We start from the raw sequence: 144,179 nt of genomic DNA, 5'->3' as shown, positions 1-144,179 counted from the left end.
CAGAAATCCACCTGCTTCTGCCTCCCAAGTGCTGGGATTAAAGGCGTGTGCCACCATTACCCAGCAAGGTTTATCATTGCCTTATGGAGACTTAATTGTCTTATGTTGGAAAGACATACTTCAAAAATGGAATTAAAACTTAGCAACAAAATAGCTTGTACAATTAGCCACAGAGTAAACACATCATTGAGAATCAAAAATGATGTAAAATCAAATAAAAAATCATATCACACACAAGCTACAAAAATGAAAATAATTTGCAAAAGATAATGGCCTGTCAATGACAGAAAGTACAAGGAATCCAGGCAAATAATGTCCCAAATGCTTGGTTATTGCAACATCTCCAATGCTGCTTCTGAGATGCTGTGTATTTCATGAACATTTCATGTTTCACTGAATGTTGGTTCTAAACATTATCTGTTATTATATATACTTTTCCATCACACACACACACACACACACACTATGAAAGTGCCATGTATCATGATGTATTTTTGGAGGTTAGAGGACAATTTACAGGAGGCAGATTTGGCAGATTTGTTTTCTTCTTCCACTATGTTGGTACTGGACATCAAAACCATATCACTAGGTAGCCAGTCCATTTCCCACCTCACTGGCCTCCATTTCTTTAATAGTCTTGGGATGGACACCAAATATTAACAAAGTAAGTAGCCTTCCAGTACATATTTGTAGGAATGAAAAACTCTAGAGAAGCTGAGACAAATTACTATGTAACCTAGTAAACTTTATCATACATAAAAACTGCAGGAATTGAAAATTTCCCCAATTGTCCAGCAATCATATTTACATTAAAACAGTGCTACATTTCACTTCATGTAGAAATTTCCTAGACTCTTGTTTTTATTTTTCATTTAGGAAGGACAAGAAGAGCAAGAATATTAAAATTTTTATCTTAACTCATGAACCTTAGTTCACCAAAACCTTGTTTATGGTGATTCTTTGAAGTTTGCTTTCTCTCTTCCACTTCTAGGATTCTGCGAGAACAAAGGTGACTGAATGAGAGGCTAGAAAGATGGGTCAGTGAGTGAAGCAGTTGATATACAAGTATAAGAGCCTGAGTTTAAATTCTGACAATCCACATAAAACTGAAAATGGAGTTGTAGAAAGCTTTCACATTCCCACATCTTCTATATAACTGGGAAAGACAAAGATAGGAGAGTCTCTGAAAGCTTGTGGGTCAACTAACATGACATACACAGTTACAAAGAGAAAGAGAACCTTTCTCACCCAAGGCTGTCCTCTGACAGCCACAAGCAGGCTGTGGCAAACCACATCTGCACTCACCCATGTAAGCAAGCACACACACACACACACACACATACACACACATACACACACATACACAACACATACACACACATACACAACACATACAAACACAAATACACACATACATACACACACACATAAACATACACATAGATACACATACAAATACAAATACAGTTTTTTGGTTTTTTATTTTTTTAAGTTGGTAAACATCCATTTTTTTCTTCATTGAGATAAAATATCCTAAACATTTTTGGTAAAACTGATCCCAGACAGAAGTGAGTGAGTCAATGGTGAGAGCTAGATGAACAGTATGTTGATACCTGCAGGTTATAATACTTTAACAGTTTTTACTGTCAATAGGCAACTGTGTCTAAAGGATTAGACCATTTCTATGTTGATCCTAATGGACCATGAGGTTGGCTCAAACCACTGATAGGTGTGTCCTAAACTAGACGTATTTTGGACATTCTGCAATTGCCTCAGGTGAAAAGGGCTGGGTTGTGCATAATTTATGAACTGATTTCCATACACTCCAGATCCACTTCTGCAGCCTCCAGGCTATCTGGGTGTTCCCTTATTTAAATGCACCAACTTTTCCTTCCCTGGTGCTTGGTTTCACCATTCTGCATAAAATATTCTCTATGAACTAAATGAAGACAAAAAGGCCATCATAAGGGAATAAATAGTAATAATACAATGTTTAAATAATATAATATTAAAACTGCAGAGTAAATACGTGTATTTAATTTTCTTCATGGTCAAGAAAGTGTTTTCTCTGAATGAGAAATATTTTGTCATGCCTTGTTGGATACTTAATAAGAGTCAGTCAATTAACTAACTTATTTTAACAAATATTTTCCAAACAGAGTAATCAATTACTAGGATTAAAAGAGTACATTGATTCATAAGAGTATATTGAGAATTAAGCCTAAGTGAATTGATAAAATTGGCAAAAATTTTCCTTTGTTGAAGAATTGATATTCAACTTGAACTCAATATTTATTGAAGAACAAAAACAGATTTTTATTTTCCCTCCTCCTTTTGTCAAAGCTCATGTAAATATAACTTTGGACTGCACTGATGTCCTAAATACAGCTGTGTTAGAAATGTGGTACATGCCAATTTTTATGCTTCTGTGTACCTTGCAGTGTGCCTAAGACAGGCAAGAGCCTGGTGAAGCCTGGGAGAGTAGTAGCCTTTCTCCAAAGTCTACCCTTGTTGGTGTTAAGCACCTTTCTCTTCATGCTCCAAACTGCTGAAAATTCTATGCATAAAAAGAAGGCTGTCTAAAATCAATTTTGTGTTTGTGTTGACATACTAATTTATAAGTACTACCACGAGAAGCTTTGAGGGTTTTTATGTTTCTAAATTTTGTTACTACTTTAAGACTCTTCACTTTATTTGAAATATTGATATAGCCTACTGTCTAGAGTATGTGCCTTAATAAAAATTAATAAACATACTGTTTTACTATGAGCTAAGAGGATAATTGTTTTAAAGAAAAGCTGTACATATTTATACAAGAGTTTCTACTTTATTTGAGATCAAAGAACTTTTCTTATTAATTATTTTTGTTTAAATATAAAGAAATGAGTTTCACTGAGACACTTTGTTCATATGAATTTATACCTTGTTTTATTTGTTTGTTTTCATGCTTTGGTTTGAGATAGGTTCTCATTAAGTGTAACAAGCTGTCCTTGAATTTCATAGTTATACCTGCCTCTACCTTCAGAGTGCTGGGATTGTTCAGTACCACACCAGAACATCGTAATACTACAGAAATACTTCATTCTTTTTTGTTTTTCATTTTTTATTGGTTATTTTATTTGTTTACATTTTAAATGTTATCCCTTGTGAGATTCCAGTTGACCTCGCCCTAAGATGGAGCTGGCTGCCTGAACGCCAAGTTGTAAACAGGCCCTAATTTGGCATGAGGTTGTTGCGTGATATGGGCTGATCTGACGTAGATCACTTTAGAGACCCACGTGGCCGGAGTGCATTGGCTGGCTACAGGGATTTAAGGCGGACACTGGGAAGGCTCAGGACCACTTGTCAGAATCTTGCTGAGAACCTGAGTAAACTGCTTTGGGAAGGACTCCTTTGTGTCGTGTCTTTCTGCTGGTCAGATAGTGGCGTGCGACAATCCCTCTTTCCAGTTCCCCCTCCAGAAGACCCCTATCACCTCCTACCTACCCCTGCTTCTATAAAGGTGATCCCACACCCAGCCACCCACTCCTGCCTCAGTGCCCTAGCATTCCCTCCCTTCTTATCTGCCCCAACTTTTTTCTTCTCTTGCTGGTCATCTTCCTCCTTATAGTAATTCTTCATTTCCCCTCTCCCTCTCTATCTCCCTCTCTCTTTTCCTCTCCCTCCCACCTTCTCTCTCTTTTTCTGGCTCTCCATTTATATGTTATGTCCTTTTTTTTTTATTGGATATTTTCTTTATTTACATTTGAATGCTTGAGAAGCACCTAAAGATATGTTCAACATCCTTAGTCATCAGGGAAATGCAAATCAAAACAACCCTGAAATTCCACCTCACACCAGTCAGAATGTCTAAGATCAAAAATTGGGGTGAGAGCAGATGCTGGCAAGGAGGTGAGAAAGAGGAACTCTTCTCCATTGTTGGTGGGATTGCAAGTGGGTACAACCACTCTGGAAATCAGTCTGGCCATTCCTCAGAAAATTGGACATAGTATTACCTGAGGACCCAGCTTTACCACTCCTGGGCATATACCTAAAGATGCTCAAATATATAACAAGGACACATGTTCCAGTATGTTCATAGAAGCCTTATTTATAATAGCCAAAAGGTGGAAAAAACCCAGGTGTCTTATTAAATATATTAAGAAAGCATTTGTGAGAAACATCTATAGTCGAGTTTCCCACATTGTGTAGGTCTCTTGGTTTCCTTTCAAGAATTCCTCAGTTTATTTAACAATAGCTATGTGTCCAGGCAACATGATGCATATCCTCCTAGACTTGCTAAAGGCTACTGTTATTTGCATGATGCAGTTTTGTTGAATGGAATATGATAATGGACCACTTAAGAAAAGAGGTATTCATTTGAATGGAATTGAACCTTCGCAACCTTCTGGGATACCTCCTATTCATGCAAGTACTAAGTTTTAAGCAATTAAATTGAAATGGACATATTGGTTTGTTTAAGGCAGAGAAATTTCTGTGGTACACATTCAACCATAATATGATCCTGAAAATCTGTAAGGTATATAAAATAGAAAATAAAATGCCCTCTGAGTAGGTTGCTATATAAAACTCCATTGACTGCCTGGTTCTAACTACAGAAATTTATTCTCTCAAAATTCCAATGGCTAGAAGTCAAAAATTAAAGTTAGGGTTTTTTTATCTATCTTTCATTTGACTACATTTGTTTGGCTTGCAGGCTTCTGTCTGTCATCTTGCTATATGGTAATTGGCTTTCTAGCTCACCTGGACAAAGAACAACCTATATGATGGCTCTTTTGGAAAAGGCGTAATTCCAGAAGGATGTCTAACTTTCAAGAACTTGCTTAACTAATTGCCTCCCATGGCCCCACTCCAAGTTATATCACATCAGAGCTGTGGCTTTAGCATATGACTTTTCTTAAGTGCCAGGGAAAAATATTCAGATAAAAATATTACTAAATGATGATAGAGCTCACACTCAAGTTCCTCAAGACATATTGATGAGCAAAATCCCTCTGACACTTTTTCGTGTTCTACTAATTTATTCCTTTTAGTCACAATTAAGCACATGATTTACTAGCTCAAGTTCATTGAACATCCAATTGATATCACAAACTCTCATTCAGTCTGACAAATAGTATCTAATTCTGACTCATTTATATTATGTTTACAAGACTCTCAGCTAAATCAGCATCTCAGCATTGTTTTTTTTATTTGATTTTTCTAAGAAAGAACAAACACATAAGTAGAATTAGACACAAAGCATGGTACAGTTCTACAAAAGTATGCTACACCAAACAAATTTTGAACTCTTTTATCTAGTTGTGTGAAGAATTTATTAAGAATACATTCCATAGTTAAGTTCCCATGAGTAACCATATCAAGGATTCCTAGAAATAGAGTTGGCACCAATGGCTGGTCAAATTTGAGGACCAGGCTATAAAAGGGAGCCCATGTCCAACAATGCCTGGATGACCAGGAAACAGAGGTTGAATAGCCTAGAAATATAGAAATATAGAAATATAGGATAGAAAAAAGATCCATAAAATAAGTCCTAATAATATTCTGCTATTCTCAAAGATCAGTCCTAGCCCAATGGTTATCAGAGATAGATAATAGGAACAGATGCATAAACTGACAGCAAAATATTAGCTGGAATCTGTGCTAGGTCCTTTGCATGTAAGTTATGGTTGTTATCTTGATGGTTTTTGTAGGACTCCCAACAGTGGGTTATGGGTATCTCTGACACTTTTTTCTGCTCTTGAGATGCTCTTCCTCCTATTGGGTTCTCTTCCACCCTTGATATGAGTGTTTGTATTTAGTCTTATTGTATTTTGTTATGTCATGTTCAGTTGCTATCCCTGAAAGGCCTAGTCTTTTCCAAAGGAAAACAGGAAGTTGACCTAGAAGAAAGGGAAGGTTTGGGAAGGATAGAGGAGTGGAGGGAAGGGAAATTGTATATTAAACTATTATATTCTAGCTAGCTCATATAAAATACACACAATCCTGGTATTTTATTTACAAACTTGTTAGCCTAGACTGGGCCGGTTTTGAGCTATTATAACTTACATCTCAGTCCCTTGTTACTTGCTGTTTCATTCCTGCTCTGATTATCCTCAAGGTCCATTTCTTCTGGCTACATCTCATGATCCACCCGTCCTCATAGAGACCCTTTCCTCTCTCCATTTTCTCTTCTTCATGCTCTTTCTTTCTCTCATTTTTTCTCCTTCTTTCTCTGGGTTCCTACCTGTGAATTCATGTAACTCAAACACCTCCCTGGTAATTGATTGTAGCCATTTTTATTAAACTGATGTTTGTTTAAAAAAAAAAATTAATTTAATTTTTTACTTATTCACCTTACATTTGCTCACTACCTCCTCCCAGACATCCCTTTCCACAGTCCTTCCCCCACTTCCCCTTCTTCTCTAAGTGGGTTCTCTCCCACCTTAGGTATTCCTCCTTTTTTGGCACTTCAAGTCTCTGCAAGGCTAGGCACTTTTCTTTCCCACTGAGGGAAGAGAAGGAAGCCCATCTAGTAGAACATGTCACACAGATAGGCAGCAGCTTTTGAGATAGCTCCCATTCCAGTTTTTCAGGACCCACATAAAGGTCAAGGATATGAGTGGGAAGGCTTAGGCCTGTGTATGTTCTTTCATTGGTGGTTCAGACTCTGAGAACCCCAAGGGTCCAGGTTAGTTGACTGTGTTGGTCTTCGTGTGGAGTTTCTATTCCCTTTGGGACCTCCAATCCTTCCTCTTTCTCTTCTTATCTTATGAAGATAAGAGTTCCCTATCTTCATCCACTGGCTATAGGTTTCAGTATCTGTCCAAGTCAGTTGTTGGATGGAACCTCAAAGAGAACATCATTCTTCTTGCAAGCATAATAGAGAAAAATTAATAGTGTTAGGGATTAGTGCTCACCCACAGAATGCATCTCAAGTTGGGTCAGTTTTTGGTTGGCCATTCCCTCCTCTGGAGTCTCTGCTCTCTCCTTTATGTCTGCATTAATTGTAGACAGGATAAATTTTGGGTTGAAAGCTTTGTGGTTAGGCTGGTGTCTCTATCCCTTCATTGGGGTTTCTGTCTGGCTACAGGAGGTAGCCTCTTCAGGTTCCATATCCCCAATGTAATGAGTCACAGCTAAGGTCACCCCCATTGATTATTGGGTACCTCCTTTATCCCAGGTCTCTTTTTAATCCTGAATATTCCCCTCACCTCCTTATTACAGTTGCAGATTTTCATTCTTTTCTTGGCTACTTAGCCATCTCTTCTGTCCTTTCCCAAATGTGATCCAAATCTCCCTTTCCCCTCCCCGTTCTCCTACATCTACACTATGGAATACTATTTAGCTATTAAAAACCAAGACATCATAAACTTTGCAAGGAAAATTAATGGAACTTGAGAATAACATCCTGAGTGAAGTAACCTAGCTCAGAAAGAACATGCATGGTATATATTCACTTATAAGTGGATATCTGCCATAAAATACAGATACCATGTTCTACTCCAAAGACCCAAAGAAGCTAAACAAGAAGAAAGACACAACCAAAGAAGCTTGAATCTCACTTACAAGAGGAAATAAAATAACAAATAGTTTTAAACTGGTGAATAAGGTTTGCACAACAAAGGCTATTATACGTGAGAATTTGCTCATCTTTGAGCAATTGGATCTTAGAGTACAGAGTATAGAATTTGAATATATAGCAACACCAGATCAACCTCTGAAAGAAAACTGTGGTCAGAATGTATTTTATAAGACAAGAATAAAAAATGTTTGCATGCTATAATTGTCATTTTCATGAACAATTGGAAATTTTATGTTCACTATTGTTTTATGAAAATTTTATTAATATGTTCTTATTTGAGACTGGGATAATGGTTCAGGTGATAAAGTACTTGAACAAAAGGCATGATGACCTGAGTAAATAATTTAAAAAACATGGACATGATAACAAAGGCTTGCAATTCTAGCACTACAAGGCAGAATTAGGCTTATCCTTGGGATTTACTGGCCAGCCTTCCTGGTCTACTTGGCTAGCTACATTCCACTGAAGATCCTGACTCAAAAAATGGTGCACAATACCTAATGAGTGACACTCGAGGTAGCTTCCGGCCTCTATGTGCAAGCACGCATGCTGCATATTTACCCACACATATATAAATTTACATTGTATGAAGATATCTACTCTCTATTGTTTATACACTGTATTAACCTACAATAACATGATGCTTCTAAATAGCATAATGTTACACTAAATATTCTTCTTAATAGTTTGCTTCATTGTCCTAGAATGGATATTTAGACAGTGACAGTATCATAACATGTCCCTAGTATCATGTGTTTTTATTGTCACCCTTCTGACACTAATTATGTAAGCTTTAATAAACATTTAAATACACACATTTAACATTAATAAACATTTAAATACACACATACACACATACATACACACACATATATATGTACATATATATCCATTATTCAATAACCTCAGATATGACTGAGCTGAGGAACCATTTTTGGCTTTGAGGTAGGAACACACTAGTAAGAGGACATATGTGAAGCCATTGCCTGCAGAGGCAACATGGATTCCACAATCAACTACTGACAGTTTGGAGGGAGATTAAATAGACTTTGAAGCTTCTTATTAAAATCATCTTCTCACAAGTCTAAATGTTTTGACAAGTCAGTAAAACAACATACCTCACACAACTCACAATCTTATCTTGAGAGAAATTACTTGGTCTAATATAGGGCCATAGAGCTTTCTGTTCTTTGATATAAAATAGTCTTCCAAAAATGTTAGCCATCTCTTTTTGTCTTAGTTTCTTCTTTCCTATTATTCAGCCAAAGGAGACTACCTTCTAATCTATAACAGTGAATCTGCCACATCTCAGACTCTAACCTACCTCATTATTTCTGAATTCTCAAAACATTTCCTGAAATTATTCCATCTATTACATTGCTGGTTTATCATAGAGGCTGTCAGTACATGTGACTGAATAAGTCCCATAAAATTCATGGTTTTTTTTAAATTTTCTTGAATAATTGTGCAAACTCAAAGAAAAGATTAGTGACATGTAGATAAATAAAAGTATTCTATAGTAAATGAACAAATAGGTGGAATAATGAATGAGAAACCCCAAGCATATAAATTATAACAACAACAAAATGAGAATGGAAAAATTGCTCAACAATTAAGAGTGTGGCTGTTCTTGCTGAAGACCAAATTTCCTTTCTCAAAACCCATGTAAGGTGGCTCACAAGTACCTATAACTCTAGCTCCTAGAGAGCCAATAACCTTTGCCTTTCTGGGATCCCACAAATACACAACATATATTCACACAGACCCACACACATACACACATAAAAACTAAATCTTTTAAAAGATTTATACTTACATAAGCTATATACACTGGGAGGGCAACAGAAAGTAAAATCACTGAAGCAAATATTTATTCTTTATTACATTTTATTAAATGTGCTAGAGCTAAGCAAAACAGAAAGTGGAAATAGTGCCATAGGCAAAATCACACAGTCTATTTGGCCTGAGGGATGTGGCCTGAGAATGCTCTCTCATCTGTTCATTTTAAGACAATATCCCCAGACTTTTCTCTTTCCTCTTGAGACTCTTTAAAAGTTTAGTAATATTTTAAGGTTTTCATTGTGTTTTGAAGGTGGTTTTGAGGTTTCCTTCTTCATTATATTCAACAGATTTTATATCCTATCTGGAACTAGAGCTTAAGTTATTTCAATACCCCTAGGGTTTTAAATGGAAACAAGTTTGGCTAATTTTGACAGTTAGCCATTAAATTGTGCAGACATAAGGAAACTTAGGAACTGTGCTTTTCATTTGAATATCTGTGGCTCATTAAGCCCTCCCCTGGTGTGTTTGTAAGTATACTGTAATATAAAAGCAGCAAATTATATTAAATATATCATTCTCAATAAAGTTTTTTGTCAATTGGTATAAATAATTTTTAATACCGATTTAAGTAATAAAATGTGATCCCTTCTAAGGATCATTAAAATTAAATAAATTTGTGGTAAATTATAGACAATGTGATGCAGTAAAGGATGAATTCACAAGACGTGAAATTCAACAATTATTCTAGAGGAAACTATTTAACCTTATGTGTGCCCAAATTCCTAAAGATTACAATAGCTAATACACACTGAATTGACAGTCTGTAGAAACCAGATATTAGTTTGCTTCTTTTAAGTGAATTTCTCATGGGTATCAATTTGAAAAACTAGTACATAAAGCCAAGAGAGATGGGTAACAAAGAGTATTATTAAGCTATCCTGACACTCTGGTGTATGTCCTTTTATCTGTCTATATCAGAGTTTGCCAATCTTATGACACAGGAAAACAAATAGAGCAACCAAAACCATGTCACTTCAAAACTTGAACATATCAACTTTATCTGAGATAGTATAAAACCATGAGCAACTAAATCTTATCTTCACACATGAATGGGGAAAGAAACTAGGTTACACCATAACAAAGTATTTATAAATACAACTCCAACAACAGCTATGACAATGCCTCCTAAAATACTTAAGATGGATATAAAACTTATGTTAAATAGAATGTATTTAGCAACTTACTGCACTGCATAAAATATAAGAATATAAAGAAAGGATGAGCGAATGAGAACAGAGGTTTAAGATTCTTGTGAGACTATAAAGAACCCCAGGGAAAGATAAGATCTGTGTCATAACTGCAACGTAATAGGAAAATCTGCATTAACAGTGAACAGTAGTTCTTTTTTTTTTTTTATAATTGCTTCATATACTCATTTATTTTTTTCTTCAAGTGGTAACATGTATAACAGAAGTTCTTAGGCACAGGCATCTCTAAAAGTGGCAGAATCTAAATATGTCCAACTTACAGCCCAATATCATATTACCGTTATTGTTTGTAGCTGTGTAGGATATTAGTAACAGCGAGAGAAAAAACTTATGGAAAGGCATACGAGATCGTAATATTTATAGAATTGCAATGTTCTGTGAATCTCTATTAAGTAGTAGTTGTAGGTGAACTCTTAGTTTTCCTCTCAAACTCTAAGTTGACTGTGTCATTTAACTTCTTAGTCATTTATTATTTCTGTTCAATAGAGAAAATAATTTTTATTATAGTACCATTGTTAATTTTTCAAACTATAGAAAATATTCAAAATTTAAAAAAATGATTGAAAGAGATAACTGATAGCAAATAGCATTAGCTTCGGGGATAATACAATGTACTTCTGTTTCACTAATGCAAGTTCTAATCTTGCTGAAACCATAATACAAAACAGTTTTACAAGGCAAAAAAAAACCCAGTGCATTTACATAAATCTAGACTGTAAAATTCACTTTAAAAACTATCTAAAAATATATTTCTATGCCTAAGGACAATAATAATCTATTTAGTTCTAAATATTAATATACAAATAGTGTTTGTTGACAAATGGGTACAATTTTATGAAGAAGAAAGACTCTGCTTCCTTATGACAAATTCCACTTGGTTCAATATGTATCTTATAATTACATAGTGGCCTTTCATATTGCATCTGCTGTTATTAGGTTCTGCCACTTTTAGGTATCTGATGTTAACTTTGCTATATTACCTGTGACATATTTTAAACAAATAAGAGATATATTTTAAGTGATAATTTTCTTCCAGCAGGGATCAAAAGAATCTTTGTAATAATGGGCTTCTATCCATGGTATATATGCTTGTTTTACTCCAGTGGTATTATATTGAACAAAGTAGAAAATTAAAAAGCCAGAGTTTCTCATTTAAAGATCATTTACCAAAAAGTCAAATCTACTAAGAATTTATATTTGTAGTTAAAATACATAATTATAATATATGTTAGGGATAGTTTGATTCTAAATACACAGGAACATTTATCTTGACAGTAAGTTTATTTTTTTTAAATCCCGATTACAGCCTCTTCTTTTTCCTCTCTTCATAGTCCTATGCTTACACAATCTTCCCATATTGTTACCCATGCTCTCCTTATATCAAGTTCAGAAAAACTAAGCACATCCTCTTTCACTGAGAACAGACAGGCAGCACACCCCAGCTAGTGGAAAGGGATCCAAAAGCAGGCAACAGAATCAATGATTGCCCCCTAACCACTGCTTCAATTGTTAGCGAACTCACAAGAACACCAAGCAGCATGTCTGATACAAATGTGTAGGGGACCTAGGTCCACATCATGCATGCTCTTTGGTTGGTGATTTAGTATCTGTGAGTCTCCAAGGGCCCAAGTTAGTTTACTCTGTAGTTATTGCCTTGTGTTTGATCTCTTCAGAAAACTCAATTCCTTCCCTGTACTCTTCCTGAAGGCTCCCTAAGCTACACCTATTGTTTGCATGTGTTTCTTTTAGCTGCTACATGAAGCCTCTCAGAAGATAGTTATGCTAGGTTCCTGTCTGCAAGCAGGAGTTGGTTGGCTTTCTCTCATGGGATGGGTTTCAAGTTAGGCCAGTCATTTTTTATCCATTTCCTCACTCTTTGTTCCATATTTCCCTCTGGACATCTTATAGTCAGGGCAAAGGTTTTATCAAAGATTTTTAATTGGGTTTGTGTCCCTCTCCCTCCACTGGAAGTCCTGTCTGGACAGGAGGTAGCCTCTTCAGGCTCTATATACCCCATTGATAGGAATCTCAGCTAGGGTCATCCTCATAGACTTCCAAGACTCTCCTCTGTCCCAGCTCCCCTACTTGTCTCAGTGGTAACTCTACACTACCATTTTCTGTTCTCTTTCCCAGCCTTCTCTCTCTACCACCATCCCTGCTCTCCTAACACCTCATCCCCACCCTTGTTCCTCTCTGTACTCCCTCTCCCACCCAGTTTCCTCTCTCCACCATCAACAGAATATAATGACAGACTACAAAATGGGAAAAGATCTTCACCAACCCAATATCTGAAAGAGGGCTAATATCTATCTATCTATCTATCTATCTATCTATCTATCTATCTATCTATCTATAAACTCAAGAGATTAAACACCAGCAAACCAAAAACTTAATTTTAAAAAATGGAGTTCAGAGCTAAACAGATAATTCTCAGCAAAGAAATCACTAATGGCCAAGAAGCACTTAAAGAAATGTTCAATGTCCTTAGTCATCAGGAAAGTGCAAATCAACATGACTCTGAGATTCCATCTTATACCTATCAGAGTGTCTGAGATTAAAACATCAAGTGACAGCACATGCTGGTGAGGATGTAGAGTAAGAGTAACATTCTCCTCCATTGCTGGTAAGAGTGCAAACTTGTACAAATATTTTGAAAAATAATCTGACAATTTTTCAGAAAATTGAGAATAGTTCTGCTTCAAGACCCTGCTATATCACTCCTGGGAATATACTAAAAATAAGCTCCACTTTCCCACAAGAACAATTGCTGAACTATGTTCACAGTAGTTTTATTTGCAATATCCAGAAACTGGAAACAACCTATATGTTCCTCAACAGAAGAATGAATAAAGAATAGGTGGTTCATTTACACAATGAAATACTAATCAGCTATTAAAAACAAAGATATTATGACATTTGTGGGCAAGTGAATGGAATGAGTAAATATCACACTGAGTGAGGTATTTCAGACCAAACAAAGTCACACATGATACTTATAAGTGGATATTAGCCATAACATGAAGTTTAGGATAACCATGTCAAAATTCACAGACCCAAAGGTAAGAAACAAAGTCGGCACAAGGAAGGTTGCTTGAATCTCACCCAGAAAGGGCAATAAAATAGACATTGTTTTGTTTCTTATTATCAGTTTGCAATGTCTGCAGAAGCTTTGAAGCAATTTGTCACCTTCCTTGTCAACAGTGCAGCAGAGACATACACAGACTATGTAATACTTCCTCCTATATGAGCCTAAGTCCTGTAAGTATGAATGGTCAGACACTGTTTTTCATAAAAATGGTAATTATTCATGTATAGATTTCTTAATTTTAATATTAAATATCCTATGTAGCATTATTTCTTTTTTTAGAAATGTGATGCTTCTTTTAACACTTTTTAAAGCTTTTTTATTTTTAGTTATATACATATAGGTGTGTCTGTGTGGGGTTTATTTTACATAATTGCAGGAGCCTATAGAGGCCAGAGATATAAAATCACCTTGGAGCTAGAGTTACAGGTTGTTGTGAGCTGCCTTATGTTGATGATAGAAACTTAACTCTGATCTTCTGTATGAAAAGTGAACATTCTTAACCACTGATCCAGCTCCTTAACAACACTTCCTTGTGAGTTGTTTGGTATCCCTTTAAATTTTGTTCCCAAGGAGATTGCACAATCATCTATCTTTTGTGACTTATGACATAAACAGATGGGTAAATTGATTTTGTTATGTAAATATTTTCCAGGAGAGTTATCAGAAATAACATAAAAGCAATGACTTAAAATGTGTGACTATCTTACACCAATTTTAGGATGATGCTTTGGAGATTCTACATTGTAAGGATTTCCTGCATATAAAGTAGTATGGTATCAGCTGAAAATTAGTTGCCATAATGAAAATCTGTAGGAGAATATGAACCCCACAAACTGTTTAAATATCAAAACAAAGAGGTATCGTGCAAAACTAATGAAGTAGATAAAAATTGTCATCAAAAACAATCTTTAGTTCATTTTGACTACAAAGAAAAGGAAAGAAAAGGAAGAAGATAGCTGAACAGAAACCAAAGAGCAAATGATACAATTAGATTTTTAAAAAGGCATAAGACAAGAGAGTGGTCAATTGAACAAAATCTTGACCCACTTCTAGGCTTTACTTTTAATATAATGATAAAAATAGATTTAAAGAAATAGATTTTTAAAAAAAAACAGAGTAAAGGGGGCTGTAATGAAAATAGCAATTTGGTGTCAAAGTTAATATCACAGAAAAACAAAAATTGTCATTGTGGAAAAGGAAGTTACTTCATAATAATAAAGGTCACCATTTATCAACTATATGACCTTCTAAATCTCCTGCATCTAATAAAAGAATTCCATATTTATAAGGGGAAAGGTAGATGATGTGTGTATTATGCATGTCAGGTTTTTCCAATGTCAGACAACAATGTGATATTTACCTCATATTCAGTGACTGCTGATTGTACACAAGTAGTACCAGGTTCACAGAAAATATCTATCCTCATACATCAATTAATTTCACATTTTATTTCTTTGCCTCAAATCTAGTAAAAAGAATTATAGTACTCTACCAACTGCAATATTGGTTTTAAACTTAAACTCTAATAAAATTTGTTTATAAATATAAACATATGCAATAATAGTTCTTTCTAAATGGGTGGAGTATCATGTATTACAGCTTGAAAAATTCTTTCTATACAAGTGGTAAGAATAATGATATTAATAAAGTCCACCCAGGTGTTAATAAAAGTTATAATGAATTGACACTTTGTTAATATTTATAAATATATGTTGTGCCCCATACATACTAAGAAGTTAAATATTCATCTGCATGAATGAATGACAGTGCCACTTTTGGCTTTTTATTGTAATTGGACCCCTAATTCTTGATGCATTTCCAATAAGCAGAATTTGGCAGAATGTGGCTAATCTAAAGATCTTTGATGCTTTTATTGAATGTATGCTCTGAGAATGAAATTCCTGGAAACTGAATTGCCAGCCTCTTAAAGCAATAGCAAGACAGATGGCCAGTGGTTGCATAAGGCTGTAGTTGAATATTTCTCTCAGCAACCCACTCCTAGCTAAGAGTAAGCATCTGGTCAGGATGCGTGATGCATGGAGTGGACGACAAGTATGGGAGGGAGCCACTTGGCTGTGCTGAGCTGTGGAGGTTTTATCAGAAGCTGCTCCATATGCAGCCATCCTGAGATGAGCAGAGCTCACACAGAAACTGAAAAAAGAAGCTGAAGTAAACTAGAAGCAGACATTGAGTAGAGTTTTAAAAAACTAAACCAGAGTTCTACATTTTTTGCTTATTGCATAATGTTTATTTCATAACATCTCCCTCCTGACCCTGTATCACATAAGGACATAGATGGTACTGTTTACATGTTCCTACCCATGAAGTTGTTTTGCATGGGTTTTTTTAAAGAAATTATTTATTGTTTTCCACATACATACAGTTGTAATAGCAAATATTTTATACAATACATCCTAGACAAATCAAGAACATTATAATTTTGTCAAAAATGTTTAACAATTAATGTATAATGTTTCTCTCTGTTAAATAATATATAATTATTTATGTCAATTAAGTTTATCTAAATGCTGGATCAGATTTAATATGAAGAAAAATATCTGCTGTTTTTAAAAAATTCATCTTGCAATCATCTTTCACAGAGTGAGTGCTTAATATGTTTGGAGTCTATAGCTGGAGGTGGCTTTGTGTATGGAACATGAGAGTTACCTTTAGTATCTGAGCATTGCTTGCTGCAGAAATGTGCAGAAGAGTATTATCTGACAGGATAGTCTCTTCTACAATGAGGATATGTATGTCATTCTGAAAGAATGTGATATGCATATCATTTATTCTGGAATAGCTGGCAAGAGAGATGGATTACTGGAAAGGTTGTGGTGCAATTACAACATGCCCCTCAAAATTTAGCTGCTAGAAACTTCTTCTCTATTGTAACACTTTGAAAAATCTGGTGGGTGACGTCTAGATCCTCTGAACTTCATACTTCCTTATTAATGATTAATGATTAATGCTTTTGTAAAAAGTGCTCATAAAAATAACTGTTTACTTTTGCTATTCTTCTATGTGAAGACAGTTTCACCTCTGTAGAGGAAGCAAGATTTAGATAGCACTTCAAAGCCAACAATAGAGATAAGCTGACAAACTGCCATTGCACTGACCTCGTACTAGCTACCTGTAGAGATTTGAGTAATTCATTTCTATTGTTTCTTTTAACTTTTTCATTCTCATCTCTGGAGTTCTGTTAGAGGAACATGAAGTGATGGAGGAAGGTTACAATCTCAGCTGATAGCAAGTAACAAGGTCAAACCTAAAAAAGGAAGAAAAGTAGTCTGGAAGGAAAATGGTATCATCTACACAGGCACAATGCTGGACAGAGGTAAGCCTGAGGGAAATTGGGGTGTCATGACAGCAGTGGGCGTTCAGTTTAATGATGGTGAGATAAACTCATAATAGAAAAATTAATATTGTGTCTAGGAAGATGGTTCAGAAAATAAAAGCCCTTCTTGTTTTTTCAGAAGACTGGGGTTTGGTTCTTAACACCCACTTGGGTGGTTTAAAACCCTTTTCCATCCTTATCCTTATATATGTACATATATGTATATGTACATATAAGGACACAAAGAAACACATATTTCCACAAAAAATGACAAAAATAAATCATATAAATCTTGGAGAAAACATTACTATGAATTTCCCCCTTTGGATCAACTTCTGGGTGATAGCAGCAAATACAATGTCTTCCAGAGAAGTTAGGAAGAAAAAATTAGAAACAGCCTAAGAAACAGGCCAAAATAATAAGGATAAGATTGCCAACCAAATAGCAATATGAACAGAACAAACATAAGGACCAAAGGAAGTGCCTTGGGCTATGGATGGCCATAAGAAAGCTGACTCTTGTTCTTTTGGTTGTAATAGGCAACCTGGATTCTATGAAATAAAGTACCCCCCCCCCCAAAGCCACAGCCATACAAAGACTGTCTTCACTGCAGAGAGCTAGAACATTGCAGATCAAGAGTTATCATCTTGGACTGTCTTTAGTCCCCTAATGTCCACATCTGTATTAGAGATAAGATCTGTTTTAAATATGAAATACAAATCATTTGGTTATATTCTTTACAGAACAAAAACTTCCACCAACCCAAAAGCCTTCAAAGCACCATGCCTCCTTTGTTTATGGTACCTGCCTACTTGATATCCCCACCCATGTATTTGATAAATTTATGAGTATCTCCTGTGTCTATAAATAGTTATGCAACAATTTCCATAGTCTAACCTCAATCAAGATGAGGCAAGCATGTAAGGCAGGGAGTTGGGTCCTGGAGGCTGAAGTATACATACACATTTTGTATCTCTCACTGAGGCCTATTCAGTGGTTGAAAGTGAATTGGCTTTTCTAGCTGGAGGTGAGGTAGGTTGTCCTAAATGCATCACATATGTGACTCTGCATGATTAGTGCTGTTGAGGACAAGGGGGAATACTTTCTATCCCCATAGTGACTTAATGGGAAAGATCCTCCTTAAGATATGTGCTTGCTCTTTCATGATTTGGTATCAACATGTTATCTTTACCTTGGGATATACAAAAGAAATATACAATTATTTTAAAAATGTAATGGATTGTTGGCATCAACATAATCCAAAAATACCTTCATGCTTGCCACTGACATCTCTATCTTGCAAGAAAACAATACATAAGTAAACGTTTAAAGTATATAGAGGAATTTAACCTATAGCTGCACTGCTCTGCCTTCATCCACACCCACATTGACATTCACAGTCTCACCAAACACTGTTTTCATGAGAATAAGCATGAAAGTGGTGTATCAGTAAAATTCACAAAGGCTAATCAAATTTTGTGAAGGAATAATAAATCATCTTCTCTTCATTTTGAGACCTATAAATCACACTGAGAAACTTTGGGAGCCATTTTCCAAAAGGAACAAACATGAACACCATACTGATGATAATTTTCTTGTGCAGACACTCACTAATATTTTCTTCAACAAGCCACTTAAAACAAACTCAGAACATCTTCCCTTTAGAGTAGCCATAATACCTACTTTACTCTAGCGAAGAAAATACCATTTTCCATGATCATATCACTACATTTGATAGTTCACATTGAAAGCATCTATCATTTCACCAGCCATTTAATTCCAGGGCAATTATCTTAATTCTATGGGGAAAATCAGTTTCACAAGTATTACATGACTTGATTTATGCTTTCAGTAGAGGCAGAGTTGAAAGTACATGTATTTATATTTTCTGTATTATATAACATATTTTAGATAAAAAGCATTAATTCAGCTTGCCACCAAAGCTTCTCCTACCCATTTTCCTCTGTGTCTAGCTATGGGTTTAAACACATTCTTTTCTTTTTCTTTAAAAAAAATTAAAAATATTTATTTATTTTATTATGCTTTTGCTTTGCCTTTTTGTATCTTGATGCACCATGTAAACATCTGGTGCCCTTAGAAGCCAGAAGAGGGCGCAGGTTCACCTGGAGCTAAAGTTCCAGGCAGGTATTTTCTTATGGCTCTCAAAAATAACTACGTCTATGTCTAGTTGCTCATACTCCTGCTTAAGCATCAATTAACTTCAACTGCAATTTTCTTACACAATCTTACTCAAATCCTTTACTTGTGCTGATTTCTTATTTCATTTTGTAGATCTTACCTACACATATCCTGGACTTTCCCTACTAAGATAGTTTTGTATTCAGATCATTGTAAAATACTAGAATTCACAGACTGGGCCTATTTGTACAGAGAACTCATTTCATCCTTAATGCAGTTCCTATATATAAGTAACAATCTATAACTGCCAAAAGAACCCAATCAAATTGCCAGGTAAGGAGAAAACAGTTATACTATACTTGAAAAATGATCAAATTGTAGAATCTGCAATTTTGTTGATGGCATAATGCTTAGATTTAGATGGTAGTTTGAGACTGATATCTTTGCACGGCACCAAACATTTTCTGATATATTTACCTACTAGAAAACAATAATAAAAGTGGCAACAAATATGCCACAGAATTCTGCTAACATTCAGATTTGCATTAGAAAATCATTATTTATGTTCTTCATAAGTGCATGTATAATTTATTTCAGTAACCAACTCACAGCTGTATCATGTGAGATGACATTTTGTGATGGCTGCATTATACTGGGTAATAGAAATCACATCTACTGAAGGTAATTTCAAATGGATCAAGCAAGACAAGTATTAAGGTAATGAATGCAGAAGTAGAAGATGCAACAAACCCATAAATAGCTTATACTTCACCTCACACAAAAGAATGTCATAATTTTTATGGCTGTTCACTGTAAAATTTATAAATATTCACATACAATCTGTTTTAAGCAACCAAATTAAAAAAAACAGAATTTTCAAATCAATAAGAAATGGTGACTCAAGAAAAATGCAATGACAGTTTAATGACAAGTGCATTTTAAATTATCATGTTGGTAAAAATAAAAGCATTTTTTGATACTGCATACAGTGGAATATACCCTTGGTCCTTCCTATTCATGAGATTAAGATACTGCATTTATGTTGTATCTTAAGAATAAATATATTAATAAAATAATGTATATTTTTAATTCATGGAAAGTATATGCAAACTGCTTTGGAATTCATCTTTATTATATGGAATAGCTATTTATAAGAAAAAGTAGATGTGGGTAAATCAATATAATAGAAATAATTCTTCCTTGCTGTACAATAACACTAATGTTCTATATTATTCATAAAACACAAAATAGTGTTGATCAAAATAAAAAAGCCCATAACTATTTTTCTTTGGAGATGGCAACTGTTGAAATGATGGTCATTATTCCTAGTTTATTTTATTCTATTTTATTTGAGTTTTGAGATTATAATTATACAATTTTCTCTCTTCCTTTTTCCCCTCCAAATTCTTCTACATATCACTCCTTGCCTTCTTTCAAACTCATGGTCTGTTTATTTTTGTCTCTTAATTCTTGTTTATATACATAAATGTACATACATATATCTTCATAAATACAACTTGTTCAGCCTGTATAATGTTACTTGTATTTATGTTTAAGGCTGACCATTTGATATTGTCTGAATGTGACATATGCAGGAGTTTTATGTAGAAACAAAAATTATATGGTTCAAACTTCATTATTCCTTCCTGCTATATTTTTCCCATTAATTAATTAATTAATTATTTTATTTATTATTCAGTTCATATCTCTATCATAGCCCCTTTCTTTTCTCAGTCCACCCATCCCATGGCCCCTTCCCTTAACAGCTCACATTCACCTCTGAGAAGGGGAGGTTCCTCACCCTGGGTACCAGTCCATTCTGGCACCTAAAGTCACTGCAGGATTAGGCATTCCTCTCCCACTGAAGTCAGCCAAAGCAACTCAGTAAAGGAAACAGGATCAAGAGCCAGGCAACAGAGTAAGGGTAAGGCTCCCAACTCCCAACTTCAGTTGTTGAGGACCCTCATGAAGACCAAGCTGCACATCTTCAACATATGATAGGGTCAGGGCTACGTTTAGCACTTGCATGTTCTTTGGTTGATGGTTCAATCTTTGGGGACCCTGATTGTTCAGCTTCTTCCACAACTGTGTTTATTTGTAACCTGATTTGTTGAAAATCAGTGTGGGGTAGGGGTCAACTGTGATGTTTTCTTAGAAGAGACCTTGAAATACAGACATTTCCTTCTCTTCTTTTGCTTCTAGCTATGGGAGTTTCCTTTGTCTCCCACTTCAGTATGGTATACTGCCCACTACAGACACAGAAGCACTGGTGCCAAATGACTATGAGCTGCAGGCTCCATATATATAAAAGCCAAAATAAACTTTTCCCTGGCTAAATTGATCTTATGGAGTATTTTATCTATTTACATTTCAAATGTTATCCTTCTCAGTTTCCCCTCCACAAACCAGTATCCTCTCTCCCTGCCTCTATGAGAGTCCTCCTCCATTCACCCACCCACTCCTGCCTCAGTGGCATAGCATTCCCCTATGCTGGGTCATCAAGCCTCCACAGGACCAAGGGACTTTCCTCCCACTGATGCCAGATAAAGCAATCCTCTGTTACATATGCAGCTGGAGGTAACATATATTTAAAAACACTAGTTGGTTTAATTTTAGGATTATAACATAATCATATTTAATTTTATATTTTCTAAATAGCAGTCAGTTATCTGAATAACATTTCTGAAAAAATATTTTCGAACTGATTTAAAATATTTTCTGTGCACGGCATATGAGGTACTTGTGGGAGTATGGGAGATACTCTTCTAATCCTTTTTTTTTGTATTTTTGATTTACAACAGTATTAATTACTAATGACTGTATATTAATTCTAAAAGTATACAAATCTAAACTTCTGATGTATTTTCAAGCATTCTTTCTGTAAGCACTTAAAATTTTATTTAAAAAGTAATGTTAAAATTTGAATTGCCAAGTCACAAAATAAATAGACATCCACAGTAACATTTTTTAGTTTTTTGGTTAATAGTAAACTAAGACTCTTTCTTTCTTTTTTCTTTTTTTCTTTTTGTTTTGCTTATATAATACCTTTTCTGTTTTCAGGAATTAATGTCAATATTCAAGATTAATATGACTACATTTCAACTTTGAGTGCTTAGAGATGGTTCATTAAAATTTCTAGGTACTCACTGCACCCACTTGAAAGCTGACAACCATATATAACCCCAGGCCTACAGGACCCAATGATCTCTTTTGACCTTCTCAGAAACTGCATGCTGATGCCTAGATGTATATGAAGGCAACACATGCATATGCCTAAATAGAAATTAAAATAAATAAATTAAATGTTAATGTATTTCAATTGTATTAAATATATTACCTAATTATTCACTGAGTAATAGGACAGAAAATATCTAACTTTCAAATTATAAACTATTCAAGGCTATTCATACAACCTTATGTGTACTACAAAATAGAGCTAATAAGATTTTTTGTTATATTATCAGTAAAGGAAAATTATGTAAAAACTAATGTGACTTCTGAAATAGAACGGGGAAATAAAAGCAACGGTCTTCATACACTTACTTAGAAAACAAGAAAAGTATTTATTCTAATCATGTTAGTCATTTAACCTCTGAAATTTTATATTTTTTCTTGTTTATATTTTAAGGGTTTTAACTAGTGTATTCAAAGTATAGGAATCACCAAAGGAATAGACATATTGTCATGGGTGACAAAGTGAAGTAGCTTAGAATATTCTTTTTGTTAATCTTGGTAGAAACTTGACTGTATATAAAAACAACTAAAACACATGCCAGTGGGCAGTCTGTGTAAGACTTGAGAAACAATTTTGGTCAGGTTATTTGATGTGGGAAGATCCACCATAAATATGGGTGGCAACATTTGGTAACAGCTCAGGTAAAAGAACATAGGGAAGAAGGTTTGCAAACTGACCACTTTCTTTTACTACTGGTGGCAAATTCACCTACCCAGCCACTGTGGGATTCTCTTACCAAGTTTAGAACCAGGTTCTTTAGTCTTTCAGGACAATCTGAAGATCAGCAGCTCTACAGGTATCTTCTCTCAGTGTCATAATGGAATTACTGACACATCAAGCCAAATGGACTGATCGACTACCAGATTCTAGTCTTCTTCAGTGTAAAACTGGTCTCAGACTGCCCAGACCACATTATATGAGCCAATCAACAACAACAACAACAACAAAGGACACACACACAATTCAGTTCTCCTTTAAAGAACCATTACTAATGCAGATATGTAAATGCAAAATACAAGATACATATGGTAAAGACAATAGCATATCTAATAGTTTAATCACATTTTGTTTAAAAGTAAGTCTGACATAAAAGGCAACTAAGTATATGAAAAGCATATTGTTAAGGATTGCATGCAAATAAATTATTTCTAAAACTACCCAAATATAAATGAGTTTAAGCATCATTTCATGCTTACTTTATTACTCATCTGAACACATAAATATTATTCAAATATTTATGGTCAAAATTTTAGTTTTTAAGTATTTTAAGGCGCTGATTATGTTTCTATGCCCAGGTCCTAGTATTAACCAAGATTTTTATCAGGTTGATTAAATTAAATTACAAAGTATACTATTATCTTACTATTGATAAAAAAAACAGGCTTTTTTTAGAACAGCTATTTTGCATTGATTAAAATATAAAGTAAAACTAATCTAAAAACAGTGCAGAAAGTAAAATGTGAAAAATACCTAAAGAAAACACATTCATAGATAAATAATTGGGAATGATGAAAAAAGTTATTTGCTTTAAACCTTTGCTCATACATCAGCGACTTAATGGACAGGATAAATACATAAATACTGAGATTTGGGAAAAAGGAGTGAAATTCTAAATGCATGTCTCCATCTAATTGATAAGCTCATCTGGACATAATAAACCTCTTAGAACAGGGGATGTCACTATTAATTGCTCTTTAATAGGGCCAATAAATCACTGAATTATATTGATTACATTAGAGTCAAGAAAGATTACTAGTACCAAAAGCAACACAGAAACAAGTAGAAATACAGTATAAAATAACTAAGAAATATTATAAAAATAGCCCATGCACTGTGAAAGATAAAGAACAGCTCTGTGGCAATGCCATATAATCTTTCTTAATCATCAAGGATCACTCAGTAAAGACTGGCATCTCAAGTGGGCTTGATGAAACCTAACAAAATTAAAACTCGATGTTTAGAAAGGCTTCTGCCATCATTCTTCAAGCACCAAGAAAGACATCTGTCTCTGCCATTTTGAAGGAAGCAATACAAGGAGGAATAGCACAATATACTTCAAAGGTAATTTGAAAGAGAATTTAGATTCTCAACTGAATTTTACAAAGTAATTTAAAATGACTGAGACCTGAAAGTCAAGATATTTATACTTATCTTCACTAAAATAACACTGTTTAGTGCTGAGAGTTGTAGTTTAAATGTAGAGTATATCTAATAAAAGGATGATTATCAAAAATAACAATAATGATAAATAATAAAACTACAGTTAACCAGAGCCATAAATTTTGCTTTTGTTTGTTTGATATAGCAGGACTAATTTCTTAAGTAAGTAACTGTCTTAAAGTTAGAATTAAAAGTCTACTCTCTGTTGTTAAAAGTAGATGACATCTGTGACCTTTTAGTCTTTCTTGTTCAGACTAAAATAAACACCTGCAGTTATTTTCAAAGCTCAATGAAAATAGATACAGACTCTAGTGTTTCCACAACACCTGTCCATCACAAGAGGGTCATTTTCCTTTCCAAACTACACTTAATTTTATAGAATTGATTATTAACTATCTTTATGTTAGTCATTTTCCTGTCTGACCATCAAAAGAAGAAAATTCTGTGTCTACAATTGAAATCACCAAATAGCTAAGGCCTCTGACCTTGCCAAGCCCTGATGTCTCTGTCTACCATTTGTCATTTGATCTGAGCTTGTCAGCAAACAGATGTCTCTGTTAGCCTCTGGCACTCTCCAAGTCACTGTTGCTATGACATCTGATGAAGGTACAGAATGTGATGATAATGTGATTTGTAAGTCCATCCACATTAAGTGCTTGAGAGTGTAAAACAGAAGTGGTCCATTCCCTACTAATTTGTTAATGCCGATCTTAAACATGCTTTTAGTTAAATGTAATTTCCTGTGCCATATATATATATATATATATATATATATATATATACTTTTCTTTCTTTAATATGGCTCTCAGGATCATTTATAGGGAGTTGATTTGTGCCTGGAAAATGCATCTCTTTGACATCTGAACTTTGAATGTTAATTTCATGGGCCAAGACAGTATATCTTCGAACAGTCTCCCATCTTTAAAGTCCAATGTGTCTAATTATCACCTGTGCCTTTCAAATATGATATATATACAGAAGATAATTTATTAGACTAACATTAGCATAGGGACTCTAATATGCATTAGTGAATTTAGAATAGTCAATAAACCTTTCAGCTTGGCCGTATGAAATAGAGTGCTATACATCAAATTTGACCAGAAGCAAGTGTGACGCGTTATCCAACAGCCATTCAACATTTACTAAGCACCAAGTTTTCCAACATAGGCTCCTGAGAAGTGCATATAAGTGTTCAAAAAAATACTAAGCATCTTAGTCTTTTAATGCTGGGATGATTTTTGTTTTTTCCTTTTCTTTTTGTCATTTCTTTAATTTTTCTAATAGCATTCAAAAATAAAAACTAATTACAAATAAAAAAGATATGTTTAAGGTAAAAATGAAGCTATACTTGCCTCTTGAAAAAACAATTATCTTTATATGGATTTGAAATAAACCTGTTAATACCAGAAAACATGAGCATGAGAAAGCAACAATATAAAATTAATACCACATGTATAGTGAACATATTTCTTTAAAAATCTAAGGTACTGTTTGAAAACACATAGCTATGATATCATTTGTCTTAGTATACTTTATCCCTAAAATCACTTAAGCTTCAATGTTCTGATGCCATCGCTGAACATAATGTTCATGAATTATCCAACCCCATGCCTCCTCTGTAGTAACACAGTACTACAAACAATGTTAATGGAGCCACTAATGTTATTCTGATGATAAATAATTGTTATTTTTAATTAATTACAATGTTAACTAATTTCAAAGAAAAAATATGAAGATATATGTGTATTGAGGTCAAAGAGATTTTTTACAGTAATTTTTATAATTATAAATTTGAATCTTCAGAGATAAAATTTCTATTCTTAAGCTAAAACACACAAACTCAAGGTTCCTTCCTTGTAGTGAATTAGTGTGGTACATCTTGAAATGTGTTGTAAATACTGGCCAAAGTCTTACATCACTTTTGTGACTCAAAAAGTAATAAATATAATGCTGCTATGTTAGAACAACCTGAGCAATGTCCTGCCACATGCTGCATATCTCAGAATGTTTAAGTCAGTCATTATATAACTTATACTCCCTAAACAGCTGTCACTAATAATTCAAGAATGACTTTAACTGACTTTAAACTAAATTTCTAGTAACTCCACTTCTCTCTCTCTCTCTCTCTCTCTCTCTCTCTCTCTCTCTCTCTCTCTGTGTGTGTGTGTGTGTGTGTGTGTGTGTGTGTGTGGCGGGGGTTTAAACATATAAACATGTTTTACTTGTGTGCACTGTATATAAATTAATGTAGTACTCATGTCTATATGCACAAAACATGAGTACTGTATGTCTTCTGCCACTCTTTACCTATTCCCTTGGGATAGATTCTTTAACTAAACTCTAAGTCCACAGTTTTGGCTAGTCTGGTTGGGCAGCAAACTCTAAGAATGTGCCTGGCCTTCACCTCAATGTTGGGGTTGCAGGCATGCAGACCCATTCCTGGGCTATTATGTGCATGTCTGGACTTCATACTCAGGTCATCATGCTATTAAAACAAGGCTTGTACCCTCTAAATCATCTACTCAACCCCTAAGGCACACTTTTTAGAAAGAATAATTGAATAAGTATTTAACTAAAAATCAATAGCATATTTGAACCCAGCTATTTTCTGCGAACCTCCTCTGCTTTCTAGAAAATAAGATTTACTTTAACTTGGAACTGACTCCTTAAATAAATTTATAGTACAATTATGTATATAATATATATAGTAACCCATCTTCTCTTTGTATAGTACAGTTTAAACATCTATACACAAAGTCATTAGTTGGTTTAAAATAATTTCTTTGCAAAATATTCAGTCTCACCTGACTACAAAATTTAATAAAATGCTTCTTTTAAGGTTCACCACAAAAACAAGTAGATTAGTGAATTCCCTGACATTATATAGCTAGAAGAGGATTATCAGCACTATGCTGACAACACAAACTATATAGCAAATGAGGCTGGAGAAAGCATATATGTATTTGTAAATTGACATTGAAAACAGCTGAGAGTAAGTATTGTTAGGTAAACACTATCCTAGTAAAGACAGAAAAGCTTGGGCTGATGATGTAATCCCTGGTAGAACACTGACTTAGCAAATGGGAGGACTGGACTCTACCTCTAGTACTATAAAGTGGAATGCATATTTTTAAATGAAAGGGTTTGGCACTCTTTAAAATCCATTATCTTATATTTAGTGGGATTTTTTGTTATAAAATGGCATGGTACTTTTTATTCTTATAATCAGAAAAATAAGTCCCAAATTCTCAGTTTGGAGGTTATAATCAAACAACAGAAAGAGGGTAAACAAGGTAAGCAAGTACCAGGTAAGACTGAGGGCTCTGGCCCAATCAGCCCAAAAAAAACCCCCAGGTAGCCAGCACAGAAGTTCCAAGTCTAGTAGTGTCCTCTGCTCTGGTCACTTCCCCTTCAGGGGCTCAGCTTAGCCACTTGGACTTGGACTGGGGTGGGGGTAAACAACCCCTGATCACAGGTATTGTGGGCTGTAGGACGGGTGCAGGCCCAAAGATGTCTCTGTAGTAACAGGTTTACTTTAACTTGGAACTCTGACTCCTTAAATAAGGAGTTTAAGTAAAATAAGATTTTACTGTAGTAACAGGTGTCAAAATCAGGGCTGAACACTGTTATAACGGGAATAGAGTCCAAATAGGGGCTTCCAGTTGCCCTACCATGCCTCTGGGGTAGAGGAAGAGCCCTGAGAGGTGGGGAAGCAGCCACTGAGTCACCACCATTCACATCTATCATGTAGCTGGAGAATCTTCAAGTAAACACTAGCATCATCTAGTGGGATATTTTTATACCTTGTATTATATAGGCTAATTTATATGTTCTCTAGGATTATAAAACTTAATATGTGAAATTTAGGATCAAAAAGTTGATATGAATAGTTTAGAAATACAATATAAATTTACATATTAATTTAATTGTATCAGAAAATGATTAATTAGTTGCATAGAGTCTACTGATTCTTCAGCCAATAGCATTAAATGTGCAATTTGTGGTACTTTAGTAGTGCTCAATAAAGATGATGCCTCAAGTATAGTCATGAGGAGAAAAAAAGCAGCCTCATGAAAATGAACACTGCTTAAATTAAATTAATAGTATATTCATTGACTTCACTTGGATACATAATGGAGGAAACTAAAGCAGATCAATACAAAATATGGCCCAAAGTAGTCTTCTTGCTATAGATGTGGTAGTTGAATATGGTATTCGATTTAACTGAAGGCAGCCAAGGGACATGAAGTTTGGTACAAATTTCATGACTGTTATGGCAACACACTCCTGAGTCCTGGCAACATGTACGGTTTTAGTGAAACAGGAATTCTATTACTCTTGAGGTAATAAGAAAAGACAAAGAAATGATGCTCAACACAGTGAGAAATATAATAGATAAACATCAGCTAAATGATTTCTACAAATCAATGTAAAGGACTTTAGGTAAGCTCTTAGTGCTGATAAGGAACAAGAAGCCCACAGAAAATGATACAACAAGAGTCTTAACAGATGGTAAGTCAACGTAATCAAGCAAATTAAGGGATCATATGTTAAAAATAAGAGAGTAGGTTAGTTGACAGGCACTGTAATTACATTGGATATATTTCTTTCAATAAATGTTACAGGACAGATTAATGTTAATCGTTCCAACTACAATTCTAAATCTGCATTTTAGACTTATAATTAAAATCCTAAATTATTACCGCTGGAAATTAACAATTTTAATGCAGTGCAGACATTGTAATCATCAGCATTTAGTTCTTTTCAAATGGTTTGTCTAATGCAAATTTAAACAATACTCACCAAAGTAAGCAGTAAATACAAGTGGTATCAGCTATGCCTGAATGTCTGTGAGAGGCAGACAGCTCCACAGTAAGTGTTTTCACAGACAAAGGATACTCAGCTCAAAAGTGAATGGTGGAGTTTTTAAGGGAGCACCATGTACTCTCATTCAACACAATAAGGCTTTACAGCTTACAGAGTCTTCAAACTTACCAAAAAAAAAACCCACAGTGGGGTATCCAAAATAACCTTTGTAGTGTTCTGAGCTTTCTGTGTACAGTATGCTCTTCTGTGTGCCTCGGAGCACAGAGGCCAGCTCCCAGCCCCCAGCATTCCAGCTAGCTTCTCAAAAAGGAGAGATCATCTGACTTAATTTTCATGGCCTGAGAAATAGCCTTTCTTTACATCATTTATTATAAGAAAATACATTTTAATGCATAGGTGTATAAAATTTGATCAGTTCTACTTGAATCATGTAGGCAGGGCACTGTAGGCTTAGATTTTTCAAAACCTACTTTAATAAGTATTCTTAAACACTTCAACCTCCCCTCTAGCCCACCAAACAAAGTAGTGGAGAGATATGGTTAATAGGATAAGGGAGATGTAGACTTATTCAGTAGCTCTTTGCGGGTGATTCCAAACTTCATTGTCAGGATTTCAGAAGTCCAGCACAAAACATCAAACACAAATCAGTACCAGCAGTTCAGTTCAATAGGCAAGCACCTAACATGAATTATTAGCAAAGGCTAGATCCAGAAGTAACTATGAGGATCCTCTGCTGAATTGGCATGAGTCTGCAGAAGAAGAAAGAAGCAACCAGAATACCACAAGAAGTTTTTTTTGTTTTTTGTTTTTTTGGTTCATTTCTCTCTATGAATTCATGACAAGCAAAGACCTGCAAAATGCTGCAAGGAGAACCAATGCAAGAACAATATCCACTCAGTTGTATTCTACTTATACTCTTTCTAAACACAAGTCTCAAGTGTCTGACTCAGCAAAACATCCTCTCATATGTCTGCTTCAATGAAACATCCTCTCATAAGACAGATTCCAGAAAAACATCACATGACACAACCGAGTCTCCAAAAAAACCAGAAAGTTTTACTTCAGTGTAGTATGGATATGAAAGACTGGTCTGAAATGTTTGTCAAATGGATTGCAACCTACAAGTTGAATCACTGTTCTAGCTGAAACTTTTGGGTTAATAATTGAAGAAATACCACATTTAAAATTAGGTTACAAACAGAAAGAAAGAATAATAAAAAGGAAGATCGATAACAGAAGGTTTTATATAAGCCCTCCCTATTTTTATGTAACAGAGGAAACTCAGTAGTAAAATGAGTAAGTATATATTGCATGTGTATATATTGCAAATATAACCTGTGTATTTGTAAGTCTTAGACTTTAAATGAGGATTAGTGATAGTTTTACAAGTAAAATATTGTTTATGGAAACATATAGATACAATAACAGATATTTTTATTTTGCTTTGATTGTTTTACTCAGCACAACTCCAATAATATTTGAATATCTCTTTGGCGTAGGAATGTACACTTCAGGCTACAATGATAAGCCTGGGCACCATTCATCCACAAAATCCTTGCCCTACAATCTATCAGGCCTGCAAAATGTGCTGGGGCAATGGTGGCATAGAATTTGTAGGAATGGCAAACCAATGTTTGATTTAAGTTGAGGCACTCACCACAAGAGGGAGCCAATGCTCTACACTGCCTGGATGATCATGAACCAGAGATTGAACAGCCTAGAGACCTAAGATCTGTGTCTTGTTCTACTAAGCAGCAAATGGTAGAGGGTGCAGAAGTCCATAATCATAGATTTTATGGGGAGCAAGTCTAACTTGAAGTCTCTACTGGGTCCTTCCCCTCAAAGTTTGGGTGACTTCAAAGAAGAAGTGAAGGAAAGAGTGTAAAAGTCAGAAGGTAGAAGACACCAAGAGATCATGGCCCATTGAATCAACCAAGCAGGGCTTATGTGGACTCACACCGTCTGGTTAAAAATCAGTCTTCATAATGAAGGTTATCATGGCTGCACTTAAATTCATTATAAAGATTTATCTGAAGATGAACAAATAATACGCCTGACACTGCCTGGAGGACCAGGAACCAGAGACTGGATAGCCTAAGAATCTAGGATGCAACCAAATACTATCAGATAAAAAATAATTAAAATGATTTCTAATGATGTTCTCCTATACTCATGGGCAAGAGCTTAGAATAATCATCATAACAGACTTTATCCAGCAACAGATGGAAACAGATTCAGAGATCCACAGTCAAACTAAGGCAGAGCTCGAGTTGTCCTGAGGAACATGTGGAGGAAGTATTATGTGCCAAAGAGGTCTAGCACACCACAAGAAAACCCACAGAATCAACTTACCTGGGTTTACAGGGGCTCACAAAGACTGATCCCTGACAATCAGGGAGTCTGCATGTGTGTGACTTAGGCCCTCTGTATTTATGTTATGGTTGTGTAGCTTGGTCCTCTTATGAGACACCTAACAGTGGGAGTCTAGGCTATCTCTGAACCTTGCCTGCTTTTGAAAACCTTTTTCTATTAGGTTGCCTTGTCTAGCCTTAATATGAGAGGTGATGCCTATTCTTATTGCAACTTAATATGTGATGTGTAGTTGCTGTCTCTGGGAGGCCTGCCCATAACTGAAGGGAAACAAGCAGTAATGCATGGAAGCAGTGGGGATAAGGAAGGTTGGGAGAGGATGAGGGAGGGAAAATTGTGGTCAGGATGTAATATATGAGAGAAAAATGAATTTTCAAAAAGACTGAATGAGAGAGCATAAGGAAGTAGGGAAAGACTGATAGCCATGACTCAAAATAAAGAAGCAAATATGCCACTATAAGAGAAAGGAGAAACCCAAAAGATAAGTTTTTCAATCTTACTTCCATATTGAAATGTGCCAGAAAATTGAAATTGTATGAAAACATATATAAATGTAAGGACTTTCTGGTGATCAACAAATGTTGAAATATGAAACTATTTGAAGTTCAAATTAAGACTTTAAAGCATTAATATTTTTGAGCTCATGAGTATTTCAGATAATTTTATAAGCCCCCTTTCTCATTCCTGTATCATTAAAAATATTTACGTAGACCTAAATATGTAGGAAATATACTTCTTATATATAAGAAATATAATTTTCTATCTCCTATAAATCATGCATTCATTTTTCATTTGCATTAAAATAGTGAAAATTGCACTCTGTTTGAAACTCACTCTAGACTTCAAAGAGAGAATATTCCTAAAACCTAAAGTGACAGAGCATAAAATAATACCATTACGTTTCCTAAAAGCATAAAACCCTTTGCATATATTATTCCTAAATTTAGAGTGGATGCTAACATATTGTTTTTGCAAGCTATGGCTAGTGGTGTTAGAAACTTGATATATTCAAGAGTTACCTGAACCCACCAGTGCTGCTTTCATTAAAATATGACTGCTTATATTTCTACCATAAGCATCTGAGAAAAGCTTTATACTCATTTTTGCCTCTGACCAAATTGTATATCCCTGCTGAAAATAATGATGCATGATTCATGTGTTCTTATGTTGAGTTCTTGCCATTATGGAGCATATGAATCAGTCTTGCCACCTTTTGTTTGACAAGTTTGGCAATCTGATAAAGAAATTCACACTACATAAGCATAAGGAGATTTTCATAGTTTTCTCAGTTGGATTATACCTTAATGTTCTTTGGAAAAAAATGTGGGCCTTAGAGATGGTTCAGCAGTTGAAAGCACTTTCTGCTCATTTAGAGGATCCAAGTATACTCAGCACTCACATGCTGCTCATAAACACTCACTGTCTCCTGTTTTATGGGATCTGGTTTGTTCTTTTGCCCTCCATGGACAGGAGCCATAGAAGTGGAAACATGAAAACCAACATTTACAAACATAAAATTAAAAGTAAGCTTTTAAAACATTCACTATTTTAAGATTTTGTCTGTGAACCATTTGACATTGTGTTGAAAGTATAATAATAAAAAAATCAAGTTAGTATTACAACAGAAAGAAGAAATCAAACACTACATAAGGAATAATACCGTTGTAGTTTATTTTTATAAAAGTAATTGACTCGATCTTTTAGGTTTTATTTATGCTTAAAATCATTATTTATGCCTATTTAGTTTTCTGCAATAATCACAAAGGTGATATATACTTTGTATATTTGAATGTAACCTCTAACTTTCTCTCTGTAATGATTTTTTTTATTTTTGTATGTATGTATGTATGTATGTATGTATGGGAAAACTGAACTGAGTACGTATTATACCTTTTATTAAGTACATTATACACTGAAATTCTAAGATATCTACATTTAATGATACTCCTCAAGATGGAAAATATATAGTACTTATCTTTAAATAAATTTGTTATTTACAAATAAAAGTTATCTATATTTTCACATAGATTATGATGCTCTGAAAAATATAAGTGGTAGAATGGCTAAATTATAATAATTAATAGATTATTACCTTATGTGCTCATAACTTTCTGGTGAAAATACTAGTATCTTACTAAGTTTTGAGACTGGGTATCCATGTGTAGTTTTGCCTGCATTGTAATTCACTCTGCAGATCAGGCTGACTATCTAAAAGATTTGTCTGCTCCTGCCTCCCTGATAAGATTAAAAGGGTGTGTGCTTATATGTATAGCTTCATAATGCACTGTTATTATTTGCTATAGCCACTATGATGTAAAACCATCTATGGAATTCATTGCTTCTGTCCTATATTCTTTGGTTAGAAACTTTCCAACTCCCTTTTCTACTCCATAGTAACTAACATCTGATTCTATTTATCTGTGATCTCACCATCTTCTGGGAGATATACCTAAAAGTGGAGTCAATCATTTTATTTCATCTATACATGGTAATTTTAAAGTTTAACTCAACATCTGCCATATTAATGACAGGTTGTCCTCCTTTTAAAGGCTGAATATACCACCAAGTTTCTGTAGGTCTTTTAAAATCTGTTCACGCATTGATGAAAACTTAAGGTGGTCCCATACATCGAGTATTAGGAATCCTCAAGAGATTGTCAGATAACTGGACTTTCAGTAACAAAGCTCAGCTCTGTGGCTATAATACAGTAGGTTTGTGCTGCAGTGCTTGCATGTCAATTAAAATGTAAGGAATGGGGATGAGTAGAGAAAGGAGACTTAATCTACATCTATTAGAAAGAGGAGTAAATAGAGAGCACAGAAACTCTAAGTCTGTCTTTGAAAGTATTGATACAAGGCTTAAGAAGAGGCAGAATAAGGACAGGAACAACAACTATGAATAATTTAGCAGTCATGATCAGAAAAATGTTTCTAACCATTTCCTTATCTCTGTCCAGAAAGGTAACCTATTAGTGTATTAATTGGATAATCACTCTGTGGATAGACAGTCATCATGAGATCATCTGCTCTGGGATCTAGCTTCTTCAATGAATATATATGCATATACACACATGCAAACACACATTATATAATGTGTGTGTATATATAATGTATGTATATATGTATACACACACACACACACATATATATGTATGTATAACACACACACACACACACACACACACACACACACACACACACACACAATATGTCCTGTCTAGCCTGTACTGTCTAGCCTGTATTCTTTCTGTTTCTGGAATTCAATGTGTGTAAAGATTTAAGACAAGATCATAATTTTGTGACTAAGTCTTAATGCAGAACAGGACAGGAGAAGGCTTAGGGCTTACTGCTTTCTAGATCAACTCTCTTTGAGTGACTAACATGGTATATTTGTTCCTTTTTGATGCTCTGATAATGTCCCATGGCTGGAATCAACTTAAGTAAGAATGCTTATTTTAGCTTATAATTCCACTGGGCTGGAGTCTCTAGTGGCAGAGATGACATAGTAACAGGTAGGAATGGTGTCAAGCTGAGAATTCACTTACCAATCTTACACAGAAGTAGAGAAAGGGAAATGTCAAAGCCCGTATCCAGTGTCATGCTTCTTCCAGCAAGGCTCTACATTATAAAGGGTTCATATGTATATATTATATGTATATGTATATGTATGTATGTATGTATGTATGTTAAAAAATAATTAAAGAAGAGCTTGCGAATTTAAGGTAGAGTAAGGGCAAAGAAAATGTTGAACACAGAAAAACAGGTGTGGGAATGATATAAATAAAGTGATCCTATGTGAACTTCTCAAAATATTTTTAAATACAATGAAAAAGTTACTTATCTATAATAGCTTGTCTTAATTTTCTTAAAATGTACTTGCGTGTTAGATTTTTATTCAAAACATTAACAAACCCTGCACTTGATATTCAGGATTTTTAACTTATATGTGAAGACATTTTCATATCCATTAATATACTGATCTATTTTTAAAAGATTTTTCAAAAGAAAATAATAATACCTAATGTTATAATTTGAATTATCTCAAATGGTTACAAGGTAAAGCATATTTCACTGCTGTTGACATTACTATTTTTCTATCTTTTTCCTCTATCCTTTGTCAAAATACAATTCATTTTACTTTTGCTTTCCCAAGAGTTCTTGTCAAATAATTACTATTGATTATTTTAAGTGTTATGGCTAATTTCTCTTGGTTTGTTTTGTCATTTACTTAGAAATAAGACACACATATTTGTGGCATCTATTGATACTCACTTGATATTTCAATTATTAATTCTACTCCACCTTTTCTATATTCATTTAATTTCTGACTTCCCATTATAATATTCTCCCACCTTTCCAAAATGGTAACCTTACTGAAGATTTCAAATAAAACATACACACTCCATATTGCCAAATTTGTCACTGTCCTTGACTTTACATTCCTCTTAATAATCATAATTATTAATGCGTAAAATTACTGCTTATATATTATATTTTAGTCATTATTTCATTTCAACATCTGGTACCATGTAAAATATATTTCTAATGTCATTAAAGTGTTTGGCTTCATTAAGCCTCATTTGGTTGCTCTGAACAGAGATAAATTCAAACTTGCTCAGACAAATCAAGGTCTAGTCTATAGAATCAGAATTATGCCATTGTACTGAACTAGGTGAGATATGGCAAGCTTCTAATGAAGTAAATTTTGAGATTGCTTCCTCATGGAAGAATATTGCTCACTTCTATAGCTTTCTGCATTCTGATCTCATTTTCTTCAGCCAGCCATGATTTTTCACTTGTGTAACTGCTTTATCTAAAAATAACCACAAAATGGTCCCCACAGATTCTGAGTTCATGTAAAATCACACATTTGCTGGAGCATCTGTGTGGTATAACTCTTCTATGCACAGACTCTTTAGAGGCAGAATGTCGGTGTTCATATCTCAGTTATGCCACTTGTCAGCTTGGTAAAGTTCAGCACACTTTTTCTGTTTCAGTACTATTTTACAATGAACTTTAGATCCAAACTTGTTTTTATAAGCATTAATTAATCAGCTAATGTAGGGATAACTCATTTATCATGTGTTTAGCAAGATGCTAAAGAGACAAACTCAGCAAGTGTATCAGCTGTTTTGTATTAGTCTGCTTTTGCTACAATAACAACTAAGATTGCTGCCAAAAACAATCTTTATTTTTCTTATAGAGCATACCATTTTTTGTTCTGTATGAGATTTACTGACATAATCTGACTTTGAAATAATACCTATGTTTATTCTCGTAGAACTAAGACTGAAGTGATGTGTCTCCTTGAGCGTGTTGCTAGGAATGAAGCAAAAGGACACAATGAGTCTCTTAAAGTAGATGTGATTGATAGACCTAAAGAGTTACCATCTGGAGATTTCTTATTGAATTGAAAGCTTTCTTCCTTCACAACAACTCTCCATTGAGAATAGATATATTGAGAGGACTTTCTTGATTCCTCTAGAATTAGTTTTTTGGCCTTGGTTCTGATTGGCTGAATCCAGATTTCTGCTTACATCATATTCCTTCATGTTCTCTTTTACTCCAGATTCTGAGGACACTGGTTACTGTCACCAGTGTGATTGAATATGACCATGTCATTGTTTTATTAATTACAACATTAGGTTGGCCATTTTCCAAAAGTAAATTTATCAAAAAAAAAAAAAAATACTGTGAGTCCAGTAGGTTCTAAAGTGTGATTTGGCTTATTGGTCAATGCCAGTCCATGACTTTACTTGGCATGATCAAAGTATAGAAAATACTTTAAATCCAGAAGATAGAGAGAAAGGGTGAACAATGCTGTAATTAGTACATTACATAGTCATCAATATTGTGACCTCATAATAGACATGGCTGTTTGCACAAGACTGGGCTAGTCAACATTCAATAAGGGATCTGAGCGAACTTTATTCCCTTATAGGTGAACTACTGGCCACTGATGGATTGTGAGAAAGAAGTAGGCCTTGACTTTAGTGAGCCATCCAAGCTACAAGGAATAGTTCAAAACACAGTGTCACGTCCACAACCTTAAACTCAATAGGACAAACACAAAACAAAATGACATGAATGTAGAAAAAATATTTACATGGAAGACTAAAGTTTGGCTAGAGTGTCCGGAATATAAAAGAAGGTTGCAGTAAGTACAATGAGAATACAGTACATTCATGTATAAAATTGTCAAAATTTACTACTACAATAATTTTAATAAAAATTACAGTAAGGATAAGCAAAGGCTACTGGTGCATGGTTTTATATATATATATATATATATATATATATATATATATATGTGTGTGTGTGTGTGTGTGTGTGTGTGTGTGTGTGTGTGTGTGTGTGTTAGGAGTGGTTAGGAATATATCCCTATCCTTTTCAGAAGGAAAAAATCTTTCTAACCATTCCTATGATATCAGACATTCAAATAAATGCTGAAATAATGATTGCTACAATATATTTATTCTGAATATATTCTGGGTTATATTGTAAAGTGGAAATAGTTGTAAGGATATTTTTTCCTTTATCTTGCTCTTTGTTCTGAGTTTGTTATCATTGTCCAGCTGGTGGAATACTCACTTTAAAAACTCATTTTAGTCAGTTAAAGTTACCAGTTCCATGGACTGTGCATTGGTCCCATCCAATCATCCAGTCCAGATGCAGGCATAGGAAAAAGAATTATAAAAATGTCTGTAAATTAAACCACCTTTAAGATTGCTTCATTTTTCATGCTCCATGTTTCCATTAGCAGCAACTGGGTTCAGACCACACATGAGGTCATGCTCTTGTTTAGATTTTCCTTGTATCCCATTCTCCATTTCTACTTTTTTCATAAAGGAAAAATCACCAGGATTATATCACAAGTCTCACTCTAAAGAATATATGTTGAAAAAAAGACAATATGAACTAAAGCCAGGAGGAGTTTTCTGCTTCTTTCACCTGAAGAATAAAAGTAAATAGTTCTTCTGTACTGTATAAATAAATAAGAAAAATTTTATTTTAATGTGATTTAATTGCCAGAAACAAATGAATATATGCCTATGTGTTCAAGATAATACTAGAATTAAATTTTGACTTTATCTCTAACAAAGTATGCGCCAGATATTCAAGCCATTCATCAAATGATACTCTCAACATAATATATAGTTAAAGATTAAAGACATAAAATTATTTAAATTATAAAAATATGTAGAAGTATATATATATATATATATATATATATATTTGTGTTATAAAGCCAACTATTTATGAAGTTTATTTTTTAACTCCTGAAAATATTTTTGCATAATGACATTGCTGTTAATTTGTTGCAAATAAATTTAATTTTATGATGAATTTTATTATAATGCAGATATATTTACAACTATACCATATGCTTGCTAAATATAGAAAAATAGAATGTTTCAGCTCAGATTAGAGAATGTATACTTAGTGTTTTAATCACTGCACACTTTTGGTTTCTGTCAATAAACATAAGATCCCCATAAAACAATGGACATTTTTTTCATTCTTTTATATTTTTACCAGAGAATTATGTGGTTACAAATAATAAGGAAGAGGCTAGCTCAATTATTCAAGTCATTTATTTCCTATTTCCCAAGACAGGTTTTTAATCATATCAACTACTAAGCTGATCATCTAAATTTGGCAACAAATAGGCATAAATACACAGTGGAATGGGATATAGGATACTATAAGAACTTTGGATGAGAATCAAGAATAACTAGACCCAAGTCCACAAGGACTCACAAGGAGAAAAGCCCCCTCTCCAATATTTATTGGAATAGCACATTAGGTAAAAAACCGTTTGTATTCCACAGTGGCCCTGCCTGTGAGAAAAGGTCACATATTACAAATGCACATGGTATGAAGCTTTCAAATAAAACATAAATAGGTAAAGAAAACAGAAGGCTGGTTGATTAAAAGGAGCATGCTGCCTCATGTCATCTGCTGAGATGAGCCTGCCTCTCATCTTATCTTCATATTACATTAATCTACCCTTAACTGTTTTCTAATTTCATTTTGAACTGTATTTGTATTCAACTGCTGGAAAAGTTAGCTATCTAGAAAGCTGTGTTGTCTATTTTAAACCTTATTTCTCTGTGTGCAGAGATTTTACATGAGAAATTTCCATCCTTATCTCCAACCCTCATTATCCAAATTATGTCTCTGACCTCCTTTCCATTTAGCTAATTAAGGTTTAGAGATAACAGAATTCAGATGCTCTGATTTATGGGAATAAAATAAAAGGAGGGTTTAAATTTTTTATCTAACTGGACCAAAAACTTAGTTATTTCCAACATTTGTTAAATATATCTTTGTAACTGTGTACTTATGTGTATTTCTGAACCATATCTCTCTCCAATAATTTTTAAATGTAACAAATATTTAAAATATAAAAATATTGCATAGCCCGAGAATGACCATGCTCTCCTTGGTTTTTCTCAATAGATATTTAGTAAGAATCAATATTTTATTCTTCAATTAGGTTGAATTTAAATGTTATTAGAAATTTATATAATATCATGAGTCAATAAAATAGCATAAAAACCATAATTCAGATTTACCCCACAAATCAAGTTTAAGTTGTTCTTATTTCTGTAAACAGTAAATGGTATAAAATAAAGGCTTATGAAAAACACAGTGCCTTACATAGTACCAAAGGAATGTGGAGACATGGCAGTTTGAAGAAAATGCTCAGTAGCACATATGTCTAAGCCAGCAAAAATTCATATATATATATATATATATATATATATATATATATATATATATATTGTTTGTTTGAAGCTACAATTTTCTTTCCACAGTCATGTAATTGTGTACTTTAAAAGAAAACAAATCATTGTAATGATTTGTATCTATAATTATAACTTTATACATAATTGACTGAATATCTTCTCATGGTGAGAAATTAACATTTATCAAAACAAATATCAAAATCCACACAGCACTCAGCATGTATGTAGTGTTACACTGTTGTTGAAGGTGTCATCAAATCATGCCCCATTTACTTTTAGGTAGTAGTATGAAAAAGAGATTAGCAAATGAGATTGAAATCATTGACCTTTAATTTAGTTTTACTTTAAAAGAGGCAATATATTTTCAAAACACTAATAGTCAAATTTCATCTCGAGTCCCTGCTGCAGTTTGCTGAGGGCTCAGATTATATGGCTATTGGAAAACTTTTCATATGAGTTGTGAAAATGAATTGAGTTAGATAACAATAGGAGGTGCTATTCCTTCTTTATGGGTTTCTTTCAAAGAAAATCAAGTCCAAGCATGGTAGTGGTGATGGTTGTCCAGATGCTTATGAAAGAGATACAGACACAGAGAAATAGAGACTCAAAGAGAGACAGAGACATGAAAAGGAGAGGAGAGGAGAGGAGAGGAGAGGAGAGGAGAGGAGAGGAGAGGAGAGGAGAGGGGAGGGGAGGGGAGGGGAGGGGAGGGGAGGGAAAGGGAGAGAGGAGAGAAGAGAGAGAGGGGAAAGAGGGGAGAGAGGGGAAAGAGGGGAGAGAGAGAGAGGGGAGTGAGGGAAGAGAGGGGAGAGAGGGGAGAGAGGGGAGAGAGGGAAGAGAGGGGAGAGAGGGGAGAGAGGGGAGAGAGGGGAGAGGGGGAGAGAAGGGGAGAGAGGGGGAGAGAGGGGAGAGAGGGGAGAGAGGGGAGAGAGAGGGGGGAGAGAGGGGAGAGAGGAGAGAGAGGGGAGAGAGGGGAGAGAGGGGAGGAGAGAGAAGAGAGAGAGAAGGGGAGAGGTGGGAGAGAGGGGAGAGGTGGGAGAGGTGGAGAGGTGGAGAGGGGGATAGGGAGAGAGCAGGGAGGGGGGAGAGGGAGAGAGAGAGGGGGAGGGAGAGTGGGGAGGGAGAGGGCAGAAGGAGATAGTGGAGGGAGAGGGGGATGGAGGGCAGAGGGAGAATCTGGAGGGAGAGCAGGGCTGGAGAGTGGGGAGGGAGGGGTGGAGGGAGGGGGAGGGAGAGAGAGGAAGAGGGAGGAAGAAAGAGGGAGGGAGAGAGAAGGGGAGGGAGAGAGGGGGAGGGAGAGAGAGCGGGAGAGGGGGGAGAGAGAGGGGAGGAGAGAGGGGAGGGAGGGGAAGGTGAGAGGAGAGGAGAGGAGAGGAGAGGAGAGGAGAGGAGAGGAGAGGAGAGGAGAGGAGAGGAGAGGAGAGGAGAGGAGAGGAGAGGAGAGGAGAGGAGAGGAGAGGAGAGAAGAAATGTGCATGTGTGTACTTGAGACCTTGATGAATGGTCTTGTTTGTACATATGGAAGACAGCAGAACTTTGGATAGCTTTCCTTTCATTCAGAGCAGGTCTCTTAGTAAACCTGAACTGGGTTTCTAGCCAGCAGTTCCAGCAATCCTACTATCTGCACCTCCTATAATACTTCTATTATCCGGGTTCACAACCACATCCAGTTTTTTTTTTTCCCCTGAATGGTAAAGATTCAAACTTTGGTCTTCACATTTATTCATCAAGCACTCTTTCCCACTAAGGCATCTATCCACCCCAAGCCTGGATATTTCAAAGATAAACGTTAGAGGCTGGCAAGATAATTCAATGAGTAAAATCTTACATAGTTCACAATTAATAATCTGAGTTTGGTCTAGAGAACCTCCACAAAAACTGTACAGTGGTTGGCTTATGTAACTTCCAAAATCCTGAGAGGCTGACATAGAAGAATGGTATAGGTTCAGCTTTCTTGGAATATAGAATGTTGTGACAGAAAAATTGAGGGAAACTACCTCAATAAAATTGAAAGCTGGAACTGAGTCCCAAATTCTCTCTGGCTTCTACAGGCTCAGATATACATAAATACACACAATGAAAGCAAAATATAAAATAAAACTTTTAAAATAAAAAAGTGAGCAGTGAGTGTATTATTTTTGGCTTATAATGCATTTGATATTTTTTTAAAAATAAATTAGTCCATTTTTCTTTTATTTATACCATTTTTAATTATTATTCTTTAATATTTTTTATATTCCAGTTGTTATCACTCTACTGGTCCACCAGATGTTACTTATAGTCTCTTAAAAAAAGTCAAATAAATAAAGATAATGATAGGAGGGTATTAGAGGAAAGGGAAGAGGAGAGGTGACAAATGAAGGTAATGAGAAAGAAAATGATTAATGGACATTAAATGTATTAGCAATCTATGAAAATATGACAAAATACATAATTTTATATAATTAATATACTAATAAAATGGAGTATAAAAGAATGAAGCTAATGATGGATGTAGTTGCTATACACACCTAAAATTTATTTTTATGACAGCCACTATGTCAAATATCTTCTCCTGAAAAGTCTCCTTTTTCCCTTATTTGCATATAAACAAATTGAAACACTGGAGGGGAATTGAAGAGCTTTCCTAAGGTCAGACATTTAATCCAAGTGTCAGGATAAGATGTGAGTGTCCCTGGTTTCATTTCCTACATTCTATTGGCCTGTGGTTTCAATTTAAATGATTGGAGAGTATTTCTCATGAATAATGGATATAAGAAAATTCTTGGACGAGAGGTATCTTCGGTGCTTTTTACTTCCTTCATACCCAGCCACAAGCTCACTCTTTTACAGACTTTCTTTTGCACACTGGTACAGGTGTTCATAATACTGATGTCACATAAAAAACATCTGCTCCGTGTGTTACTAGTGTCATATCCTCTCAAGTAGTTAACATTCCCTGTTTACCTAGGGATTGAAACTTTTATCTCTTCTACTGAAAACAAGGAATCAGTCTAAGTGCAGTTGAGTCACTGATCCAAGGGCATTCAATGAACTTGCAAATCTTGGTCTTGAAAAAGACATTTGTATTTATAGCCACTGAACACAGTTGACCCTGGAACTAATTATGCAGATATGGTATCCAAGAGATTAATTAAGGAACCAGATTTTTAAAAAGCTAAAATTATCAATATCTGACAAACAGCTTATAACACTCTGTGGAGTAAAAAAAAAATATCAGAAACAACCAGGGAAATGGACAATTTTGACTTTAACAAGAACACAATAAGAGTAAACCAAGGGCACTTGTATTAAACACAATGCCTGCTACTGAACATGACAGGAACAAAGCCAGAGCAGCCTTAGGCATATACTGACTTTATTGAATTATGTAACACATAGATGAATATACAAATTTCTACAAAAGAAACAAGCTCATTTGAGAGCTTGTAAGACTCTCAAAATCCTTGCTAGTCATCTCCTTGATTATGGGATCTGTACCTGTTCTGGCAAAACATGTAATCCTTTACTGACAAAGCTTTGCAGGATGATCCATACATTTCTGTATGACACACCCACCATAATACAGCAAGCAGTCAGGACTACAGAGACAGGTTCTGCTTGGATATTTAACATTTATTTTCTTTACTTTTGCTCATGACATGCAGAAAAACTCTGTATTTTTTCTTCCTTCAGTGGTCTGGTATTCTAAACAAATTATTCAGAACAGTAAGTGAAGATCCACTTAAAACATCTGGAGATGTTTCTATTTGCCTGATTTAGCCTCCACAAAATAAAAAAATATTACACTATAGTTTCAGTAAGTGACTATTGCTATCCATTGCTAATTCTATTAGCCTGTCTCAGCCCAGCCCATCCTTGCAGATGATGCGTTCTGAGCTAATGTAGTTCAAATTCCTCGATGTAAATTACATTATTGTGCTCACTCTCCTCAGTAAAATATTTACCCACACAGGCTTTATGTTACAGTTGTGCAAATTTACTAGCAAGTCTTAGTGAATTTGAGTTTCTTGAAAGGCAGCCTCTGGATTTTGTATATTCTTATATTACTAGTAACAGATCCCACTGCCTTTCTTACAATAAAAATAGCTAAAAGTTTTAAAATTTAATTACAGTGAGTTAAGATGGTGATCTTTTCATAACAATATTATAATATAAAATATAATTTTATTTATTTATTTACATAATAGCCAAAGTATTATATAGCTTTCTACAATCATTACTATAAGGCAATACATTGCCTTATACTTTTTCAAAATGGTTCACTATGAGAAAAATTATTCTTACAGATATATTTTTTATTTTTGTATGTGTGTGAGCATGCCCAAGTTTATATACATCAGGTGTATTTAGTAGTCTTTAGAAGCAAGATGAAGGTTTCAAATTCCCTGGAACTGGAGTTAAGACTGGTATGACCCACCTGATATGTGTGCTTGGAAAGGAAACCTTATCTTCTTCAAAAGTGAAAAGTGCTGTAATGACCATTTCATTAGCTATCTTTTAAAGAGGAGAAAATAAAGACAGAAATATGGACTATTTTATGTTCTTATTTTCACAAACTTTGTATCTCTGATATTATACTTCTCCCCTTCTGATTATTCTGATTTGTAGGAGCTCTTCAGATGAGAGAGATATAAAATATCCTCTCAGAATTTTCCAGTTATTTTTTCTCTTTTTTATATATCCACTATATATACTACTTTATAGTACTTTATACTATAAAGTACTATATACTTTATCAAAGTATACTTTATCAAAGAGGTAGATTATTATTATTTTTTGTTTACAAAGTCTTAAACTTAAGTGTAATATTAGGGAAGACATGAGAATTCCTAGACAATCAGTGTTCTGGGAATTGTACACAGGATCCCACACATTAGGGCAATAATTATTCAAAATCCAGCCAAAAATTTTAAAGTCACTTTAAAGTGTATGAGTATTAAATGACCACAATCTAATATGTACTACATATGCTACTCATAAAAAACTTGTGTCTAAAACTTAAGATATATGAAATACAATTAAATAAACATATCCATTAAAATTTAAGAAAAATGGAGAAAGTACCATAAAAGGGGGATAGAAAATAAAAGACCTGCATGCATAGTGAAGGGAAGAGTGTGAATCAGTTAAAGATTAAACCACACTGTGGGTAATATAGACTACTACAGCAGTTGAAAATAGAAGCCAATCAATCAGTATTATCCTTTTGTAGACATCAGAAACATAGCAGTAGCACTGAAAGACAATATACAAAGCAAAGTGCAGTGAAACAAGAACCATACAAAGCCACATGTTGAGACTATCACTAATGTATGCCAAGGTTTTCCTGAGTTGATCTGGGTAAGTCTTGTTCGGATAACCAAAGCTGTGGTAATTTTGATAGTTATGTCATGGTCAGAAGACAGAATCCCATGCATTCTTTGTCATCATCTGGACCTTATTCTTCTTTCCCCTCTTCTATTATGTTACCCAAGCCTTCATATTAGCTGAATTAATATAGACTTACAGAAGGTCTAAGCATTTAACCTCTTATTCTCAGCATTTTAGGTGTCTGTTCCTACACTGCTCCCTACTGGAGAAGGGGAAAAGCTTGAGAACAGACAGGGTCTTTGGATATAAGCATCAATACTTAGAAGACAATCTGACAACTTGACATTTAACAAAATAAGAGTATCAAGTTCTATCCTAGGGACTATGACCTCTGAGCAGTGGGCTTTTACCCAGGATTACAGTAACGAATATAAAATTCCATCCTGTAAAACAGGCCTCAAGTTCAGTCAGAAAATGGTTATTTACTCATCAACAGTTACACTATTGCACCAATGTACATGACTTTCCTAGAAGGTCAGTAATGTAGTATGCAAAATATGCTGCTTGTTAAGAAACTTTATGTCTTTCTCTCCCATTAGCCTACAATTTATTTTAAAGTGACAAACATCTGAGGAAATTAAAAAACAGAGTAGTTATTTTGATGACACATGGCATTTACTGTTGGTTCAGTTGGGATTTTTCAGTTAGTGGATTATATAATCTTGTTTTATGTGTATAATAAAGCATTTGTTGTCTTGTTTTAAAACTTCCATGAGAGCTCCCCGTCCCCTACTATCAGGTGCCTTTTTAAACATGTTTGTATCACAAAAAGTTGGGAATAGCCACTTAACAGAGGCAGAAGCTTTTCTGACTCCAGAATAAAAAAGCCTTGACTCTAAATTCAACTGTACTTTACTCTGGACTGATGCTTATTTTCACACGTGGCAATAATGCTCAAGTCCATGCTGAAAATCTATTTGCCACACCTCTTGGCATTGTGGAGAAAGGCAGTTCAGAGTTCAAACTTTGAACAACCTATGCTCCACCTGTCCAGAAAAACCAACAGTAACAAAATAAGTCTTTCATATTTTGAAAATGAAAAAAAAGAAACTTAGTACTTCTGAAACAAGATCTGAAACATTATGAGTGCAACAATTAGTTATAAGATTGAATAATATTTTAGATGGTATAACTGTTGAAATAAATTCAGTCAAATTGGGTCAGATACCTTTATGCAATAATATTTCATGACACTTTATACTCCAGTTGTATTCAGTGGCTTTGTTGTTATTGTTTGGGCCAATATACAGTGTTTTTGTTGGGTAAATTAAAACAACTTCTGAAAATTGAAAAATATGTAAAGCAAATTTATTTTCTGAATTTCCCCAAGATAATATTGAATAGGTTTAAGTTATTTCAAAATAGTGCTGGCTAATTGGTAACATGTTCTAATATTTTGTTATGATTATTGTTTTAGAAAATTACCATGATGATTCACTATAAAATTAGGTTCTAACTAGTTTCACTGAGTTGAACCACCAAGCATGCCTGCTAAGATACTCAAATGAAAAAAATACATGCTGGAAATATAGCTAAGTGTCTAAGTGCACTTGACTTTCAGGCTTGAAGACCTGAGTACAGATACCGTTATCCATGTAAGAAGTAAGTCATTGCCATTAAGCCTACACTGAGGATATATGGGGTTAAGAATAGGGAGAACAGAAAATAAATGTTCTACACAAGCCCAAGTCCACATGTAAGTTAGTGAGAAAGTTTCAGGGGAGTTTTATAGACAAGAATCATGATGTTCTCCATGGCTTCTACATCCCAGTGCATGAGCAAACAAGAACACACACACACACACACACACACACACACACATAAATGTAATATGTTATATATATTATAAATGTAATATATTATTATATATTATAGTAAATATTATATACTATAATAAATATAAATATATTATAAAATAAATATATTATAAATAAATTATATAATATAATTTATAAATTTATAATATATTATAAATATGATATATAATATATAATATATTACATTTTGTAATATATAATAATATCATGTATATAATATATATGCCTATGTTACATATATACATTTAAACATAAATACATATATAATGATTGTTTTGTGAGACACCTTACTCCAATATTAATTTCATGTTTCTTTTAAATTAAATACATCAGTGATTATTATAGAAAGAAATTAATTTCATGATTATGCTATATTTTTTTGAATAATTAAAATTTCTCTACTCGTATAAATCAATTCTTAAAGAAAAATATTGAAGGTATAATCCTTTGTGGTCCAAAAGAAGACAAAATAAATCTAACTTCTACTAGCATTCTTTATAAAATTGGAAATGAATGTTTCAGGTGTTGGGTTTCATAGTGTTTCAACTTGATATGAATATGGTCCAGAAGAATTTTGGATAAGTGACCCATAGTATATTTTAAAAGTTGATTTTAATAAGATTGTTGGTTTGTTAAATGATTTTATATACATGGATCTTGTAAATAGTACTGGTTCTATTGAGTATAAAAACCAATAAATATTAAATATTTATTTAAATATTATTACTGAACTTAGATGGAAGGCTTTCATATTTACCAATCAAATGGTTGTATATTATATATATGAAACACACACACATGCACGCACACACACTAACAAACACACATTTTAAAGAAACTATACATACACATATACATATACACATACACACATGTATAGTTTCTTAACTCTCTCCTTTTGCCCTGAACCTACATAGGTCTGTCTCTAAGATTTTGCTACTGTCTGGTACAGCCAGTTACAAAGGACACTAGAGAAGGGAGAAAATTTCAATTTTCTTTAGAGGTATCTCTTGCTGTGTGTGTGTGTGTGTGTGTGTGTGTGTGTGTGTGTGTGTGTGTGTGTGAGAGAGAGAGAGAGAGAGAGAGAGAGAGAGAGAGAGAGAGAGAGAGAGAGAGAGAGAAAGTGAGAGAACTACTAAAGTAGGCTTAAAAAACTATAAGAAAACACCATTATGATTTTAACTGTTTTCTCTAAATGTAATGGGAATTTGAGGTTTACTCAAATGAAATCTTACCTTTCATATGACCTCAGAATTCTCTATCAGTGGCAACACAACTTACCCTGAGCAAAGGAGAATTAGTCTTTCAGTATATTGTTTTGGATTATTAATCAGTTTCAGCTAATAAGATTAGACTCTATGCCATCATTGTATTGAGCTATAATAGTCCGTCTTAAAGTCAAAGACTTTCTCCAAAATGTTAGCTGCATTAAATAAAAGCATTTGGGCAAGAGTGAGAACACTAAGCTAGGTACATTGTGTTCTTCCCTTCATTGCAATAAGTTCACATTATAGAACCGTACAAAACTACTGAGGCAACTACTTTGCTGACCGCTGCTTTGGTGGCATTTGAGTGTGTTCCTGGACTAAGCCTCAAAGTTTTGATTTTTGTTCTTCTCAATTTTTGTAGTCCCACTGACGAAAAGCTGAGTATGTTTTTTGACTCTTTCCTTCTGCTTTAACCCAAACAGTCTGTCTCTAAGATTTTGTTCCTGTCTGACATTGGTAGTTACAAAGGACACTAGAAATGAATAGAAATTTCAAATTACTTTAGAAGTATACCATGACAAACTTATATTTAACTTATCACCTCTATTTACATTACTTTTACAGACAATTGTAAAAGTATTAAATAATATGGCAACCAGAAAGTTGGCTTTTAATCTTAGAACCTTCACTCCTTTGTCAGGGTCTGATAGCATTCCTCCAACCAAAATAGGGCTGGATACATCACCCAAGGACTTCACCTACAGAACTTTGTATATAAATAAAATGGTTTTCAAGAAGACAGTGAGAGAAATACCTGAACAGAACACAACTCTAGCATTCCATAACTCATAACACACAGACTTTGGGAAAGGAAGTCTCAGAACAGCATGCTGAAAGCTTAGAAAGAACCTCACCCCATGCACCTTGACCTTCTGACCCAAAGCTGACAGCCAGGCCATTATGCACCTCAGTTTTGCCCCTGCACAGAGAAGGATGCATGAGCATGAGTGGCAGTGACAGGCGCTGCAGCATTGCTGTCATCTGGCTCATTCTATACACAGGCCGTCAACATAATTCACTCTAAAGGGCTTTCTGAGAGGGACTAATGGGTTTCCTTTCTTTTCTTGTACAGTACAGAATTTAGGACAGCTTATTTTAATTTGATGACCTGTACTATGATCTAATAAGGGACAGCTGCGGCACATAAATCCCCAGGCCATTTATTGTCAATTAGAATAAATCCTAAATAAACTCCTTTCATTCTAAGCTTGACCCATTCTTGAACAGTAGGCAAAAATGACACTTAGAAAGGAAAGCGCTGGGAACTGGAAGAAAGAGCTGATGGAATGTAAATACTATGAAAGCAAAGACTCTTCAAACAAAATTAGAGAGATGAGCAGCGATAATGACATTTTGATGTCGAATAATTGCTATTGAATTTTTTTTTGAATCATGGAAGATACCCACGGGGAGAATACAAAGGAATATCAAGCTGTCAAATAAAATGTACCATGTTATTAGAGTTCAGTTAAAAATAAATGCATATAATGTAGATAAAAGTCTTTATTCAAACACAGATTATTCATCCTAGACATACATTTCACAAGACCCAGGATTCCTACCCACAATTTCATACGCATATTCCCAATAAAGTTTCTCTAAATAATACTTATTTTTCCAGATATGATATACTCTAATGTATCATGGAATATAATAATGGAAAACAGAATATTCAGTTTTCTTACATTAGAAACATTAATCGCATCCCCCCAAAATCAATACCAAACCCCTCAACATATAGAACACAGTTTGAAAACTATGTTTCAAAACCACAGGACAAAGCGCAGCAAATGAAAATTTATTTTAAAATATGTAAACCCTTTTAAATTCTGGTAGCAGAGAGGATTAGAAACGCAGAAAAGAGACAAATGCATTATTGACCTTTCTGAAAATAATTTATTATGACATTCTTCCTGCATTCTTTGGTAGAAAGGGCACGGTAGGAACCATAAGAAATAGGGACATTGTTGTGTGGGAATGTTGTCATCAACCATAGCAATTTTTAAAGCACTCTATTCTCAACTTTATATAATATAAAAGATCACATTTTAGCACTGTTGGCACTAATTGTATATAGAAAGCATGATACTTGACATGGAAATGAAATATCTATGCATACCTTAGTGACAGATCACTTGATTAGCATATGTAATGCTCTACATTAAATCTATAGAACCAAGAAAAAAGTTTAAAAAGCAAGAATACAGTCAGTAGATTTTCCATGATCAACAGATAAAAGAGTAGGACTCAACTGAGTTATAGAGAAATGGCAATGTACCTTTCAAAGTGACAGTAAGGGGAGTGTGGACAAGGTAAATTGTTTTACAAAAGTCACCTTTGCTTCTTTTAGTACTATATCCGGTAAAGAGTATTGTCACTTCATAGGTTGACATACTTTCAAACCTTCATTGTCTGCTCAACGTTCTCTGGTTGTCTCAAGAATGGTCAAAAATTAACACTGAAGCTCATGCTTTTGGAATTTCTGCTGTTTATAATTTAAAAATAAAGTCAAACCAAGAGACAATACTTATAGTAGCATATGTACATACACATATATCTTTTAAAATTACTATCGTATGGTAGCCCAACTTCAATGTGAGTAGAAAAAGACAAATAAGGATCAGAAAAGAAAGAAACTGCAGACAATTAATTGCATAGAATATCTAAGGCAGTGATTGCACTGTTGTAATGCTTATTTTACCTAAGCTAAGATTGTGGGATCATCAGTGATAATATCTTCTACTCTTTTCTGCATGTTTGAAAGCTTGCAATAAAAATAACCCATGCAATGAAACATTAAAGGCTTGTAGCTAAAATTAATTCAATATTAACTGCTTAGACATCCATTTGTTTTCCTTATATAATTTCTGTGATAGTTTTATGCTATTTCTTACAAAATCATGGTGAGATGCATATGAAGCATTCTAAAAAGAAATCTAGACACTTTTATTTAGAGTGTACATTCCACTAAAATCATTTTTATGTCCCCTCTGCCTTCTACATAGGAAATGCAAATGCTGTAAGTGCACATGGTTAGTCCTGTAGCACTGACAACTAATGCTCAAGATGTCAACAGTGCACCTTGAGCGCTCAACATGTGTTAGTTATGAATAACTCTCCATATCAGGAGTCTCCTCATAGGACCCATGACCTTCACATATGTACACTGTTTTCATGAAGATAAAACAATCTTAACCAAGGGCAACTCCACTGAGTGTCAGAGATGAATGAAAAAATACTGGAAAATAAGTAATACCTTTTAAAAATCAGTGTAGATTTCAAAAGCAATTTGCACTTGGGAGCCCATTAACTATGTCAAGCTGAGTGTTAGAATAGTTAGATCTTCATTCTGACTTGAGGGTTTTCTTTGAAGCTGAATGTGGTAATGCAAAGTTGCATCTCTGGAATCAGAAGCAAAGGACTGATAAAAGTTTGACATAGAAGGAGCTACACTATGAGAGTGAATCTATTCCATTAATATTTTTTTTAAATTCTGAAGTTGAATTTGAAAACTAATATTGACAATGACTCTTCCTACTCGTAGTATATTTTTAAAGAATAAAAAGTACTAGCTTCCTAGTCTCAAATACCAATGCAAATTACAGAGAGATTTAAATGCCCAGTGTCCTATGCCTGCTAAGCATCAATGCGAATCTTCATCAATCCATTGTGAACAATGTGTGAATTGTTCTCCAGGATAACAAATTGTGTGTGTGTGTGTGTGTGTGTGTGTGTGTGTGTGTGTGTATGAAACATTCACTAGAAACACACTTTCTTGCCTACTTGTTCAAATTATGAGAAGATCTACTTGTAAACTTCTACTGGTTCCTAGTCTTTACTCTGACACTGCTTGGAAAGTGAATGAGTTAGATTTACTAACATATTTGGCTAGTATAAAAGTTAGATAATTAACAGATTAAGTGCAATAATACAAGAATTAATGTGAGGTAAGTTGTTTTATATATGAACTACAATATATCACAATTTAATAACTTAATTGCTGTGAAACACAGAATAAGCAGATGAAAATGCAAAGGGCAGTGTGTGGCTTATTCTTACAGTGATGGTCAAGTTAAATATTACTGGAAAAAAGAACACATAGGAATGGACTCTAGAGGTCTGTCTTTCCTTCTTTTCTTCTTTCTTTCTTTCTTTCTTTCTTTCTTTCTTTCTTTCTTTCTTTCCCTATGTATCAAGTATGTTCCCATTAGTATGATGAAAAACAGTGTGAGGATACCATTAAAATATATACATATATAGACATTTAAATAAGAAATGTTATCTAGAAATCCAGCTCCTATGTATAGATCCAAAATCAATGAGCTTAGTATGTTGAAGAGACATGTGTCCATGTTTTTGGCAGTATTATCTATAGCAACCAAGAAATGGAAACAAAATAATTGAGTGGCCACTGATGATTGGTTGTAAAAAATAAGACACATACATACATTGACAAAACATTTTATGAAAAAAAGGAACATCATGTGTTAGGTAATATGGATGGAATGGAATATAACCAGTAGATAAGGCAGGTACGAAAGACAAACCACACATATTCTCACTGATATATGAAATAAAAAAGATTGATTTCACAGAATTTGAAAGTAAAATACAGACAAGAATCCAGGAGAATGAAAGTTAATATGCAGCTGCTGTGTTGGGAGAACCTCTAGAAATTTCAAGATACCTTGGATAGGAGAGGCTCCCAGGACTCAACATTGAGTGTGAGTAGCTTTCACTGAAATGCCCAACAATGAAGAAATAAAACCTGAAGAGATCACCTCTAGTAGTTAGATGTAGTCCCCAGTGGAGGGATGGAGGCACAAACCCACTTTCAATTTTTTTTGATTCAAAATTGCTCCTGTCTAAAACAAATGTAGGGATAAGAAAGGAACAAAGACTGAGAAATGGCCCAAATCAGGATCCATCCCATGGACAAGTACCAAACTATGACCCTATTACTGATGCCATGCTGTGCTTGTAGACAGGAGCCTAGCATGGCTATCCTCTGAGAGACTCTACCAGCAGATGACAGAGACAAATACAGGTAATTAACAGCCAAACATTGCACTGAGGTTAGGGACCCCTATGGATGACTTAGGGGAAGGATAGAAGGAGCTGAAGTGGATGGCAACTCATAGGAAGACAAACTGTGTTAACTAAGTTCCCTTGACCCCTGGGAACTCCCAGAGAATAAGCCATCAACCAAAGAGCATACATAGGCTAGTCTGAGGCCCTCCAAAACACATGTAGCAGAGGGCTGCCTTGTCTGGGAACAGTGGGAGAGATGTGCCTAATCCTGTAGAGTCTTGGGGTTCTGATGAAAGAGGACACAGATGGGGCACCTTTTCAAAGGCAATGGGGAGAGGGATGGAGGAAAGAATTCTGCGAGGGAGGACCAGGAGTAGGACAGCATTTGGGGTGTAAATAAAATAAAATAAAATAAAAAAGATGCTAGATAGTTGGGGTGAGGAAAATGAAGGGGGCATAAACCTGGAAAAGGTTACTAAGCAACAGACATAAAAAGAAATTCTCTTGAGCTTTCAGAGTGTAAAGTCTACCTATAGCAGCTATGTACTACACTTCCTATTTGAAAGCATTAGGGAAAAATACTTCTCTAAGCTTATAATATAATTATATCAGACACCCCTTCCCTTTCCTCTATTCTAACCCTCTCATTTACACCCCTTTGTTCTCTTTCATATTCATAGCTTCTTTTTCACTAATCATTATTATATGCATATGTGTATATGAATATACATGTATATCTCAAAATTTTACCGGCTCAATCTGTATAATGTTACTTGTATGTATTTTTCAGGTCTGACTTTTGTATTGAATAACCCATCATTAAATTCTCAAGAATGACTACTTCTACTTTCAGCAATTCTTAGTTACCTATAGTTATTTGTGTATGGTAGCAGCCTTGGTCTCTTCTTTGTCTAATTTAGCATGTCTATTTTTGTCTTTAATTAATTTTTAGGCAATTGTGTTAGTGAAAATTTATGGATATGATTTCTGACATAAGTAAAACATGCAGTGTTAGAAAACTCCTGATTCTCTCACTCTTCTAATACCCATGCCCCACAATATTCCCTGAGCCATAGATGCTGTTCTGTCTCAGTTGGAAGTGGTTTCCATGACTCTGCATTTTGATCACCTGCAGTTTTCTGCATAGGCTCTGTTAAAAAAGAGAAATTTCCTTGATGGAGGGTAAGCCTACACTTGTCTATGGGTAAAAGGACAAGTATTTACTATGTAGTTATTGATTGTGCTAGTTTAGTAAAATAGTGATAATGTGCAGTATGTGGTGTGTGTGTGTGTGTTTGTGTGTGTGTGGGTGTATACTCATACAGACACATGTACAAAACACCAAATAGTACCCATTAATATATGCATTTTATGTTCATCTACCACTTAAATAAAATTAATTTAAAATAAATAAAAAATGCATGAAAAATAGTGGTGATCTAATGGGCTTATTATATAATGTATACGGATATGAAAATACCTCCTGCTATCCATAAAAATACAGAGTTTTAAATTTTCTTAATTATTAACTTTTTATTAGCTTTAAAAGTAGCTTAAAGATCTCGACTCTATGATAACATGGTGACTACAGCTATACTTAGCTATTATTAGATGTGTCCACAACAGATTTTTTTTCTTAGTCTATATTCTGTCACACTAGAATTTTAATGTTTCTAAAGTAATTTATGCATCTATGAGAAAAGTAGAGGCTAGTGTTCCATTAATTTCTTACAGAATGTATTCCCCTGGTTACATTTCTGCTTTTCCCTTTCCTGTGCTATAAATATCTCCTGTTCTATGAGGTAAATGGATTTATACCTTAGAAACTTATTGATAAAGTGTTATGTAGCCATCAACCTTGTGTGTTGAGATGGAAAGCAAGCTCTGTAATGGAATAGTGATATTGTTGTAATTCAGAGCTGGTGGCAATCTCTGGCACAAACAGTGCTCCTAATGTGCTTTTGAGGTTGTGATGTCAACCCAAGCAGAGTCCTGTCATACTGCCAGCTGTGCTTGCTCACTCCTTCTCTTTATATTGCCTTGCAAAGACATGGATACAGAATTCCTTCAGCCACTCCACATTATTGCTATTGATCCAGGATGCAATGTTATTAATTTTGCTGTTTGGAATAGAAGCCACCTATAAATTAAAGAAAACCTATCAAATGTCCTTCAATCGTTACTTCTATAAACGGTGTACTGCAAATTTGTACCAAATTGAAATACTATGCCTGTTTGTTTTCTCCATTTAGAATAATATTCTTTCCCCCCCCAAAAAAAACAGTGAATCATATAATTAGAACCACTATAGTAAAATCTAAAGTAACATCACAAAAGAATCAATTGCTGATTTTTTTAGTGATTCTAACATATTAACGTAGAGCCATGTGCACTACAAACTAATTCACTAGAAAGATATTGTAGTTTCTCAGTAAAATTCGAAGTTCATTCATGGTCTATGTGCTTTACTTTGTTAATTCCTTTTGCTCTGATACACATCTCACAACTCTATGCTAGGACTAATTACTATAACTTGTAGCTAAGTTTTGATTCACCCTTTAAAAAATAGTTTCTAATAGGTTCAAAGATTTACATATAATAAACATTTACAAAAATTACATAAATTTCATCAAAAAGACATTTCTGCAAATAAAAAAAATTTAACAAAAAAAGCAATTCTTTTTTTTAGATATTTTATTTACACTTCAGATGGCATCCCCTATCCCCATTCCCCCCCACGCCCTTTAGGAAACCCCTATCCCATGCCCCCTTTTCATTTTTGCATTTATACATTTTTTTTAAATAATTTTAATCATAGGCTTTATAAGTTTGGAATTATTCAATCAGAGGTGTAACACACTGACCAACCTAGATATAACAACTATCTTTGACTGGTGGAGATACATGAATATCTGCCTCCCTGTCTCCCCCCTCTTTCTCTCTTTCATCACCTAGTTTCTCCTCTCCTTCTTCTTCTCCTCTTCTTACTCTTTTTCTTCCTCTCAGTACTCCTCCTACCTTAGCTCCTCCTACACATCACCCTTCCTGTTAAAATGAAACTTTTCTCTCAAAATACAATTAGAGCATAATTATGCCAATTTGTACCAGTGAGGTACAGGATAGTCCTAATACCCAGTCCATCCTTTTGCTGACTAACCAGCTCCTCTGTCATCTATTCTAACTAAAACATTTAGTTCTGGACCTGGCTTTAGGATGAATGTCAGCTGACGACCATCCACTCAAATCTTTTCTCTTAAGGTCAATAGCTATGTGTTTTCAACCCCATCAGAAATCCAGAATGACTGAGTTGACTATAATTGTGGGAAGCACAAATCATAGTTTCTAAAACTTAGCCAATTTATAGAGACCTCTGAACACCTGGACACTTGCTCTACTTCAAAACGTTGGAGCATCTGTTCTTCTGCCTTCTGGCCCAGGATCATCTGACAGACATTAGTGCTGCAGAATTATTAAGGTCTGATTACTCTGTCTAGGCAGATATAATCAGTCGACTATTCTGCAAGTGTGTTCTTTTCTGGACAGTAATTTGTCTGTAGAAGGAAAGTGGCAATTCTTGCCTAGTGGCTGTCTCACCACAACTGGAGTAACTCCAAGGATGCTCAATTTCTTCTTAGAATTCAATATAGGAAGCTGTACGGAGCAGACAGGTCTCTCTGAGTTCGATTCCCAGCAACCACATGGTGGGTCACAACCATCTGTAATGGGATTAGATACCTTCTGGTGTGTCTGAAGATAGCTACAGTGCACTCAAATACATAAAATAAACAAAAAAAAGCAATTCTTAAAGTACTCAATTTAGATTCTAACCAGCAACTATATTCAAAATCATGTATGTCTTCCTGGACTGTTTATTATGAGAAACAAATGACAGAAATACTTTTTGTAAGCATATATATATTTATACATATCTGAAATCACTCCTATCCTATTCTAAGATACTGTATTAAAATTGTGTGGTTTATTAATTTTTATCTTTTCTTCACTTAGAAAATTTAGTTAGTAAATTTCTCCATACTGAATTTGAATCTAATTTGTAAAATTCTAATTTCCATTCCATTCATACACTTTCTGTTAACACAATGAGGACCACTGTGGAAGTCACCAGAAATTTAATTATACTTTTACAAAATATTTAAAATAAATACTCTCTCTTGACTCCTGATGGTAATGATCCAGTAAAGTTGGGATTCTATAGACTGTATTTCTTGCAGAAAAATGTTACAGGCAGCACATTACTATTTAGAATACTAATATATTTATTACTGATTTTAACATGGCTTTACCTCAAAACCTCTTGAAATAATGTTAAATAAAACTATAAGTCATTATAACTCACACCTTATTCTGTACTTGGAAATCACACAGAATATACTCTAATGAGAATGCAACTTGTCATTAAAAATGGCAGAGGGAAAGCAGGCTGTTTTCTAAGCATTTGAATAATGGTAAAGAAAGACAATGTAAAAGAAATAACTACCTTTAAGAAAATAGATGTGTTTGATATGTCATGCTGCTTTTTGCCAGAAAAAAATAAATATTTTTTTCAAAAGAATTTGCCAAATTAGCAATGTCTAAATAGATGGACAAGTCACACAGCAGGGAATCTACAGTCTTGACAATGATCTCAGTAGACCTGCAGATTCTGACACCGAAAGCTTCCCTGACTTTGGAGCCATAACTTAGTTCCTGATGCATGTAATAGCACTGATGAATGATTTTCCATTCCTCACTTTGATGCTGTGAATAATATGTGATTGACAAAAGTACAAAACATACATTTTCAGATGTAATTACTCTGAAGCTCTTGCTCTCTCATTTCTGAAGACAACTGATTATACAGTACACCATTAACAAAACCAATGAAACAAAACCAATAAACAAGACATTTAAAAATTTGAGTAAACAAATATATGTAACTTAGTCATCTCTCTTTATGCTTTCTCCAGAAATTAAAATGCTGTTGCCCTGTTTTGTGCTTCAGTGACCAAAGGCAAAGGTGACATGTAAGTTCATGTAACATTATAGAATCTATGTCTCTCTGCTGTTTATATGTTGTCTCACATAGCACTGGCCCTGAACTCATAGGTTGTGTGAATATATTTGCTTGGGTAACTAAAAGGCAAGGATTTACCATTTTTTTATATTTCCTTTCTTCTCCTACATTTTCTCTTGTCTAATTCTATATTAGATACTTTTCTGTTGCTGTTATAAAATGTCATGACCAAGAAAACTTGTGCTAATGTTATCTGAGCTTACATTTCCAAAACAGACAGCGTAACAGAGGAAGAATCTTTTTTTTTAATTTTTTATTGGATATTTTATTTACTTACATTTTAAATGTTATTACCTTCCTTGCTTTCCCCTCCAGAAACCCCCTATTTTCATTTTCCCTTTCCCTGCTTCTATGTAGGTGCTCACCCACTCACCTACCACTATTGTCTCCCAGCCCTGGCATTCCCCTACACCAGGGCATCAAGCCTTCACAGAACCAAGGGCCTCTCTTCCTATTGAAATCCAACATGGCCATCCTCTGCTACACATGAGGCTGGAGCCATGGGTACCTCAGTTTGTACTCTTTGTTTGGTGGTTTAGTTCCTGGGAGCTCGGGGAGATCTGGTTGGTTGATATGCAGAAGGTAGAAAATAAATTGTAAATAGAATTAGTCCTTAAGTTCTAATTACTCAAGTGGCATACTGCATTTAGCAAGGCCATAATCCTAAACCTTCACAGATTGCCAAAATGGACAATCAACTGGAGCCCCAGTCTTCAGTGAGGGGCCATCACATTTTTCTCATTCAGCCTTCTTAATAATCATCAATTTTCTTGGTCCTTTCCAATAAACCTAAGTAAAAGTTACTCATAAAACTGACAAGAGTCTTTTGCTATACTATAAATGAAATGTAAATTAGCAATACAATTCAATTGGTAAAATGCTTATTTAGCAGGCAGGTAGCCCTGGTTATACCTTATTTATAAATAAGGTTATACCTTATTTATAAATAAATTTAGGCATGATTCCTAAAGAGAGGGAGAGAAGGAGAGGGGGAGAAAGGGAGAGGGGGAGAGAGGGAGAGAAGGAGAGAGAGAGGAGGAGAAAGGGAGAGAGGGAGAGAAGGAGGAAGAGACAGAGAGACAGACAAACAGAGAAATGGAGAATTTTCAGGATTAAGAACAATTTGCTCTTACATTTCAAATATTAGGTTATACATTATTTTAGGATGAATTTTAGAAGAAGGATTACTTTTTAGGTGAATGAAAAATAAACTATAACTGGTTTAAACAGACTCAGATTTACCAATCTTCTCTATTCATTGTATTTAGAATCATTTCCTTCAAAAATTATCAAAAAATATGTTGATATATTTTATATTAGCCTCTGTCAGATGTAGTGTTGGTGAATATTATTTTCTAATCTGTGGGCTCCCAATTTGTCCTATTAACAGTGTCCTTTGCCATACGGAAGCTTTGTAGTTTCATAGGGTCCCATTTATTAATTTTTTACCTTAGTGCCTAAGCCATTGATATTGTATTCAGGTACTTGTCTTCTTTACCGAGTTCACAGATATTCCTCATTTTCTGTTCAGTTAGATTAAGTGTGTCTGTTTTGTTGTTGTTGTTGTTGTTTGAGATGGTGTTTCTCTGTGTCACCCTGGCTGTCCTGGAGCTCACTCTGTAGACCAGGCTGGCCTCGAACTCAGAAATCCGCCTGCCTCTGCTTCCCAAGTATATCTGGTTTTATGTTGATGTCTTTGATTCATAAAAGCAAGGACATGAATTTCACAAGCAAATGGATGGAACTAGAAAATATCATCCTGATTGAGGTAATACAGACCTAAAAGGAGATGCATGATATGTACTCAGTTATAAGTAGTTATTAGCCATAAAGTACATGATAACAATGTTATAATCAATAGACCCCAAAGAGCCAAATAACAAGAACACAAGGGAGGATGGTTCAATCTTTCTCAGAAGGGGAACCAAAATAGATATCACAGGATAATGGAAGGAGAAAAATGGGTGGGAAAGGGGATGGGGCAGAATCATATATAGGGAGAGCAGGGAAGATAAAAAGGATATCACCTGGAGACCAGGGCAATGTCTAGGACATACCAGAGAACAGGGGTGGGGAAATTCCCAGAAGGTCTAAGGGGGTGACTCTAGCTGAGATTCCTAGAAGTGTAAAATGTGGATAGTGAAGTAGCTACTTCTGTAGCCAGGCAAGACTCCCAGTAGGAAGATACGATAGCAACTCACTCACAAAGCCTTCTACCCAAAATGTGCTCTGCATACAAGATGTGCAGAGACAAAGATACAGCAGAGTCTGAGGGAAGGGCCAACCAATGACTGCCCCAAATTGAAACCCATCCCAAGAGCAAAAACAAATCTCCAACACTGTAAATGATACTCTATTTTGCTTGCAGACAGGAGCAAAGCATAACTGTCTTATGAGAGGCTCCAGCCAATGGAAAGAGATGCAGAAATTCACACCCAAACAGTAGATGTAGCTCCTGGGAGTCTTGTATAAAAGTTGGGAAAAAGATTGAGGAACCCAAAGAGGAGAAGGACTCCACAGAAAGACCAACAGAGTCAACTAACCTCCACCCTTGGGAACTCCCTGAGACTGGATCACGAGAGAGAGGGAGAGAGAGAGAGAGAGAGAGAGAGAGAGAGAGAGAGAGAGAGAGAGAGAGAGAATGAGAGAACGAGAGAACGAGAGAACAGGTTGTACAGGTTGTACTTAGTCCCTCTGCACATATGTAGCAGATGAGCAGTTTGGTCTTCATGCAGGTCCCCAAAAAAACTAGAGCAGGGTCTGTCCCTAAACCTTCTGCCTACCTGCATGTCTGTGAATCCTTCACCCACAAATGGACAACATTGTCTGGCCTGAGTAGGAGAGGATATGCCTAGTCCCACAGAAACTTGATGACTGGGGTGGGGAGGGTGGGGGAGGTGATTTATGGGAAGGGGAAAAGTGAGGAAGGTTGACATCCAGATGGGGCTTTCTCTTTATTAGGGGAATATAGGGAGGGCTTATGAGACAGGGCACTTGGAGGAGAGGAAGGCTTATTATTGGGTTGTAAGGTGAAAAATAAATAAAATTAATAAAGATGAAAACTATTTTGTGACATGAGTACCTGAAGAATAATGTACACAGTTCTCTAAATTTAAGATAATAAAATCATCCCCAAAGAGAACTTTAAGCAGTAATCATATCTTTTTTTTTTTTTGTCACTTAGCCATTTGCCTGCCATCTTTTTAAAGATAAATATGCTATAATTTTTCACCTGCATCAAATTTCAACTTTATGGCTAATGTTTACCACAAGGATTTACAATGGATATTCAACTCATAATTAATAGGATGGTAATTACCAAACTCCCTAATATTTTCAAAAATAAACAAATACCCAAATAAACATAAAATATAGAGCCAATTCTTGCTAATAATGAGAAAATGGTCATTTAGGAATAAACTATAAAATCTAATAAGCAATGTTAATGCTAAAATGTCTTTAAGTAGCCTTATAATCATTAGTCATTTCTGTTTCCACTCACAAACTCCAATACATATGAGATGAATAAAGTTTAAGGGAAAATGAAAATAACTTCACTGACAAAGTAATAATGAACTCTGTCACTAAATTTGTGTGATATAATACTTAAAACTGTTTAAATGCATTATTTATAAACAACTAAAATCTCAAAATATCTTCTAACAGACCAATGCATATAAGGTGGAATATTTTTATAAAAATCATCAACTAAACATATTCATTAGTCAATTATTTATCTCATTTATACTTCAATAATGCAGTTATAGATTTTCCTTATACCTATTATGTTACATTTCATATAAACATTTACTGTCTATGAAAATATACTTAACCCACATTTATACTGTAGGACCAAATATTCCCCACAGTTTCAAGTACAGTTTGTATGTATATGTATATATGTGTGTTCCTGATACTTTATATGATAGAGATATAGTATCCTATGTAATAATAACAATAACAACAACAACAATAAAAACAAATATTAATGTATAATTTTGGATACACACAAATTCAGATTTTTGATGATTTATTTTTTTGTATATTTTTTCCTGTATGTATATACGTGTGTGTGTGTGTGTGTGTGTGTGTGTGTGTCACATACATACTTTGATCCTATATAATCCAGAAGAGTGAATCAGATTCCCTATTACTAAAGTTCCAGATGGTTGTGAGATGCCATGTATGTCTTGGAGAGGAAATCCCATTCCTCTATAAATTCAGCAAGTGTTATTAACCTCTGAGTCATCTTTATAGCTCCACATTTGGATTTTAATAAGAGTAACAAATATAAATGTTGCTGCTTTCAAAATTTCAGTGAAGATTTTATATCCTTGATTATAGATGAGCTAACCTTGTTTCTCACATCAGTGTCTCATAAATCTCACTGAAGATCTAATTACATCAATATATTGTTGATTTTTTATAAAGTCTTTAGGGCTTAGACTAAAACATAACAAAATGATATTGATTTATTTCAAGCTGGGTAAATCTTCAATGACCTTGTTTCTTAAATAAGTATAATTTTTATTAGTTCTGAGTTAGTCTATTGCAGAGTAAACCTGCATTTGTTCTTAAAATATAAGGTATATTGCATAATAAACTATAGCTATTTTTTAAAGAATAGATTAAGCATCTTCTTTATATCTCCTTTTTATGAAACTTCACCTTAGTTATTCCCTTGGACACAACCCCTGTATGAGATTTAATTCAATATAAATTTTGAGTTATTCCAAATATTTTCAAGTAATTTCAGCCCCAAAAGCTTCATGGATAGAGAATATTCCAGCAGTAAGGCAATAAATAGCAGACAGACAAGAGAGAGAAAATCAAAATATATCAAAAAATTAATAAAAAATTGAGTGACTGATGTTTGAAGGTGCTGAAAATTTGAAAAGTAGTAGACAATAGCATCTGTTCTTTCCTCTTGGAGAATATTGCAGACGACCAAATTAACTGAGAAAACATGCTAGCAAGCTTTCAGTCACTTCAGAAAATACTCAACAAAATCAACCTATAATGAGAAGATATATACTAGAGCTCACAATTTTGGAGATTCTAATCTGTGATTAATTTTCCCCATAGATCTGGGGCTAATGGTGAGGCAGAAATCACAATGAGATACATCGAGCAGTGCTAAGACACAAACCTCACGGCTGAGAAGTTAAAGAGGCAGACTGACATCCTACAGTGTCCATGAAAGATATGATGGTAAAGACATGAGTCTTTATTTGGTCTATCCTCTTCAAGATCAACCATTTTATATTATCTCCTAGCTAAGATTTAAGTCTTTACCATGTGGGTATGATTTGATGTCTAACAAATATATTATGTAGCTGACAGAAGACAAAATATACAGGCATGATGAAAGTATTAGATTTTTATTTTAGATTCATAACAAGAAAAATTTTTTACTTTTAGAATTTTTATATTATTTATGATTTCTATATTATCACACTGAAATCTTTTCTTCTTTCCTACATTTTCTGTGTGCTCTCTACTTAAAATACAACCATAACTTTTTCATATCACATGAACAAATTTGGAAGCAGAGGTATGATTCTGATACTATGTTCATCAATGTTACAAAAAGATATATGCTTAGTAGGGAAAAATATTGTTAACATCTATTAATACCAATACAATGAATGTCTTGATGTGTGTATGTTTCATAGTTACTGAATAATTTAATTAAAATGGTAACACCCTAAACTATTCTTAAGCTACAATAAACACTTCATAGCATTGCTGGAATATAAATTTGTGATTAGTTTACCTAGACAATGTCTCCTTTTTTGGAATAAAAAATGATTATTAAAGACATATCCACTGTGGTTGCTCTATTGATATGATATCAGTACATTTACCATGAATTACATTATTCATGTAATTTATTTTTTATTTTTCATGGCTCATATATGATCTTTAATTTAGATGCATGTTTATTCCTTGAAGATATTTTTATTTTACCAAAATAATCTATGTTTTTATTCCAAAAGTCATCATATTTTTACCAGTCACTATAGACAAGAAAAATAAAAGAGACGAGCAACAGTATACAATACAAGGAAGAGGCAAGTGCTGTTTCACTGTTCTGTGTTTTGTTGCTCAGGAATCTGACACAATATGGCTAAGTTCAAAGGAACCTCTTCTACTTTAAGTTCTAATTGTGTTGACCAACGTAAAACCCCAAGAGACCTAAGGAAACTCCCCAGGTAAAGCCTGTTTTTCAAACAATGTTCTCAAAGTAACAGATCCATGAAAATGTGAATGAAAACCACCACAAGGGAGCAAAGAAGAAAACATTAAATATCAAGTATTGGTAAGAATTGAGAAACAATATCCACATATGCTAAGAGTAAGAAGGGCACACATGTAACTCTAAATTTTAGCTGCCCCAGGGCTCAACTGTTCTACTCTAAGGGGTTCACTCAGTTGAGAGAAAAGCTCAAACAAGTATTTGCACATAAATGTACAATTTAATATTAGTTCCAATTCCAAAAGTGTAGAAAAATAAATGTCTTTCATCACAATCAAAATACCATATAAATATAAAAAAGAGTAAGGTAGCTAAAAATGGAATTGAGTTTACATACTGCAGTATAAGTGAACTCACACAAACTAGGCTAAGTGCAAGAAACCAAACAGAAGAATCAGGAGAGGTGATGCAGTGACAGAGAAAAGGGTAGGCAAGGGATGCATACCCTCTATGTGAAGGAGCCCAGAGAGTGTGGCCCAGAGGGCTGCCCAATTGGGTCCAGAGCAGGCAAGGTAGAATATAGAATTTAGTAAGTGATAACTAGGGATTATTGGCTGGAGGTAGATTGATGAGTGGAAGTTAGAAAGTGGCCCAGGTATTCTTCTGTTTAAGGCATATTAAAATATAAGCCCTGTGTGTATGTATTTTATTTGGGAGTGCTAAGCATTGAGGCTGTAACAAACCCGCTGCCAACATTTATGAATTAAATATTTGATTCTACAACATTCATGACTGGATGTGTTTGAATTCCAGCACTCAGGAAGTAAAGAAATGAGGACTGTTAAGTTTGAAGTCACCTTTGCTCAGTTGATTGTTCAAGTCCAACATCGCCTGCAGAAATCCATATTTCAAACAAAAACAAGCAAAAATCCAACATCATCGCATAAAATAATAAAAATCCTAACAAATATAGTACACCTAAGGACACTAGAAAAGATATTGCACAACTAAATCATTACTAACTTGCATTATGACTAATAGTTTTCAATGTTTCCTTTATTTTTGAAATTATAATGCGATCACATCATTTCTTTCATCTCTTCTGACCTCTCTCTCTCTCTCTCTCTCTCTCTCTCTGTGTGTGTGTGTGTGTGTTTGTATGTGTGTATCCTCAAATACTTCTTCTCTTTCTTTTTTTGTCATTTATTGTTACATGCATAAATGTGTACACACATGTTTGTAAATATAATTGCTGCACTCGGGTAATAACTGAGAGCCTGTTTCTGCATTCCTTTCTTCAGATTAAGCTCTAATTTTACTCAACTCTGACATGAGGTCTAGGTCAGATCTGACCTTGCTCTGGTTCACAAATCAAAATCATTCAGAAGACAACTTTGGTGCCTGCCTGATTTCTTTCAACATGTCACTTACACATTCCCTGAGATCCTTTAGATGCTTCCTATTTGCTAGCATAGTGAGTTACCTGTGATAATGAAGAATGAATTATGACTGGAGTTTCAATGATGTGTAGTGTGACAGAAACCCATGACAGGATAAATAATCCGATGATATGAACTGCATTTTAAATACCACAGGGAGAGGAGGAAACCCAGTGTCCAACTCAGCAGATGTCCTAAACAGTATTATGTTGCTCAGAGAAACATCACAGAGAAGTACTTAATGACATGGTTCTTAGAGGACCATTTGAGAAGATAGAACCCTAGACTTTCACCAACTTTCCCATTTAGAATCCACAGGCCCTTTTCAGCTTGCTTTCTTGGTTAAATTCTGAACTGTAAGGTTGCATATTGACATCTTTTACAAACTGTATACTTATAAATTCAACCAGATTTCTCTCTGAGACCCCACACTAAACATATGTGTCAAAATGTAGCAGATGCTTTGACTCTAACAAGTCTCCCTCACTCCACCGCCAGTTGTGCTCCTGTAGGCAATGCATGTTTACCAATGAAAGAGAAGACATTCATATCATAGTGAAATTCTGATATCAATAGACCTTTTTGGTTTGTTTTCACTATGTCCTATATCTCTTCCATAGATACTTGAACAACCCAAAGCTATAGGGCAAAGTATTTTTTATCAGATTGTAATAATTTCATAGAACTAATGACATTAAAACCAATTTCCGAATGCTATTGCTATTCTTCTTTGAATAGTTTCTGTTTCTTTTATTCATTGCAAAAATTACACGTCATGTATATCTAATTTCAACATGTGCTCTTCAGTGACATATCAGGCAATTATTCTTACCAACCCAACATTAGTTACCTCTTTCTATTTTTCTTTGCAACTTTGCACACTTTATGTGTGTGTTTGCTATTGATCAAACATCTACCTTTCCCATATTCAGGAGGAAGAATTTGAGTGTAGGGGTCATTTTTTATTCCATCATACTTCTCTTAATACATTGCACATGGTTATGTGATCCCACTCATTCTTTTATCCAATGACTGAATATGAACCCTGTCACACACACACACACACACACACACACACACACACACACACTATATATATATATATATATATATATATATATATATATATATATATATAAAAAATCAGGTGCTCTTTCTGACAGTGAATTGAACTCAACTAAATTATATCTTCTTCATAGACAGTGTAATTGACATTTTAGTCTATTCATTTTGTTTTAGAAAGCATTAATTAATATGGAGAATATCAGATCATAGAATTTCTCTTCTTTAACTCCGAAGGACTATATGTTAGATTTCAAACCTGGGACAAATGACCAGGGAAGCACCTATTTAAAATATCAAAGCAAGTACTAACTGCCATGTTCTCCATGCATCTCCCAGTCCCCACCTGTTACAGGGTCCTTCTGCTTGGCATACCTCATCTACTATCCTAAATTTCTCCAACCCAGAATATTGAGCTTCTCTTCTCTACATAATCCAACCATTTTAGTTACCTGCTTTCTTTATACATTTGGGTCTACTGGCTGCTGCAACTAGTGTCCTCTCTCTCTCTCTCTCTCTCTCTCTCTCTCTCTCTCTCTCTCTCTCTCTCTCTCTCTCCTCTGTTTTCTCACTTTCCACCCCCATCTCTCGATATGGCACTGCTCAGGATTATGTACACTCTGAACTCTCCAAAAGGGTCTTTGCCTCTGCTCTCCTACATATCTACAATAAACCATGTCCTCAATCATACATAGAATCAGTCATATTTACTTTTCCTTTTTACTTCTTTATTTCTTTTTTCATGTATACACAACTAATATTCTAGACTCACAATGAAGACTCAGAGCTTTATAATAAATCTCATCATTCAGCATTTAATTTAAAAATTATAAACCTTTGTGTTTTGTCATATCCCTGTCCTTCTTTATCAGCTGCCATTTTAATTCTCCAACCAATTACTTGTGCTAATACAAGGGATGAATGAGGAGCTTGTACTACTCAGTCCTGGAGGAATTATGTTCCTGTCTCTTATTGCTCAAAATCCAGATAAAAACACTAAAATGTTCCATAATGCTTTTCATAAATAATTAAAATTACAATGCAGCCATGCGTTTGATATGTAAGAAAAAGATCATATGATCTATAGTTTATGTTTAAGTCACTGTAGAAAACTTTACACCTAAACTTGAATCAGCAGCTGCCTGGAAGTGATCATAGTTCTTACCTTTTACAGTTGAGATTAGAGGTATTTAATGGTCAGTGTCCTTTCTATGGTGACCTATGTCAGGGAAAGGGCTAATGAATCTATACTTCACAGAAAATTTATCTTCCTAGAATAGTAGATTGGGGAAAACATGTTAAAGTTAATACCATAGGGTGTTGAGACAGTTATTAACCTTGTCACGTGGCAGGTAGAGGCATAGAACCAGAGGATAAAAATGTAAAAATTAATTGAGTAGACACAGAAGGTGTTCTGTTAAGCAAACAGAGCAAGGCCATGCTCCCACTTAAATGCAGGGAAGCTAGTCCTCTGTACTACAAAAAGGATATATGGCTGGGGCCCTTTTATCAGTGTTAATGAACTATGCAAGCTAACTGTTACCCTTTCATTTCATGATTGTGACTACCAGCACATTTATGAAGAACCTGACTGTTATTTTGTCCTTGGAGTCCCTCTTATCCTCCTCCAGGGAGATCCTACTCTACTCTGTGCATGGAGGTTTTTTTTTTTTTTTTTTTTTTTTTTTAACTGTGCTGGAAAAGTTGTCCAAAGTTTCTTTCATGCTTGAGGAAACGTAGTGCTTACAATTAAAACAGTTTTACATGAGGAAGTTTTATCATCTTTTATTCTTTTAGGAATTTATGAATGCATTGCATCTCACCCTCCTCCCGGGCTATGATAGTGCAGATGATAACAGCAGAGAAACTAATAAGAAATTGAAGTATAAAAGTATTCCATCCTGAACTTTAGAACACATAGTTTATTAAACTAGTATCATGATGCCATCTTTTTATTCACAAGAAATGAGGGTTAAGTTGCAGCTACACTGTGACATCTGCCTTCTGCTGTCGTCTTCATCTCTGATCTCTACTTGGTGTACTTAATTCACTGTGATTTCCACATTGAAGTTAGGTGTATATAAGCAGGGAACTTAAATATTGAGATAGCTCTACTGATGAATTATATTTTTTTAGGAAGAAATGTATATTTTATGTTAGTTTTCTATGTTTTCCAGATAGAACAAAATAAAATAGTATAAAGTTTCCAGGTAAATATAAAATTCATTTGTTTCCCTGTATTCCTTCACTCTTGTTTTTTACCATGGTGTCTACAATAATGTGAGTCTTTTATTTTTTAGCTCTATCTTATTTTTCTGTAGTTCCTTGTATGGAGATAATCATGGTATTCTGAGTACATGTTTATATAAAAGCCAGTAGCAATATTTTGGAAATGTATGGACTGTTTTGGAGTTGGAGCCTTGCTGGGGGAGGTCATTCATTAGAAACCTTGGGGTTTTGTAGCCTGCCCCAATTTCCTGTAGTGACAATTTGGAAAATTTGGTTTCTTTAAAAACCATATGTACCTATATATCCCAGGCTTCAAATTGTCCATAGCAGTTGATTTGTCTTGTGCTTTAGGGGGAGCATGATTTTGACAGCTGCAGGTATTTTCTGTGGTTTTGTGATGCTTGGGATTCTGGGGACTTTTTATGGATATACAAATGCTAGATTCCCAAGAAGCAGGGTGACTTTTTTGTTTTTGGTTGGTTGTTGTTGGTAATAGTTTGTTAACTAGTCATGAATAAAGAAGAAGAAAGAAGAAATTAGATATCCTGATGGCAAAGATCAAACTATTACCAAAGAACTCCCTGGTCCTTATCAACAGGAAGTAGTCTAACATTGCTACCTTTCCTTTTTATCCTTTGTTCTCTCCAATCTACTGTAGGGGGTTGAAGAGGTGGAAAATGTATCTTTTTATTAAGTATGATGTCCTATATTATATATTATTATATAATTGATATTAGTAATAAATTTAATTGTTAAATATAGTGCATTCTAAAATATCTGAAAATATGTAATAAATCATCAAAAAACTTTTTGGCTTAAATTGTATTCTTGCACAGGAAAGAACATAGTTTGAAAAAAAGTTTTAAATTTAATATTTAGTTTTACTAGTGAAAGAAAGTAGCTTTCTGTCTTTGGAAGAGTACTTTATAAACTAGCCTGAACTGTCAATAAAGTGTCCTCAGTCTTCCTTTCCTCTGAGAATAAGCATTCTTCTAGTACATTCTCATTTTTTTTTTAAGTGAATGACTTGCTATCCTCAAATTATCCTACTTTTAGGATATGAAATGCTTGAAATGAAAAATGCAAAACTTTATATCTTTTCAGTCTATTGTAATACCCTCATAATAAAGATTCTTTGCTGTAACATGAATGTCCCCACTACGACACTGAGGAAATTTGCAAGGGACTGTGCTCATGCAGCCAGAAAAGACCCTCAACCTGCACAATAACTGACATGCTGTCAAGAGGATAAAAATTCTACCCACTTTCAGAAACCAGTTATCTTCTTATTAAACCTCAGTTATTTAGGAACTTTTTTTCCTTTTTTTTTCCTGAAGCTTTGCTGGATCAAATTTCTACCCTTAAAATATACTGAAACTTTGCACCTGACCTACCTTCAAAAGTCAAAGTCAAAGCTAAAGGAAAAGGCAGAACATGGCTCTGTGTGGAGGAGGTTAAGAGGGGCCCAATGATGCTCTGCAAAGCACCTCTGGCCACAGAAAGAAGATTGAATCATCTAATAAACTACCCAAAAAACTCTCAAACATATTTCTCTAACTATTTTAGAAGAGGAATTAACTAAATATAGCCTTTCACAAATAGTGTCTTGTTCATACTTAAATCAGACCTGAAATATATTACTAAGTAGAAGAGAAAAATAAAGTTTACTCTTTCCAGTTTCTGAGTGGCTCTATTATTGGGGTACAAGTGGATCCTATCATGTTTGATCAGAGGTTATATTGTATTCCAGTAGCTTATACTGTACTCCATATGGAGTCCAGGATAATGTGCATGTAGAGTGATGGTCTTACGTATTGACACCATACTGTGGACTATATTTTATAGCAATGTGTTATCCATATAATTAGAACATGCACATTTTTTCTAATAATATAAAAGTAGATCTGTTATATATTAATTAGACAGATATTAATGAAAGCATTTGCTGTTACAGTGTATCTGCTGTTTGCCTGAATGATGCTTAATGAACAATGTGATTCATTGTGCAAATTCAAATGCTATGAAAATGAAGTATTCAAATTGAGATTAGTAATAGCTGCTATTAAAATGTCTTGCTTATTTCTTACTCTAGATCAATTGTTGTGGCAAGGGTTCTTTTTATTTAATTTATAGTAATTAATACTAATATGTATATTGAAAAGTTACTGGCTGAGTTTAGTAAGTTTTTCAAAAGCCTGGTAATTTATATATATTGTATACTGGAAGAAAAACCTCATATCACCAAAACATTGTTTTGAACAAAGATTTTGCATTTGGCTGTGGACTCCTTATTTGCCTATGAATCAGAAAATACACATATCAAATGCATGTTTAATTATGTAGTTTTGAAATTTTTTACACAGATCCATGCTAGTTTAAGAGCCATCAGTGACTGAAGGGATGAATGTAAACATACCTACTTTAGAAAACAATATTTGTTGAAGAACAAAAGAGAGTTAAAACTAGGTACTCAGAAAGCCATGGTGAGAGTTTGAAGAATTCTAACAAAAACATGAGATTAGTATAAAGGAAGTTAAGAAGCACAAGTCTGGTAAGTAAAGTATAAATACACTGCTCTTTGAAGGACAGATGTGTAGGTACAATCAAAAAGGAATTATTATAACAATTCTCCTGAAGAGTATTTTTAAAGTATCTAAATAGTTGAAGACTCAAAATGCACATAAAAACACACACTGGTACCCTGAACACAGAAACACACACAAATACTCAAATATACATGCATATGTGTGCCTGTACTAGCAAATTAATTATTCTCTTGGAGACCCTAGAATGTAGCATGTGGAAAGGAGTAATCTAGCCAACTAAATACTGTTGTAAGATTGTGTCAGGTAATCTTACTGACTGAGTATAAAATATCTTTTACATGAATTTGTTTACCACTTATACACTTAATGGTACTATATTGTGGTGTTCTTGCAGCCTTAGAAAATGGGGCATGTTTCAAGCCAATAGCTGGTGCATTTATTAGAAAGTTGTATCTGGGCCCAGTCCTTTGTTTAGTCTCTATTTCTCTATTTTCTATCCTTTAGGAAACAAATGATTTTATTTACTGGCTCCTGAAGCCATGATGTTATGCCCAAGCACAAAAGGACAAGCAACCAGGCACTGAATCTTTTGAGACCAAGAGTTGAAATAAATATTTCTTCTTTAACTTAATTTAAGGTATTTTAGTCACTGTCGTGTAAAAGTCACTAATCCAGATAATGAGTGAGCAAAGCCAACTAGTGCCTTCTGTTTATATTGTTAGAGTGATCATTAAAATTAAATGAGAAACAAGACTTGTTTAGTAGGAGATAAGACAACCTTCCTATCTTGTCAATAACAAATAGCTCAGTATTCTTCCAGTTAACTATTATACTGAACTTATTATATATGAGGAATAAATATCAAGAGATTCAACAAAGAGCTAAGAATAGGAGAAATAGTGTTCCCCAAGGAAAAACACACCAACTGGTTATCCAATGCAAAATGGTTGTTGATCCATCCCTGAAAACTTGCACAAACAAGTAACAATATATGAACCTAGCATGTTGTATTATGTATTTAGGAATATAAGAAATAGAATCCATGAATATAAAAGTGACCAAAAAAGTTACATAGGAATGTTAATAATAATAACAGCTTAGATGCTTTGACAAATAAAAAACCTTGTCAGTTTTAAAGATGGTATTGTACAATCAAATAGTAAGCTAGAATTCAAGGGATTTTTTTTTTAAGGTTAAAAATGTCATGTGCATGTGTCTGCCTTTCTTGTTGCTATTTCATGAAAAGGCAGCTTCTTACTGAAGGTAGGAATGGTTTAGCTATGTCTCTTCTATTTCAAAATTAACAGTGAAGCTGGTCATATATTAAACAATGAAACATGTTTTTAAAATTAATTTTAGCCTTATTCTAAGTAAATACTTATATCTCTGTATATTATATAACTCAGTGAACATACTCTCCCGCTATGTGAGCATGAAAACCTAAATTTAAATCCTCAGCATCACTGTACAATGCTGAGCATGATTCAAGTGGCTGTACCCCTCATTGAATGGTATGGAGAAAGTGGAAATATGGAGTTCTCTATAGTTTATTTGGCAGACAACAGTTTCACAAGCATAATTTCTCTATAAATTTACTGTTTAACTGTTCTTCCTAGAACATCAAACTTAAAACCTAACTTGAATCCAAGCCAAATGACCAAAACTGATAAGTCTAAGTGTGAAGTTCTACCTCCCACCCTCCCCAGTAAATATTTCACTCATAAGAAGTTCAAACTCAAGCTCAGTATCCAATGCTAGTAGTGTTTTTATGGAAGTTATTACAAAAATAAGAGAAGTGTAGAATACAGATTGTATGACTTAGACAAGAGAAACATATTATATATTAAATATATTCTGTTTGGGAATTGAAAAAATGTTTATTCATTTAGTAGAACTGAACAAAAGCTTATATATTTTTCCTTTAACATATGAAATTGTGAAGTTTTAATTTTTCTGAAAATCCTATTATATTTAAGTAAAAATATTTTTTATTTTCATGGTGTATGACATGTTTCAAAATTAATATAGATTGCGAAATTATTATAGCTAATAAGCATATGCATTACCTTGGTGGTGATTATTTTTGTGGTTTAAATATGCATTTGATTTTAACACTGAATTTTGTGAATATTTCATAACTTAAAAGAAGATATTTTCATTATGTTTTGTGACCCAGCACAATTTTTGTGGTAAGATTTCTACATGTTGCCATCATATTTAGAATCCAGAGAATGTCATCACAATAAAGTGAATTTTTAGTTTGAGATATTTTCTTTTTGCCCAGAAGTCTTACTTTTTTCATTTTTAAAATTTATAGTTTTAAAATTCATTTTAGATATGCAATATTTTGCAGTCATTATAACATATTACTAAAAATGGAAATTACAATAAAAGGAAAAACATCATTTTTTATCATACTAGATTCTGAGAAGTATATCAGGAATTGCTAAAAGGCATATCAGTACTCTATATTTTGTTTTGATCTCCACATATTACAGTATAATTAGGATGTATTGCGCTTCATTATTAATTCAATATTAACCAGCTTTTTTAATGTCTTCTTAAATAATTTCTAATTGAATAAATGCTAAAATAAAAGGTGTTTTATTAATAATATAAAGGCACAGATAAGAGCAGATGGATATAGGAATATTTCTAATATTAATACGTGTTTTAAGTATAACTCAATGCAGAACAGCTACTTATTAAACCCACAGTGAATATCATAATCATAATATTCTAATGTAAATACTGACATAATATTTATGATAAGGCTTATAAGTCTCAATAAAATTAAAGTAATGTGACTGTGTCCTTTTCTTAACTTTTCCTCCAAGATTGTTAGGGTACTTACTCTGTTAAGAGAAGCACTAGACACGAAGCACTTGGAATATCAGATTTTTTTCTTCAAGAATCACTTAATCACACTAAATTATAAATCTCAGAGACTCAAGCCAAGCACAGTCAGTAGTATCTTAATATAATAATTGTCTCTCAGGTTGAATCATATATCAAACTTTGTTTATATTTTATTTCATCTTTTGGTTTCATGAGTATTCTCTTAGGCAACATGGTTATGCAAAGGCTAATATTCACCTTCATGAATATCTGTGCTATCTCTAAAGTTCTTGAGAATGTGGAGGAAGTATAAGGAATAATATATTTTTACTATAACAATTAACACTTAGTGCAAGATGTTAGAAATATTTTCTCTTCAAAGAGAAGATAGTAAGTAGGTTTTCAACATGATATCTGCAGCATCTACTTAGTTCCAATCTGTAGCATGAAGAAGCCACAAACTTATGAACTCAGAGCAGCAACAGTCACCTTCCCGAGACCTACAGTAGGTCAAGCTAGCCAAATCCTGGCATAGATGGAGTGGGTCATTTCAAGGTTATGTTGTAATAAGCATAAATTCATAGCAGACAGTTCCTGGATATCTGAGACTCTTCTTTTCTAAGGGTGTGGCTACTGAAACTTTTCCTAAGTTCCAGTAGATGGACGCACACCTATTCATTCATTCTTTTATTTTCACATATTTTTTGTCACAAATATACAAATAGCAATTTCTATAAACATTTATTGTGTCTGTTATAACTTTATAACTCCAGTATATTTTCATAAGAATAATATTTCTAACTTTATGCACAGATAAACATCTTGCTGTAAAAATGAGGATAGCAACAAGCCATCTTGTCTCAAAAGGACAGTTTCAATTTGAGTCCAACATTTGGCACTGAGTCAATTTCCCTATTGGTTTCATTGCATTTTCTCTTCTTTTAACCCCTTTATGTCACTCTTTAACCCTTCCTTTCTCACTTGAATATTTTTATGATGCTTAAAATTTATATTTTTGGGGATACACACTATTTTCGTGCAGTAACTGCAAAAGTGAATAAAATCAAATCATCATGTAATAGGAGCATCGCTTACACCTGGCAGTGCATCATAATCACTCACAAAGCCAATGCAGATCCTCACATCACAGCTCTGCCAAATTGGCATCTACACTGATAAGTGGAAGCTTGATTGATAAGCTCCTGCTTAGAAATGTGCAGGTTTTTTTTTTTTTTTTTTTTTTTTGTCCTATGGGTTGCAAGATGTCTCAGCATCAAACTTCTATTGCTAGTCAAATGCTACAGAGACTAGAATAGAAAGGGCTGTGATGACAGTGATTTTACTAGACAGGAAATCAAACTGCTATGGGAGCAGGAATCAAAACAACAGATGACTCTTAAAATGCAAATGCATTATCCATGCAAAATATGTGTGGGGAGGACCAAATGGCAGCTGGACTGGTACAGCATAGGAGGAGATGCTTAAATCTGAGGGGGGCAGAGGAATGTTTTACTGAACTTACCAAGTAATGGCAGACATGAATTTTTATACATATTCTGGAAGTGTCCATTTAGGTCAGAAAAGACATAAAATGAGAACTTGTACACAGAGTGAAGAGCTGGGTATTGCTCACAAGACTCCACTCACAGTAGATGGATAAAGAGTAATATAGTTGAGATGCCCAACCTAAGTAACATTTGAGGTTGCCAGAATTACACAGAACCAATATATTTTATTTATTTACATTTCAGATGTTATCCCCTTTCCCCATTCCCCCAACCCCCATTAACCACCTATCCCATCCCTTCTTCTCCTTTTTTTGCTTTTATACCATTTAAATTACATGGATGAATTAAGGTCAGTTCTAGTTGAGGAACTAGCAATACAATAGATGCAAATAGTCAAGGAACAAGCAAGACAATAAACCCAGATAGTCAAAGAACAAGCAGGACAATAAGCAGAGTCCCTTGATCACTCCTGTGATCATTATTTCTAAGGGCTTATCAGGATGACCAAAATATCTGAGCCTACTTCCCTGTCCTAGCCCAAAGTCATTTATGTGCCTGAAGCCTACTTCTTTGTTCTAGCTTAAGATTTAGATTCCTACCTGTAATTACTTCTTTGTTTTAGACTAAGATTTAGATTCCTGCCTGAAATTATTTGCCTTTTACCAGGCTAAAATATCACTTCCCTTTCTGTGAGAAATGAAGGGCTCACTAATGCTGGAGATAATTATCATTCCAGTATGATGGCACTCCTGCTTGAATGAAATTCAGAGAAGAAAAAGTCTTCCTACTACATCTGGAGGGCAGAGACTATATTTAACTGCCTCCTCCCTCCTTTGCTCCTCTCTCTTGCTCTAGCTCACTCTCTCCCTGTCTAGCTCAGTTTTTCACTCTCTCTACCTTTCCCTCTCTCCTTCCCTCCCTCTCTCCCTCCATAGCTCCTCTCTCTTGCTCTAGCTCACTCTCTCCCTGTCTAGCTCAGTTTTTCACTCTCTCTACCTTTCCCTCTCTCCTTCCCTCCCTCTCTCCCTCCATATCTCCTTTCCTCATTTTCTCCCCTCTCATTCTTTCAACAAGATCAGGCTGTGTGGACCAATATGGACTCTAATCTCATGAACTTCTTTCTTTAGCATTTTAAAATTCTAAGATTCTACCAACAAACATCATTTAACCCAGGCCTTGAGTAGTGTGGTCATAAATGGCAAAAGCATCTCCCAACTCTTACAGCTGTTTCTGTTTTTGAACTCTTTTCCTAATATCTCAGTAATGGAGACCTCCAGAGCAGTGAGCATCTTGTATACTGGTCACCTAGGACTTTTCTAAATTACCTCTTCTCTTAATAATTCAAGTTCTAGACCTTGAAACCCAAGTCCCACCTTGATTACTTATTACTTCCCAACCCATGTGACAATTTCTAGTCTTCCCACATGAAATGGATAAAAGTTATGTTCACATTTTTCTCCTTCCAATTTCCTTGTTAATCTACAAATTCTGATCATCTTAGTATGAAAAAAAACTCTTCTTTGCCATTTCACCTTTCAATATAACAATTCTGATTTTTAATGGCAGTATTGCCATTAAATCTCTTTCTCTTTTAAAAGACTATAAAATTTTTTAAAAGTCATGCTCTTCAATCACAGGCCTAAAAGCAGTTTAACCCCAGAAATTATTTAAACATTGATGTGGTCTAAATGACTTACAGAAACCATCTACGCACCATTAAAAGGATTAGTTTATATAGAGATCCTTCCCTCAGGGCATGAATAAAGTGTTTATTGAATTCAACATAAAATAAGTGGTTGATACTTTAGAGGGCAATAATAAATATCTATATAAAATTAGAGGACACTAATGGACAGAGTTTCTGAAATACTTGGATAATGAAAACAAATAAAGAAATACTTGTTTCCTTCAAACAAATCAACCCAAAAGACAAATTAGAAAATAAACCAGGTTTTCATAAAGAGATTACATATTGTTGAAAACAGAATTTCAAAACTAGCTTGTGAAAAATGGGAACTAGATATAAAGGTTTTGCCATAAAGTGGTTTTAGAGTTTGTTTCTGGAAGCACTGTAAACAGAATGTCTTCAAGCCTTTGGATATTTATTGATACACATGTGTTCTACCTGAATTCTAAATAACTTGAGTTCATGATCTATTCCCTCATTTCCTAGAAGGTGAACTTAACTTGCATACATTTCATTTCAAGTCACATCAGGCAAATACAGATGCATGAGGCAGGGTAGAGCAGAGTGATCAATGCCTTCTCTGTAAAAGGATCCTTTCAGAGTCGTTACTCAACTTTTAGAAAAAAGGGCGCCCACTTACTCTCTATGGAAACACCACTTATTTCTCAGCCTTAAAGGAATATAAAAAACCTGAAAGTCCCCCTCCCTCCCTTTAGTGCTGCATTCCAATGATAAAGGCCATCATTTCTAATGTTCATTTTTTTTTCAACTTTTCTTTTGATTTTTTTCAAAACAGGGTTTCTTTATGTAGCCACGGCTGTTCTGGAACTCACTCTGTAGACCAGGCTAACCTTAATATCTATTCATATATGTAGACAGTATTCTTTCACCAAGAACCCTTATCAATATGTGTTAACTCATGATAAAATTTTTTGAAGAAATTTGAAGTCACTGGACATCACAGTTGGTTTGTTACTCTTACTCCTCTTGCTGGCAGTTTTCTTCTTTGCCTGTCAGTTATCACAATGGCTATGCCAACCTCTCCTTCCAAACTTCTGTCCCAATTTGACCTCATATCTCATGTCTACCTGAACCTTCATGTTACATAGCAAACTTAAATCTGTGATACTGTGTTCTGACACAATGCTACTTTTGTATAGTTTTGCTGATCAAACATAATGAATTTCAAATTGATTATATATTCTATTAAGGTAAGTATTTTGTATCAAATGCTTTGTCCACAACAATTTTAATTGTTTTCATTTCATCACCCTTGTTTTGTATCAAGCAAGTTTTATCACTGGTGCATGTTGGCACAAATACAATGCACCATAAAACTGTTGTTCTTTTTTTAATTAATTAATTAATTAATTAATTAATTTTTTGCACTCCAGATTTTATTCCATCTAACCCTGGTCCAGGGTCCAGCCTCTGACTGTTCTACACCCCATACCACCTCTCTACACCCCTGTCTCCACGAAGATGTCCCCATCCCCCACCCCCAACTCCACCTGACCTCTAAACTTTCAGTCTCCAATCTCTTGAGGGTTAGGTGCATCATTTTTGATAGAACACTGACCTGGCAGTCCTCTACTGTACATATGTTGGGGGCCTCATATTAGCTGGTGTATGTTGCCTTTTTGGTGGTCCAGTGTTTGAGAGGTCTCTGGGGTCCAGATTAATTGAGACTGCTTTTCCTCCTAGATGGTCTCCCTCCTCTTCAGCTTCTTTCAACCTTTCCTTAATTCAACCACACCGGTCAACAGCCTCTGTCCATTGGTTGGGTGCAAATATCTGTATCTGACTCTTTCAGCTGCTTGTTTGGTCTTCTGGATGGGGAGGGCAGTCATGATAGGTTCCTTTCTGTGAGCGCTCAATAGCCTCAGTAATAGTGTCAGGCTATTCTTAGTGTCGCTGTTGTTAGTTGGTTTCTTGTTTACTATCTGTGGCTCTACCTAAAATTGTATACCATTATTGAACATGATCAAATTTGCTTCCATTCACCCACCCGTTATAAAAATGTCAATGTCAGCATGATTTTATACAGACATTTTTCCATTTTACTCTTCCAATACATATTATGAGAATAGTAGTAGTAAAACAATTTGCCCAGAGTCATTTGTACTGATGGATAGTCATGTACTAGTATGCCAATATAAAGTCTCAGCACAGAGATAACTCTATCAGAGTTGCTTTGTCCTTATCTGTATTGGTACTTTTCTTTCTTTCTTTCATGAAGAATTTATGTAAATTTGAACAGAAAATACATTTCTCAATAGCAGCATTTGAAGTAGCAAAGATGACTCTCCTTGCCAAAGCTGTCAAGGAAGCATCCTGTGTGAGATGAATTCTGAATGTCATTTTGAAAGAAGCATTAGGAGAATTTTAATGCAAATCTTAAAACGCTTCTATATTTTTTCCTGAGCTTACCAAGTAGACAATTATTTGCCTTGACCAATGTGGCTAAAATTGTACCCATAGACACAGAAACTTGTGTTTGGTCCAAATGATGAAGAATATAAAATTTTACCTGTAAGTTTTATTTTGTTTGGGTTTTGTCATCTATCTTGAAGATTTTATCTGCCATATACCTAAAATATGGTATCTTATGGTATAGTAAGAACAACTTACTATGCATTTTGGACATTAAAATAAAATATCAAAACATTACATGATTCATTTGTAGTGTATACATTTAGTGTAAACTCCAACAAAGCTCACATATTCAGATTCTCATTTTTATCATCTTAGACAGTTTTATCGCTTAATATGCACACAGGATATAGAATTTTGAGATGCTTAAATTCTTTGAAATACTTTTCAAAGGATGAAATTTGTAAAATTATAGCTACTCTGAACTTTGCATTTGAATTAATGTGTGTGTGTATTTGTGTGTGTATATGTGTGTGTGCACACATGCATGCATGCATGCATGTGAGTGTGCAGTATAAGTGGGTGAATTCTACACAGTGCACATGTGGAGGTTAGAAGACAACTTGTAGGAGTTGGTTGTTTTTACCATGTGATATTGGACTCAAAGTTGTCAGTCATGTTGACATTAACCCTTCCTATTGAGCCATCTTCATAATGCAGTCTGAGTTTTTCAAACACACACACACACATACAGACACACATGCATATTCTCTCTTAACAACTTAGTTATGTACAAAACACACACCTTATGACATTTTGGAAAAGATAGGGTAACTCTAGTAAAAAAGGGACATAGTTTAGAGAGGAGAACAACTCAGGTGTAGTGAGAATGGAGGACCTTTGCTGATGAATATGGTCAGTCACATGGTGCTCTGGGGTCTGATTTCCACTGTTGAAGATTATAATGTCACAGGTATCTAGAGGGTCTATGATTAGAGCAAGGGATTCAGAAAGCTCTGTTAGGTCATATCTGTTTAATCTGCAGTCTATATCTGTTTAATAATCTGTTTAATAACCTGTACAATACAACTGTTCTAATCTGTGCTGTATTTGATTTGTTTAGAAATAAAGAAAGTGCATATAACTTAAGAATGGGTCTCTTTGGTCAGTGCTCTTGGTCCAAAAAAAATTAATTTTCAAGGCTGGTCTAGCTTAATGAAGGTTCAATGCCAGCTATACAATGTTGACAACAGTTATTTTTCATGAAGAGAAAATTCTGTATAATGTTGTGCTCACACCCGGAAGCCCCTGGCATGTCACACTGTTTTTTACTATTTTACTATCATGAAATAATTCAACAAAATATTAAGTGAAATTAAATGTTTCTACATGTTAAAAATTAGTAAGAAAAATACTGTGGATTTTGAAAAAAATTGTAAGTAGAATTTCCTCATTTAAATGATGTCCTTAAAAGAAACACAAAATTAAACCTTTCCTAATCTCTTAATTTTCTTCTAGCATATAAGTAGTAAATATGGAAATTGATTTTTACATTTTACCCAAAACACACAATTGAACTGATTGAATCTGACAGTAAAATTTGAATCTAGTTAAATTGTTAAAACTTGTTATTTCAACTTTTATCTGGGTGGTAACAAATTCTAAAGTGGAGATAATTTGTTACTCCCATATTTGGGATGCATTTTAGTGACACAAATAGTGAATAAAAAGTAAGGAAACAATGTGCTTCACCTTGAGGACAGGTAAACAGTCACACTTTGACTTTTATTGAGATGTCATTTCTCAAGACCATGGGGTAAAATTCACTAAAATCACAGGCTTCAAATGACAATGAAAAAGAATTAGTCTGCTGTCAAGTGTGGTGATGCTTTATCTACTCCCAATTTTCAGGACTTCCTATCTTTTTTTTTTTTATTGCTATGTCTCCTGCTAGCCTGTTCCCTGATAACATTTAGACTTGAAATTTCCCTGCATGGTTGCTTCTGGATATTTAAATTGCTGCTTTCATGTGTTATGATTGTCCATGGTTGGTCCTCAGGGGAAGGCTGTCTCAGCCTCCATTACAACCCAAGTGAACTTTGACTAAAGTATTCCTAATAAAGAATCCAATATGATGCCATCAATTTCCCATTATTTGAAAGAACAGCATATTCTCACTTTTCTCTTTTCCTTTGTATTAGATTAAATAACCTCAATGTGATAGCCATAAAGACACTACCATCAAGAGAGCAAGTAAGTTACTTTATATTTTCTTTTCTAACTAAAATTGGATTCATTTGAACCACTTTGAAATGGGGTAATAGTATTACCTATCAATTTTCCTTAATCTTTGAAGTTATTGTAGAAAGAAATTTCATCTGATTTAAACTGTTTAAGATTTTTTTTGAATTAGAGCTAGCTTAACCTCAAAAGTTAATGGACCCTAAACTGTTAAAAAGCTTGTAATTTAATGTCCTAACTATAAAGTATGTTTTTTTCAGAAATAAATTTGTAATCTATATTGAAATTGACAGGTTTAGAAAAAAGTTACCTTTTAAAAAATAAAAGCCATTGATTCTGCCAGTGCCATAGGTTCAGGTGAATAAAGAAATTCATAATAAACAAATCTTGAAGAGAAAAAGGAAGACATTTATAAATAATTTCATTACATTCCTAATGCATAAACTTTTACAAGGTTAACTTTTATCTCCCTTAAATATCTATTTATTTTAGTGTCAATAACACACTGTAAATGCAATATATGGAGTAATATACTTACTAGTTAGTTATCTATTATACAGAGAGATTAAGTCATTACCCCACCTCATGACTTTTGAATAGAACTTGAATTAGGAATTAATTTTTACTTGTTTCACAATGTTTCACCTAGTTAATGATATATCAAAATGTGTTACTTGTAGACAGGGTTCACTTTTGATTCTTTTTTTGTAAGCCAAAACCTCTCAAATATAATAGTTATCATGTAACTGTATCATGAAGAAAATGCTACACCACTCTGATGGTCTAGATTAACAACTGAGCATATACCTTTGGAAATAAAACTTGTTCCTTTAATATTAACTTACTAATATAATTATAACCAGTTAGTAATAACAAGATGCCTACCTGGGTTGTATAAATGTATGTAGAGTCATTACTGGTACAATAAAATTACAGATGTATATGTTAAAGCCATATAAGAGTTTTCTCTTTGGACATTCTTATATCCATCTTTCCCTTTTCTCTCTTTTTTCATTCTGGAGACTGATGCATAGAGACTCATGTACTGTACTAAGCATTCATATTGCCACTAAGCTATAGTCCCAAACACAAAAGTATTTGATACAAATACTATGCATTATATTTCATGGCAACTATCTCCAGAATATCTTCCTGCATATAGACTACAATATTTTTATGGAAAATGATTATGATTTTATTAATTGTGAAATTGGTAGCTATCCATTTTATGGTTGAAATATTGGTAAAAAGTTAATGATGACTGCCAGTGTCATTACCAGTTTCAAACTGGTAATATCATTTTGGTTGTAACTTAAGGGATTTCAGGCAATTATTCATAGGAAAATAAAATCTTGTACTGGATTCAATTTTGTGCACAAAACATTTTAACTATAAACTGTTGTTTCTTTATTGAAAATTCTTACAAGATATTTTTAATATTTTTATTTTTGAAAGTCATACATCTATACAATGAATATTTATTATATTGATCCACAGCTACCTTCTTTCAATTCCCTTTAGTACCTCCCATCTAATCTCACTCCTGTTCGTAATTTTGTTTATATTATTAATAATGCCAAGCCAATATGCACATAGATGTATGGCCATCTACTAAGGCATAAGCAACCTATAAGAAAAATCATGTATAGAACAGATAGTAGTTTTCCCTCTCTTAGAATCTAGTAATTGCCAATAGTTCTTTCAATAAGGTCGCAGCTTTTGAGGTCTTTCTCTTATTATTATTAGAAGTTAGACTGGGTTGGCTTTGTCCAGTTCTTCTATAGGTAACTACAGCATCTGTAAATTGATCAGAATGTGTACAACAGCCAATTCATTCCCAGAACCTGGTCACAAAACCCAGGAATGGGGAGTCTAGAGAGATTAGAGTAATAATTCTCATCCTGAGGGTTGCAATTCCCTTGGGGGTTTGAATAACCCTTCCACATGGGTCACATACCACTATTGTGCAAATCAAAAATTTTCCATTACAATATATAACAGTGTACAGTTAGGAAGTAGCAATGAAAATATTTTTTATGGTTGAGAGTCACTACAATATGAGAGGAACTGTATTAAAGTGTTGCAATGTTAAGAAGGTTGAGAACCACTGCTCTATACAGTAGCTTATATTTTGTTGTTGTTGTTATCAAATGGTCATGCTATGCTGGCTGTCAAACTTCCTTCTAAATATTAATATTTGTACCCACAGATGTGTTATTTTTCTCAACTTTATTCAGAAAAAGTATCTTTGGGGGGGGTAGTGGTCAATGCAGAGACTCATAACTGCTCAAAATTCTCAGTATAATTAAGTCTGAGTGGACATCTGAATATGGTGGCATTTAAATGAAATTTCTACCATCGAAGCCTAAATAAGCCAAAGGAGCAGAAAGTAAATTTAAGTGGAAATTTCTACTTCCTTGACAAGTTAGTTATATCAAATGATGTTTTCAGGATGTCTTGCTAAAGCAAACATGTAAAAGAGTGTTTTGTTGAAGCAAACACAACTAAAAGGATATTTGGATATAACAAACACATGAAAAGACTCTTGATGAAAGAGCCTAACTATGACCCCACAGAAAGTAGGAGATGAGCACTGAGCCTTGGTTTGTTTTGCTCTACCTTGCTATTCTTCGCTAAAGACATACATGTATTGGTTCACCTTACACAGCATTGTTGAGCTCAACTTGTGATAACTTCAACATTGAGAGAAACTTGCCCAAGAACTGCTCCTGAGTTTCCTGTGACAGCTAACTGCTTCAGCAGCCTCACCTCAGGCCAGTTGGCAAGCCTGACAGTTTCTTCAGGATTGAACTACAGCCACCTGGTGTCTGCTTGTTGAAAGGACTGGATTAAAGTGGATGGATGGCCTCATCCATCAATTGGGGGCCGTGTCTATCCACTGGCTATTATCTCTACAGGTTCTATCTCCCCTTTGTTGGGTATTTTGGCTAATGTCTTTCCTGTTGGGTCCTGGGAACCTCTTAAGTCCCTGGTATCTGAGACTTTCTAGTGGGCACCCCCAACTCTCCCTCCACCACTGCTACAAACCTCCTTTCAAATTCCTGACCCTCTGTACTTCTCCCCCTATCTCCTCCTGTATTTGAACAAGGTCCCCTTTTCTAGCCCCCTTCTCCCTGATCCCTCTCTCCTCTATTTTGTTCCCGCTTATGAGTAGAACTGTAGCATCCACAATTCCTGTAGAATCCAGAATTCCTCCTGTCAAAAGGAAATGCAGGAACAAAGAATGGAGCAGACACTGAAGGAAAGGCCATCCAGAAACTGTTCCACCTAGGGATCCATCCCATCTGCAGACACCATACCCAGACACACTATTGCTGATGTCAAGAAGCGCCTGTTGACAGGAGCCTAATACAGCTGCCTCCTGAGAGGCTCTGCTAGAGTCTGACCAGTACAGATGTGAATGCAGGCAGCCAGACATCTGACTGAACGCGGGTACCCCAATGGAGACCTGAAAGGGTTTGCAACCCCATAGGAAGAACAACAACGTCAACCACCCAGACACCCCAAAGATCCCAAGGATTAATCCACCAACGAAAGAGTACACACTGGGGGGTTGGGGGAGGGGAGCATGGCTCCATCTGGATATCTAGAAGAGGATTGCCTTATCTGGCATCACTTGGAGGGGAGCCCCTTGGTCCTGTGGAGGCTTGATGGCCTAGGGTAGGGGAATGCTAGGGTGCTGAGGCGGGAGTGGGTGTGCCGCTGAGGGAGCACTCTCATAGATGCAGGGGGAGGAGGCAGGGGATACAGGGTTTCTGGAGGGAAAACTAGGAAGAGGAATAACATTTGGAATGTAAAGAAAAAAGAAAGAAGGAAAGAAGGAAGGAAAGAAGGAAGGAAGGGAGGAGAGAAGACAGGAGGGAAGGGAAGGAAGAGTATTGTGCCTCTCTCCAGGAGTCAATTTGATTAAATTCAACTCCCATAGTGAACTAAGTATACAAAAATACTCTGTTAATCAGATATGGATGTTTAGGTGGTGTCTAGAGAACTATAGTTATGGGGAAGAAGTGTATTTATTGTGGGCAGGTACTATATTCAAGACTAAAGACTGGGCTCCTCTTTCAAACACAAAAGACAAAAGGGTATTTATAGTGTTTGGCTAAATCATGCAAAGAGCTTTCCACCCTTTCATGGAGTTTGATCACAGAAAACAATACAATGGACATGCTGTGGGTAGCTGTTCAGCTGTGGATCTAGGAAATAAAAAGAAATAAATTATCTATCAGTCTTCAGTACAGGCATACGATTTTGTTGATGTTGTGTTTTCATTTGATTTCTATTTTTATTTTGAGACAGGGACTCTTTATGTAGCCATGACTGTCTAGGAGCTTGGTATATAGACCAGGCTGGCCTATAGCTCATAGAGATTGCCAGCCTCTGCCTCCAGAGCACTAGGCTTAAAGTCTGTATCACTACATCTAGGTCAAACACAGGATATTTTTTCCACATATCTTAGATATGTACTGAAATCCTTTGTTGAGGAATTTGAAGTAGACTGTTTTCCCATGATTGCATCTTGCATGTAGCTGCTTTACCACATAAAGCATTCATTTGGCAATAGAGAAAACACCACTCCTAGGAAGACAATTTACTACAGTTTGATTTATTTTGTTTTCTTTGTTTGAAAAGATGCTTTCCCAATTATAAATAAGTAAATAAAAAAGAGATGGGGTAAGCAGAGGTCTTTGGTTCGTTAGGTTATTCTGTTGCTGAATTTCTTCCACTGTTTCTTTGCTGATGTATCTTCAGTGCATTATTAACAGTGGACCAATAAGGTTTTCTGACTGGCAGTTCCAAACTCTGTTTCTTCCAACCTTCTGTCCACATGTCCTAATTACATGGTGGATCCCTGATGTGCAGGGTCTATATGTTCTAAACTTCCCTGTCTGCTCAGTGATTTGCCATTTACAGAGGTGAAAGATTACATTTTAGTTCACATAACAATTTAGTTGTATTGTCTGATATTCTAAACCCTATTCCAGGTTCCCTTTGTTTACTCGTTGCTTCATGTCTTTTTCTGTCCTGTAGTATTTATCAATTCATTTACACTGAAGATGAAGAGAGTAATTTGGACATAGAATATAGTTTATTTTTGATATTTTTAAAAATATATTCTCCCAATTCGAATCTTTTAATTTAATTTAAACAATCAACATTTAAAATAAATACTGTTAGATCTCACATCCCTGAATCCTCTCCTATTTTTTTTTTAAATACTTACGACTTTTCATTTACCCCATAATTGGTTTATGGCATTTAATTTATAGAATGTACCATTTTGTTTTATTTCTCGGTTCTTTTGTTTATTTTTATCTTTTCAAAATAATTACTTTGCTGAGTGCACTTAATAAAGATTCAGTTAGAATCCTCAACTTAGGACAGATATACCAATTTATGTTCATCAAAAATAAAATTTCCACTTCAATTTTTGTTTATCTAGCCCTACATTCTTTAAGATAGTTATATCTTTAAGCACAGTGAGATTGTGGTGTGGTGTGACCACTAATGTCAATTCACTATCATTTTTTTTTAAAGGAGTTGCCTTTTAAATGTATAGAAAGATAAGCTGGTGGATAGACTGTACTAATGCTAGCTTCTGTGTTAGTCCAAGATTTCCTTCTTTGGAGCTGTCTGTTTTTTAATAATCCATTATAGTCTTTTATTTCAGCTTGAAAGACTGTCTTTGACTGATACCATTTAAGGAACATCTGTTAGTGCTAAATTTCATTCTATTTTGTTTATGAGATTAAAAAATCTGAATGTATCCTTCATATTTATCAGACTATAACATATTCATATGGTACTGTTTCCTTGGGTAGTTTCTGTGGGTTTCTTTCTGCAGTGCTGATTAACACCAAGCTGTAAAACGGTGGCACCAGGCACAGGCACTATGCCAAAGCTTTCCACCAATTTATGAAATGTCTATATCTTGATTAAGTAATCAAATTGTTTGATTTATTTAACATATGACTATATTCTATAGTTCTGGCAAATCAATTTTGGTGATTTGTGCTTTGGTGGGCCATTGATACTTATCTACAGCTCTATTTTCACTGACATCATTCCCAATGTTGTTAAAAAATAATGAGGAAATATATCCATGTTATTACATATAATTAAATATTAGTGTGTATTTAATTATTTTGTATTTACTTGATTTTATATACTGGTACTCTTTTATAATATCAACACTTATTTATTTTAAATAGGTTTGTGTATGTCTGTGAGTGTATATATGTACAACATGTGCCTGCAGGGATCAAAAGGTGTTGGATAGCCCATAATTGGAGGTACAAGCAGTTGTAAGCCACAGTGAGGGTTTTAGGAATCTAAGCTATGTCCTATGCAAAACCAGTAAGTGCTCTTAATTGCTGAGCCATCATTTTTTAGCCCCCATGTACAATAATTTAGTTATGTAGCTCAAAATGAGTAATCTGAGATAATGAAGAAATATTCTATAATAGGGAAGTATTATTTGCATCGATTTCCTACAAGGAAGAAGTATTTTGTACAGTTTTTGTTTAAAAATGTCAGTTATTTATTTTATTTTAAAATGTTAACTGTAGTTATAAGTCAGAGCAGGTGTGTGATTGAGTTATAGTTTATCTTCACAGATTCATAGCAGCCATACTCAACATTACCTTCTCTTCTAACAGTCAATTACATTTATGTAATGTCCCTTAAAATGTCTGCTCATCCTATCCTCAAGTATGGAAAATAGTTCCTCCACTGACTGGTAAAATGAAGGAGAGCAGTGCTATATAGTACTTGCCTTTAATTCCATGACTCATGAAAATATGACAACTAAGTAATGTGTTCTGAGAAAGCTAGTCCCCATAGTAATGACAATTCATTTACAAAAAGTGAAGTGAGGAAGCCTATTTGAATCTATTAAGCTATAAGTAAACTGTAAGTAAAAGCTGAGTTTATATGGAGCATTTAAAAATCAACTCTGAAGCAATTTTCCCTGAGTCATCTCCCTGCATGGCATTTCCATCTTACAATTTAAAAATTTCATTCCCTTGATAAACATAGTAGCATTCAGCTCTGCACAGATATAGAAGGAACATTTTTGAGTCCTTATATCTTCATGTGTATCTCCTCAAATATTTCTTTAATCATCCCTTATTCAGAATCATATTCCAAGAAATAGCATTCTATAGATAAATATTAAATTGAGATAACTTAATAGTCTAAGAAATTATGAGAGTCTGTTTTAATTCCATTATTGGAGTTTTTTTTAAATGCATTATGAAAATTTATGACAATTGGAAGAAACAGTAAAAATTCCATTTCATAATAAAAGACTCTAATACTTACATTAATGATATAACATTGAAATATTTCATTGTTAATCAGCCATAAGTAATAGGTCACTTCAAGTAATAAAAACTTATGAAAAAATTCAAAAGAAACAAACATGTAAATTTTTAAAGAAATATACATGTATTATTTTCTTTACCAATTTATATTTATAAATGCAATCTGTCTCCTTTTTCATATTCTACAGTATTTATAATGATATTTGTTTAGAAAACTACTTCATAGTGCTTGATTTAGTTACTGCAGCTGTTCAATATAATTAAAACACTTTTATTTATTATATACACACAGACATACACAGTTGTTAAATTGAAAAATAAAATTATGAACTCAAATAAAATGCCAAGAATATAAGAATATGGGTTTTGCTCTTTGAATAGTATGTGTTACTTAGATAAAATAACATAGTTATGAACCAGTGATTACAGATAAACATAGTTATGAACCAGTGATTACAGAAAAGGATTTCATTTGTTTCTCCTTCAAACACAAGAAACATACCTGTTGTTTTCTATCTTGTAAGCTATGTGACTTACATGGATTTTGTGTATCAGTGACTATTGGTTACCTAAGACTGAAATGCTAGTCATTTCAGCAGAATGGACACAATAGTCTTTCCTTAAAGGGTAAACTATATTCTATTCAGTTCAAAAAGAGATGGATGCTCCATGTGAATAGTTATGTGAACCGCCATGTTAGGAACAAAATTAAGTAATTTAGATCAAATTCCACTTTTTCCAACAGAACATGGAGTGAATAAATGCCTCATGCACACCCTCTTCTAGTCTGTATTTAGAAGACTTTACAAAATATGGTGTTATAGAACCTCATTAGGACTACATTTAAAAAAATGGCTACAAACATTTTTGGCATATGTATGCAATATCTGACATTCCTTAAGGTATATGAATAGAGAGAGAAAAAACCTCTCTTCTGTATGTTTATTTGGAAGATTTAGTAAGAAGAAAAAGATAGTGTTGATCTTATCTAGAAATTCACCTATAAGTCTTGGAGGTTGGGTTTGGAGTGAGCGTGATGCAGTTAAGAGCATTTGTTAATCTTGCAAAGAACCAGAGGTAGGTTCCTAGCACTTAAGACTACCTGCTCATAACATCTGCAAAGCCCAATATCTTCTTTTGACTTTCAAGGTACCCTGTCCTGCAAACGTATAGAGTAAAAATTTTTAAAACAATTTTTTTACAACATATTTGCTTTTATTATATTGGTTTGTTTTTTCCATATATTTTTTTATTTCATTATAGATATTTTCAATACTTGATTTGGAAAAAAATTATTGATGTCCTTCAATATTCGATACCTATTAGGTTGTTCTGCTAAGTACACATGGCCTGCAGAAAAATGTGGTAATATTGCTCTATTATTGAATACTCAGCATTGATCTTATATTGTTGTGAATATTTTGACTGCATTATCTTACCTCTGTCAGTTTTACATATCAAATAAGTATGAGACTAACAAACTATTTTGTATTTTTTACTTCTGTGTCCCTGAATAACATCACAGTGCTCATTGGTCAGTAAATGGGCATAAAGAACCACCCCAGAGTCAGTTTCAGGAAACATTATCTACATTATTGCACATGAGCTACTACTTACCTACTGAAAGCCTGTTTACTATGATTGTTTAACATGTTACCTCAGATTGGAGAGTGAGTGCTCATACCATCAGGATCCTATGTAGAAGAAGCACATAAAAGGAGTTGTTGAGAGTACAGGCCAGTACTGTTACTCATACCACTTTAGAATTCAGTGTCTTGACTTCTGGGAATATCCAGGAGTACAGTGTGCCATGATTTTTAATTAGAAGCACAGGGAGCCAGGTAGGCTGATGACCAGGTCAGCATGCCTATATTTTCTCCTACAGAAGAAAAACTTGTCCATACAACAATCTCTTGAATTATTTAAAGATAGCAATACAGACATTTTCTTATACTACACATTTCATATTTTCCTCATAGCAATTCTATATCTTTCAAATACCCATTCATCATTCTAGCACCATCCATTAGATTGACTAAGGTAGTTGTGACATGAACATAGAAATCATCTAAAAAGTAATGATGAAGAGAAAGAAAAAAACACCAAGAACCAAAAGTGAAGTTCATGCTTTTGAAAATCTTCAATACATTTCAGGATATACAAATTGGTTATTCTATGCTATATGGTCAGACCTAACAACACACATACAAGTAATATTATATAGACTGAGTAGTTTGTATTTAGGAATATATTTGTATAAGCATATACAAATAAGTTTGCAACAACTAATGAAAAAGAAGAGGACATGAATATGAAAGAAACAAGACGTGATATACAGAATGATTGGCAGGTACAAAAAAAGGAGGATTTATGTAATTATATTGTAATCTCATAATATAAAAAAGCAACAAATTTACTTTAATTTGCCAGCTTTTAAAATCACACCAGACCTATAAACATCCCATAAGGTACAGTCCTTCACATTCCTTCATTGTTGGGGACTGACTTTTAGCAGAAAGCGGCTATCAGCTTTGCAGCCATCTTGAGCCATATACCCTGACATGAGATTTGGATTACACTAGCCTCCAACAGCTGAGAACACTCTGATAATCTTGGTTTAGATACCTTGAGATTAAAGTTGCGTGAGATTAAAGGTGTGTGAGATAAAAGGTGTGTAACTTAAGAGTATGACTTAGAAGTATAGAGATCAGAGTTAGAGACAAGACCTAAAGGCATGATTAAAGGTGGAACTTAGAGGCGTGGCTTAGAAGTAAGACATATAAAAGGCAGAGACAGAACAGATCAGAAATCAGACTATAGAGGGAGAATCAGACAGGAGATACAGGAGAGACTGAAGAATAAACGGGATTGAATCACACCCTGTCTGGTCTCCATTCTTTGAGTCTGCCCTCACCCTCGCTCTTGCTGAACCCTGACCCGCAGACCGGAGCAGCAGCTTGGGCCAGGATACAGTGGCCACCCAAACGTGGGTCGGCCCGGGCCTCAACATTTTGCCTGGGCTGCAACATTTATTTTGGCCACCCCAATGTGGGGCTAGTGTGGACCCCAACATTATTTTGGCGCCCGAACAGAGACTCGAGCTTGGGCCCCAACACTTAATATACTTTTCCTAAAGCCTACTCTTCTCTCAAGATTTCTGTGTAGTTTTCCATGTATGTCTATATTTTTCTCCGAGTTCCTATTTGAAATATAAACTGTTTAAAGGGGCTGTTGAGATTTGGTCTGTTGTTATGTGTTATAATGTTAAATACTGGCTCCCAAGATCAGCTGCCAGAAGGAGGATGTCCTCAGGGAGTAGGAGATACATACACCAAAAGACTCTATGAAGCCTTGCTCCTCAAGTTATTCCTAATTGGTCAATAAAGAAGCCTACATCCTGGGCAGAAGAGAGGTAGGCAGGGCTTTGGTTACAAGCTTGGGGTCCGAGGAGAGAGAAAGAAGGAGACAAGAGAGAATGAGAGAGAGAGAGAGAGAGAGAGAGAGAGAGAGAGAGAGAGAGAGAGAGGATGGAGACAGAGACAGAACGAAAGAAAGAATATGGGGAGAACAGAGGGGAGAAGGAAGAAGATGCTGCCATGGGGAAGTGATTCATCATAGCATGGCCATGAGAACTGGCCAGTGGAATAGGAGTGGCCCAGGTGGAACATGACAAGTTACATCTCAGGGTTATTGACAGGGAAGTAGACAAAATAGAATATAGGGTTGATATCTGCCCAGTTCTAGTGTTTTAAGGCTTATTGTAAACAGAGATTTTATGTCTTTTAATTTGAGATTAAATCATCAAACGTGGGGTAGAAACCCCCATTTAATAATTTCTACTTCAAAGAGGTAACCTTACTTCTTTTATTTGTTTATATGTAACAGCATCAAGATTTCTTCTTAGGGTATTGTTTGAAATAAATGATGAGTGTGTCCATTTAACACATGCTATAAAAATATAAGATGACAAAAGTACACCAATATTAAAGGCTTATGTACAACAAAACTGAAAGATATCATGTGACACTTTCAGATCAGTAATGGAGGTCCAACAGCAGTGTCCATGAGTCTAGGACTATTTTAAATTGAGATGGTCTTTATCTGAAATAAGATAAAAGACACTGAGTAGAGGCAAGCAAAGAAAATCTGTTTGAGTTTGCTTCTTAAAATGTGACGAAAGAGTTCCATAATATTGAACTGATGAAAAATGTGCCTGACAGGTTAGCTGAGGTTACAGAAAGGAATTGTTAATAATCAACTTTCATTCATTTATTCTACACTCCTTGGCCATCTCCTTTATTAACTGTCCCGTCCAATTACTTTTTTCTATTTCAAGGTTTTAAATCTCTGTCCAAATGACCCATATTATTTGCTAGACAGTTACTTGAAGTATAAAGACATTACAAGAGTCTCTTTGTGCATAAATACATAGCAGATGCTACTTTATTTCTTTGGAAAGGGTTCTGAAACTGTGGGTGATTACTAAATAACTTTCTATACAATTTTTATAAGAATATCAAATTTTAGTAAGTATAAGCTTCAAAATGTTTTAGGGACTCTAAAGTAAAAAATTTTGTTATGATTATTTAGCTTTACACTTCTTTCTTAGAACACAAATGCATTTATTTGAAGGCTTTCATGAAATACATTCATCAGAATTCACTGTATAATGGGTATTAATTACTTTAAAAGTAGAAGAAAATGTGGTCCTTCTGTCTTTCTGGTCTCTTTGTCTTTCTTTCCTTTCTACCCCCATTCTTCCATGCCCCCCTCTCCCTCCCTCCCTTCTTCCTTCCCTCCTTTTGACTTTAACATTTACATGGTTTTGAAAGAGAAAAATGCCAGGCATATCACTTGATTTGTATGCTGATGGTGACTGGAATTGTAAAAGCCATTTTAGTAGAAAAATGCATGATTGTGATGCAACAAGAAGAGATGGCAGGACAGGAAGGCTCAGGAGAATATTATTTCAAAGTAGAGTGAAATGTGTAAGTGACATGTGTCTTCCTGGCAGACAAAGAAAATCCTTTGTATAGGTAATAAGGGGTTAATTTCCTCTCTGAATCTAGACATTCTGGTGTCAACTATTTTTGCATAGCAAGATTTATTACTAAAAGTTTTATAGCATTTTATGTTACTTGATTAATGCTCATTTTTGCAGGTTCCTCTGAGAGAAATGTAAGTGCTACTTTCCAAAGTCTGGCTCTCATTACCTTGGGGCATTCTCCTTTGTTTCATTAAATTTTATTTGTTTATAAGGGTGGCATGTGGAAGTCTGTGGACAGTCTGCTAATGTTTTCTCTCTCCTTTTATCATGTGAACCCCAAGAACTAAACTCAGTGAGTCTGGTTTGGTGGTAAATTCTCTTACCCACTGATTCATCTTCCCAGCCCAAACATCTTTATTCTTCATGTTCACAAAACTTTCCAGATACTTGTTTTCTTGCAGTTCCTATTGACGAAGGGGCAAGCTCCATTTGACACATTCTTCAATCTGTTTGATTATATAATGGAGCATCCTCTGTAAGAAAGATTGAGGTAGATAGAGAGGAACTTAGATAAGCTGAAAGCCTAAATACATGTTTATACCAAAGTGGTCATGGAATATCATGGAGTCTGTTCTGCCAGCCTCAACTAAACAGCAAAAAAAAAAAAAAAAAAAAAAAAAAAAAAAAAAAAACCCGCCTCTGGAACTGTCTCCAAGGCTTCCAAGGGATCCCTGTGCCTACACAGCTTAGAACCTAGCTATGAAGTAGAACACCATAGGATAAAAAGCTTAACTTTCAAATACTCAGGTGAGGTGCCATTAGCCAGGGTGGCTGTCTTTGCAACAAGTATCTCCATAGTTATAGTTACAATCTGAAAAATCTAAAATGGGCTGAGGGATTCTAACTTTCTCTTTTCTTCCTGTGATCCATGAGCTATGGTCTCACTAAGTGACCACCTTAGTGAAAAGTTCCAGGACACTAGCAACTGACTCCATGATCTGCATCCCTTTCCCTACTTTGATTTCTGTTCTTACACCTATAATCATTTAGTGGTTTATAGAAATGATCATAACTGAGGGAACTGATTCTTTGAAACAGACAATAAAAGGGTGAACCTATATGTGGGGCCGTGAAGAGATGGTTTGGTGTCCCTGTAGAGTACTGGGTTTGAGATAGCTGGAGACCCAACAGGACCATGGCCTGTGAGAGACTTGGCCTGTGAGGGACGACATATTATCTCCCTACGCCACCAGATTCCAGACTCCTCCATGCGGTCCACATCTTTCATTAACCTGAGCCTTGCAGACACATTTGGCTCAGTAGCTCCTCCCAGAGAGGTTTTATGTCACATTTATGGCTACAGGTAGAGGGCGTGACTAACAGGCCTCAGCCTCCTCGAGATTTCCATATTCATGAGTTACCTAAAAAAGGGGGGGGGGCATAGCTCAATTAAGTTCCTCCTCTTTCCCCCTCCCTATTTAAGGCAGCTCCCCCTGGCTTTTACTGGGGGGCGCTCACATCCAGACCCAACTACCACACCATGAACAATAAACTTTTAAACCCATGGACTCCACGTGTCTTCTGGGGCCTGTCACTAAGTTTCCAGCCTTTGGAACCTTTGACCTTCTCCTGTATGTGGGACCTGCCTGTCGTCCTATGACTGGAGATGAGGACTTCCCCATGACCCAGCCTCTGGTCAGCAGCTGCAGCGGATTTGACTGACACCTATAGATAAAGAGTTACAACCTGTTTATTTCTTTGGCATTTAATTTTTATTTGCAATTCTAAGCAATGATAGTGAAGAATTAGAAAAATTCATGCCAACTATATTCTAGTCTTCCTTATTGCTTCTCTTCCTTTTGCTCCTCCCATGTCATCTCATTCCATCTGCTTTCTATGGTATATTTCTTTTCTAATAAATACTCTGAAGTATTTTTAAGTACTCTTTTCTCATTATTTTATATCCCCCCACAACTTTCTCTCAAAAAATTAAGTAAGGATGATACTATAAGTCATGTGATCAAGCTTGTGTGATGGTGAAAAGCAGACTCAAACTCAGGTGACTCAAGATCCTTAGTCTTCTTCTGCAGTGGGTACCTTAATTCACCACCAGTTTATCCTCTGCCCCTTCAGCACATAGAATATTCTTCTAGTAATTCAAGAAAGGTTCCTGAAGGGAACCTTTCTCATATTTCTTCTTGGCCTCAGAATGTCCTACTCTCCCATCCCTGTCTTTTCTCTATGTTCTGTAGAGTACATATGTCCAACTAAGCTCCTGCCTTGGTCCTTTCTAATCCCCCCCCTCTCTTCTTTTGAAATCCATGGTAGAAAGCTCTCTATGCAATGGAGACATTTGTACATATATTCCTTTATTTTCAGTTAAATTGCTAACGCAAACTCTTGGATTCTAACAATAACTAAGAACAGACAGTGGTACCATTAATGTGTTGCTGTACAGGAATCACTAGATGACAGATGGCACAAACTTGGTAGGATGAATCCAATGAGTGATAATAGTACTGTGGTTATTTGTTACCCTAAGCAATAAGATGAACATGTGGACATTTTCTACTGATCTTTTACACTTGTAAATTCAAGGAAAAATTAAGACAATAATATGTTTATCTTTTCTGTTATTTTATTTACAATTACATCATTCCCCTTCCTCCTGTTACCAAGTACTCCTATATTCCTCCATTGTTTTCTTACAAAGTTATGAACACTTTTCTCATGTATTGTTGATACATACATACATACATACATACATTCATGTGCACAAACATATTTTTCCCTAAATGTACAAATACAATTTAATCTGTATGTATTATGTTACTTGCATAAATAGGTTTTCCAGGGCAAGGAAGAGAACAGAACTGGATATCAAATACCTAATGGTCAGCCCTGAAATCACTTTTGTATGATTTGATGAAGGAGAAACTATAAAAAAGAGAGTGGTATAAAAGATGATTAGAGTACCTAGGCATGACCCAAGGTTATTGACCCAGCCAGTTTATAATTGGCTTCTACTGCAAAAGAACTGCTCCAAAGTTGCATGTGGAATAGTCCTTGGTGTATTCACCAAGGATGAAAACAAAATCCATTAGCAGTAGTTAACATACACTGTCAATTTAACAGGAGCTAGAATCACTTTAACATCCGTGTCAAGGCATGCCTGTGAAGAATTTTCTTGTTTTTTAATTAGGTTGAGCTAGGCAAATAACTATATCTATAAATGGAGCCATTCCATCTAATGAAGTTAGTGTTTTCAACTCAATTGCATTGATCAGCATGTCTGTTTCTATACCAATACAATGCAGATTTTATTACTGTTACTCAGTAATACAGCTTGCGATCTGGATGCAACCAGAAGTTTTTTCATGTTTCAGGACTGTTTTAACTTTTCTGGTGTTTTTGTTTGTTTGTTTGCTTGTTTGTTTGTTTTTCCATATGAAGTTGAGAATTGTTTCTCAAGGTCTGCTAAGAGTTGTATTAGAAATTTGACAGTAATTTCATCCAATCTCTAGATAGTTGACCATTTTTACTATGTTACTCCTACCAAACCATGAACATGGGAGATCATTGCATCTTTTGATTTCTTCTTCAACTTCATTCTTTAGAGACTTGAAGATACTATTATACACACCTTTTACTTGCTTGGTTAGTTATACCAAGGTAGTTTATATTATTTGTGGCTATTGTGAAGGGTGTTGTTTTCCTGATTTCTTGCTCTGATCATTTATCTTTTGTATAAAGGAAGTCTACTGATCTTTTGGAGTTAATTTTGCATCTAACCACATTGCTGAAGACATTTATCAACTTACGGTGTTTATCAGCTGTAAGAATTCTCTGGTAGAAAATTGGGGCCTTGTATGTATAATATCATGTCCTCAGAAAATTGTGGTACTTTGACTTCTTCTTTTCCAGTTTGTATACTCTTGAATTCCAAAATTTATGAGAAACTCAAGAAATTAGACACCAACAACCCAAACAACTCACTTAAAATATACGGTACAGAGCTATACAAAAAATTCTCAATGGAAGAATTTTTAGTCGTTGAAAAGCACTTAAAGAAATAATCAATATCATTAGTCATCAAGAAAATGCAAATCAAAATGACTCTGAGATTCTACCTTATATCCATCAGAAAGGCTAAGATGAAAAACTCAAAGGAAAGCACATGCTGGTAAGGATGTGAAGCAAGGATAACAATACTTCATTGCAGGTGGGTGTTCAAATTTGTACAATCGCTCTTAAAATCAGTTTCTCAGAAAACTGGGAATGGCTTTCTGAAATCCCAGCTATACCACTGGGCATATACTCAAAAGTGTCCACAAGGACACTTGCCCTAGTATGTTCATAATAGCTTTATTTGTAATAGCTAGGAACTGGAAACGACACAGATGCCCCACAACAGAAGAATGAATAAAGAAAATGTAGTTTATCTTCACAATGGAATAGTACATAGCCACTGAAACCAATGACATTGTGAAATTTAAATGCAGATGGATAGAATTAGAAAATATCATCCTGAGTGAGAATAACTGAGACCCAAAAGTACATGCATGGTATGTGCTCACTTATAAGTGGATATTAGCCATAAAGTACAGGACTATACACACTATAATGCAAAAATCCAAAGCAGATAAGTAAGAAATAGGGCCCAAGGATAGATGCTTGAATCTTACTCAGAAGAGGAAATAAAATTGTCATCTGAATTGGATCGAGAAAGACAAATGGGTGGGAGAGGGGATAGTGAGGGGAAGAGGAGGAAAGAGGGAGGATCACATATATGTAGAGCAAAAGAAGAGAGGGCCAGGAAAGTGAACAGAAATTGGTGAAAGGGGGCATCTCTAAGATGGACCAGAGACTTGAAATGGGGGATACTCCAGGGAGTCTATAAGAATGTCTATAGGAGTCTAGCTGAGACTCCTAGTAGTGGGGGATATGGAGCCTTCAGTGGCCACCTCTTGTATCCAGGCAGTACTCCAAGTGGAGGGGTAAGGACACAAGCTCAGCCACAAAACCTTCCACACAAAATTTGTCCTACCTACAAGAAGTACAGGAACAAAGATGTCACAGAGACTGAGTGAATGGCTAATGAATTACTATCCCCACTTGAGATCCATCACATGGCAAAAACTAGTCCCTGACACTATTAATGATACCCTGTTATGCTTGCAGACAATAGACTAGCATAAATATCCTCTGCGAGTCTCCATTCAGTAGCTGACTGAAAGAGACACAGAGACCTACAGCCAAATATTAGCTCAGGATATAATTTCTGTGAAAAAGTTGAGCGAAGGGTTGAAGAGCCAGAGAGGATACAGACTCTACAAGATCAACAAAGTCAACTAACCTGTACCTTTGGGAGCTTCCAGAGATTAAACCACCAATCAAAGAGCATGTAAGGGCTGGACTGAGGCCCCTTGTGCATATGTAACAGATGTGCAGTTTGGCCTTCATGCCTTCGTCCAACAACTGGAGTGGGAGCTTACCCTGACTTTGTTGTCTGCCCACGGATCTTGTTCCTTTAACTGGTCTCCCTTGTCTGGCCTCAGTGGAAGAGGATGGACCTCGTGCTGCAATGACTTGAGACACCATGTTGGGTTGGTATCCAGAGGGTATATCAGTATATAAGCATATATAGGCTCTTTGTTTTTAAAACAGAAAATAAAAATTTAAGAAAAAATCCTTGGCAGATTTTCTTCATAATGACACTGAATCTGGAGAAGCCTGTCGGGCCTAACACCGAGATCTAATCTCCATTCCACCTTCACCATTCAGTCTGTCACACAGGTGGAGGGCAGGAACGCCCTAGAGAGATTTACATACTAATGAGGTATTTGAAGGCCAGAGGTGGAGCCGATTAAACATTCCTCCCGAGCCCCCCCCTTCTCCCCTCCCCTTTTTAACTCAGGTCGATCCTCGGTTTTAGGGGGTATGCATCAGATCCATCCACCGTCGCCATGTGAATAAACTGGTTTTCGAAACCCAAGGACTTCCTCGTGTGTTGGGCCCGCACTGCCACTATGAGGAACCATGAGGAGCCAGCGGGGAGAGGCTTTTAGTTAATGAGCAGCCAGGCCCAACTTCCAGCTAGAGGAACCCAGAGCGTTCCTAGCCGACTACCCACAGCATGGTGGGAGGAACCCTGGGATCCCCAGCCTTATTTTTTCCCTACGGAAGCCTGGTGTCAATTTGTTGTTTAGAAAGGAACATTGTACTAGGAAGAGGTATATTCATTTTAGTACAGTGTTCTTCAGTAGGATTTTCTACTGACACAACTTATCTCACTTTGTATTATTAATTATTTAATGATAAAGTGTCCAAAGTTCTAAGGTTAGATTCTTAAACCTTATAACTGGAAGTAACTGCATAAACAACCTATTTATGTCTTCTTTCATTTCCCAAGAACAGATGCAGAAGCTTAAATAACTGAACAGCAATTTACAGAGCATATTTGAAGAACTGCCTTCTGCATGTCAAGTACTAAGTGACATAGTGTCTTACTGTCTCCTGTATCTCAGTCTCCTTTGCTAATTACCACATCTTTTGCCATGCTTTTGCTCCTGAATTAGCATTATTGACACATGCTCTAATAAGAATGCTTTGTAAAACAGTGAAAAAAATCACACACTGAAAGATGTTTGCTAGAATTTTAAATTTTATTCTGGAAGAATGCACATATTTAGCAATTTGATTTCTTACTACCATCACTTGATTTTTGGGGGGTAGAATTATATTGTTTAATATGCTGAAATGTTTTTATGTTCAGCATCTTTTGCAAAAATGGAGCATGTTGTTTTAAACCCACTCATTCATCTTATCCCTGCAGTGACCAGAGCCTTGACCTGTATTCAAATATTGTTGCTGGGCTTCTTATCAGTCACAAGCGTGAACTAAGGAACAGGAGAATGGTACACCCACTTTGCAGGTCAGTGTGGCTTCCTGCCACCTTACTTCATACTAATCTATTTCTGAATAAGTCTTTGACCTTTAAAAATTGTACAGATAACTGCTTTTTCTTGTACAGGTATAATAGCATCTCAGAGTTATGCTTTTGAGTTCAATTGTAACGTTCCCTTTTTATTTTTCAGGGTAGTTGATAGTTTAATAGATTCTCTTAGTTTTATTACTTTGTTTTAAACCCACTCATTCATCTTATCCTGTTCTTGAGAAATTCTTCATAGTATTTTTTTTATTATAGATTGAAGGACTCTTTTGATTTATCAAATTATGGTTAAATCTAAATTTGTGAATTAATATCCACTTATTACCACTATCTTCCATTTATTTAAGTTATATGTACATATTTTATACTTCTATTGCACTGGATTCATTCCTTATTTTATAACTATTTTATTCAGCATGCCACACATAGCTAATTACTGTCGATGTACACTTAGATGTAAAACTCTTTGAATCAATATAAGATTGATCTAGATGTATTTACCTTTTAAGCTAATATATATTCTGTGAATGTGTTTTAATATATGAGTGCTATGTCAAATTTAATTTAACTTAATTTCTAAAATAACATTTTTCATCTTTCTTAGAGTAACATGAACAAAAATCAGAGAAATTATATTTAGAATGGAAGGCATGAGAATTAAGTACATCATCAATATATGTCATAATTCTTTCAGAAATTAATTAGCTATGTTCAGAAGAAAGTAAATTCCAATAGGATGAAACACACTGCATAATATGAGGTGTTTGGGGGTAACCACAACTCTCCTTCTTAGGCATGTAAGGGGACACCAGTATTTCAGTGAGTTACCTGATAATTCTTTTTAAGTTTCTGAATCTAACAAAGATTGTATATCTTTTAAGACTGGGACTTTCATACAAGGGCTATAGTTAATTTTCAACTTCTTTTAGGGCACAGAGCCCTTGAACCACTGGACTGTAGCCAGGTCCCAAAGGATCACAGCCCATTATCTTCAGTCTGTTGCTCAGGCATTGAAGAAAATTTTCTTGAGAGTCACTCTTTCTAATTTTGATGATTTATTTTAGAGTGCTATAATAGTAAAGTATTTTAAAAGCTATGAGACATAAACAACAGAAGTATGCTTTCTTAGTTCTAGAAGCCAGAAGTCAAACAACCTATAGTACATTAGATACTCCGAGCGAGGACAGACCTTTCTGACTCTTCTGGTTCTGGTACCAACAAGTATCACCTGGCTGTGCCATATTCATATTCTCTGACTTTTTTTCCTTGTGATTATTTTACTTCAGGTTGTATCCTTTTACTTCAATATAGACCAGGCATGGTACAACAAGGCCTACCTTAATGGACACATATTACCCTGAAAACTTATAAAATAGCCTCATTTATATATGTGATGAACCTGACCACTAATGGGTATTAGAAAAACTTTTTGGAGGACACAGTTTAACTTATAAATATAAAATATTTATAATTATTTTATTTCTGGGAGATTTGAGCCTATTATAATTTAGATTTACTGCTTATTTTTGATTAACAGTTCTTGTATTTAGACAGTAAATTGTTTATATCAATTTCTTATGGACACACATTTGTAATGATGGATACATTCATTGAACCAGACATTATGTATTGATTACTTATTGACAGACTAAGCTTGATAGTGATGAGTAGAAATGTGAAACAAACATTAATATGCTTTGAATAGAATTTCTATTAAAGAAAATAAATTTAAAAATGCATAGTGTGCTACTAGTTTAAAATAGAACATAATTGGTAGTTTCAGAGACAGGAGGACAAAATTCCAAGAAACAAGACTATGCAGTAGACATATCTTGTAAAAGACATCAACATTTAAATATATGGAGTACCTAAAACAGCCTCAGACTAAGTCACTTCTCATAATGATTTTTCATCATTCCAGAAAATACCTGAAAAGGCAATTGATGAGGGAAAAAAGATATAATGTAACATGATTTTAGAGATTACAATCCATAATTTGTTGTCTTTCTTGACTTTTTGACCATGGTGAAGAAGAATGTTTCAAAGGCAAGAACATCTAGTTTTAGATACTATCCACCTCATACTTGACAAGAAGCAAAGAGAGGTAACATAAAGAATCCAGGAAAATATGTGTTCTTCAAAAGTACAGAACCAGCTACACATATGAGCACATCCCACTGCTTATAATTCCTCCAACTCCTGATAGTCTGTTCAGAATATAAAACAATCAATAGATTGAACCACTGTTTAGAACAGAGTTCTTTATGATTTAATCGTTTTTTAATCCAACTAAAGTTTATAATCAAAATTAATCATCCCACATGTCTTCACCAAACATCTCTCCCCAAAGCCCAGGAATAAACACAGAGGATGATGTAGAAAAATTATGAATGAAAGGTACTATACTACTCCAAGGAAACAGTGTCTTCAAGACACAACAGAACTGATATATTTATGAACTCATAGAGACCACAAGAATATTCACAAGACATGTAGAGGTTCAAGCCAGATGGGGGATCCCACAACTAAATAAGAAGTGGACACGACCTCCCACCCCTAACCAAGAAGTTAAGTTATCTGCAACCAATAAACTCCAGCAATGAGAAATATTAGTTTTCTCCAATGATGTTTCACTGGGTATTTTAACCATACTTGAGGTTAGACCTGTGTAGTCGTTGGTTTTGTGAGCCAACTTGAAACAATCTGAAGTTATCACACAGAAAGGAGCCTCAGTTGAGGAAATACCTCCATGAGATCCAACTCTAGGGCATTTTCTCAATTAGTGATCAATGATGAGAGGTCCCATTGTAAATGGTACCATCACTGGGCTGGTAGTCCTGGATTCTATAAAAAAGCAAGCTGGGCAAGCCAGGGAAAGCAAGCCAGTAAACAACATCCATCCATGACCTCTGTATTAGCTCAAGCTTTTTTACCTGCTTGAGTTTCAGTCCTGACTTTTTTTAGTGATGAACAGAAACTTGGAAATGTAAGCCGAATAAACTATTTTCTCCCCAACTTGCTTCTTGGTCATGATGTTTTGTGCAGGACTAGAAAGTCTAAGACAGCCTCATGCCTAGAATAGTTGGCTAATATAAAACAAACTCACGGCTTATTTTTTTCTTTTGCTTTTTTAGACATTTTGGTACCATGTTGCTGTGGCTATTTTTTTGTCTTGTCATTTTCTATTTTCTTCTATATTTTTGATTTTTCTGTTTTTGTGTTATTGCAGGGAGTTTTGAGTTTGTTTCTTGTTTTCTTTTTTTTGGTTTGTTTGTTTTCATTTTTATTGGTTGTTTGAAAGAGATAAAAAATAAATTTATATGAATTGAAACTGGAAGAATTAGGAAAGAGAAAACCTGGTCATATATATTATAAAAATTATTTCACAGCAAAATTTAATCATCTCAAAGGCCATCCCCAACAACTATGTATCTTAAGGTATTTAATATGTTTAGTAAGGAAAATAAATACTTGAACTCTGAAGAGATAGATGACTTGGTAAACTGCTTGCTGTACAAGCATGAGGATATAAATTCAATATCCAGACACCATGAAAAAACAAAAACCAAAAGCAGCTGCTATTGGCAGTGCTTAATACTTAGCACTTGGAATACAGAGAATTTGGATCCATAAATTCACTTTCTAGAGAGTTTAGCCTACTTTGCTATGCTGTGAGAGCAAAGTCCCAGAGAAAAATTCTATCTAACAGAAAGATGGTACCAAAGGATTAACACCAAAAGTTGACCTCCAAACTCCATGTGCACATTGCTTACACATGAAGAAACACCCTCATACAAACATAGACCCATACCTATGAATATGCACGCACATATATTTAAATAAATTTTAATTATTTTTGTTTGAATTCATATTGGTTCATATTGTATAAGGATGCAACTCAGAGTTTGTAAGAAAAAATAAGCATTTCATTCTTCTTTGCTGGTGTGCCTCTTACAGTCACATAAAAAGCTAGCTAGAATGATATAGTTGTAGTACCATCAAAGAGGGCAAGGGAAGCTTTTACTATCCAATCTCTAACCTCCTAATGGAATAAACTTAGACATATCACCAATTCAGCGTGTAAAAATTCCTACTCACAGAAATGTTTTCCTAAAAGCAAGATGAGAATGTATATGAAAATATTTTATATTATCTGAATTTCTTAGCACAGGAGTAGAGTTAATGTTTCTAGGTAGCATGGAGTTTGCTCTTGAGGGTTTCATTATTAAAAATATTTATTAATTCCTATACAATATTGAAGGCAAAAAGCTTAAGGAGGATTTATGTAAAGAGTTCTGAATTATTAAATAGCAGAAGATCTCTAAAAGTTTTTAATCATCACTGTTGCATATTTATTTTTAATGGCCACAGGCTAATAAACAGGATAGACATGTTTTTATTTTATTTTTGGATAAATGAATAACCAATATGGTATATCAAAATAGTCATAAAACATAAAATTCTAGGACTACAAATACAAAGGTTTGGTTGATGAAATTTCTACTCATTTATTTTTATGTTTATTTCTGTGTGTGTGAGAGAGAGAGAAAGAAAGAGAGAGAGATAGAGAAAGAGAGAGAGAGAGAAAGAGAGAGAGAGAGAGAGAGAGAGAGAGAGAGAGAGAGAGAGAGAGAGAGAGTTTGTGTGTGTGAATTCCATGATAATAGAGGCCAGAACAGGGTATAAAATCTACCAGAATGGAAGTTAAATTATAGGCAATTGGGAGCTGCCATACATGATGCTATAAACTAAACAACTGTCTAGGGAAAAAAGCTTAACCACTAATCTTTGTCACCATTTACAATGTTTGTGTGTGTGTGTGTGTGTGTGTGTGTGTGTGTGTGTGTATGTGTGTGAATGTGTAACTTTCTGAAAATCAATTTTATGCTGCCTCTTCAAATTCTAGACTTTCCCTTGTGGATTTAATTTGAGCATCTTTAGTAATCCTGGTAGAAATTTATGCAATTTAGTCATTACAGCCTGCCCTTTTCTCTTCCTGCCATCAATTATGGCACCTTTTTCTCCCTATGATAAACAGGATAAAGAGCACATAAGCTCTAGATATGTGTATGAGTGATGACATAAGTATAAAAATGCTACGTCTGGCTTGAGCCTACCATAGAATATGAGTGCTAACATCTTTTGGATGGTCTTAGACTGGTGCTCAGCCTTGTTTTGGGCTCTTTTCCTTCTTTTTGTATTTTCCAACTCTGGTGAAAAAGCTTTTGTTTAATATTATTATACTTTATTTTATATATTTTATTATCATTCATTTGAAATCTGATTTTTTTCTAAGGATAGACAGAAAGGGAGTGGATTCTGATTTGGGGGTTAGGAGACAGTGGCATGAGAAAGAGATCAGCTGAAGAATCAGGGAAGAGTAGAAGAAAATAAAACTATAGTAAGGGTATATTATGTGAGAAAAAAGTATCTATTTGCAAATATCAGAGAAAACTAAACAAAAAAGCCCATGTTGTACAAACAGTGAAAGTGAATAAGGTATTAAGGAAGTAATTGAATAGTTTGTTGTGCTGTAGTTTGTAACATCTCCAACTTATGATGCAAGAATTTAGAAGGTAGTAGCTAGTGATTCAAAAAAGCAATAGTTTTAAAAACATTTCACATTCAAGTAATATTTTCCTAAAAATAATATGCCTGTCAATCAAGTCTCCAATAATTTTATAATCCACAGAAAAAAATTTAAGACAAATCTAATTTCCCAACATGGTATAAAGTAGGCTATGCTTTGTTGTATCTTAAAACTTTATAATATATATACATGTATATATGTGTGTATATATATATGTATACATGTATTATATATATTATATATATTATGTATTATATATTATATTCATATATTATATGTATATATTATATATAAATAATAATAATTTATATAATATATATATATATATATATATATTATATATATTCTTGTACCACAAATGTTGATAGCTTAAGGGTTTTATACAGTAATCAACTCTGTGTTGTTTCATATTGCCTTGAGGGTTTGAGTGTAAAGGTGTAGATATTTAGAGCATAGATCTTACTTCAAATGTTTTGAATTTTTAACATCACTCATTACCAGATAAATGAGACAATTGAACTGGACAATGGTTACTTAACATTGTAAGTGTATTTTCAAATACAAAGTTATGACTTCCAGGCATTCAGAAAAACATCTTCTTCATCTACATGATATTTTACCATTTGGAGCTTATATTTTAGAAAGTAAGTTAAAAGTTATCATTATGTATATAATCTAATTAATGAAAAACCAGTGGATATTATTATCTCAAGACATTAAAATTTTTATAAATTCAGATTTTGTACATTGGAATGATATAACTGAACTAAGACAAACATTTGAACTAAACTAAATTATGTTATGTAATGTAAATATGTTGCATATAAGTTTGAATAGATTAAATGATATTTCATAAGTATATAATATGAAATTTTATTAATACATGTATGGACATTTTTAAACATTATAAATATAAACAGAAATATATTGATAATATTTTTGTGGAATACATCTGTAACTAGTTTATTATTTTATTGTGTTTAATAAATATATTTTATTTAGAAATTATGCTACTTTTAGTGAAGAAATCAATACAGTTATATACTCATCAAGTAATTTTAATTTTGGTTTACCGCATCATATATTTATAAATCATTTTAGGTTTTTACCACAAGAGAGCCAAAATTTTTTGCCAAATTTTTATTATTATTGACTAGTGAATATATTTTCATCAATTATAATTAGTTCACTTATTCACTGAGCTTTCTATGAAAGGACAATAAACTAGATATAGTATTTACTTTCAAGGACACATAGTATCAAAAACCATATTTATGTCTCTTCCTATGAGTGAGCAAACATTTTACAAGGCAGTGTTTTTGAGTACATCCATGAAGACATCTCTGTACACTAGCTTTTGGATCAATAGATGAACTATAGTAGATAGTTCTTCTTTTGGGTAGACCTCTTTTAATTACCTTTGGCCTGAAAAGACTAAATGGTAACCTAATATAACTATAAAATATTTACAATTAACTGGAAGCACAACTCTTTTTGTGGATTGTAGCCATGTTTAGCTACTGTGTTGCTGAAATAAAAAGTATAACTTTATGTAAGTTCCTCGTGCAAGAAGAAACCTTAAAATGTTAAGTTAAAAATTAGCCACATATGTAGCACAGGATGGTATTGTCTGGCATCAATAGAAGAAGAAACCTTTGGTCCTGTGAAGCCTCCATTCCCCTGTGTAGGGGAATGTCAGGGCAGTAGGGAAGGGAGTGCATCCTCATAGAAGCAGGGGGAGGGGGTATGGGAGAGGCGGGATCCAGATGGGAAAAGGGATAACATTTGAAATGTAAATACATAAAATATCCAATAAAAAATAAAATAAAAAATTAATTATAATAAAGCAATGTAAAGTAAAAATAAAAATAAGATTGAAAGAAAAAATAAAAAGCTCTTATGGAACTTATGCAACAAAAAAAGCTTAAAGGGATAATAAAGATAATAAATCCAAACTAGATTATTACAGGCTAGTTCTTTTTCTCAAATCATTTCTAGTCTCCATGTTCTGTTTCTGTATGTTAGGAAGGACAGCTTGCTTGTGACTCATGTTTGTCTGGATTAGACATCTGTTCATGTGGACATTTTGGTAGCTATTAGTGAATTATTCAATGTAGTCTACCATTTTCTTGACTTATTGTCATTATTATTAAATAATAATAAAGTAATATAATTTAGTATCACTTATTTATATTTATTAATAAAATTTTATATAACAATAAAATCCCTATAATAATTATTATTGTTGTTATTATTATATCATTATTATTTTCTAGTTTGAAACTCATAGTTTGAGGCCCTGCATTTCTCATGCTCATGGATTTTCCATCTCATATATAAAGAACATGTTTCTTAGGGTGAGTGATTTTAAAAAGAAACAGAGTTCATAGTGATTGTGACATATATATGGGCATATTGATTTAACAAGCTTCAAAATGAATTCCTTCAATGCTGGAACATGTGTGTGTTCATTATATTTTGGGGATGACTTAGAATTTTTATTTCTAGATGAGAAAAAATAGGCTTTGAAATAATAAAAGGATATACATTATATAGATAAGCTTCAGAGCTATTATAGCCTCTCTCTCTCTCTCTCTCTCTCTCTCTCTCTCTCTCTCTCTCTCTCTTTCTCTCTCTCTCTTACTCTCTCTCTCTTACACACACACACACACACACACACACACACCATTTATGGCTTTTCAATATACTGACTTGAGTTTCTCTGTGCTGGGCTTCTCTTGCTGAGAAATCCCAGACATCTCCTAATGTTTATTATAATGTTATTGGCTAAAAGTGACTATAATCAACTCCATTCTGCAGGCTTAATTATATCTTCGATTGAAATGATAAATTTACTGAGACTCATCACCCCTATCTAACCAGGCATAGTTTTAGGGTTAAATGCTACATCTATTTAGACAGAAGAATCAGGATCAGAGCTGACAAGTATCATTGCTAGTGGAACAATCTACTTACTAGTGCATAAAGCTAGTTCTCTAACTCATCTGAGAACATCTTAGATTTATGGGGCTCTCTGAAATAAAATGCAATGTTTCTATTAGGAGGAAGAAAGTTTTATTTCAGGGAAAATTTGAAAGCTATAGTTAATGTTTGAGGGTTACTTATCCACAAAAGATGATAATCTAGCAATCCCAAAACTCACCATGATATACATTCTGGTCCAAGCATTGAGAGTGAAATATATGTGCCTAATGTCAGTATACACATGTCTCAGACCAAAGGGTTCCTTTACTTTTCCTATCATATATCTTTCTATGTTCAGTTGAATATCTGTGTGAAATTGACAGAAGATTTGCATTGTGTAGCTAAGCATTTGAGAGGAACCCTGAACAATGGAAATTTTGAGCTAGCTATATCAGGGAGAAATAATAATATTCTCACTCATAATTTGCAAGTTCTTGGATTTCTCTCTCTATATATATATTTCTCTCTCTCCCTCTCACCTCTCTCTCTCTCTCTCTCTCTCTCTCTCTCTCTCTCTCTCTCTCTCTAAGTTAGGGAAAAACATTCATTTCTTTATGTCTTTGAACCCATGCACTAAGATAAGAAATTCAAAACTGAAAATTTAAGACAAGTCTTCATAAAGAGAATGAAAAAATGACTTTACTGAACACTTTTGTTTTGTGTCTCCTTAAACCTGTGGCATCATTAAAACATAGGAAATAACTCAACAATTCAACCCTTTGGTTACTGTACAATCTTTATTTCCCTGAGTTTTGAAAATTGGTGAGTATTATTAAAACACTCCAAAGAGGTGGCTGAGCATCAAGTGGTGTTGATACCTGGGAGGAAAGTGTAATGTATTTTCAAGACAGGGAGAATCATTTGGGTATAAAGAGCACATATAATGAAAAGTGCAAAGGCAAGTTGCTTCCTAGCATCCTTTAGAGTTTAATTAAATAAAGCAGCAAGCGCCTCTAGGACAAATCAAAGTAGAATTAAGTCTATCTCCTTTGGACACAATTGACTTTTAGGAGCCTAAGAATTGACAGCTAATTTTGAGAATTAGCATAAATAGTGTTCAACTCACATTGGTGACATAACTATTTTATTCAGAAGGCAGAAAACTGAATATTTAAGCTAGGATAAGCATCCTAAAAGAAATACAATCAAAGTAAAAGACTGCAACAATAGCCCTATAGAGAAAGAAAAATCTATTGTAATGTGAATCTATAAATGTTCTCACAAGATTTATGAGTTAGAGCTGTGAGTGCATGGGCTTTAGTGAAACAAGTGGATCAAGATGATGTTAATTTCATTAGTGGTTGATCTATTGTTGAATTTCTATCTACACAGGTTGTTAATTCAGAGAAGTGTGTCACTGTCTCTTGCTTTTGAAGAATATATCTTGTCTCTAGATATTGTGTCTTCTCACTACCATGAGGTAAGCTGTTTTATTTTGTCATGACATTCTACCATGATATACTATACTGCCACAAACTCAAGAGCCAACCATAGTCTGTGTGCTGGTAAAACTTAAATGTTTAGTAGATACAACTTAGGATCATACAGTAGGAACATATCAATGAAGAATTGCCTAGATCAAATTGTCCCATGAACATTTGTATGAGTGATTGTCTTATTAACTGATGTAGAAGACAACCCACTGTGAGCAGTACCATTTCCTAGGCAGAATTCATAATTATATAAAATTGACAAAAGCCTGCTGATCAGAAGCAGAAGGCACATGGGTGGCTTAGTTTTTGTCTGCTTTTGACTGTTAATGTCATATGACTAGCTGCTTATTTTCAGCCTTTACTGCCTCTCAGCAATTAAACTGAAACCTGACATTCTAAGAAAAATAACAACCCCCTTTTTACGGTTAGGATATTTATCACAGTAACAGAAATCAAACAAGAACAGTGTGAAAATTCTGAAACTGTGAGCCAAAATATACCTTATCTCCTCTAAGTCATTTGCAACAACAAGAACAAGGTGTTCTGTCACAGCAATGAGAAGTATCTAATGAAAAAGAATCATCAAAAAATGTCATTGCTGTGAATGTAGTTGACTATCTGGTTTAGAGGGTTTCTAAACTGGTATCAAAGATACAATTTGGGTTAGTTGACTGATATGGATTAGAAAAACCATAAGAAGCAGAATTTTAAAATAATTCCTATTAGAGATTAGGAGCCACCATGCTGATTTAAATGCATACAGTAAAGACTGAATTTGATGTTTCAATAGAACTAAAGACTACTGGGAGACAACTGTCCTATAGTCTACCAAAAAATAAAATCTAGAAACAAGCCTATCTTTCTTGCAACCTTAGCATCTCAGGAAATGTCCTAAGCCCACACATTGTAGAATATGATGTAAAGGTATAAACTTGTTTGAAAAACTCAAGTAGATGCTAGGTCAGGCTGGCAGAGGTGATTCTGAGGAATAATAAAAAGAATTCATCTAGTAAATGTAGGATCAAAGAGGAAAACAAAGACTGGCTATTGCCCGATGACATGATTATTAAAAAGTGTGGAGGTTCAGTCCTGACTTACATAGCAGGAGTTATCACATCAGCTATTTTTGCTATCACTGCATTTGGTAGAATTTCCCCACCCAAGTTGGGAGTTCTGCTATTGTCTGATGAAAGAGACATGTACTGAGAAATGGAAACCTATGCTATTGGCTGTCAGCATGAGGTGATTTATGTCATCAGTCACCTCTAGGGGTTGTGCTTATGGTTTTTGCCTTTTATAAGCCTGTTGCTTTGCAATAAAGTTGAGCCTTGATCAGAACTTTGCCTTGGCTCCATTCTCTTATCCTTGTCCTTTAATTCCCAGACTCCCATTGAGATACATATGTTGAGTGGTGGTCGTGGGTCAATTACAAAATATAATGAGTTATGAAGGCTAAAAGCACACTATCATGGTCAGAGTTAACACTACTGCTTTGAAAATCTGAAGATTTCTATGAGTAGATAAGTTTTCCCAAACCTTGAACAATATGTGGTCAAGTGGGTAGAGATGTTGACTAGCTTGATATTAGTAATTGTTCTGAATTATGTACATACATCAAAATATCACATTATATTCCTTTATTTTGTATTATTAAGACTTGACACACAAAAAGCCAAAAGGTTAAAACTTATCCAGTACTATTTGTCATTCTGTGACTTGAGTCACTTTGTACAATCTAGCTTCAGATATATAAACTAAAATAGTATTGCAATCTATGAATACTTTTACCTGAAATCATATGAAATGAGAAATATAAGAGGTTTTTCATGACATATAATACATATGACATATACTACAAGCTAAGTATAACTACTCAGGTTAATATTTTATACAATATTAGGAGTTTTAGAAAGATTTTTGACCCTGTGGTTTAGAGTTGAAGAATGATGAAAGTTTATTCCTAGTGTTTTCAACTACAGAGGTGAAGAGCATGCTCCTAGTGCTATAAACCACAGAAATGGAGTGAATTCCTAGCAGTTTAAACCACAGAGGTAAAGAGTGTTCATCGATTGACAGAAAGAAAAAAAAAACAATAAGATAAATAATTGTCACAGTCAAGATCAGTTCCAGAGCTTACCTCACAGTATGCCTTGGAGTTTGGTTCAATTGCTTAAAGTCTTAAGCCTGTTCTTTGCTCACTCTGTGTGAGGCTGAATATAACTGTTTTTTTCTTTCTGCTTGTTGGGAGAACTGCTTGCAGCAAGGCATGCAAAGTGCCCTGTAGACTATCTGGCACATAAACATCATTAATAGTAATTTGCAGTATGCTGTGACAGTATGCTGATGCTTGCCTCTCTCATACATATAATTTCCCTTCTTTGAACTAATAGTATCACAGGATTTTGTCATAAGATGAATTATGCCTGTTAAAAACTGTGTTTCCAAATATTCTTCAGATCAGGGTTACCAGATGAAACATATATGTCCAAAGGGACTCTATGCAACTTGTAAAATTGCCATGAGGGGAGGCTCTGAGAAAGCAAGAATATGCCCAAATAAAGGAACATATATTTGGAATAGATGAGAAGTTGGTCGAGTGTTTGGCTAAAATGAAAGAAGTCTTGGACTCCATCATAAGCACTACAAATAACCAGTCATGGTGGTTCATGCTGGTAATACCAGTATCTGCGAGATACAGAAAAAGCATCACAAATACAGGGTTGTCGACCTTGTAAGTTAGAAGAAATGAAACAAATAGAGTGAAAGAAAAATGTAAAAACCAGTAAGGCTGTCATAAGAATAAAAGAAAGTTGGAAGGGGAATGAAGAAAAGCTCAACAGACCTAATTATGAAACACATGTTTGAAACAGAACAAGCAAAGAGGAGATATAGGAATAGTTATAAAAGTATTCAAGAGAAAATGTTCTGAATGTTTACTTTAATTTTGTGGGAGGTATGAATACATAGTCAATGAGACAAATCAAAATGATAAAAAAACACTCAATGTAGGGTTCAATTTATAAGGATGACTTAAAACTGTATATTTGCATTATTACAAACATTATGATACTAATTTATAAAAACCTGAAATTAAAATTTATATTCTATAAATAATAGAAAGAAAGCTAATAGGCCCAACTGATTTACAAAAAGAAATTATTTTTCAATATTAGGAATTAAACTAGATCTAATCACAATAATTTAAATAATAATTAAAAATATACTGAGCTAACCATTTTCCTGTTAATTATGCAAATGTCCAAAACCGAGAAAATTTATCTTTATTAGAAGGTATAAAATTCACCCTTATATATTTTAATAATTAAATCAAACAATTTAATTATTAAATTTAACAATTGATTGAATTACATAATATAAAAGCTTTTTAGCTAGTAACATGGAAGAATATGAAATGTTATATATAAATACATAAATGCAGAAACAGAACTATAGTTTAGGAGAAAGGTGTTCTTGTTTGTGAAGGGAGAAGGTATATATGAAAATCTGATTATATAGATAAATGGATAAACAAAGATGAATGGACAGATGGATGAATAAATGCATGTTGTGACTGTCTTGTGTTAGAAGCCCAGATGGCATATTTGTGTTTCAAATGTTAGAAATTATTAAATAATTAAAATATTTAAAAATTATGTCATTTTTGTTGGTTAAAATTCTCTAAATGTCATGTTAATGCTTTTTTAGCTGCATGTTGGCAGATTACTTTACACCAGTCTTAATTTTTAGAATAAGTTCTCAGATAGTCACTATAATTCTCACAACAATATGCTGGTTACAGATGATTAGAGGTCACAGAGGTCAGAGAACATACTTTGAAGTCAGACAGAGCTGATACAGGCACAGGTAAGAATATCTGGGGCACAGAAAAGAAGTCTTATGAAGCATAGTGATGTTGGGCACACATCAAATGTAGGCCCAGATATAGGCCACTAGAGAGTTGATTGAAGTAGACAGTTTGTCACTGCAGGGTACTCAAGCTCTGGTCAAAGACAAGAGTTCTTCTCTGGATCAATTTTTCTGAATGATGCTCATAACAAGACATCATGCCCACCACATCTGGATCTTCAAGGACTTCTTTCCATAGACCCAGATGGAGAATCTAGTTGCTATGATTGAAAAGCCCATGTGTCTGAGTTGATCTGATCTATTTCTACATGTCATTATCTATCACAATATATATGTTATTTATTATTTTGTGCCTTCCTGTATACTGGCAGATGGTGGTTGTTTACTTGTGTCAACAAATGAAGAGCCATTTTTTGGCACAGGTATACAAAATGAAATAACTTGAGCCAAATCTGTTTTATAAAAATGGAATCATTCAAAGTGAGGTTCTGCCTGCAATCTTATAGTCCTTATGACATAGAATTACTCACAGCAGAACCAGCCCATTCTCCTCAGAATGGAAGCAGATGGGTGGATGTATGGACACAATTATGCTGCCTTCTTTATTTATGTTGCAGAAACAAAATAACAAAAATACAAAAATAATTTAATCATTTACTAGAGAGGAATCCAGTGATTGGTGCTGAGTTTTGAAGAACAGGGTGAAACAAAAAATTATAAGATATAAAGGATTAGATATTTTGAATTTTAACCTATGTAAAAAGTATATTGGAGAAAAACCTAAGTAGTTTTTAACCCTAAGCATTTAGTAAGTCAGAACTCCTATATGACACAGGATAAACATCAGGATTGTTTCCATCTTTATTACAAATTTTAGAAGTTCCTTCTTCAAGTTGATGTATATAGCCTTAGTCCACTCAAAACATAAACCCATCATTCAAGGTTTTTCAGTAACTTGGAGTTGAAGGCAAGCTCAAGTGTAGTATAACTTTTTCTCCAGTTTTTCTCTACTAGTACCTACTATTTGCAGATTTCCCCAAGTCCAGGAGATGATCTACTGCCCATATTCTTAAAAACTTTAGGCCACACAAGGTATTCTTTTAATTTATTTACTTATATTCCACATATCTCTTTCTGGGGTTTCAATAGGTTTATATCATAAAAACAATCAGAAGCTGTATCTTTCCCACATGAGACCAACGAGCCAAGAAAGATTGAACATTTTGCAGTGAGGTCACAGAGGCTTAAAATAGAAGTATAGTATATCTGTCTTGAACCTATTTACTGTTTGACTCACAAAGTTCATTTTTAAACATGCTTTTACTTATCACGGAAATGATTTTTTTCTGCTTTAGAGTCACAATTATTTTAAACTAGAACATTTCCACATGTTACTTTTAAAGATAGGGAAATTAAGAAAATATACATTTTTACTCATATTTCACCCACATTTTTCAAGCTCAATCAGTAATTTGATTGGAAAAAATTTATGCTTACTTTAGTTTTACTGCAAATTCAAACAAACAAAACTAGGTATTTCCCAAGCATCTTACAATTTTCTTATACTAGTGACATCAAAACCTTTAAATTCAACAGTTTGAATTAATTAAAATAAAACTTCCAAAAACATCATGTATATGTTAAGGATTTATAGCATTATATCATCCAACCTCTTTACAACTAAGGTATTATCCTTGAATATATTTTTAAGGTTTATGGACCTTTATTTTACCTATAATATCTTTTCCCTATGATTTTAATATTTCTATTTTTAATATGTCTATTCTTAAGCTGTCTATAGCCTTGTTAGTGGTAAATGACTCAGAAGCATCTGCATTGTGAACTGCCATTATAAAATTCCACAACCTGAGTAGGAGACAAACCACAATCTTGTGTTCTTCAAACTTAAATAAATTGTAAAGTCAAAGATTGTGTACCAGCCTATGTACTGTCTACTGAGGACTTTTTTTTTCCTGGCTCCAAGATTGCATCTCATTGCTGTGTCTTCAAATGGTGAAAAAGGCAATGGACTCTCACATATTTCAATTACAGGACCACTAAACACATCTGTGAACCCATAACATTGATATCTATTCACTTCCCTAAAGGCCACATTTCCAAAAACCATTATTACTTAGGGTGAACTTCAGAATGTGGCATTTGGAGAAAGCAAAAGCATCTAGAATATAGCATCACCCAGTGCTTAATTTTTCTGATACTAGCATAGTCTTGCCATTTACCTTCAATTAGAAACGGATCTCATTGTCTGCATTAAAACTTGCATCTTCTTATTTCTTATGTCTGTAGTTAACATTGACCAGTGTCGTGACCATGACAAGGACAGCTTGAAGTAGAATTTGTGAGCTCCTGATTACTATTCAATAAATTTTCTGCTTAAGAACTTAAAGTTCATTGTTTTGTTTTTGTATTTACTGTGTATAGACAGTATAACCCTACAACAAATTTTATACTCTGTCCTTTGTATCATTTCTTTCTTTCTTTCTTTCTTTCTTTTTTTTTTTTTTTTTTTTTTTTTTTTTTTGAAAAGCAACATTGCTTTTGTGATAACTCCCATTTTTCTTAATGTCAGTATGAAAAGGCATATCTAGGCCACTAGAAACTACAGATGCTGCATATGGTGGTTGATTGAAAACATTAACATGTCACATCTTCACTCTTAAGAGCTCACAATCTAATTGTAGAAATATCCAGATATAAAAAGTAGCTCCAGGATAAAGCAATTATTCTTTCAGAGACATGTTGCAATTACAAGCCAAGCCCATGGGATGGCATGACTCATCTTGTCCCAGGCAGGGGAACAATATCAGAAGGGCTGGACACAGTGGAATTTGAAGTGTCTCAAAATTTTATTGGATTTTGCCAGAAGGCACACATGTTTGGGAAACAGAATGGATGGGACAAGTTCATTACAAAGTTACGTTCCAATTTAAGGTTAATGACAGTTTTGAGGTATCATGAACAATTGTGACAAGATAATCAGATAGAGTAAATAACTGTCAGGAATTAAAGTATTTGTCTAGAAGTTTACACACTTGGGATTTGAAAAGGGAGAAGAAATGTAAGATATTTTAGTTTACTCATCTCAATCAGCTGAGGAGAAACAAAAGATCACCACCAATATGTGTTTACAGATAAAATCACAATCAAGATTAGACTCCCTCCCAGACAGGGTTGCTTCTACACTGTTACTCAGCACAGTCAATGGATAGGTAGTCATTTATGTCAGTGGAAAGATTTCTTTCCTTGGTTCTGGAGCTTCCCTTGAAGTAGAGATGAAATATTGGAATCACATACAAATCTATTCATAAAATTTGTTGAAGTTTGAGTGTGAAATATCCTGCATAGAGTCATGTGTTTGAACACTGAATCTTGTTCTGTTGTTTGGGAAGTTAGATTTCCTTGTAGCTTAATGATAGAGTACCTGCCTACATATTCAAGGCACTAAATTCTATTCACGACATGACACAAAAAGTAGCAATTGCAACAGAGGCAGATATATAGATATTTATATCATCTTTTAACTTCAAACATTCCAAATAAACTAAAGCTGTAGATACTGTGCCTCTTGTCATCCAGACAAAATATTCTTTGATGCAATATCCTATTTTATTACTACTCAAATGCTCTGCTTCTCCTTTTATTTTTCACTCAGCAACTCCATCATTGCCATAGGAGCAGGTGCACACTGTGGGCCATGCATCTCTTCACAGGTACCTCTAGAAATTTCCAAAAGAATAGAAATTTTGTCCAATTAGATTGTCATAATTTGTATAATTTTAATAATTTTTATTTCCCATGTACCTCATTCTCAGCAAACACACTGAAATACAGTCAGCACTTTGGTCCCTAGTCTATGTATATCAGTCACCCTCTTGTTATTTCGAAACAGAAGCTCTATTCCCTGTCTAAAAATATGATTACCCTGTCAATAATCAAATGTAAGGTATTGTAATTTTTTGATGTTCTCAAGGGAAAATGGAAATTTTCCTTCCACTAATGAGTAGAGATTTATCTTTACATATTTCACTATTTAAAAGCATATTATTAATTTTTATTAATAATTATTTTGATGGCACATCTTGTGATAATTATGTATACAATATGTAATATTGCAATCAGACTGGTGGCTAACATTTTCATATATATGTAATATAAAAATATATAGATAGATAGTTTTGATATGCATGTAAACATTATAAGAATGATTCTTCAAGTTCAATAATCAATAAGAATATGGCCTGTATGCATTTTCAGTAAGGAAAACTTTTAACGATATGATATTTATATAATGTGTTTTATTGCTATTGTATAAAGTCAATACAATTAATTGACACTAACATTAATCATTGATTTCTTCTAACCATATTTTTCTAATTAGTAAAATTGCAAAATTTTTTTTATCTTTAATACATGGCTATCTTAAAAGAATACAAGTTAAATTTAACTAATTTGTTCAGTGTAAATAAAATTTACAGACTTAAATATAACATTGTAAATCATAAAAATGTATGAATATATATATATATATATATATATATATATATATATATATATTCCAACATATATATTTAAGGAGTGTTTAATCAATGGTGTCTGGATTCTGACATTGTATATAAATATTTTGATGTTATCAATATATTAGTAATTTCATTCTCTATATTCTAGTTTTATATTTGATATTTTGCTGTTTGTATTTGAACATTCTACTAATAGTTTTTTCACATTTACCTAGTAGCTTTTGATAGCTGGAGGGATGTTTCTACCTTGAAGCTATTGTGATTGGATCTGCTCTGAGCATTTGTCTATACAATATCTTTTGTATAGATTTCAGCTTTCTTTGGTTAAATATCTGTAAATAGATGTTCTGAATATCACAATACATGTTTGATATGTAACCATCCAGCTGGTTGACAATGTAGATACCCCAATAAAAATTTCTCCTATCGAATTATGTGCTTTTTACTGTATAATATGTTTAATATTTGGTTAAAAATATTAAAAAACACCTATAACCTAAGAGAGAAAATACATCACTTTGTAGCCTCTAGTAAGGTGCTCCAGAAAATATCCTTCCATCCATATGTGTATATACACATCTTGAATTAAACTAAGCTTAATTAAATCCTCACAGTGGAAGATTTGAAAGGAGTGAGGGAACTTAAGAAGAAGGATTTCCATAGAGGGAGTGCAGATAAAGATGAAGGGTTAAAAATAACAGAAATAAGCTATTTATGTAAAAATATAAAAGAAAAATAAATTTAAAAATTAAAAAATATATGCAAGTTGTTGTGGGGTGAGAGGTGGTAATATCTAATTCTAGTATTTATTTGAATTTTTCTTCAGACATCAGGCATCCTTTCTGCAATTTCCATGAGTTTAGTTTAGTTTGTATGTTTTTGAGTTGAAGGTGTTTTTTCATGCATTCTATAGTCCTGCCAAATTTCTCCAAACTCATATTTAAAAGTATATATATGGGAATATTCTATAGCTGATACATTTTCTCTACAAAAATATTAAAGTATTTTATAAGAAAAAATATAAAGACATGAGTCATATTAGTTATCAAATTTACTCAGACCACAAATAATTTCATTTTGTTTCAATCAAATCTAAAATTAAGATATCTCAACTTTCACTAAAATGTAATGATAAACTCTGAGAAAGCACTTGATGTACCTGATATTTAGTGGGGTACAAATACCAAACCAAGTACTTCCAAAATTTGTTTGTATTTCTTACTTAAATTACAAAATTATTTTATGAAAAGAATAGCATACTAGCAGAGCACCTATTAGCTCTTCTGCAAACATTAAGCAAACATATATTTAGTACTGATATCATTATATAGAACTGTGTGATTTTGACCATCTGCATAATTCCCAAAGCTTCAGTCATCTTCAAAATGAAAAAGCAAGCACTTCATAGTTTCCAGAGCCACAATGAAGATAAAAGAGATGAAACCCATATGCAATACTCAGCACAATGGTAGGTATATAGCAAAGATATAAAACTGTTTATTAATGACCTTGACAACTGCAAGCAGATTTGATTCTTTTTAAATTTTTTTACAGTCCAGTCATTATCCCTCTCTTGGTTCACCCTCTGACAGTTCTTAATTCCATTTCTCCTCTCCCTGTCTCCAAGAGGATATTCACATCCCCCTAAACCCATCCAGGCCTCCCCACTCGCTGGGGCCTCAAGTTTCTAGAGGGTTTGGTGCATCTTCTTTCACTGAGGAATACTAGAATCTACTGTAGACCTTAAGGAAACAAGAAGATACAAATGTAGGTCTTCCCTAGTGTGGCAGTTTTAATATTTCAAAAATGTCTGAGTATCTACCATTTTGTAACACATGAATCAACCTATTTCACTTGTCTTCCTTGTCACTCTGCAGATGAGCTGTAATACCACTTCTTAGTGTTCTATGTCACTGGCTTCATAACTCATCAAAATTTTTCTTTCATAGTTGCTTAATGCATGAATTCACAACATTCATTTATCTATACTGCATAGAAGAGGAAGCAATGAGAAAAGAGAGAGGAAAAGAGAGGGAAGGAGTACAGTGGGAGTGGGAGAAAGAGCTAAAACTAGAACCAGTTTCTACTATTTCCTTTAACTCTATAATTTAGTCTAATGACACAGAATGAAGGGACTAGTTCACAAGATGTTATTTTAATACAAAGAGCAAAGGTACCAGCAGGTTCTAAGGATCAGAAAACATTTTGAAATAATCCTGCAGGTATTTAGAAAATTTGTTCTACAGACAAATGGAAAACCTAGCTTACAACTGATGTCGCAAGAGGGAACTATGGATATCACTTCTAGACTACAGATTTATCTTTGTGGGCTTCTTGTAAGAATTGTAGATGTTGCCAGGAGAAGCCCATAGAAAAATACATGAACAAATTAGTTATCTGGACTTTTTAAATATAAGAATCTTGTTCATCAAGTGTACTAAAATTCTCATTAAACATGTATTTGTATGAGTGCATGTGAAATTTAAAGCAGATACAGGTAAAATGATGTGCATATTACATATAATATGTACCATATATATGACTTTTTAATAATGTGTCCAATATAATGGTTGCTACTTTCTCTGATATAAGTACCAGTTCCACTCTTATAAACATTACTCAAAATTCAAAGCATAATGAAATGAAAGATTTGGGTCTAGACCATCCTTAACATGAAACTTTAACTTAGGGCCACTCTATCTGATTCTATACCCCTCATTGACTTCTTTGCTTCTCACAACAATCAGACATTTTCTAGGCTCAGAGCTAAGACATTATTAGTGTTTCCTGGCTCAATAGTTAACAATTTTCTAAGGGAAAATCTGTAGGAAAACAGACCTGATTAGCAGGAGTATTTGCAAAGCATAGTAATGTTTATTTCTCCTTCCTTTCACAGAAGAATATTTAAATATATCACTGCTGGGGATGTTGGTCAATGCCTACAGGAAAAATGTCTGGCTCGAAATTTCCATGAAACTCTGTCTACAGCTGAAATGACAGGCTTTGCAGTATTCTACTGCTCCAGGCTATTAAAGGAAAAATTTTGCAGTCCTTTTCCATCTGAATGCTCAATCTGAATAAGTATAAATATTTTGTTTATGGGCATCTCCCCATTAATATTTCCTGTTCCATTCATCCAAAGTGCCTCGTCTCTTCCAAGTTTTATATTCAATTGCCAACTGTTCATCTTAAAATAATAGTTTACTTTCTAAAATACACTCAGGATTGTTGGGGAACTTAACTCTTTCTCAAGCTTTAGTTGGTTTTCCTTTGAATGTGCCTGTTTTGCTTTTGAGGTCTTGCCTCAGTTTCCCAATGTACAAAGGCAAACGAAAGACCTGTGGCCTTCTGTCCTAATGGTCCCAACCTATAGTAGTCTTACTGATGGAATTTATTGTTTCATATTTCTGTAGCCCTCTGTGGGCTTCTTATCCACCTCTAACTCCTTCAATTATATGAAAAGACTGAATTGATACTTGACTTGGAAAAAAGTAGAATGACAAACGTCAAAAACCCAACCAAATAAATAAAATAATGGCTTGAGATAAGACACAAACCAAGGAAAACTTAAATTTATTGTCTCCCTTCTAAAAGGTTATTTTTCTGGTGTGTAGCTTAGAAACATTTAATGAAAGTGGTTATATTATAGCCCTTGAATTTTTTATCAATAAAATCAGAACATTTTACCCTCATGTTTAAAATCTATAGTTTGCAACTGCATGGCTAAAATCCTGATCAGGCAAAGTCTCAACAAAGAAAGCTTTCATTAATTGGTGTTTACATGTAGGTTCAGCAACAGTAGCTGAATCTACTAAAAATAATGTCACTGTTCAACTCACCCTTTTCTGACAGGTCTTTAACTGCAACTTAATTATGTTGCTTTTTTTCTGCAAGCTCTGTTCAAGGTTCTTATGATATTAGAAAGGCTCCTTTAAGTGCAATGAAAAAAGCCTTAGTCGACTCCTTCCTCTGATTATTTCACAGAATAACAAAGCACTTCTTTCTGCCAGCAACTCCCCTAAACTATTTTCAATAAATGAAACAGTATTTTCCATTTTATAAAGTGAAGATTAAACATTAATTAGTCATAGCTAAGTTCTGCTGTTTTCCTTTTACAGTGATCTTTTTACAGCTAGTACCCAAACAACACAAATAAACTTCTGTAATGTGTGAACAATGGCACAGCCTCATGTTTAATAAAGGATGGTTTCCTGGCTGAGTCAACCTAAACTGTTTTGCAATGATTTCATGCTGAGCAATTATTTTTATTTTCCCTAAAAGGTGGAACTTTTAAAGGCAGGAGAATGTGTGTATTTTTACAACCAGAAAAAAAAAAGTCTTATTAAACGGTTATGGTTTTCTGGATTTGTTTTTCCTTCTTCAAATATAGGAAATTGAAAGTGGTCAAACTAAACGTCTGCTGACCATAGTAACTTCCACATTTTGTGGTCACCAGTGTCAATTCATGTCATTTTTGTTTACTATTATTGGCTTGTCATGGGTTTCATATCTCCAAAAATAATTGAAAATAAAAACAAACTTTTGTATGTGTGCTTTTTCTCCCAACCAATGTGTCAGCCTGGGAAAATACTCTCTGTGAAGAGAAAGTGGAGCTGACATATAATTGTTGCCGTTACCCAGCTGTTACTAACATTACAAGCTGAACCTTCCTTGGAGACACAAAAGCAATTTTGATGTGACACTCTGAAAAGTCACCACTAGTACTTTACAAATAGTTCAAGGTCACAGAAATCTTACCCTAGACTCTTGCAGGTGAGCCTCTGGAGGATATTTCTTCTAGGGGAGAGCTGTGTTTTATTGATTTTTGCAAATTGTAGACTTAAAATCTAACAAAGAAAAACTATCGAGAGGGAAAAGAAAACCTAAGTACAAAATCAATGCTTTTGCATTGTGATTTTGAAAGTCAATTTCCAACAAAGATTATGTGAAAGACAAATCAAAATTCCACACTTAACCTTTCAAGCTTGCCTATAGGAATAGACACAAACTCCTAAGATGTTTTTAAAGAACATTTGCTAAAATATTTAAGTTTTATTATTTAAATATTCAAGTTGCCTCTTAAAAATGCTACTAAAATGTGCCCTATGCAGGACACCTCTTTTCTTTCTTGTCTTTTATAGTCAATCTTCAGTGTGTTTCCTAACCGTGCTCTAATCAAACTCTCCGTCAACCTATCTGCTGAGTAAATGGTGATAAGCTATTTCACTTGGGAGTCATTTCATAGCTAAACCAATCTCTACTCTTTTCCTTCTTGCCTTCAAATTTCTTTATCAAAGTAGAAACATTTTAAAGTTGATCAATCTCCTGAGGAAACAACATGAGAGTAACAAAGCCTCAAAACCCAGCAGGCTGCTTTTGTTTCTGGCTTGACTGATGGTCTTAGCTACTGACACAAATCCTTCTCTGATCCAGGTTATTGCTACACAGTTATTAATTCTCAGCTCTCCCTTGGTTCTTTTATCCCATCAAAAAAAAAAATGTGTTCTTACTCATGTGGGTTGAGTTGGCAATGAACAGTTTCTGATCAAAATATTCCTGGAAAGGGAAGCCATAGTCTCCTATCTATGATCTCCTTTATTCTTGTTTTCATAAACACAAGTATATGTGTTTGAGAACTTTATTTTCAGATACCTGCAAAGTTTGAGACTCATAGTCCCAATCTTTGATATTTCAAAGACCAAGACATTTTTGGATTTCAAAACAATTTGCTTTGTATTAAAGTTATATAGATGTAACACTCAATGTCTCCATACTTACATTTTATACACTTCCTTCTACAGGATCTACCATAATGATTTTACTTCTTCTCAAATACCAGACATAGTCTGAGTCCTGAATACAATGTTATGGCCTAGTCTGGCCACCTTTGCCTGCATCCCAGTCAACATCTAGGCTTCTGCAAGAACCCATTATGCCCACCCTAACTGACAGACTCGCTCATACTAAGATCCAACCTCTTTACTGAGAAAGATTGCAGACAACTGTTTTTAAATTCTAGACCAGTGAATTTTTCTAAACATCTCCTCTCTGAGACACAGATACCTTTCCTTTTTCTTGTGCATTTATCTTCTTCCCCTTCCCTAGTTAGAAACCCCAGGTTTTCCATTTCCTCCATCAACTCAGGTATACCTTTCTATTTCTAACTCTATTGTTTCCCCATGCCCTGGCCCATATAACAATCCATTATATATTTATCTATTTATTTGTTTGTTCCTATAGTTATTTCACACTTGAAAACTTAAAGATAAGGGCCTCAGATGCAAGAGAAAATACAATGTTTGTCTTTTTATATCTATTTTGAGTACACTGTCACTCCCTTCAGACACACCAGAAGAGGGTATCAGATCCCATTACAGATGGCTGCGCTGCACCAGGTGGTTGCTGGAAATTGAATTCATGAATTCTGGAAGAGGAGATAGTACTCTTAACCTCTAAGTCATCTCTTCAGCCCCATCTTTCTATATCTAGATAATTTCACTCACTGTGATATATTCTAGTTCCATTCATTCACTTGAAAATTTTATGATTTCATTATTTTATACAATTGAATATTATAAAGCTTCATATTAAAGTTGCATAGATATAATATCTAAGATCTCCACATAGCCATATTCTGTACATCCTTCCATAGTATATTATGTACCACATGTTCACTCTCAATTTGTCAATTACAGGAGATTTGTGTTCTCACCACCTTCAAATGCAGTGGTGTGGGGAGCCGGACAGAAGACGGCTATCATCCTTGCAGCCATCCTGAGCTGTATACCCTGACAACAGACTTGTTTACAATAGCCTACAACAGCTGAGCACACTCTTATAACATCTTTAGATACCCAAGATTTTCCCTTGGGTGTGTGAGACTTAAAGGTGTGTGTCTTAAGGGTGAGACTTAGAGATCAGATTTAGAGACAAGACTTAAGGGCATGACTTAAAGGCGTGACCTAAAGGTGTAGCTTAGAAGTGAGACATATAAAAGGCAAGAGGCAGACAGAAGAGTTCAGTACAACTTGGAGTAGGAATTAGAGATTGAGGAAGAAGACACTTGGTTTAGAAAACTCCAAAGAAAGATTATTAGACATTAGGCACTTAGCACTTGGAAGAAGTAACTTGGAACTTGGAGGCACTAGGGACTAGGAACTAAGGACTAGGGACTCAAGACTTGGGACTTGGACTAGAAATTGAGACTGAAGAATAAAAGGGATTGAATCACACTCTGTCTGGTCTCCATTCTTCGGAGTTCGTCCTCACTCTCTTGCTGAACCCTGACCTGCGGACTGGAGCAGCTTGGGGCAGTGCAGGCTCTAACAGTTTAGCCCCCAAGGCTTTTTGCAGTGCAGGTTCAAACATTGATAGAGTGGTCCAGGACACTTGGGCCCCCGAACATGGGGCAGCTTGGGCCACAACACAGTGGAACATATTTTATTTTTATTTTTAATTTTTGGAACTGGGTATACCAGAGTTTGGTACACATATACTTTGGATACTAATATCTTCTTGGTTAACTCTCTACTTGGTTTAAATGATATGTTCTATCTCATCTCTTATGATTAGTTTTAGTTTTAATTCTATTTTGTCAGATATTAGAATAGGGACTTGTTACATTAAATATTATTTGGGCATTTCTACCCCACATTAGATAATTTAGTTCCCAAATAAAAGAAACAAATACTTTATATTTATAATAAGCCTTAACACACTAGACCTGAGCAGAAATCAATCCTCTGGGCAATGTTGTCTACTTCTCTGTCAAATAATCCTGAAATATCACTTGCCATGTTCTGTCTGGGCCATTCCTACTCCAAATGGCTAACCCTCATGAACAAAGACTCACTATCGACCTATCCCATGGTGCATTTTTTTTATTTTCTTCTTCCTATCTCCTCCTGGACTCTTCCCCAGAACTAAAACCTAGGATTAAAGCCCTATATAACTCTCCTCTGACCAGCTACAGGCTATCGGCATCTTTTTTCAACCAATAGTTTTAAAAAGCAAGTTTTCACAACAAAAGCTGGCATATGAGAGTACAAACCTCAACAATTCCCCCTTTTTGTCTAAACAAAAAGCACTCTTTCTCTTTATAATAATGAACAACATATAGTATTAAGAATTATGAAAATTATTAGGTAGGGGCATCTTAGATAAAGTATTATATAATCTATCCTATCCTGATAAGTTGAGAGTTCTGTATGGAAATAATTTACCATCTTAAAAACATCTTCTTAACTCTTACTTCAATGCCCCTCATCTTCTTCAAAGTTGTTTGGGGTACTGCTAAGAGTTGACATGTCTTAGAACATCTTCCTAAATGTTCCTTCAACTTGAGCCTATAGTAAGACTATGACTAGCCCATCAGAGACCTGAGCAGGAGTAAATATTACCTGAGTATGCAGTAAATGCAGGGATGTACCTTCTAAAAATTATAGAAATGACAGAGAGAGCTGATTTCCTGGGCAGTCCTCAATATTCTCTAAAATATTGGAGCATCATCTTTAGCCTTCTATCCCAGAGTATCTGACAGGCCCTTTGTGAAGCAGAAATCATGAAAGACTTGCTTACTTTGTCTTGGCAAAGCAGGGCATTCTACTTCCCTGAATCTATTTGTTCTTTCTGGAAAGCATACTATCTGCAGATAAAATTAGGACATTTTCTTTGCCCAGTGGCTAGCTTGACACAAATGAAGCCATTTCCAAATGGAGGTCATTCAATGTTTATTATTTTCTTCAAAGTTGAATGGGGTACTGCCAGGAGTCGACATGTCTCAATGTCAAAAAAAAAATCTTAAATTAATAAATCTTTAAATGCCATGTTCTGTGAGTCTCTGAGGTTTTTGAAGACCATCTATTTATTTATGATATATCTAAAGAAACAAATATTTCTTGTCTTCAGCTACCTATTAACTATTTAACCCAGGATTCATATTTCTGTAATGATTTAGTATCTGACATGACCACGAGTTTGACTGTCAGAGTATTAACTTGTAGTTTCTTTTAACTAACCCAGTTTGCCATAGCATCTATTTAAAAGGACTGGGAGATGGCTGGAGAGATGACCAAACAGTTAAGATTGCTCTTCCAGAGGTCCTGAGTTTAAATCCCAGCAACAACATGGTGGCTCACAATCATCTGGAATGAGATCTGATTCCCTCTTCCAGTGTGTTTAAAGACCATGACAGTGTACTCACAGACATTAAACAAATAAATATATAATTTTTTAAAAAAGGACTGGGATAAAACCTTGCATTTTCAAATGGGTCACATAGGCAAAACTTCTATATAAGAGTTGAAACATACATATATCATGTTGTAACAAAATTTACAGTATATTTTGTATCATATGCAAATATTTGTATCAATAAAAACCTTAAACTTGTACCAGTATACAATATTTTGTACCAATGTAACAAAAATAATCTTATTTGAGAATAATAATAAGTCTAAACTGAGGATTAGACACAATAATCTACCTTTTTATTCTATTATTTCTATGTGATATTTCTACAATATTCCTATATCCCTCCTTTTTCTTCTCAACCCTTTCCCATTTATCTTAGAAAAAAAGAAGAGTAGAGAAAAATCAAAGGAAAGATTGAAATCTTTTGACAATATATATATATATATATATATATATATATATATATATATATCAAAGCCATCCAACCCAACTTAAGGAACAGGATGATGGTCTTTTTATAATTGCTTCCTGATGACTGTGGTTGTAGAATTCCTTTTAGGGTATCCAAGAAAATTAGAAAGATGGTTAGTCTTAAGAAGGATAGCTCTAGCATTTGTTGCCCAGTCTTTTATGTGCCAAGAAAGTTTACAGATTCATTGAAGTCCTGACTGGAACAGTCTGTGATGTTATACAAAGTAAGCTAGCTGTTTAGAAGTTGTCCTGTTCGTAAGTCTTTAATGGAATTAGCATTGATGTAGTCTGATGTAGGAACAATCAGATAGCTAGAAAAGTAAGTCTCAGCATCCCAGAATCCCTGAGGGTGAATCAGGACTGCATTCTTGGTGTTTGTTTCATCCTTTCATTCTGTAACTTACAAAATTTTACAAGCAATAAACAGTTCTATAAAAACATTGTGTGGAATGTACACACAGATAAAGTAAAGATGATTTTCTGCCCCTGTCTCAGCAGGTGAACAATGTTTGTCTTTCTACAAAAGTTAGTTTGGATTGAATAACCAAATTGTAATACAAATCTCCATTCATGTCATATGAATGGATGGCATGTCCTAATAAGTTCTGAGAATTCTATAACCAACAAGACTGAATGGAGTCCAAATATCCTGCTCTACAATGATATATTTATTATTATTTATTGAAACAGCATTTCTTTGTATAGCCCAGGCTGTCTTGGAATTATAGATAAGACTTACCTGGAACTCACAAGGAACCCATCTGTCTTTATTTTGTCTCACAAGTATTGGAATCAAAGGCATAAGTTTAGTTATCTAGTTTCTATGTACTTGAAAATATTTATATCAGTTTTTTATCTCTTTCTTCCCTCTCTAGATATTACTATCTATGTGGATTTATTTACCCTTCCTTTCTTTCACCTAATTTAATGACCTTCTCTGTATTCAACTTTATTTAAATTCCTTTCCATGTTACTGCATAAGTATACTCTCAAGTAATGTTGTATTTGCTTAGAGATCTTTGCCTTCGTTATGTATTATTGGTAGCTAGGCTGAGCCATTATCAGTTCTCCTGTGGGACACCAAAGTCTAAGGAGAGTGGTTGCTCAAAGCAGTGTGACACCCTATTTTATGTTAGCTTTCATGCGCTGCCATTAGTCTTCCTGTGGGAGCCCTACATTTTATGGAGACTTTGTTGGATGCTCAAAGAAGCATTATATTTTACTTCATTCTAGCTCTATATAACTCTTGGCAGTGGGAGGCATGTAGCCTCTTCTCCAAAATGTATTCCCCTGGCCTTATTGTACAACAGAGGCATTCCGAGCATCTGTTATTAGGTTGCCACCTAGCCTAAGCACCCAAAGCTGTGCTTCTACCACATAGAAAAGCAACACTTGGGAAGAGCTCAGGCAGGTATTTTAGCCTGCCACTAGGCAAGTTGTGAAGGCAATGGAAACTTAGCCTGTGCTCTGACCACTTGGATTTATATGTGCCAAACTATTGTGCATTCCAACTCTCATCCATAACCCTACATGGTTTGAGGAAAAAAATAAAACCAAAAACAAACAACAAAAACAAAACCCCAAAACTTTGCAAATAAACCATTTGTCTGTACCTTCCTAGCTACCTTCATGACTTGACTTTTTTATTAAAGGAACAGTGCAAGTTTTATCTGAGAATCTGAAATCTCAATATGGGTTAAACGTACATTCTTGGCCTACATTGTTCCACCTACCCCATGGTGACTTCTTTCTACTCTTTCTTACTCTTTCCTCATGGACTCTCTTCAGAACAAAATCTGTTAACTAAAACCATGCCAACCTATCTTCTGCTCAGCTTCAGGTTGTAGGCATCTTTATTCAACAAATAATTTTAAGTTAAGAAGCAAGTTTGCACTACAAAATCTGGCATATGTGATTATTCACTCTTTCTAAGGCAACTAGACCTTGGGATACAGAAGTTAGCATTGCAATACATAACAACAAACCAACCTTAACAAGGGCTTGTGCTTACTTCTAGTTCCTATTTGATTGGAGTACTTTTATACATCTTTTCACTCTAAGGGGTACCTATCATACAAGCTAAGATGTTTTTCTTGTAGGCAACACACATGGATTGTGTTTCTTGATCCATTCAGCCAGTCTGTGTCTTTTGACTGCAGAATTGAGACTGTTAATATTGAAATTACATAATATGTGGATTAATTACTGTCATCATACTGTTAATATTTTGTAAAACTTTCTGAAGTCATAAGGAATCATACTATTAAGTACCTGCCTAAAAACAAGAGTAATACGTGGAAATCGTTGTTTAAATGTACATATACAGTATAAATGACATTTTTCCATTTGAACTGACAATGCTCCTCTAAAAGTCCAAGGTCATCTTACAAAAACACCAACATCATTCATGAAAATTCCTCTTTTGAGTTGGTCATAGTTGTCTAAGGTATTTCAAAAAAAATTGTAGGCTATTGTTTGTGTCCAATGTTTTTACTCCATAAGTGGATGAACAGCAAGTCCCTATGGATGAAGATACCCTGCATGAAAGACACAAAGCCCTGAGGCCCCATATTTGTAATTAACTCATAAGCCTCCTCTTATGAACTAACTTTCATAGTACCATAAAGTTCCATGAAAGCTTCCAAGAAAGGAAGCAATGAAAAACTCTACCAAGTTATGATGCCTACAGACATCAACAATGATGAGCATGGCATAATATCTCTTAGTGAATAGTATTGACAAATACACCTTGGCCATCACTAGTGATTCTCTACTTGTGCTCAAGACCCACTCAACAGGAGGAAAATCATGCCTTGTAATAGAAATCGAGCAACCTTTCCTTGGCTAGGGAAGTTATGGATTTTGGAGGAGAACTTGAAATGGCAAGTTTACTAAATCAGCAAAATCTCTAACTCTTTTCCAAATATTTGTCCTTATACCCACATATTAATATAGCTATCACAATTCATCAGCAACATTTTTCTTTGTAATAGAAGAAAAACATTATAGAAAACCACAACCAGTCAAGATGCAGGCTTGTGGATTCCTATTCCAATGGAAACATCTACAGTATAACTCTCACACCTAAGGCTCAGGTAAAATTGTTGAAGGAGCTTAAAGATTATAAGATTCAGATGTTTAGGAGCTTTTCTATGAGATTGAGCTTCCTAGCAATGTCAGAAGTCACTCACCAATATAGCTGGCAAAACATGAACTGAACAAAGATAGCATGAATAGATGTGGTAAGATACCCAAGGAAAACCTCATGAGACCTGAGCCCTACTCAAGAAAATATAAGTATCTAAAAAATGTTGAGAATGGGACAAATCTTCATCCCCAGGAAAGAAATATCAACTGTTTATCCAAGACCAAGTAGTCAGCATTGAAAATAGGTATATACAACCTATTATTTATTATATATAATGAGCCTAACATATTTATGTACTTAGGAATATTTACATATCTATATACATGTATGTATATATTAGAGCATACATAAATATATATGTATGTAAAGACACACCCACACAGAGATAGATGATAGATAGATGATGATGATAGATAGATAGATAGATAGATAGATAGATAGATAGACAGACAGACAGATGGGACAATTAATGAAATAAGCCATTGCTTATAAAAAGTGTAAATATATATTAAATAGTCTGGAAGAAAGAAATGGAAGGGAAGAATGATCTATTTATATTATTAACTCAAAAACTTAAATTATTTGAACATGAACTTGTAGTGATAGATATGAAGATGCTACTTTTACAGTCACTTTGAAAACAAATTTTTTACAACTTTATATGATTGACTCCACCAAAACATCATAATGAATACCCCTAAATGTATTGGATGCTTAGCATATGTCAGATGTAACATTATATTATACCCTATTTCACTACAATGAATAAGAAAAATATTAAATTTCTTATCTACCAAACACTTGACTACAATTTTGGGTGTAATTATAATTTATTGAATATTTCTTACCTGCTCCATTGTATCAGAATCTTTAAAACTGTTGTTTTTTAATCATCATTGTAATCTAAGAAACTTTAATTACTCGAGTGAAACAAAAGGAGAGACTGTACCAGAGTGGGAAGATAAGAATATAGGCTGTAGTTTACTGATATATAGCTTTTTACCTGTGTTCAATCCCTGGAAAAAAGGAAGAAAGGAAGAAAGGAATAAAAGAATGGTAAAAAGCAAAAGAGAGAGAGGAATAGAAAGAGGAAAGAAAGAAACTGAGAAATTGAATGGTATATATATGGAGTTAAGAAAAAAACAACTTTGCTCTAAGATGAATAAAATAGATGTATATTTTTATAGGGGCATTTAGTACAATTTTCTTTTAAAACCACCTCTGAATTTTTTTCATCTCTTGTTTCTAACTTACTTATTTTGAAAAAAGTGTTCTTCACAAAGTAAAGAGGAGTCTACATTATAAAATCTAATATACCCAGTTATCTAATTTACCTAGTCATCCTGTTGCTATTATAATAGATTGAGACTTGAAACTGTATCTCTTATTTATATATATTTTAAAAGTAAAGAGAAGCATTCAAACCCTCCAAATGAATTCAAAAGTCTGTGTATGACTAGGCTTACAACATCTGCAGTGAACATAGACACATATTCAGATATCTTTAAATCTGAAAACACTACCAACGTTGCTCACTTATTTCTTCTTCATAACCCTGTCCTATTCAGTTAAACTTAAAACCATATATAACTTAAACATATAAATATATAACTCAAAACATATATAACATAAACACACACATATATATATGTATATAACAAAATATACATATATATATATATATATATATATATATATATATATATATATCTTTCAAGCACACACACACACACCTTTCAAATGTTACATTCACACTGCTGGAACACTAATTTCTTTCAGTCTTGTCATTTGGTAAGAAATACCACACTTAATGCTGCTTCTAATTGGTCAATATTAGCTTGAGTTTATGCCCTGAGGGATGCACATGACATTTTGTCTCTTTGAGTTAAAGCAGAAAGGAAACAATGGAGGTTGCAAGTTAGGTATTTATGAAGGATTCACTAATCCCCTTGCGGTGTACCTCAAATACTTGCTGTTTCTTCTAGTCATGTACTCACGATTCATCTTCTTTCATGGTGTCTTCCTCTTCTGTAGTGTGCCTGTCTTTATCTGTAACCCCCAACCAAGTAGCTGAAAAACTACCTATATTCCCTCCAATAATTTGCTATAGCTCTTTTTATTTAACACATATTTTTAAATTAAGAAGCAAGGTTTGTACAACAAAAGCTGGCATACAATGAACATTTACTTGTCTTGAGGCAACTGGACTTTGGGATATAAAATTCAGCATTACAGTATATAACAATAGACTGGACCCCAAGAATATGTGATTCTACCTATCTTCCTTCCCCTTAAGTCTTTCCATATCTCTCTGTAAAAATTAATATTAGTACAAATGTATACAGTGGCTGCTTTTCTTTATTCTAGCTAGTTCCCCAATAATGACACAGACTGACCAACATTTATCAAACTTTTCCACATAGTACCTGGGCAGTCATTGATCTATTTTAATTCTATAAACTACTCCGGCTTCATCATAGCCAAAGTCCCCAAGATACTTGCATTTTTGTCTGGCTTTCTGGGCTCAGATGCATTTTCCCATGATGTTTTCTCTCACACTGCTCATGTCTGAATCCTTTACTCTTTACTCTTTCCACTTCCTTGGCTGGTAGAAGTCCTGACCTATTCTCTCTCTCTTCTGTCCAGCCATTGGCTGATCAGCTTTTATTGACAAGGCAGAGAATAAATGGTAAGCACAGTTAACACAAAGAAAAAGTTAACACAAAAGTTAACTTGAAACAAATATTTATAATGCTTTATTATAATAAGCATTATATTGTCATGTCTGGCTTGCAACAAGATGTGAGGGCAGAGAAATCAGCATTTGAAAAACACAAGGATATTCTTTACATAGTGCACAAATATATTAGGCCTATATTTCTCAATATGCTTTTGTTACAAATTCATGTCTTTCTTTCTTTTCCTTTCTTAAACTTTTGGATCATACATTCTTTTGAGGCATTTCTGTCCATATGTAAATAGGTGTAAAAAATTTTTTTTACATGACTCATGGAAAAGTACCAGTTGTCATTTTCTCAAAAGGGATTTTTTCTTCTTTCTCCAAGAACTAACTACTGCAGTAGACCCTTATTTAGAGTTAGAGCACATTATTTATGTATAACAAAAATGAAAAGAGAAATTTTTGGTAAGTGCTTGGAACAAAGTGAAAAGGTATACTGAATGGATGGTGTAACTCAAAATGGGAAATAAAAACATGTATTTTCTCTCTCATGTGGATCTTAGCTTCAAATCTTTTGCTCCATGTGTTTAACTTGGAGAATATTGTGGATGCTAAGAAACCAGAAAACTGCCTTTCTATGATAAAGAAGACAACATAAAGGAAAAATGACAGACACTTTAGGTAAAATTAAGACAATAAGTGTGAATATAGGTGAGTGAACGATTTAAGTAGAGATGGGGATGGAAATATAGGTAAAATCAGGAGATGCAAGAAAAAGATAACCCAAGCCATGTGAAAAACTGTTATTTCACAACCAAAATTAAAAAGTAAAAGACAGGATAGTAGAACAAAACTGAGTTTAAAGAAGAAGGGCATGATATGAGGATGTTGAGTGTTAAATAATTGAAGTGGGGTGGTGCCAAGAAATGAGAGAGAAGGAGTAGGAGGTGGGTTAACAGAAACTAAGGACATATATAAAAAGTTGTTTGCATGCTAACTTCAAAACACAGCCTAAAAAACAAACAGCTGTAATAGAAATACATGCAGACAAGGCTGTTTTCAGATGACATGAATTATTAAATGAAAATGGAATAGGAAATTTGCCTGTGATCTATTGGTCAAGGAAACTCCAGAGGTCATCAGACCAATAGAAACTATTGTCATGGTCTTTAACTGCCCTCTTCCTTTAGGGACATCGAGAAGCTCTCTTCTGTACATGATATGGCTGTCATACTCAAAACTTCATAGCTGTAGCTATCTGCAGAATATCTATATAAGATCAAGCCAAGCAAAATTCTAGAGTACATAATCTTATTTTTATATTTTTGTCTTGTTGGTAAATTTTTTCAGTAAACTTCTTCATCAGCAATGACCCAAAGCTAAAGGAAATAACATATTTTTGTATAATTGTTGGGAGCCAACTTTTAGCAGAAAGTGGCTATCAGCTTTGAAGCCATCTTGAGCCATATGCCCTGACATGAGACTTGTCTTACATCAGCCTACATCTGAGCACACTCTGATAACATCTTGGTTTAGGTACCCAGGATCTTTCCTTTGGTGTGTGAGATTAAAGGTGTGTGAGATTAAAGGTGTGTGACTTAAAGGTGTGACTTAGAGATCAGATTTAGAGACAAGACCTAAGGGCATAACTTAAAGGCATGACCTAAAGGCATGGCTTAGAAGTGAGACATATAAAAGGCAAGAGGCAGACAGGAGAGTTCAGAACAATTTGGAGTAACAGAGATTCAGACACTAGGAGTAAGAGTAGACATTAGACACTCAGAAGAGAACAACAGGAGTACAACTAGGAACTAGGAGGAGTACAACTAGGAACTAGAGGAGTACAACTTGGAGTACAATTTGGAGTTAGTTATTAGACATTAGGAGTACAACTAGGAACTAGGAACTAGGAACTCAAGACTTGGGACTTGGACTACGAAGAGAGACTGAAGAATAAACGGGACACACTCTGTCTGGTCTCCATTTTTCGAGTCTGTCCTCACTCTCTCTCTTGCTGAACCTTGACCTGCAGACCAGAGCGGCAGCTTGGGCACAAAACAGTGGCTGCCAAGCGTGGAGTGGAGAGGGCCTCAACATTTTTGGCCTCCCAAAGTGGGGCAGTATGGGCCTCAATATTTTTGGCGCCTAAACGTGGGCTAGTGTGATTCTCAACATTTTTGATGCCCAATGTGGGGCTAGTGCAGTTTCCAACATATAATTATGGGACTTTCACTTGTATTACTTAAAACAAGTGATGATAAATTCTTTTCATTAAATTGATCTTATTTCCCAGATGAATAAGGGTCCTTAACACTAGTAATAATGCCTTCCTGCCAAAGGGAAAAAAATCCATAAACAGGTAGTATGGGTTGGGATCAAAGGCAAGTATTTAGGAGAATCAGGCCTGCACAGAACCATATTCTGTACTAAAAGACCCAGGTTCACCTGTAACTGTAAGAATGATTTGTGCTTAAGATAAAACTCCAGTTGTGTTAATTTAATTTTCTTCACTTTCAGTCTCAGATTATATTAGTTTTCTGAGATTCCCAAACAAAATAGTTCATACTGTATGATAAATGGAGGGGGAGTCATTTCAACCTACAACAATATCTTTTATCCCTACATATAAAATAAAATATTTGTCCTTAAAGCTCAGATAAATTGTTGAAACTTTGTAAAAGTTTAAATTATATTAGCTTTATATATAGTCACTACTTGCCTCAAACTCTTCATTTAACAGCAAAACTTGTTTTTTATCTAATAAAAAGTTAAAATAACACCATGTTTAAAGAAAAAAACTCTTTAGAGAATTTCCACTAATATATGGCTAACAAATATTAAAGTGTATTAAAAGGTGTTAAGAAAATATGTACCTTATATTTTTAATAATAAAATTATTAATGTAAATATTTTTCAACACTTCCTGGGAAAAAGAAAATGTCAGAAATTATAAAAAAAAAGTGACTCTTGACATTTTGAAGATTACAATGAAGATAGGACTAGAGATGTAGGTTGAGGAAAGATCATAAGATTTTGGACAATTATTATAATTCTCAAGATCTCCTTCCTGTCTGGGCCAGAGCACTGAGCAGATCTTGGGTGGCAGCTCTGCCCCCAACATCCAAGAACCCAGAGGAAGCAGGGATCCCAGGTGCTCTAACTCAGGCAGTATCCTAGGTAAGCAGACAACAGGGCCCGCCCTAAACAGGGGGTAACTGGGACCAAAAGGACCCAGGAAGTCACTCCCGGCCTGGAACACTGGTTCCTTCTGGTCTGGGCCAGAACACTGAGCAGATCTTGGGTGGCAGCTCTGCCCCCAACATCCAAGAACCCAGAGGAAGCAGGGATCCCAGGCACTCGAACTCAGGCAGTATCCTAGGTAAGCAGACAGCAGGGCCCGCCCTAAACAGGGAGTAACTGGGAACCAAAAGGACCCAGGAAGTCACTCCCGGCCTGGAACACTGGTTCCTTCCGGTCTGGGCCAGAACACTGAGCAGATCTTGGGTGGCAGCTCTGCCCCCAACATCCAAGAACCCAGAGGAAGCAGGGATCCCAGGCGCTCTAACTTGGACAGTGTCTTAGAAACTACTTCTCAGATCTGAGGCCTAGATCAGACCTCTGCCAGGTCTGCTGTTGTGTGGACCCCGGAATCCACCTGAGACATACTGGAAAGTCCACTCAATCCAGACCCACAGAGGAACAAATGAACTCAGAGCTTCAGACAACATATCCTGAGATATTCTAGAGGAGACACTGCACCCAGAACAGCAGACACCTAGCTGGATTACTACCTTGGAGGCACCATATCCTGAGGCATCCTAGAGGTACCACTGTAATCAGTGCAGCTGGAAAAGATCACAGAGACATCTGGACCCCTAGGAGATCAGACACAAGCTAGATAACTAGAAAGACAGGCTTCAGTCAGAGACAGCAAGTACAGGCAGCACTAGAGTTAACCAGATGGCAAAAGGCAAGAGCAAGAATGTAAGCAACAGAAACCAAAGTTACATGGCATCATCAGAACCCAGCTCCCCCATCAGAGCAAGCCCTGAACACCCCATCACACCAGAAAAGCAGGAATCAGAATTAAAATCACTTCTCATGATGATGATAGAGGGCTTTAAGAAAGACATAAATAACACTCTCAAAGAACTTAAGGAGAGCACTGGTAGACAGATAGAAACCCTTAAAGAGGAAACACAAAAATCCCTTAAGGAATTTCAAGAAAATGCAACCAAACAGGAAAAGGAATTAAACAGAACCATGCAGGATCTAAAAATGGAAGTAGAAACAATAAAGAAATCACAAAGGGACAATACCCTGGAGATAGAAAACCTAAAAAAAAGATCAGGAGTCATAGACACAAGTATCACCAACAGAATACAAGAGATGGAAGAGAGAATCTCATGTGCAGAAGATACCATGGAAAACATTGACACAACTGTCAAAGAAAATGCAAAATACAAAAAGCTACTAACCCAAAATATACAAGAAATCCAAGACACAATGAGAAGGCCAAACCTAAGGATAATAGGTATAGATGAGGGGGAAGACTCCCAACTAAAAGGACCAGTAAATATCCTCAACAAAATTATAGAGGAAAACTTCCCTAACCTAAAGAAAGAGATGTCCATAAATATACAAGAAGCTTACAGAACTCCAAATAGGTTAGACCAGAAAAGAAATACTTCCCGCCATATAATAGTCAAAACATCAAATGTACAAAACAAAGAAAAAATACTAAAAGCAGTAAGGGAAAAAGGCAAAGTAACATATAAAGGCAGACCTATAAGAATTACACCAGACTTCTCACCAGAGACCATAAAAGCCAGAAGATCCTGGACCGATATCATACAGACCCTAAGAGAACACAAATGCCAGCCCAGACTACTATACCCAGCAAAACTGTCAATCATCATTGATGGAGAAACCAAAATATTCCATGACAAATCCAAATTTACACAGTATCTCAACACAAATCCAGCACTTCAAAGAATAATTGGTGGAAAACTCCAACACAAGGAGGGAAACTACAACCTAGAAAAAGCAAGAAAGTAATCTTCCAAAAACCCCAAAAGAAGATAGTTGCACAAACATATCTCCACGGATGTTAGCCCAAAAGCTTGGATTAGCGAAGACTCAACCCACAGACCACATGAAGCTCATGAAGAAGGAAGACCAAGAGGAATACACAGCCTTGGTGTATCTACTCATCAAGCATACTGAGCAGACCTGCCCAAACCTCTGATGTCCTGGAATTCCATCTGGATTCAGTGAAGACACAGCATCAGAGGCTTATCAACTTACTCTCTCCCCCACCCCTCTTCTAAAATCTCAATGCCCTTAATCAGCTTGAAGAAGTTAAAGAAGAGTCAGCGCCCCTATTCCCTGAGCTTGGGGACTAATGTGGTTAATAATGGTCTGTCTTTCTAGGGACAAGTAGTGGTTTTGTTGGAACAGGGCTTACTGCATAGCCATAACCTACTGGTAGAAATCTGTATAATTATTATCAAGATGAAGTTATAAATTCTTAAATGGTATAAAATTTACTTTGATCTCAAATTTAAGGTTTTCATTGGTACGAGCCTCTTATTAATATAAAAATGAGATGAATATTGATACACTCATGGGCATTGTGCCTGTATAACACATTTAGGAATACAATGCCTAGACCCAGCCCTTTTTTAACTTTTTTTAACTGATTTGGGACGGTTAACCTATGAGTTAAGGGACTATAGCAAATTCATATTTTTGAGTTTATTGTTAGGGTGCTTTCCATATTTTACTTAGAAGTAGCTGAGAGGAGTTAACAGAAAACAGTCCAGGTTACCTTACATGGATAGTTGGTTTTCAAAACATCAGAAGTCCATAGAACTGATGCTACAAATATTTATATATTAATGTTCATATTGATTAGAGACCTGTCTGCTCCTGACAGCTTCCTGTTGTGGATTCTAAGAAGAAATTGAGCATCCTTGGAGTTACTCCAGTTGTGTGGTAACAGCCACTAGGCAAGAATTGCCTCTCTCCATCTACAGACAAATTACTGTCCAGAAAAGGACACACATGCAGAATAGTCGACTGATTATATCTGCCTAGACAGAGTAATCAGTCCTTAATAATTCTGCATCACCAAGGTCTGTCAGATGATTCTTGTGCTTCCCACAATTATAGTTAACTCAGTCATTCTGGATTTCTGACGGGGTTGAAAACTTATAGCTATTTACCGTAAGAGTAAAGATTTGAGTGGATGGTCATCAGCTGACATTCATCCTAAAGCCAGGTTCAGAACTAAATGTTTTAGTTAGGATAGATGACAGAGGTGCTGGTTAGTCAACAAAATGATGGACTGGGTATTAGGACTATCTTGTACCTCACTGGTACAAATTGGCATAATTATGCTCTAATTGTATTTTGAGAGAAAAGTTTCATTTTAACAGGAAGGGTGATGTGTAGGAGGAGCTAAGGTAGGAGGAGTACTGAGAGGAAGAAAAGGAGTAAGAAGAGGAGGAGAAGAAGGATAGGAGAAACTAGGTGATGAAAGAGAGAAAGAGGGGGGAGACAGGGAGGCAGATATTCATGTATCTCCACCAGTCAAAGATAGTTGTTATATCTAGGTCGGTCAGTGGGTTACACCTCTGATTGAACAATTCCAAACTTATAACGCTTATGATTAACATTATTTAAAAAAATGTATAAATGCAAAAAGGAAAAGGGGGCATAGGATAGGGGTTTTCTAAGGGGGGGAATGGGGAAAGGGGATGGCATCTGAAGTGTAAATAAAATATCTAATTAAAAAAAATAAAATAAAAATATTTTAAAAGATAAAAAAAAAAAAGCACAGAAGGGGCAAATACACTAAAATGAAGAATGATAACTAACACTATCTAACCAGATCCATCTTCTCCCATATGATTTAACTGCTCTCTGGACACTGGAATCTTAAGTTAGAGGATGGCCGAAATAAAGCATATTATAATGTTTAGTATTCACCAGGTTTGATGTCTAAATGGAGATTTCTCACAAAATTTCTCTACTTCACCAAGTTCAATGATTGCTATTATTTTGCTGTACGTGTAATAACGTTCCATATGAATAAAAATCTATAGAGAATGCTCTATAATATCAGCTTTTCAGGATTAACCTGAAAAAAAAAATAATAATTCTGAAGATCACTAAGTCTGAAGAAACTGATGTGTCATATTTGCTTCTTGTATCATATTAATGGGGAAAACATTCAAAGGAGATTAAATTGGTAAATCCCTATTGTTAAGAGTCGGGTGATTTATGTGACTAGGGAATGAAGGAAGAAATGACAGCTATCACATTGAGGCAGAGTCCCTGATAGCCAGAGTGTAAGTTCTGTGACCACTTTCTCTATACCTCTTTGTATGGAAGTATGAATGAAAATGGCTTCCCCATCTCTGTCTCTCAGAAGGGATGGCTGAAGGATGTGTTAGCCATCAGTTCTGTGTCGAGAGAGAGAGAGAGATGACTGTGTCCACTAAGCTGCACGGTGATTTCCGACCCCTTTCCTTTTCAAATTACAATAGATTTTACAGCTTTTCCTACTGGGAATAATATAAAAAAGTAATGGCCTGAGTACTTAATACCCTTACACCTCATGATCTAAAATTTTTGCCCTAAAATTTTAAAAATACAATTGATTAATCTTTGAAAAATATTTTCAAAATAAAAATTAAATAATTAAAAAGTTATCAGTGACCTCAATATGAATTGTTTGTTTTAAGTACTACAGCTAGAGCTAAATTGTTCAAAATGTGTCTAC

The sequence above is a fragment of the Arvicanthis niloticus genome, chromosome 16 (assembly GCF_011762505.2).
Source record: "Arvicanthis niloticus isolate mArvNil1 chromosome 16, mArvNil1.pat.X, whole genome shotgun sequence".
NCBI classification, from domain to species: Eukaryota; Metazoa; Chordata; class Mammalia; order Rodentia; family Muridae; genus Arvicanthis; species Arvicanthis niloticus.
Note: the sequence above shows the minus strand (reverse complement) of the source record.